Source organism: Microcaecilia unicolor, chromosome 3 (assembly GCF_901765095.1).
Source record: "Microcaecilia unicolor chromosome 3, aMicUni1.1, whole genome shotgun sequence".
Classification (NCBI taxonomy): domain Eukaryota; kingdom Metazoa; phylum Chordata; class Amphibia; order Gymnophiona; family Siphonopidae; genus Microcaecilia; species Microcaecilia unicolor.
Genome location: NC_044033.1, coordinates 1,367,406 through 1,511,584, shown reverse-complemented (window position 1 = coordinate 1,511,584; position 144,179 = coordinate 1,367,406). Strand labels below are relative to the sequence as shown.

Below are 144,179 nucleotides of genomic sequence, written 5' to 3'. Positions count from 1 at the left end.
GTCTGCCCAGCACTATCCCCGCCTCCCAACCACCAGTCCCGCCTCCCACCACCGGCTCTGGCACAGACCATATAAATCTGCCCAGCACTATCCCCACCTCCCAACCACCAGCCCCGCCTCCCACCACCGGCTCTTGCACAGACCATATAAGTCTGCCCAGCACTATCCCCGCCTCCCAACACCGGCTCTGCCACCCAATCTCGGCTAAGCTCCTGAGGATCCATTCCTTCTGAAGAGGATTCCTTTATGTTTATCCCACGCATGTTTGAATTCAGTTACCGTTTTCATTTCCACCACCTCCCACGGGAGGGCACGCCAAGCATCCACTACTCTCTCCGTGAAAAAATACTTCTTGACATTTTTCTTGATTCTGCCCCCCTTCAATCTCATTTCATGTCCTCTCGTTCTACCGCCTTCGCATCTCCGGAAAAGGTTCGTTTGCGGATTAATACCTTTCAAATATTTGAACGTCTGTATCATATCACCCATTTCTCCTTTCCTCCAGAGTATACATGTTTAGGTCCGCAAGTCTCTCCTCATACGTCTTGTAACGCAAATCCCATACCATTCTTTTAGCTTTTCTTTGCACCGCTTCAATGCTTTTTACACCCTTAGCAAGATACGGCCTCCAAAACTGAACACAATACTCCAGGTGGGGCCTCACCAATGACTTATACAGGGGCATCAACATCCCCTTTCTTCTGCTGGTCACATCTCTCTCTATACAGCCTAACAACCTTCTAGCTACGGCCACCGCCTTGTTACACTGTTTCGTCGCCTTCAAATCCTCAGATACTATCACCCCAAGATCCCTCTCCCTCTCCGTACCTATCAGACTCTCACCACCTAACAAGTACGTTTCCGGTGGATTCCGATTCTCTAAGTGCATCACTTTGCATTTCTTCACATTGAATTTTAAATGCCAAACCTTAGACCATTCTTCTAGCTTCATCAGATCCTTTTTCATGTTTTCCACTCCCTCCCGGGTGTCCACTCTGTTACAGATCATTGTATCATCTGCAAATAGGCAAACTTTACCTTCTAACCCTTCGGCAATGTCACTCACAAATATATTGAACAGAATCGGCCCCAACACCAATCCCTGAGGCACTCTACTACTCACCTTTCCCTCCTCCAAGCAAATTCCATTCACCATCACCCTCTGGCGTCTGTCTGTCAACCAGTTCCTAATCCAGTTCACCACTTCGGGTCCTATGTTCAGTCCGTCTAGTTTATTTAAGAGCCTCCTGTGGGGAACCGTGTCAAAAGCTTTGCTGAAATCTAAGTAGATTACGTCTATAGCTCGTCCCTGATTCAATTCTCCTGTCACCCAATCAAAGAATTCAATGAGATTCATCTGGAACGATTTCCCTTTGGTAAAACCATGTTGTGTGGGATCTTGCAACTTATTGGCTTCCAGGAAATTCACTATCCTTTCCTTCAGCATCGCTTCCATTACTTTTCCAATAACCAAAGTGAGGCTTACCGGCCTGTAGTTTCCAGCTTCTTCCCTATCACCACTTTTGTGAATAGGGACCACCTCCACCGTTCTCCAATCCCTCGGAACCTCTCCTGTCTGCAAGGATATATTAAACAAATCTTTAAGAGGACCCGCCAGAACCTCTCTGAGCTCCCTCAAAATCCTGGGGTGGATCCCGTCCGGTCCCATGGCTTTGTCCACCTTTAGCTTTTCAAGTTGTTCATACACACTCTCTTCCGTGAACGGTGCTCTATCCACTTCATTCTCATTTGTACTTTTTCCAGTCCATCGTGGTCCTTCTCCAGGATTTTCTTCTGTGAAAGCAGAACAAAAGTATCTATTTAGCAAATTTGCTTTTTCTTCATCATTTTCCACATAGCGGTTCGCAGTATCTTTTAGTCTCACAATTCCCTTTTTAGTCATTCTCCTTTCACTAATATACCTGAAGAAATTTTTGCCACCCCTTCTTACATTTCTAGCCATTTGTTCTTCCGCTTGCGCCAGACGTATCTCTCTCTTGGCTTCTTTCAGTTTCATCCGGTATTCTTCCTCGTGTTCCTTTTCTTGAGTTTTTTTGTATTTCTGGAACGCCAACTCTTTAGCCTTTATTTTCTCAGCCACTTGCTTGGAGAACCATATCGGATTCCTTTTTCTCTTGCTTTTATTTACTTTCCTTACATAAAGGTTTGTGGCCCTATTTATAGCTTCTTTCAGCCTGGACCACTGTCCTTCCACTTTTTGTACTTCCTCCCAGCCCATCATCTCCTTCCTCAGGTATTCCCCCATTTTACTAAAGTCAGCACGCTTGAAATCCAGGACTTTGAGTTTTAAGTGGCCTCTCTCCACTTTAGCTGTTATAGCAAACCAAACTGTTTGATAGTCACTGCTGCCCAGGTGGGCACCCACTCGGATATTTGACACGCTATTCCCATTTGTGAGCACCAGATCCAGCGTCGCTCCCTCCCTCGTGGGTTCCATAACCATTTGTCTGAGCAAAACACTTTGGAAAGCATCTTCGATCTCTCTACTTCTTTCCGATTCCGCAGACGAAACCTTCCAATCTACATCCGGTAGATTGAAATCTCCCGACAACAGCACCTCTCTCTTGTTTCCCAACTTTTGAATATCTGCGATCAGGTCTTTATCTAATTCCTCCAATTGTGTCGGAGGTCTGTAGACAACACCCACGTGGACAGAGGTTCTATCATCTCTTTTTAAGGTGGTACATATCGCTTCTTCCTTCCCCCAGGTCCCTGTAATTTCGGTCGCCGTGATATCATTTCTCACATATAGAGCTACTCCTCCACCTTTACGACCCTCTCTATATAGCCTGGTATGTTTGCATCCCATTCATGGGAACCATTAAGCCACGTCTCCGTGATTGAAACAACGTCTAAGTCTGCCTCCAACATCAGGGCTTGAAGGTCATGAACTTTATTGCTTAGACTGCGAGCATTTGTGGCCATCGCTTTCCGTGTACATTTCCTGGTATGTGCTTTAACATTTGTGATTTGGGGTTGTCTTTTTTCTTTGGGTACCTTCTTATCCTTTTGCTCCAACTTAATTGCTTTCTCTTCTGCCTCAATTCTATTTTCAGGATCATCACCATGCTGTAATGGAGCAAAAGAATTAATATATCTACATGTTCCACATTTATCATTGTACATTGCCTCAGCTTCTACCGAATAGGGCCTTCTAACAGATCATTTTCCTGGACATCAACAGCATACTGCCTCACTGGCCCCTGGCATCCTCTACTTCACACAGTGTTAAACTCTCCAATGGAGATACCAGGCAGCCACCACCTTCCCGACTATGGCCTACATATAAATATCGTTGGCTATAGTGTTACCACATTTTATAAAGGACTCCTCTATATTGCAGCAGAAACCTAAATTACCTCTGTGTCCCCACTCATCAAACTCCATAACATTTCTCTTAATATGGCATTATTCTAAATGTTCTATACACATCACCATACTGTGCTCATAATCTAAAACAAATCAGGCTCCACTATAAGCCTGAATAAATAACAAGGTTTTTACTTATTTCCTGAATTCCATTAGACTATGGAGTTCTCTCAACTGCTTTGGCATTGCATTGCAAAAGATGGGGCCCTGCTATATATAAAAGAAAAAAAAATCTCATTTCTGAATTCCTCCAACCTAATCACTTGATAAGATGCAACATAAGCACCGCCATACTGGGAAAAGACCAAGAGTCTATCAAGCCCAGCATCCTGTCTCCGACAGCGGCCAATCCAGGCTTCAAGAACCCGGAACCCCCCCCCCCCCCCCCCCAAATAAAAACGATTTTTTCATAATCTTCAATGGACTTTTCCTTCAGGAACATCAAATAAACATTAGCCACCGGATCTCAATCGTCTAGGTTGATATTTGCAACTTTGATGCCAATCCAGAAGATAAACATCAGACTGCAATCTTACATTTAATCTGTTCTACTTAAAGCCAAAGTAACTCTCAAATTTTGTAAAGTGACCTCAAAATAACTCAACTTGGACTTAACAAGAAAATGGCATTAGCATTTGACAGAACAAACACACCTAGATCTGACAAACTCTACCCAAAGGGCTGAGATAGACATGAAAACAGGGGAGAGAGCGGTGAGCCCTGGAGAACCCCACAAAGTGGCCGACAGGGCAGAGATCTTTAATTAGTTTTCCTAACACAATAGGTATTTATTTATTGCATTTGTACCCCACATTATCCCACCTTTTTGCAGGCTCAATGTGGCTTGTGGTACATTTTGTTAAAAAAAAATCTCTAAATTAATTTAACACTGCACTGGTTACTCCCAATTCACTATGTCTATTCAACAATTTTAGATGATTAACAGAATCGAACGCTGCCAAGATATCAAACTGAAGAAGGGAACCTGTTTCCCTTTGCCCAAACAACTTCTAACTTCAGATGTCAAAGCTAGTACCAGTGTCTCGGTACTTTGCTACGATCTAAAGTTTTATAGCTCCACAGTTTGTTTGTTTTTTGAGGTGGGACAACTGGAAGTATACACAATATTCAAGCTGTGGTCACACCAGAGATTCAGAGGCATTTCAATATATTGGCTACAGTGATTCCAAGATCTTTTTCCTAATTCAGAATCCAACATCCTGCACCAACAGTTTTGATTATTTTTCTCTATGTGCATCACTTCACAGTTGTCCACATTACATTTCTTCTGCCATTTACATCTTCAATCCAGAAGCATAGCTAGGTGGGGATTCTGAATGAAATGGTGCCTATGCAGATCACCTATTTTACAAAAGGTCTGCTCACCTTGACATCAAAATCTGGCTACGCTTCGGGGTCAATCCCCCGAGTCTTACAAATTGCTCCTGCAACTCCTCAGTCTGGTTACGTTTTATTTACTTTGAATTATTTGGGTTACATGTAATATAATATTTGATCACTTCATTCAGCCCTTTTTTCTATGGGGAAAAAAAAAGTTAATTCTAAGCCTCAGTACTGATAACAGAGGCACGTTCCTGTTTTCCTATCTGCAGTGAAAACTTATCCTTCAGTCCTACGCTCTGTTTTCTATCTTTAATCAGTTGCCAGTTCACATTAAGACACTTGCTCCTATACCAGGGCTTTTTAATTTTGAGTAGTCTTATGTATTAGGATTTTCAGATGGTATAAGTGGCTAGATCACCCTTATCCATGTGTTTGGTAAGGTACAACCTTTCTTTGCCAAATCTTTGCAGGCTCTTCCCTATTAAGCCACATCTAGCCATATGCAAATATTCTAAACAGGAAAGGAAAGGACTTGATATACTGCCTTTCTGTGGTTACAATCAAAGCGGTTTTCATATTATGTACAGGTACTTATTTGTACCTACTACTACTTAACATTTCTAGAGCGCTACTAGGATTACGCAGCGCTGTACAATTTAACAAAGAGAGACAGTCCCTGCTCAAAGAGCTTACAATCTAATAGACAAGTGAACGGTCAGTCCGATAGGGGCAGTCAAATTGGGGCAGTCTGGATTCACTGAACGGTAAGAGTTAGGTGCCGAACGCAGCATTGAAGAGGTGGGCTTTAAGCAAAGACTTGAAGACGGGCAGGGAGGGGGCTTGGCGTAAGGGTTCAGGAAGTTTGTTCCAAGCATAGGGTGAGGCGAGGCAGAATGAGCGGAGCCTGGAGTTGGCGGTAGTGGAGAAGGGTACTGAGAGGAGGGATTTATACTGTGAACGGAGGTTACGGGCGGGAACGTAAGGGGAGATGAGGGTAGAAAGATAGTGAGGGGCAGCAGACTGAGTGCATTGGAGGGTTAAGTGACTTGCCCAGAGTCACAAGGAGCTGCAGTGGGAATCAAACCCAGTTCCCCAGGGTCAAAGTCCGCTGCACTAACCACCAGGCTACTCCTCCAATAGCAACATTCCATGTAGCATCTCAAAAAGGGAAATGGGACTTGATATATTGCCTTTCTGTGGGGTTTATATAGTATATACAGGTACTTATTTGTACTTGGGGCAATGGAGGGGATAAATAACTTGCTTAGAGTCACAAGGAGCTGCAGTGAGAATCAAACCCAGTTCTCCAGGTTCTCAAGCCACTTCTTCACTCTAAACAAATCGCTTCCACGGTTTTGTGTGTTCCTGAGAAAGGCTCACTGGGTCTGTAGTTCCCTGAATTATCTCTGGATGGAAGGTCAAAAGAGAAAGGTGCAGAAAGAGTGAGCTGAGGACCCTGGTGATGGCGGCAGTAGACAGCACTACACTAGAATTAGTTCATGGAAAGTAGCAAGTAATAACAAAATTAAAATAGTGATCACATCTCCTCCCATATCTTCAAAACAGTCAGCTAGGATTTCCACCAGGTATCCAGTCCCATCCTGGACCAATGTGAACTCTGGTGCTAGATTAAGAGAATATACCCAGGAAGATGGTTCCTTAAGAAACAGGATGAGAGGTAGCCTTTCGGGTTTGGGTAACGTACTTTGACAGAGATATTCCTTGCTAAGACAACCTGGGTATACATTAAACTTCAAATTAAGGCAGAAAGCTCAAACAGTAATGCACAAATCTTTGAAGGGGGGAGGGGAAATGGGTAGAAAGAAAGAATATTATCCTGTCACGTTTGGGCAACAGGGTTCGTTTACGAGTATCCAACTTCAACAAGAACTGTCAAATGTGTACTAGCTTGGAGCAGAGAGATTCTTCCACTGGAGACAGAAATACTTTGTTTAAAAGCTCACTGTCAAAACAGAAATGTGAAAATCACTGGTGCTCTGCAAGCTAATGATGCCCTATGCCAGGTACCTTCTATAATGTAAGTGTTACATAGTAACATAGAAAATGATGGCAGAAAAAGACCTGCATGGTCCATCCAGTCTGCCCAACAAGACAAACTCATATGTGCTACTTTGATTTGTACCTGTCCTCTTCAGGGCACAGACCGTATAAGTCTGCCCAGCACTATCCCCACCTCCCACCACCGGCTCTGGCACAGACCGTACAAGTCTGCCCAGCACTATCCCCGCCTCCCAACCACCAGCCCCGCCTCCCACCACTGGCTCTGGCACAGACCGTATAAGTCTGCCCAGCACTATCCCCGCCTCTCAACCACCTGCCCCTCCTCCCAACCACCGGCTCTGGCACAGACCGTACAAGTCTGCCCAGCACTATCCCCACCTCCCACCACCGGCTCTGGCACAGACCGTATAAGTCTGCCCAGCACTATCCCCGCCTCCCACCACTGGCTCTGGCACAGACCGTATAAGTCTGCCCAGCACTATCCCCGCCTCTCAACCACCTGCCCCTCCTCCCAACCACCGGCTCTGGCACAGACCGTACAAGTCTGCCCAGCACTATCCCCGCCTCCCAACCACCAGCCCCGCCTCCCACCACTGGCTCTGGCACAGACCGTATAAGTCTGCCCAGCACTATCCTCGCCTCCCACCACCGGCTGGGCTCTGCCACCCAATCTCGGCTAAGCTCCTTAGGATCCATTCCTTCTGAATAGGATTCTTTTATGTTTATCCCACGCGTGTTTGAATTCTGTTACCGTTTTCATTTCCACCACCTCCCGCGGGAGGGCATTCCAAGCATCCACTACTCTCTCCGTGTTGTCACTGGATTTATGTTAACACACATTGGTTTTGTTTTTTTACATTTGTACCCCGCGTTTTCCCACTCATAGCAGATTCAATGTGGCTTACATACTATATACAGGTACTTATTTATACCTGGGGCAATGGAGGGTTAAGTGACTTGCCCAGAGTCACAAGGAGCTGCCTGTGCCTGAAGTGGGAATCAAACTCAGTTCCCCAGGACCAGAGTCCACCATCCTAACCACTAGGCCACTCCTCCACTCTTCTGTAGACTAAACCTATACTTACCTGCTGGATTTGTATTTCTCTTTTTCTTAGGCTGTGCTCCTGCCTTCCCCTTACTTTCCCCATCCACATCTCAATGCTCAGGCACCTCCTCCAGCTAAGCTGCAGTAGTGATCAGTGCCTGAAAGTGATGTCAGCAGCAATGAGCTTTATCAGCTCATACCACCAGCGGTGTCATGCTGAAGGAGCAGACACAAGGAGCAGGCTGGACTCCTTGAGACACCCTTCAAGGGGTGACTATGTTCGGTCAGTTATTTTGCATTTGATTTTCAATTTGGAAGCTTATCCCATTCCTGTTCTCATTAGGCATTGACCAGCTCAGCCACGTGTACGGAGGCCTCCACCTCAGGTACTAAGCACCACTGCTGATAACTGCTCACAACAACCATGTCCTCAACTTGCCTCATCCGTTTCATCCTTGACTCACTGGTTTCTGTTGGCTTTCTTAATGTTAGACCCCTTAAATGGAAAGCTTTGTTGGTTTCTGGTAAAACCTGGCAAGTGGATGTGTATATGTGTACGTACTATGAGGTTAAGGACAGCAGTTTACAAGTCTGTGCGAATTTGCCTCTGGAGTAAAGAGCCTATAGTCTTTATTTACTGTACCTGTGAGATAACAGGCTTCAGTAATCCTATATAATAAAACTCACCCTCAACGTTCTGAGGACACTGACGTCACTGTCAGGTCCTCCAGTCACTTCCTTCAGGTTCGAAGCCTTCGTGGTGGTGAAGCCACCGAAAACACTGTGTTGGGGCCCCGCCCTCGCGTCAAACGTGATGACGTTGAGGGCGGAGAAATGGTGTCATTGGCTTCACAACCAACGACAAAGCAGATTGAAGGTGGCGTGCCGAGGTCCGCAACAATGCCGGTCAGTGCCTTCAGAACGCCGAAGGGGTGAGTAGGGAGGGGGGGAGGTTCGGAAGGAAACCGTGCTAGCGCCCGTTTCATTGGCGCAAGAAACGGGCATTTTACTAGTAGTTTAATAAAGGAGTTTTGTTTCACTTCCCCCTTTGTCTCCCTGTACTTTTATGAGGGCCTTCTACTCAATTTGGTTCACGAAATACATATAGTGGCAGTGATGGGATTTTTTTCTGTCTCTGCAGAAGACAATCTACATATCTCCAAGGGCCTAGGGGCCTCAGTACAGTTTTGGGGGGAAAGCTTATACACAAGACTACGGAAAGTAGCTGCACCTTAGAGAAAGACAGGGAAATAAAAGCTATTAAGAGCTGGATAAGCATAAGTACATAAGTACATAAGTAGTGCCATACTGGGAAAGACCAAAGGTCCATCTAGCCCAGCATCCTGTCACCGACAGTGGCCAATCCAGGTCAAGGGCACCTGGCACGCTCCCCAAACGTAAAAACATTCCAGACAAGTTATACCTAAAAATGCGGAATTTTTCCAAGTCCATTTAATAGCGGTCTATGGACTTGTCCTTTAGGAATCTATCTAACCCCTTTTTAAACTCCGTCAAGCTAACCGCCCGTACCACGATTTCCGGCAACGAATTCCACAGTCTAATTACACGTTGGGTGAAGAAAAATTTTCTCCGATTCGTTTTAAATTTACCACACTGTAGCTTCAACTCATGCCCTCTAGTCCTAGTATTTTTGGATAGCGTGAACAGTCGCTTCACATCCACCCGATCCATTCCACTCATTATTTTATACACTTCTATCATATCTCCCCTCAGCCGTCTCTTCTCCAAGCTGAAAAGCCCTAGCCTTCTCAGCCTCTCTTCGTAGGAAAGTCGTCCCATCCCCACTATCATTTTCGTCGCCCTTCGCTGTACCTTTTCTAATTCTACTATATCTTTTTTGAGATACGGAGACCAGTACTGAACACAATACTCCAGGTGCGGTCGCACCATGGAGCGATACAACGGCATTATAACATCCGCACACCTGGACTCCATACCCTTCCTAATAACACCCAACATTCTATTCGCTTTCCTAGCCGCAGCAGCACACTGAGCAGAAGGTTTCAGCGTATCATCGACGACGACACCCAGATCCCTTTCTTGATCCGTAACTCCTAACGCGGAACCTTGCAAGACGTAGCTATAATTCGGGTTCCTCTTACCCACATGCATCACTTTGCACTTGTCAACATTGAACTTCATCTGCCACTTGCACGCCCATTCTCCCAGTCTCGCAAGGTCCTCCTGTAATCGTTCACATTCCTCCTGCGACTTGACGACCCTGAATAATTTTGTGTCATCAGCGAATTTAATTACCTCACTAGTTATTCCCATCTCTAGGTCATTTATAAATACATTAAAAAGCAACGGACCCAGCACAGACCCCTGCGGGACCCCACTAACTACCCTCCTCCACTGAGAATACTGGCCACGCAATCCTACTCTCTGCTTCCTATCTTTCAACCAGTTCTTAATCCATAATAATACCCTACCTCCGATTCCATGACTCTGCAATTTCTTCAGGAGTCTTTCGTGCGGCACTTTGTCAAACGCCTTCTGAAAATCCAGATATACAATATCAACCGGCTCCCCATTGTCCACATGTTTGCTTACCCCCTCAAAAAATGCATTAGATTGGTGAGGCAAGACTTCCCTTCACTAAATCCGTGCTGACTTTGTCTCATCAGTCCATGTTTTTGTATATGCTCTGCAATTTTATTCTTAATAATAGCCTCCACCATCTTGCCCGGCACCGACGTCAGACTCACCGGTCTATAATTTCCCGGATCTCCTCTGGAACCCTTCTTAAAAATCGGAGTAACATTGGCTACCCTCCAGTCTTCCGGTACTACACTCGATTTTAGGGACAGATTGCATATTTCTAACAGTAGCTCCGCAAGTTCATTTTTTAGTTCTATTAATACTCTGGGATGAATACCATCAGGTCCCGGTGATTTACTACTCTTCAGCTTGCTGAACTGACCCATTACATCCTCCAAGGTTTTATTTTCTTGGGGGTAGGGGTTAGAAGAACTTGCAGTGCTGTAGTGCAAGTAAACTCTAGTTTGGAGTGCCCTGGTAGACTGACCACGAGGGGTCAGAGAAGTGCAGCAGTGTATTTGGAGCTGTGGTACAGGTCACACCTAGCTAAGACAGCTAGCAAGGTGGAAAGTAACCTGTTCCTTAGTAGAGCCCCAGTGGAGGAGTGGCCTAGTGGTTAGGGTGGTGGACTTTGGTCCTGGGGAACTGAGGAACTGAGTTCGATTCCCACTTCAGGCACAAGCAGCTCCTTGTGACTCTGGGCAAGTCACTTAACCCTCCATTGCCCCATGTAAGCCGCATTGAGCCTGCCATGAGTGGGAAAGCGCAGGGTACAAATGTAACAAAAAAATAAATAAATACTGAAAATTCAACTGTACCACGATTCTGTGGTTATGTTCCATTAATAAGGTAAATGATAGGTGGCTTCTTGAAAGGATTATATAAACTTTGGATGAATGACTAGGGACACAAATGTTCACTTATTTATTCAATATCACAATTCCTGATGTACAAGAAAACAAGCTCCTTTTATTATCGACCAGATAGAAATAAGAGTTTTCAGTTTTGGTAAGTATAAGTCATCACAAGAAAAGAAAAAAACAATAAGAAAACCAATATACTGCATTAGGGGCTTATAACACATTTAGTTATGTTTAAACAAAAGAGATGTGCATGAAACAAAATATTTATTTTGACTTATAAAACCACTTGTCCCTGAAACATGTTCAAAACAGAATAAACCATTTGTGTATCTAAAAGGTAAATTTCTACAAAACAGATGAAGTTGTGATTCCATGTGTCCCAATTAATATAATTTCAATAAATTCCATAATCTTTATAACACCAGGCTTCCCAAGGAAGGGTACAACAACAGATAAAATGAACCCATCAGGAAACAGGATATCTTCACTGAAATGTGGCCATCTATAATGTATACAGTGTATTTATTCATATTTTGGTGTAGAAAAGTGAGTTCAAAATAGTTTAAAATTGCTGTTATATCTACATATGGAAAGCTTTAAAATAAATGAAAAAGCTGTCCAATAATTAAAAAATATATATATATATATATTTTTTTTTTTTTTGTCCTCCACCTTTTAAGGCACTGCCTTTCCAACTGGAATAGCCTTAGACTTCTTACAGATGGACCAACAATAAAGAACGATGTGGATGCAGAAGCTCATAGGTTTGCTTGCTTTGTTTTGAGTGTACTAGAGATGACGGATGCGAAGGGGAGTGGAAATAGAGATTAGGCTCACTTCCACTCCTGCCTATTAAACCTCCTGGCAGCAGCTCATAGGTTTGCTTGCTTTGTTTTGAGTGAATGGCAATGATGGCTGCGAGGGGGAGTGGAAACAGAGATTGACCAAATTGGCTTCCTTGCTTACAGTGGACTAGATAGGCTCACTTCCACTCCTGCCTATTAAACCTCCTGGCAGCAGCTCATAGGTTTGCTTGCTTTGTTTTGAGTGTACTAGATATGACGGCTACACGGGAGAGTGGAAACAGAGATTAGGCTCACTTCCACTCCTGCCTATTAAACCTCCTGGCAGCAGCTCATAGGTTTGCTTGCTTTGTTTTGAGTGAATGGCAATGATGGCTGCGAGGGGGAGTGGAAACAGAGATTAGCCAAATTGGCTTCCTTGCTTACAGTGGACTAGATAGGCTCACTTCCACTCCTGCCTATTAAACCTCCTGGCAGCAGCTCATAGGTTTGCTTGCTTTGTTTTGAGTGTACTAGATATGACGGCTACACGGGAGAGTGGAAACAGAGATTAGGCTCACTTCCACTCCTGCCTATTAAACCTCCTGGCAGCAGCTCATAGGTTTGCTTGCTTTGTTTTGAGTGTACTAGAGATGACGGATGCGAAGGGGAGTGGAAATAGAGATCAGGCTCACTTCCACTCCTGCCTATTAAACCTCCTGGCAGCAGCTCATAGGTTTGCTTGCTTTGTTTTGAGTGAATGGCAATGATGGCTGCGAGGGGGAGTGGAAACAGAGATTGACCAAATTGGCTTCCTTGCTTACAGTGGACTAGATAGGCTCACTTCCACTCCTGTCTATTAAACTTCCTTGCAGCAGCTCATAGGTTTGCTTGCTTTGTTTTGAGTGTACTGGATCACGGCTGCGCTGGGAAGGGAAACCTTAGACTGTCCCAATTGGCTTCCTTGCATACAGTGGACTGGATGGCTCACTTCCACTCCTGTCTATTAAACCTCCTTGCAGCAGCTCATAGGTTGGCATGCTTTGTTTTGAGTGTACTGGATGACAGCTGCATGGGGGGAGTGGAAACAGAGATTGACCAAATTGGCTTCCTTGCTTACAGTGGACTAGATAGGCTCACTTCCACTCCTGTCTATTAAACTTCCTTGCAGCAGCTCATAGGTTTGCTTGCTGTGAATTGAGTGTATGGCAATGACAGCTTCAGGGGGAATGGAAACAAAGATTAACCAAATTGGCTTCCTTGCTTACAGTGGCCTAGATAGGCTCACTTCCACTCCTGTCTATTAAACCTCCTAGCAGCAGCTCATAGTTTGGCATGCTTTGTTTTGAGTGTACTGGATGACGGCTGCATGGGGGGGGGGGGGGGGAGTGGAAACAGAGATTAACCAAATTGGCTTCCTTGCCTACAGTGGAGTAGATAGGCTCACTTCCACTCCTGTCTATTAAACCTCCTTGCTGCTGACACTAGAGCAGCTGGGGAAAGCTCCAGGAGTGAAGCCGTAACTAGAGCTACTGTTGAAAGCTGCAGAGCAGAAAAGTATAAGGTTACAAGCTGTGCGCAAAGAAAAATATTAAAAGGCTGAACTGCTGCCAGAGAAGCTGCAGCTGGGGCAGTTCAGAAACTTGATTTGGAGTGAACGTTATAGCCAGATCTGGAGCTAGGTGTCCTGAACAAGGTTAGCTTCTGAATGCACAGCAGACCAGAGGAAATTCTACGCTGTGGGCTGAAGATAGAAGTTGCTGCATTGTAATATGTTAATTTAGAACAAACCTCTTACTCTGTTCATAACTATATCTTTTGTAATATAATGTAAGCCACACTGAGCCTGCAAATAGGTGGGAAAATGTGGGGTACAAATGTAGCAAATAAATAAACTGCAAGTGGAGCAGCTTTCCAAGCCACTACTCCAGCATACACTGGTGGGGGACCAGCGAGTGCGCCTTGAGGACTGAAGAAGTAAGACTCCAGAATGGGCATTTGGGACCAGGAATGGCAAGAAACCTGGTTAGCCCTGCAGCACTGCACTGTAAATTCAGAGGATTACAGGCCCTGGGAGTGGGGCATGGCTGAGACACAGGAAAAGGCCAAGAAGAGGGCCATGGAGCTGTCATAAGGGGTGTCTGGCAGAGAGCCTACTGAGGTAGGTGAGAAAGCCCCGGGAGGAAGGAAGATAAGTCTCCAAGAGGGAGCAAGTTAAGTGGCCTGCCAGAAGTCAAAGGGATTCAGGAGATGAAGCGCCCTGACAAAGGCAGGAAGCCAGGAGCAGACAAGTGGAAGCGATGTCTGGGCAAGGGAGTGAGTTGCAACCCAAGTCCAGAAGTCCCAAGAAGGAAAAGGAGACCTGTCATGAGCAACAGGTAGAGGTTAAGTGCCTGTCTCACGTGCTGCCCAAGAGGTGTAAGGAAGTCAACCACAGTAGTCCAGAGGTGACTGAAGACCTGGATTGCTCATCTGTCATGGTGTCTCAACCGGGGGAAGAGACAGAACCTCTTGAAGATTACCGGGTAGAGGTTCAGGACCCAACCTCAACATTTAGTTAGTTGGAGGAGGCCGACCATTATAGTAAAATGCTGGATGGGAAATTGCAGCAAGCCGCTGTGTATGCTGGTCAACTATGGGAGGAAAAGAAGTCCTTCCAACAGCAACTGGTAGACGTTAAAGACCAATTGCAAAGTCAAAGCGAAAAGTGGAATGAAGATCAGAACAGGCTGCTGGACCTGGCAAAACAGAGCAGCTGAGGTGAGCTCTTGCTTAGAAAACTGATGAGTGTGTGGAGAAGCTACAATATATCTGCACTGCTGTAGAAGCAGAACAGAAAGGTTGAACAGCAAGCGGAAGAGACAAGGAGGAAGGAATACAAGCAAGGCTGGAAGAGCTCCAGGCCTTAAGCTATACAGAGGAGCAATTGGAGAAGGAGAGAAAGTGGTCAAAGAGCTGAGAGCCCAGTTGAAGGCTAAGACCCAGGAAGTCCTGTCTTTAAACTGTAACAGAGAGCAGGAGGTCACAGAGTTTAGGAACTGAAAGAAGCAGAAGACAGGAGGTTACCCAGCTTCAAGAGCAGGTAACTTGTTTGAAATCCTCCACTGAGACACTGCACAAGCAGGCAAAAAAACTCACCCGGCTTGCAGAGGAGTAATGGGAGATGGCCTTGGCTGGAGTTAGCCAATCAGGGGAGCGGTGCAGGCTGCTGGAAGTTCAGGTGGAAGGGCTGCACTGCAAGGAAGCCCAGCTCAAAACTGAATGTTGAATGCTGGCGGAGGAGAAAGCCAATTGTGCAAGCGTAAAGGAGGAAGTAACCTGAAGGGTGCAGGAACTGCAAGGAAAGTTGGAAAAATGTGTCCCACCTGACCATTTCAAAAGAAATGCAGAAAAAGCTGGGAGGTAGCAAATAAACTCAAGCTACTGGAAGCCAAGGATGGAGAGCTGATATAGCAGCAACAATCGGTCCAGGAGTTGAAGAACCAAGTTTGTCTGTTGACAGTCTGGACTGAGGGCTATCAGGCCAAAACAGAGGCTGCAGCAAGAGTTGGCAGCTATGGTGACAGTGAAACAGTATTTTCAGCTGCAGGGACAGCTGTCTAATCTCCATCAGAGGAGCAACAGAAAGTCTGAGTGCTGGAAGGCAGGATCGTTGACCTCCATGGTCAAGTACAGGAGATGTGACTCCTGCAAGAGAAGTAATTTAAAAGAGAGGTAGCCGCCCATGATGTATGTATCCGGCTGCAGGAAGAGAATGCACTGTTGTCCCAGGAGTTGACAGGATTACCATGCCACGTCACCACTGAGTGTGTGAGTCTGCAGGAACATAAGAAATGAAAGAATGAAGGCATTGCAAGGGCAGCTGACCCAGAGCCAAACCCAGCTGGCCAAGATAAAAAAAAGTCTCCAGGAGAGAGACCTTGAGGAAGTTGGGGTATATGGATATCCAGATCAAGGAAGTTGCTCAGACAAGGGTTCGGTTGCAGAACCAACTCAAGGGAGTCAAACCTATTAAGCTTTGTAAGCAAAAGTATCGTATGTGCAGTTCTTGCATGAAATTAAATAGGCATATTTCAGTTCATTGTTGTAAGTTCTTGTTAGTACATAAGTATTGCCATACTGGGACAGACCAAAGGTCCATCAAGCCCAGCATCCTGTTTCCAACAGTGGCCAATGCAGGTCACAAATACCTGGCAAGATCCCCAAAAAAGTATAAAACATTCTAAACATTCTCCTACATAAGCACACAACTATGGAACGCACTACCAAAAGCTGTGAAAACAACATATGACCACCTAAACTTCAGGAAAGCATTAAAAACCAACCTGTTCAAAAAGGCATACCCCACCAACCCAGCATAACCACCTACACACTGCAACACAGCAAAACCAAAGATTGTATTGGACACTACACAATCTCCTCTCCTCAATCCCCATAGTAATGGACATAGGAGCCAACTTTTCAAAATTATTGGGGGTGCTAAGCCCAATGGAAATAACCCTCCCCTGGACACATACAAGGAATTTTCTCAATATTGGGTGTGCTCAAGCACCCACAGAGTCGGCTCCAATGATAATGGACACTAATTACCTTCCTCTCCTCTATCCCCATTTACCTGAAACATGTATCCATCTCTAAACAATATTTGATGTGTGGTCACACCATGGACCAATACAAAGGCATTATAACGTCCTCATTTTTGTTTTCCATTCCTTTCCTAATAATACCTAACAGATATTTGCCTTCTTAGCCGCAGCAGCACAGTGAGCAGAGGGTTTGAGCTTATTATCAACAATGACGCCAAGATCCCTTTCTTGGTTGAATGCCAGACTCCTGGCTCGATACTTTACTGCTGCTGTTAAAAAATTAAAACTTGATATACTATTAAACTTTAATGTGCTTATTATAAATCACCACTTTGCATCAAGGGCTCACACAACAGTTTTGCTTTCAAGCGACAATATATTACCAAATTTGACCAGTGCCATTCAAAGCAGTTTAGATTGCCGTCATTAAACCAAATCTAATCTTAAGTTTATATATCACATTCCTGGTCAATCAGAGGACCACCCAATGCAGTTTACTACAGTTTGAAAACAAATACAAAATACAAATCAAATCCAGCTTGCAAATGCATTTGACATAATCAAGTACTTCCTAACATATGATTTAATACATTTTAACATAAGTAAATTAAATATTTCAACACAGAAGTTCAAAACATACACATGCAAACATATCCACTGACACCATCATCCACGAGAGCAGGTAGAACAAATCATTTTTCAGTACTATCATCAACCCTAACCACACCCCATGGCTTCTCAAAACTCCTCCAAGTCATTTAAAATGGTAAAAATAAATGTATTTTCATGTTTTCTGGAAGGCAGAAAGGTTCATCCGAGCTCAGATGTCAGGGACTGCAAATGAAAACAGCTCTGGCTCAGCACTATGTACTCTGCATACCATCACCACCCTACAAACTCCCCAAACATCTGAGGTGCAGGACTACAAAGGTCCACTTGAATATGCTGGCTTTTGGGTTTCTAATGCTCTTAAAGTACCTTTACTGGCAAGCAATGGGATCATACAGACCTCTCTCCTCTACTGGCTGTAGTGAGGAACTGTGTTGCCATATTCTGCATTACAGCTTCCACAAGATTAGTGTAATTTGGTATAAACATCACGACTGAGCAACATTTACAAAAGCTGAAATGCCAGTCAGCTTCGATGTATAATGATTCCTATAATGAAAAGTATTATTGTGCCTTGTGCTGGGAAAGCCATTGCATGGTCAGTGCCCACTCCCGATGGTATCACTGATCCTGAATACTAAGCTGACGTTTTTACGTTTGACTGTATGTCTTGTTTTTCTGTAAACATTTGTTTACACTACATATTTTTCTTAAGTGTTGGTTTTATTCATGTTCATAAAAATTTTTTTTCCTTTATCTATCATTTTCAAAATTTACAAGCATTTACCTCTTGAATAGGAAAAACAGTTTGGTAACATTTCACATAATTTTCATTTATACAAAAGAATATAACTTGCATTAGACCACTTTGTTAGAGGGGGTTAGAGCCGTTCTATACACAGCAGACGAGAATCATAACATATACATATTTACCACCAGCTTAGCAATATAAACCACACACATTACCAATCCCATTTATCCAAAGCTCAAGGCTAATCAAAACTGCTTAGTCTTAACATGCATTATAATAACTTTTCCTGGGTAATAAATTGCTTTAAATGTTCAGGCAGGAAGAAAACATATTTGACCCCTAAATATTTTATATTGCATTTACAAGGATAGTTCAAATTAAATGAAGCACCCAAGGCTAAAGTTTCAGATCGTAATGCCAAAAACTCTTTTCTCCTTGCTTGGGTTTGTTAAGTGACGTCTGGAAAAACCCAGATTTTTTTCCCATTAAAAGGGGTTTGTAAATTCTTTAAGGCCATTTTCCTAACAGATTCCAAGTCCTGTTGAAATATAAATGAAACCAACAAAGTTTGACGCTCAGTTGTTGCTGTTAATGAAGAAGTGGTAAACTGGATTAAGAACTGGTTGACAGGCAGACGCCAGAGGGTGGTGGTGAATGGGGTTCGCTCGGAGGGAAAGGTGAGTAGTGGAGGAGACTTTGGAGGGGACAGTTTATACTGTATATATGTTTGTATTTTGAGGTTTAGAAAAGGGAATGAATGTTGTTACCAGAATTTAGGATGAAACACTACAATGTAACTTGTATAAGGTATGATTAATAAAAATTTATTAAATAAAAAAAAAAAAGAAAGGTGAGTAGTGGAGTGCCTCAGGGATCGGTGCTGGGGCCGATTCTGTTCAATATATTTGTGAGTGACATTGCCAAAGGGTTACAAGGTAAAGTTTGCCTTTTTGCAGATGACACCAAGATTTGCAACAGAGTGGACACCCCGGAGGGAGTGGAAAACATGAAAAAAGATCTGAAGAAGCTAGAAGAATGGTCTAACGTTTGGCAATTAAAATTCAATGCGAAGAAATGCAAAGTGATGCACTTAGGGAGTAGAAATCCAAGGGAGACGTATGTGTTAGGCGGGGAGAGTCTGATAGGCACAGACGGGGAGAGGGATCTTGGGGTGATAGTATCTGAGGACCTGAAGGCGACGAAACAGTGCAACAAGGCGGTGGCCGTAGCTAGAAGATTGCTAGGCTGTATAGAGAGGAGTGACCAGCAGAAGAAAGGAGGTTTTAATGCCCCTGTATAAGACGTTGGTGAGGCCCAACCTGGAGTATTGTGTTCAGTTTTGGAGGCCGTACCTTGCGAAGGATGTTAAAAAAATGGAAGTGGTGCAAAGAAAAGCTATGAGGATGGTATGGGATTTGCGTTCCAAGACGTATGAAGAGAGACTTGCTGACCTGAACATGTATACCCTGGAGGAAAGGAGGAACAGGGGTGATATGATACAGACGTTCAAATATTTGAAAGGTATTAATCCGCAAAAAAATCTTTTCCGGAGATGGGAAGGTGGTAGAACGAGAGGACATGAAATGAGATTGAAGGGGGGCAGACTCAGGAAAGATGTCAGGAAGTATTTTTTCACGGAGAGGGTGGTGAACGCTTGGAATGCCCTCCCGCGGGAGGTGGTGGAGATGAAAACGGTAACGGAGTTCAAACATGCGTGGGATATGCATAAAGGAATCCTGTGCATAAGGAATGGATCCTCAGAAGCTTAGCTGAAATTGGGTGGCGGAGCAGGTGGGGGGAAGAGGGGTTGGTGGTTGGGAGGCTAGGATAGGGGAGGGCAGACTTATACGGTCTGTACCAGAGCCGATGATGGGAGGCGGGAAATACTGCTGGGCAGACTTATACAGTCTGTGCCCTGAAAAGGACAGGTACAAATTCAGGGTAAGGTATACACATACGAGTTTGTCTTCGGCAGACTGGATGGACCATGCAGGTCTTTTTCTGCCGTCATCTACTATGTTAATGAAGATTCAAGTAATTCTGATACATTTAAATCAGGTTGTAAAGAGATTGGTACATCTTCTTTCGTTATTTTAGTAGGCAAGTAATATATTTTGTTCTAGGGAGGTATATTATCTAGGGAAAATTTTAAATTTTCTACCAAATATCTTTTAAAGATTTCCAATGGAGTATACACTGGAGTTCGTGGAGAGTTCAAGAATCGTAGATTTAATCTCCTATTAAAGTTTTCAAAGTACTCCAGTCTATTATGTATCATAGTATTATCTTGTATCAGTTTAACTGAGGTTTCCTTCAGCTTATCATTATCATCAAATGCTTTATCTTTTCTGTGACTTCATTTTTCATCGTGGTAAAAGCTATAGATAAATTCTGAACATTACTCACTAAGGATTCAATCTTGCTTGTTAAAGACATCACAGTCTGAAGAGTCTCCCATATAGCCTCAAGCGTCACCGCAGGCGAGGAGACCCGAGAATTTCCTGGCCTCTGTGCCATTACAGACTCAGAACCTTGGTTGGTAGAAAGGCCTCGGCTGCCGGTTCAACGTTGGGCCCCAGTAGTATCACCCCTCCTCCGTCTTCGCGGGTTTGGGATTTATCTCCATCGTCAACCTCAGCCGGTTGCGGTGTTGGAAAACGCGTCAGAGGGGACAACGAAATGTCCTGTCCCAGGAGCTCAACCTCTCCTTGGGCTGCAATCTCAGCGAGACCTCCTGACGCCATCCCTGTGGTTCTTCCGAGGAAACTCTCGATGGTTTGTTGTGTAGGTGTCGATGTTAGGGCCGGCTGGGTCCCGGTTCTAATAGAACCCTTTCTCTTAGTGTGGGGCATTGTGTTATACAGGTAGGTAAAGAAAGGAAAAATTTCCTTTTTTCAAAGAAAACAAGAGAAATGGGTTTAAACACAACAGCAACCTTCAGAGAGTCACTCGCGGTGCGATGTTGCTGCCGCCATCTTGCTCCGCCCCTTCTCTCTCATAAACATTTTTTATACTGTATATTTTAGCTCTCTGATGGAGGTTTTTGTATCGAAACCTGGCCAAGTTGAGCAGATTTCCTTGATGGTATCTCCTAGCTATTATTAGTTCCTCTCAGCAACATTCGCTCATCCTGGGGCTGCTTTATGTTAACAGCTACCAACACTTATGACAAAGCAGCTCGCTTTCGACGCATACCTCTCTTCTGTTCGTTCTTGCTTCTTTTTTCTTCGTCTCATTAGATTTCTTTGCACTTCTCTACTTTACTCCCTTCTTTCTACTCGTCTCGATTATTGAATTTGGTATTCCAGTCCGTTCTCTCAAACATCTACAAACAGTTCTGAATACAGCTATCAGACTCTTTCCCGCGCCCACCGCAGTGATCATGTTACCCCACTCCTCATGATGCATCACTGGCTCCCAGTGTTTTTCCACAAACACCACAAAGTTCTTACTCTGGCCCATAAGACTATCCATCTTGGCTCCCCTTCCTCTCTGTCTTCCCTCCTTGTCCCCTACACCCCCCCCCCCCCCTCCGTTCTGCTGCTCCTCACTGCTTCATCACGCCTTCACTGCCCTGTTCCTATCTTGTTTCCACCCAGCATTGTGCCTTTTTCTTCCGAGCCCTACTCTCTGGAATTCCCTTCCTCCTGACCTACTACTACTACTACTACTATTTAGCATTTCTATAGCGCTACAAAGCTCCTATGTTAAATTCCGTTCTGCATTCAAAATCTATTTGTTCTCCTTAGCCTTTCCTCAGAGCTCCAGGGAATAGGGTGGTGGGTTGTTGGCACAAAAGAACTCTCTCTCTCTCTGTCCTATATTTGATGTAGTTCCTTTCTGTGTTTGGTTTGTTTTTTTTTTGTAAACTGCTTTGATTGTCTGGCTGTCTGGCTAAAAGGCAGTCTATCAAATTTGAATAATTGATAAATGACAAACAATGTGCAAAAAAAGTCCTATTAAAAAAAGGTAAGGACATTGTATCATCAGGCTAGAAATATATATGGTCTTACAATCTGGATCTCAGATGTAATTATAGAAATGTAGTTTGGTTTTTATTTTGGTGGGGGAGTGAGGCTTTTATTTATGCAGATAATATATAGTTGGTCATGCCTTTGTTTATTTCAATTTCTCTTTATTTAACAAATAAACATCAGTACAAGAGAATGAAAGAACACGGCAAAGAAAAACACTCCTCTGCTACATTTGCAATATAATTATAATGACTTATACCTCTCCCTATACCTCATCCTACCCTCCAATATTCCCTTCCCTTCTGAATGCCTCCCCCTCCATCTCCAGGGACAATGTCAAACATGGAACCAACGGAGCATCTGTGGATAACAGGTCTATACAGCCAAGTCATTTCAAATTTTACTTTTGACTCTTGTAAACAGTAATCGAATGTTTAAATACCAGACAAAAACAATTTCCTCCTTTTAAATGAGATAGCAACATCATATTTTTATAAACACCTTAGCAGACGCCCACAAAATATTTGTGAATCCCTCTCCCATCTGACTCCTTCGTGTGCAGGGTGATTCATCCATCAGACAACCCAGGCAGGTTGAGCAACTGATTTACCACTGCCCTCTTACAATATGGGCTACAACCCTCTTACAATATGGGCTACAAGCTAATACAGAAGTCACTCAGGTGTGCACGTCAATAATTTTGCAGTTTAAGTCCTAGCTCAAGACCATCTCTACTTCAGAAGAGGGTAAAAGCCCAGCTCTTCTCGGAGGTCTTAATGACAGTGGCAACTGACTACCCACTCTCTCTGCATCTGGACTAACTTGCCGCACACCCTGTAACTAAGGCCAGTTCAACATACCTTCAATTTAGCCACCTACTCATTTATCCCAATGCCTTGTCTCTATTATATGTCTCAACTGCACTTGCCCTCTTGGCTACCTATAAAGGTATTTCAATTATATTGTACATGACAGCACATAAAGACCTGTACGGTCCATCCAGTCTGTCCAACAAGATAAACTCATAGCATAAGGTATGTTGTAGTACTACATATGTATACTTGATCTTGATAGGTTCCTGCCACTTTCAGGGCACAGACCGTACAAGTCTGATCAGCACTAGCTTTGCTTCCCAGTTACTGGTGTTGCCATACAATCACTGTTAAGCTTGTTTGGTTCTTGCCTTCCATACAGGGTTCCTTTATGTTTATCCCATGCATTTTTTTAATTCTGTTACCGTTTTCGTTACCACCAGCTCCTGTGGAAGGGTATTCCAGGTATCTACCGCCCTCTCCATGGAAAAAAGTACTTCCTGACATAGTCTGCCTCCCTTCAACCTTAATTCATGTTCTCTAGTTCCACCACCTTCCCGTCTCTGGAAAAAGGTTTTATGTCACTTAAGTGTTCTTCCAGGCTGCCTATTATGGTGTATTTATCATATTTCTGTTATATGAATGTCCTATTTTTTTTATATATATATTTATGATAAATCATGACATTGCAATTACTAAGATTTAATTTTCCAAGTTTACCTCATTGATTGTATCTTATGCTTACATTTGATCATTTTGCTATTACTACACTGTTAACACAATGTAATCTGTACATGATCAAGCTAAACCTGTTTACACACCGCCGTGGGTGAATCTCTTCATAAAGGCAGTTAATAAATCTCAATAATAACGTACCTAAACACACACAATTTCTACACTCTTTCTGGGAAATCTCCCAAAGCAGTTTACAATCAAAACATTCTTACTAACTAAATAAAAACACTACCAGCCTTCATAAAGAAACAAGTCCAAAAGTATAAATATCCAAAGGAAATAACTGCCAGATCTTGCTGATCTCCATGGAAACAATTAAAACCCTGAAAAGTAATTAACAGTATCGCAGCCATCAATGATAACCATTTAAGCATTACAAGACACTACTCTAACAATCCAAGATTACCTCCACAACAGCGTCCTAAAACAGAGTAAATAAAGCGTTACAACTTTTATACACAAAATCCTGAAGAACCAGTAACATTACTTACTAAGAATTTATTTTTAAATGCTTGACGGGATTTACTTTCCAGCTTAGGATGTGTGTCAAGTGGGTACGTCAACTTCAGTCACTTAAAAAAAGAATGCTACAAAACAATTAGAGACACCAATGGGGAAGATCAAATAAAATACATACATTATTCTAGCTCTTTACAAAAAAAAACCAAAAAAAGTGTCCCGTACTTGCACGTTTGCCTAAGCTGTCTTTCTCCTCCTTAAAACTTTGATGCTGTAAACCCTCCTAGGTTGTTGAAAACTAGAGAGATCCTCAGATCCAGCATTCACTGCTCTTTTAAGAAATTCACAAGATCGCTCATCTCTGAGGTATTACACAAGACTGCCAGCATTCACTGCTAAACCCATAGCAAAACGCAGGAAGGAGTTCAACTAAGCTTTATGAAGTGTAGGACTACAACCTGACCAACCTTTGTGAACCTATGGATGTTAGAACGTCATATTTAGTTAAACTAACAACTACTAGCTAGCACAGGCGAGTACGTATCATCTTCCAAACCCAACCCTCAACTCACTCCCTTGTTGAGGTAGGTTTCCCAGTACTCTTAAAAAAAACCCTCAATCCCATTTCCGCCTTGCCTGCCACTCCACAGTCCATCAGGTCCCCCCCAAAAGAAAGAAAGTGTCTCTACATCCTCAGGATCCGCTCATTATAGTCATTTACTGTACAACTCATACAGAGTGAACCACACACTTGAACTAATCAACTATATTTATCTTACAGTCACTGCCTCAGGATGGGGAGATTGGATAATTAAATTCTGAGCGTCTCAGAAATAAACCCAAAATTGGTTGCGCAACTTTGACCACCATATATAGATTCTATTGGGGGGGGGGGGGGGTGACACCAGGAGTTTTGTACTGCACTGAAAGATCAACTTACCAGGCCTGGAGAGCCAGTTAACCAGGCTTTGTTAAAGAATCATCTTTTATTTTAGTTTTTATTAGAAATTTGTACTCAACGATCAAACCAAGAACCATAAGCAAAGCCCTATCTGCCAAGATAGCTTCAGCAGTTTGGTTTTGGGTTTTTTTTAAACACGGATATGCACGCGACATACTCAGCTGACTTAAGTACTCCTCAAAATCTTAAGTTGCAATATCTACTTCTATTTTCCAAATCCTCAATTGTAGCAGTCAAAGTTTAATGTATTTTATTAAACACGTAAGTACATAAGTATTACCATACTGGGACAGACCGAAGGTCCATCAGGCCCAGAATCCTATTTCCAACAGTGGCCAATCCAGGTCACAAGTACCTGGCAAGATCCAAAAACAGTACAATAAGCAGTGGATTTTGCCCAAGTCCATTGTAATAATGGTCTAAGGACTTTTCTTTTAGGAAGCCATCCAAACCTTTCTTAAACCCCGCTAAGCTAATTCGTCGGCAATGAATTCCAGACTTTAGTTACACATTGAGTGAAGAAATATTTTCTCAGATTCATTTTAAATTTACTACTTTGTAGCTTCATTTCCTGCCCCCTAGTGCTACTATTTTTGGAAAGAGTAAACAGACACTTTCACGTCTACCTGTTCCACTCCACTCATTATTTTATAGACCTCTATCATATCTCCCCCTCAGTCGTCTTTTCTCCAAGCTGAAGAGCCCTAGCTGCTTTAAGCTTTTCCTCATAGGGAAGTTGTCCCATCCCCTTTATCATGTTTGTCGCTTCTCTCTGTACCTTCTCTAATTCCATTATATCTTTTTTTAGATGCAATCACCAGAACACAATATTTGAGCTGCGGTCAAACACAGAGCAATAGAAAGGTATTATAAACGTCCTCATTTTTCTTTTACATTCCTTTCCTAATAATGCCTAACATTCTGTTTGCTTGCTTAACGGCTACCCCTGCACACGGAGCAGAGGGTTTCAACGTATCATCCATGACGACGCCTAGATCCCTTTCCTGGTCGGTGACTCCTAATGTGGAACCTTGCATTGCATAGCTATAATTCAGTTTCCTGTTTCCCACATGCATCAGTTTGCACTTGCTCACATTAAACATCATCTGCCATTTAGCCGCCCAGTCTCGTAAGGTCCTTCTGTAATTTTTCACAATCCTGTCGCGAGTTAACGACTTTGAATAACTTTGTGTCATCAGCAAATTTAATTACCTCGCTAGTTACTCCCATCTCTAAATCATTTATAAATATATTAAAAAGCAGCGGTCCTAGCACAGACCCCTGAGGAACCCCACTAACAACCCTTCTCCATTGTGAATACTGCCCATTTAACCCCACTCTCTGTTTTGCAATTTAACAACTTTGGATAACTTTTGTGTTGTCAGCAAATTTAATTACCTCACTAGTTACTCCCATCTCTAGATCATTTATAAATACTACCATCTGTTTATCCAAGCTTGATATAGCTTATGTTTGGTCCTAAGAACAAAAGCGTTACCCTATTAGGTCAGGATAAAGGTCCATTTAGTACATAAGAACGTAAGTGTTGCCATACTGGGACACACCGAAGATTCATCAAGACCATTTCCAACAGTGACCAATCCAGGTTACAAGTACCTGGCTAGATCCCAAAACAGTACAATACATTTTATGCTGCTTATCCTAGAAATAAGCAATGGATTTTCATCAAGTCCATTTTAATAATGGACTATGGACCTTTGTTTTAGGATGTTAGTCAAACCTTTTGTAAACCCCGCTAAGATAACTGCTTTTACTACATTCTCTGGCAACGAATTCCGGAGTTTAATTACACGGTGAGTGAAAAAATATTTTCTCTAATTTATTTTAAAATGTCCTACTTTGTAGCTTCATAGCATGCCCCCTAATCCTAGTATTTTTGGAAAGAGTAAACAAGTGATTCACATCTACCAGTTCCATTCCACTGTTTCTAAAAGTGGCCAATCCAGGTTACAAGTACCCAGCAGAATCCCAATAAGTAGCAGGTCCTCCACACACAACTATTTTCTTGTACTGTGTCCCCAGGTCTCCAATATTGGAGCACAGATTGGAGCCCACTGTGGAACTCTCAACCTTAGCTATCATCCCAGCTATTCCCAGAACTTGGCAACAGCTGTTTGTGGTTATATGAGCCAACTTTTCAAAATGATTGGGGGGTGCTAAACCCAATAGAAATGACCCCTTACCGGACACAATCAAAGAGTTTGTTCAATATTAGGGGTGCTCAATCACCCACAGAGCTGGCTCCTATGTTTGTGGTAGGTGTTCTGTATATTCTCATGCCATATCTGGTTACCTCCTAAATAATCCAACTATTTTTCTGGCTATTATTTTCATGCTCCTCAACTTCTCAAACTGTGGTTATAGTAGTTATGGGAATTGAATAGCAGAGCTTTTATTAAAAGAATTAAGCTGGGGCTCCCAGGCACTCATTCAGCTCAGTAATATCAAATCTTCCCAGGATGGGAACATTTTTTTATTCTAGGACCATGTTGGTGCAATGCTTTGCCTTATAAGATTAAACTCCCTTACTGTTGTACTGACTAGTTTCAAATTAAAAAAAGGGGGGGTGCTCTTTAAGCAAGTATTTTTAATTGTGATATTATGACTTTTGTAAGGGGATAGAAGTGTATAAAATAATGAGTGGCATGGATCGGGTGGATGTGAAGCGACTGTTCACGCTATCCAAAAATACTAGGACTAGAGGGCATGAGTTGAAGCTACAGTGTGGTAAATTTAAAACGAATCGGAGAAAATTTTTCTTCACCCAACGTGTAATTAGACTCTGGAATTCGTTGCCGGAGAACGTGGTACGGGCGGTTAGCTTGACGGAGTTTAAAAAGGGGTTAGATAGATTCCTAAAGGACAAGTCCATAGACCGCTATTAAATGGACTTGGAAAAATTCCGCATTTTTAGGTATAACTTGTCTGGAATGTTTTTACGTTTGGGGAGCGTGCCAGGTGCCCTTGACCTGGATTGGCCACTGTCGGTGACAGGATGCTGGGCTAGATGGACCTTTGGTCTTTCCCAGTATGGCACTACTTATGTACTTATGATTGTATTGTAGTGAAAAATCTAGAAATTCATACAGAAGAGATTTTTATGGGAGGTAGGATTGAGAGGTGGAGAGGTCTGACCCGGCTGTTTTTATATTGTGAATTGTTTTGGGTGTTAAAGAAAATAGTAACATAGTAGATGATGGCAGAAAAAGACCTGCACGGTCCATCCAGTCTGCCCAACAAGACAAACTCATATGTGCTACTTTTTGTGTATACCCTACTTTGATTTGTACCTATGCTCTTCAGGGCACAGACCATATAAGTCTGCCCAGCATTTTCCCCACCTCCCAACCACCAGCCCTGCCTCCAACCACCAGCTAAACTTCTGGGGATCCCTTCCTTCTGAGCAGGATTTCTTTATGCTTATCCCACGCATGTTTGAATTCCGTTACCGTTTTCCTCTCCACCACCTCCCGTGGGAGGGCATTCCAAACATCCACCACCCTCTCCGTGAAAAAATACTTCCTGACATTCTTCTTGAGTCTGCCCCCCTTCAATTTCATTTCATGTCCTCTAGTTCTACCGCCTTCCCATCTCCAGAAAAGGTTTGTTTGCGGATTAATACCTTTCAAATATTTGAACGTCTGTATCACCCCTGTTTCTCCTTTCCTCCAGGGTATACATGTTCATTAGTGAATAAACAAAGATGACAAGAGAATGGAAATACATTATATACTAACCAAATTATGTAGGACTGAGCTTACAAGGACAAGAAGTGTAGTTCAGCAGGTGGAATGACTGGGGGGGGGGGGGGGGGGGGTGAAGGTGGATACAGAGACAGCACAATATGCATTGATAGCAATAACAGAACATAGGTCACCTTGCCTTACTAAGGAAAATAGCGTCATCTTTCACTCACAACACATGTAGAATTGTAAAGTTATGAAGAGTATGAGAAGCTCTGCGCTAAATCCAAAAAAGGAAAGGTGAGGGAGGAGGGTGATGGATAGAGGTCAGGAGGATGATAGAGTAAGGAAACGAATAAGTGGGTGGATGAGGGAATGGATGGATGAGAGAGAGCAATTTTGTTTCAATTGTCATTTTTAAATCAAAGTATCGTTATTTAAATGTCTAAATGAAAACTACAAAAATAGAGATAAAGAAGAGGCCATGGTAATGGAAATGCAATATCATAACATCAATGATATCTCCAAGCCAGTCCACAGGCGGGGGGAGGGGACATGATCAGGGCTAAACCGGAGTCACCACGCCCTGAATCCGGAGCCAAAGGCTGAGCCCAGATGTCTTACCTGACTCTTCGCCTTTGCTGCTGGCTGTGCCGACTCCGATCCCTCCTTTCTTCTCTCTTTCCCCCACCAAACCCGCTCCCTCCTCTCTTTCCCTCGCTGTCTCTCTCTCTTTCTTCCTCTTTTTCTTCTTTTTTAATTCTATTTTTTTACCCCCGGGCCACTTCCTCCCCCTCCCTCTTTCCACCCCTCCTCAGTCCCTTTAAATTAAGCATGGCCGCCGCCAGAGTTGCAGCCGAACGTTTCCCATAATCCTCAGGGAGAATTTCGTGACGTCAATGTTTGACGGGAGGAGCCGAGTCGCGCTCTGATCCCGCCCCGGGGAAGGAGATGGACGTATCTGAGTTAAGAGCAACGAATCGACTTCTGTCAATCTCAATAGAAACAGCGAATCAGGGCGACAGAAGGATGAAAGAGGGGGAGGGGAGATAGTGGACAAAAGGATAAAGGGGGAGTCATGAGATGAGAAGCAGAGGAGATAGTGGACAATTGAAGCAGGGGAGATAGTGGACAAAAGAAGGATGAAGGGGGATTCATGAGATGAGAAGCAGAGATGATAGTGGACAATTGAAGCAGGGGAGATAGTGGACAAAAGAAGGATGAAGGGGGATTCATGAGATGAGAAGCAGAGATGATAGTGGACAATTGAAGCAGGGGAGATAGTGGACAAAAGAAGGATGAAGGGGGAGTCATGAGAAGCAGAGGAGATAGTGGACAATTGAAGCAGGGGAGATAGTGGGCAAAAGAAGGATGAAGGGGGATTCATGAGATGAGAAGCAGAGGAGTTAGTGGACATGAATTGAAGCAGGGGAGATAGTGGACAAAAGAAGGATGAAGGGGAATTCATTAGATGAGAAGCAGAGAAAATAGTGGACATGAATTGAAGCAGAGGAGATAGTGGACAAAAGAAGGATGAAGGGGGATTCATGAGATGAGAAGCAGGGGAGATAGTGGACAATTGAAGCAGAGGAGATAGTGGACAATTGAAGCAGGGGAGATAGTGGACAAAAGGATAAAGGGGGAGTCATGAGATGAGAAGCAGAGGAGATAGTGGACAATTGAAGCAGGGGAGATAGTGGACAAAAGAAGGATGAAGGGGGATTCATGAGATGAGAAGCAGGGGAGATAGTGGACAAAAGAAGGATGAAGGGGGATTCATGAGAAGCAGAGGAGATAGTGGACAATTGAAGCAGGGGAGATAGTGGACAAAAGAAGGATGAAGGGGGATTCATGAGATGAGAAGCAGAGATGATAGTGGACAATTGAAGCAGGGGAGATAGTGGACAAAAGAAGGATGAAGGGGGAGTCATGAGAAGCAGAGGAGATAGTGGACAATTGAAGCAGGGGAGATGGTGGACAAAAGAAGGATGAAGGGGGATTCATGAGATGAGAAGCAGAGGAGATAGTGGACAATTGAAGCAGAGGAGATAGTGGACAATTGAAGCAGGGGAGATAGTGGACAAAAGGATAAAGGGGGAGTCATGAGATGAGAAGCAGAGGAGATAGTGGACAATTGAAGCAGGGGAGATAGTGGACAAAAGAAGGATGAAGGGGGATTCATGAGATGAGAAGCAGGGGAGATAGTGGACAAAAGAAGGATGAAGGGGGATTCATGAGATGAGAAGCAGAGATGATAGTGGACAATTGAAGCAGGGGAGATAGTGGACAAAAGAAGGATGAAGGGGGAGTCATGAGAAGCAGAGGAGATAGTGGACAATTGAAGCAGGGGAGATAGTGGGCAAAAGAAGGATGAAGGGGGATTCATGAGATGAGAAGCAGAGATGATAGTGGACAATTGAAGCAGGGGAGATAGTGGACAAAAGAATGATGAAGGGGGAGTCATGAGATGAGAAGCAGGGGAGATAGTGGACATGAATTGAAGCAGGGGAGATAGTGGACAAAAGAAGGATGAAGGGGGAGTCATGAGATGAGAAGCAGAGGAGATAGTGGACAATTGAAGCAGGGGAGATAGTGGACAAAAGAAGGATGAAGGGGGAGTCATGAGATGAGAAGCAGAGGAGTTAGTGGACATGAATTGAAGCAGGGGAGATAGTGGACAAAAGAAGGATGAAGGGGGAGTCATGAGATGAGAAGCAGGGGAGATAGTGGACAAAAGAAGGATGAAGGGGGAGTCATGAGATGAGAAGCAGAGGAGTTAGTGGACATTAATTGAAGCAGGGGAGATAGTGGACAAAAGAAGGATGAAGGGGAATTCATTAGATGAGAAGCAGAGAAAATAGTGGACATGAATTGAAGCAGAGGAGATAGTGGACAAAAGAAGGATGAAGGGGGATTCATGAGATGAGAAGCAGGGGAGATAGTGGACAAAAGAAGGATGAAGAGGGAGTCATGAGATGAGAAGCAGGGGAGATAGTGGACATTAATTGAAGCAGGGGAGATAGTGGACAAAAGAAGGATGAAGGGGGAGTCATGAGAAGCAGAGGAGATAGTGGACAATTGAAGCAGGGGAGATAGTGGACAAAAGAAGGATGAAGGGGGATTCATGAGATGAGAAGCAGGGGAGATAGTGGACAAAAGAAGGATGAAGGGGGAGTCATGAGATGAGAAGCAGAGGAGTTAGTGGACATGAATTGAAGCAGGGGAGATAGTGGACAAAAGAAGGATGAAGGGGAATTCATTAGATGAGAAGCAGAGAAAATAGTGGACATGAATTGAAGCAGAGGAGATAGTGGACAAAAGAAGGATGAAGGGGGAGTCATGAGATGAGAAGCAGAGGAGATAGTGGACATGAATTGAAGCAGGGGAGATAGTGGACAAAAGAAGGATGAAGGAGGATTCATGAGATGAGAAGCAGGGGAGATAGTGGACATGAATTGAAGCAGGGGAGATGGTGGACAAAAGAAGGATGAAGAGGGATTCATGAGATGAGAAGCAGGGGAGATAGTGGACAAAAGAAGGATGAAGGGGGAGTCATGAGATGAGAAGCAGAGGAGTTAGTGGACATTAATTGAAGCAGGGGAGATAGTGGACAAAAGAAGGATGAAGGGGGATTCATGAGATGAGAAACAGGGGAGATAGTGGACAAAAGAAGGATGAAGGGGGAGTCATGAGATGAGAAGCAGGGGAGATAGTGGACATGAATTGAAGCAGGGGAGATGGTGGACAAAAGAAGGATGAAGAGGGATTCATGAGATGAGAAGCAGGGGAGATAGTTGGCAAAAGAAGGATGAAGGGGGAGTCATGAGATGAGAAGCAGAGGAGATAGTGGACATGAATTGAAGCAGGGGAGATAGTGGACAAAAGAAGGATGAAGGAGGATTCATGAGATGAGAAGCAGGGGAGATAGTGGACATGAATTGAAGCAGGGGAGATGGTGGACAAAAGAAGGATGAAGAGGGATTCATGAGATGGGAAGCAGGGGAGATAGTGGACAAAAGAAGGATGAAGGGGGAGTCATGAGATGAGAAGCAGAGGAGTTAGTGGACATTAATTGAAGCAGGGGAGATAGTGGACAAAAGAAGGATGAAGGGGGATTCATGAGATGAGAAACAGGGGAGATAGTGGACAAAAGAAGGATGAAGGAGGAGTAATGAGATGAGAAGCAGAGGAGTTAGTGGACATGAATTGAAGCAGGGGAGATAGTGGACAAAAGAAGGATGAAGGGGGATTCATGAGATGAGAAGCAGGGGAGATAGTGGACATGAATTGAAGCAGGGGAGATGGTGGACAAAAGAAGGATGAAGAGGGATTCATGAGATGAGAAGCAGGGGAGATAGTGGACAAAAGAAGGATGAAGGGGGAGTCATGAGATGAGAAGCAGAGGAGTTAGTGGACATGAATTGAAGCAGGGGAGATAGTGGACAAAAGAAGGATGAAGGGGGATTCATGAGATGAGAAACAGGGGAGATAGTGGACAAAAGAAGGATGAAGGGGGAGTCATGAGATGAGAAGCAGGGGAGATAGTGGACATGAATTGAAGCAGGGGAGATGGTGGACAAAAGAAGGATGAAGAGGGATTCATGAGATGAGAAGCAGGGGAGATAGTTGGCAAAAGAAGGATGAAGGGGGAGTCATGAGATGAGAAGCAGAGGAGATAGTGGACATGAATTGAAGCAGGGGAGATAGTGGACAAAAGAAGGATGAAGGAGGATTCATGAGATGAGAAGCAGGGGAGATAGTGGACATGAATTGAAGCAGGGGAGATGGTGGACAAAAGAAGGATGAAGAGGGATTCATGAGATGAGAAGCAGGGGAGATAGTGGACAAAAGAAGGATGAAGGGGGAGTCATGAGATGAGAAGCAGAGGAGTTAGTGGACATTAATTGAAGCAGGGGAGATAGTGGACAAAAGAAGGATGAAGGGGGATTCATGAGATGAGAAACAGGGGAGATAGTGGACAAAAGAAGGATGAAGGGGGAGTCATGAGATGAGAAGCAGAGGAGTTAGTGGACATGAATTGAAGCAGGGGAGATAGTGGACAAAAGAAGGATGAAGGGGGATTCATGAGTTGAGAAGCAGGGGAGATAGTGGACAAAAGAAGGATGAAGGGGGAGTCATGAGATGAGAAGCAGAGGAGTTAGTGGACATGAATTGAAGCAGGGGATATAGTGGACAAAAGAAGGATGAAGGGGGATTCATGAGATGAGAAGCAGGGGAGATAGTGGACATGAATTGAAGCAGGGGAGATAGTGGACAAAAGAAGGATGAAGGGGGAGTCATGAGATGAGAAGGAGAGGAGTTAGTGAACATTAATTGAAGAGGGGAGATAGTGGACAAAAGAAGGATGAAGGGGGATTCATGAGATGAGAAGCAGGGGAGATAGTGGACATGAATTGAAGCAGGGGAGATAGTGGACAAAAGAAGGATGAAGGGGAATAGTGGACATGAATTGAAGAAGGGGAGATAGTGGACAAAAGAAGGATGAAGGGGCATTCATGAGATGAGAAGCAGAGAAGATAGTGGACATTAATTGAAGCAGGGGAGATAATGGACAAAAGAAGGATGAAGGGGGAGCTATGAGATGAGAAGCAGAGAAGATAGTGGACATTAATTGAAGCAGGGGAGATAGTGGACAAAAGAAGGATGAAGGGGGAGTCATGAGATGAGAAGCAGAGGAGATAGTGGACATTAATTGAAGCAGGGGAGATAGTGGACAAAAGAAGGATGACGGGGGATTCATGAGATGAGAAGCAGGGGAGATAGTGGACATGAATTGAAGCAGGGGAGATAGTGGACAAAAGAAGGATGAAGGGGGAGTCATGAGATGAGAAGCAGAGGAGATAGTGGACATTAATTGAAGCAGGGGATATAATGGACAAAAGAAGGATGAAGGGGGAGTCATGAGATGAGAAGCAGGGGACATGAATTGAAGCAGGAGAGATAGTGGACAAAAGAAGGATGAAGGGGGATTCATGACATGAGCAGAGAAGATAGTGGACATTAATTGAAGCAGGGGAGATAATGGAGGAGTGGCCTAGTGGTTAGGGTGGTGGACTTTGGTCCTGGGGAACTGAGGAACTGAGTTTGATTCCCACTTCAGGCACAGGCAGCTCCATGTGACTCTGGGCAAGTCACTTAACCCTCCATTGCCCCATGTAAGCCGCATTGAGCCTGCCATGAGTGGGAAAGCGCGGGGTACAAATGTAACAAAAATAACAAAATGGACAAAAGAAGAATGAAGGGGGATTCATGAGATGAGAAGCAGGGGAGATAGTGGATATTAATTGAAGCAGGGGAGATAGTGGACACAAGAAGGATGAAGGGGGAGTCATGAGATGAGAAGCAGAGGAGATAGTGGACACAAGAAGGATGAAGAGGGAGTCATGAGATGAGAAGCAGAGGAGATAGTGGACATTAATTGAAGCAGGGGAGATAGTGGACAAAAGAAGGATGAAGGGGGAGTAATGAGATGAGAAGCAGAGGAGAGACTGAGAGTTGCCCTTCTCTATAGCTTGTGATTTTCTCCTAAGAGCTGTCAGGGCACACTAGGGAGGTAAAATTTCTTGATGAAATCAAGGACAGCTTTATGGAGCAGCTGGTACAGGAGCCGATGAGAGAAGGAAAAATTCTAGACCTAGTCCTTAGTGGAGCACATGATCTGGTGCGGGAGGTAATGGTGCTGGGGCCACTTGATAACAGTTATCATAATATGATCGAATTTGATATTAGCTTTGAAGTAAGTATACACAGGAAATCAAATATGTCAGCGTTTAACTTAAAAAAAGGAGACTATGATAAAATGAGAAGAACGATGAAAAGAAAACTTAGAGGAGCGACTGCGAGGGTCAAAAATATACATCAGGCGTGGATGCTGTTCAAAAACACCATCCTGGAAGCCCAGGACAAATATATTCCGCGTATTAAAAAAGGAGGACGGAAAACCAAACGACAGCCGGCGTGGTTAAAAAGTGAGGTGAAGGAAGCTATTAGAGCTAAAAAAAAAAATCCTTCAGAAAATGGAAGAAGGAACTGACTGAAAATAATAAGAAACAGCATAAGGATTGTCAAGTCAAATGCAAAGCGCTGATAAGGTAAAGAGGGACTTAAAATTTGCGTTGGAGGCAAAAACAGATAGTAAAATATTTTTTAAGTATATTAAAAGCAGGAAGCCGGCAAAAGAATCGGACCGCTAGATGACCGAGGAGTAAAAGGGGCAATTGGAAGACAAAGCCGTAGTGGAGAAATTAAATTAATTCTTTGCTTCTGACTTCACCGAGGAAGATTTGAGTGGGATACCGGTGCCAGAAATGGTATTCGAAGCTGACGAGTCAGAGAAACTGAATGAATTCTCTATAAACCTGGAGGATGTAATGGGGCAGTTCTACAAATTGAAGAGTAGCAATTTGACCTTTTTCACTAATCCCTTATACTCAATCCCTCATCTTCTTCCTTCCATCCTTTACCATTTCCCTCCCATTCTCCTTCCCTTTCACCTATCATATCCTTGTCTACCTTCCCTATTCTAAATCATATATTTCGGGACACTGTTGCCACAGTTCATTATATTCTTTTCGCATGTCCTTTGTAATACTTTTCATAATGTAAGTAGTTATGATCATCACAACTTATAATACTCTTCCTACATTTCCTTGTTTTACTGTATTCTTTACCATGTAAGATGCTTTCTTTTACTATGTAAGCACTGGACCTGCTGTATGTGGGAAAGAGTGGATAGAAATGTAATAAATAAATAAATGGTATTCATCCCAGAGTACCGATAGAACTGAAAAATGAACTTGCAGAGTTATTGTTAGTAATATTTAATTTATCCTTAAAATCGAGCGTGGTACCGGAAGATTGGAGGATGGCCAATGTAACGCCAATATTTAAAGAAGGTTCCAGAGGAGATCCGGGAAATTATAGACCGGTGAGTCTGACATTGGTGCTGGGCAAAATGGTAGAGACTATTATTAAGAACAAAATTACAGAGCATATTCAAAAGCATAGATTAATGACATGGATTTAGTGAAGGGAAATCTTGCCTCACCAATCTACTACATTTCTTTGAAGGGGTGAACAAACATGTGGATAAAGATGAACCGGTTGATATTGTGTATCTGGATTTTCAGAAGGCATTTGACAAGGTACCTCATGAAAGGCTACAGAGGAAATTGGAGGATCATGGGATAGGAGGAAATGTCCTATTGTGGATTAAAAACTGGTTAAAAGATAGCAGAGAGTAGGGTTAAATGGTCAGTATTCTCAATGGAGAAGGGTAGATAGTGGGGTTCCTCAGGGGTCTGTGCTGGGAACGCTGCTTTTTAACATATTTATAAATGACCTAGAGATGGGAGTAACTAGTGAGGTAATTAAATTTGCTGATGAGACAAAGTTATTCAAAGTCGTTAAATCGCAGGAGGATTGTGAAAAATTACAAGAGGACCTTACGAGACTAGGCATCTAAATGGCAGATGACGTTTAGTGTGAGCAAGTGCAAAGTGATGCATATGGGAAAGAGGAACCCGAATTATAGCTACGTCATGCAAGGTTCCACGTTAGGAATCATAGATCAAGAAAGGGATCTAGGCGGCGGCGGCGTTGATGATTCGTTGAAACCTTCTGCTCAGTGTGTTGCTGCGGCTAAGAAAGCAAATAGAATGTTAGGGATTATTAGGAAAGGAATGGAAAACAAAAATGAGGACGTTATAATGCCTTTGTATTGCTCCATGGTGTGACCACACCTCGAATATTGTGTTAAATTTTGAGGCAGACATGGGAAGCAACTGCTTGCCATGGAATTTGTAGTATGGAGTGTTCACAAATAAACAATCTGCAACGAGTGTGTAGTTATAACAAAGAAACTATCAAACACATCACTCCAATATAGTGTCACACTGGGGATTTATATTATCCTTCTGGACATTTTTGCCAGAAGGATAATATAAATTGGACACTTTAATTTTGGAGAAACCCCACAGACTGTGAAAATCTTATGAGACTGTACTTCTGTCAGGACAATTTGGATGTTCTGAGCTAAGTTTACTTTTTGTTAGAATTAGATTCCATTCATTAGTAAGGATGGAAGTTTAAGCAATTCTAGTAATGTTATAAGAGTTTTTGCTCTATTTTGAGTTTTCATTACTTGCAGGAAGGTTTCTCTTTTTGAATGAGGATTTTAGTCTAGTGAGGGATTGCTAATTAGTGTGTATTTCGGTGATTTATATTCATAGTGAGATTTAGTGTTGTGGGTATTTGGATCTGTTTTGTGTTAAATTGTGTTACCCTCCCTTCTGTTTTTTAAACACAGACTTTTCTCCCACTTCTTTACAATTTTTGAAATATTTTGGGAGTTGTTCTCTGTGGTTTTTTTTCTCGAAAGGTGGTGGAAGCCTGTGATGGTAATATTTACAGTGGAGCATAAAAGTCAGGCTCCCTGTTACACTGAGGCTATTTTTTTTTTTATTTAATATATTTTATTTTTCAGATCTGAATCCCCAGTGTGACACTATATTGGAGTGATGTGTTTGATAGTTTCTTTAGTATGGAGTGTTGCCACAATTTAGGTTTCTGCCAGGTGGTTTGGCCACTGTTTGGAAAACAGCATACTGGTTTAGATGGACCATTGGTCTGACCCAGTATGACTACTCTTATGTTCTTGGAAGCTTCGCCCACTGGCTTCAGCTCATACAGTGGACTAGATAGGCCAAGGAGGTTTAATAGACAGGAGACCAAGTGATGTTAAAATGTTGAAAAACCAATTAGGTTAGTCTATGTTTCCCCTTCCCCGCATAGCCGTCATCCCCGTACTCTCAAAACAAAGCAAGTAAATGGTGAGCCGCTGCATCCAAGTTGTCGTTCTTTATTGCTGGTAGCATTTTTATTAATCTCACTGTATTTTCAAACATGCCGGCTTGTACAATATACGGATCTGTTTGAAATTTTGAAAATAGAAATAAGGAAATTAAAATTTAGATGTACTCTGTAGAAGTTGTTGTTTACTTTTGCAATGTGATGGATGGCTGTTCTAGTGTGTGCATGTGAAAATCTTTGAATAACTGTGGATAGCTATGGATTTCTGAACATGTAGTTTAATTAAAGAACAAACTTTTAAATGTCCAGTTGGGTATATATGCTAATCTCAACTTTGTTAAATGTTTCAGACATATCCATCTATTTGTTCCCATGATATAACTGAATTCTATTATTCTGCCTCACTGTATTTTCAAATGTAAGCCACATTGAACCTGACTTTGCTTGGGATAATGTGTGATATAAATGTAAAAACAAAATCCTGTATCCTCCACCTTTTAAGACACTGGCTATCCAGCTGGACGGTGATGGCACAAGGAAAGCAAGTTTTGTCTAGTGAAGACTAACTAAAAATAACCTGTTCCTTAGCTGGGCTCTACTATTACCATATTGAAAATGTGACCATAACATGCGTCTGTGGTTATGCTCCACTAATAAGTTCAACGATGAACTGGATTTCTTGAAGGGATTATAAAAACTTAGGAGGCATGACTAGGGACACAAACATACACTTATTTATTCAATATCACAATTCCTCATGTACAGCTACAAAACAACCTTTTAGGGTATTTGGAGGCATATTTTCAAAGCACTTTGGGAGGCTAAGTTCCATAGGTTTCTATGGAACTTTGGGAGGCTAAGTGCTTTGAAAATGAGCCCCATAGTGTTCACAATGAGCTCCTTTTATTATTGATCAGATCAAGATAATAGTTTTCAGTTTTGGCACAGTATAAGTCATCACAAGAACAAAATATAAGAAAATCAATGGTCTGCATTAGAGGCTGATAGCCCATTTATGTTTAAACAAAATAGATCTGCATGAAACAAAATATGTATTTGTATTTTTACTTACAAAACCACTTGCCCCCTGCAACATGTTCAAAACAGAATAATTTGTGTATCTAAAAGGTAAATTTCTACAAAACAGATGAAGATGTGATTCCATGTGCCCCAATAAAAGGAGAGATTAATTCTACTTTCATTTCATTTCAATATATTCCATCATCCTTATAACACCAGGCTTCCCAAGGCAGATTACAACAACAGTTAAGATGAGCCCATCAGGAAACAGGATATCCTCACTGAAATGTGGCCATCTATAATGTATACAGTATATTTATTTATATTTTGGTGTAGAAAAGTGAGCTAAAAATACAGAGTTTAAAATGACTGTTTCTACCAGCTATTATAATTTTTTAAGCTGTTGTAGTGATATTCATCAAAGGACTCAAATACAAATCCACTTATACATCTAGCTTCTCCTACTTGAGCGCACAACTGTGGAACGCACTACCAAAAATAGTAAAAACTACTCTCCACCACCTAAATTTCCGGAAAGTACTAAAGACAGAACTGTTCAGAAAAGCATACCCCACCGACTCAACATAAAAAACCTGGATACCCGTGACACAACATAACCAAAGATCGTAATGGACATATCCTAACTCTTCCTCTCCCTCTCTAAGTTCTCCCAATTGTATTTACCATACATATAACCCATTCTACCACAGTTTCATCTGTATTGTTGATACCTGTATTTGTTCATACCGGAATCGGCTAACGCCATTTATGGTACTATGTAAGCCACATTGAGCCTGAATAAAGGTGGGAAAATGTGGGATACAAATGCAACAAATGATAATAACAATAATAATAATAATTTTTATATCTCTATATGGAAACTTTAAAATAAATTAAAAAGCTGTCCAATAAGCACAAAAAAAAATCTTTTGTCCTCCACCTTTTAAGGCATTGCCTATCCAACTGGAACAGCTTTAGACTTATGTTGTTACCGATGGACCAACAATAAAGAACGACAATGTGGATGCAGCAGTTCATAGGTTTGCTTGCTTTGTTTGAGTGTATAGAAATGACGGCTGCGTGGGGGAGTGGAAATAGAAATTAACCAAATTGGCTTCCTTGCCTACAGTGGCGTAGCTAGGGTAGTTGACACCCGGGGCCGGTCATTTTTTAACACCCCTCCCCCCCCAAATCCAGTACTAGGCATACCGAGAATACAAAACACTCAGGACCTATAGCACAATTCTACCATACTATAAGCAGTCATTTCTACAAGTCACACAAGCATCTTAAATGCTACCGTGAGCACTAGAACATCAATTCACCTATTGTAAAATGAAAACAGACAGATTAGTACAGATCGTCGATCCTGCACAGTCAATGCCAACCGAAAGCCATGTCTTTTTCACAAACAAAGATACACCCTAATCCACTATAGAATAAGTAATTATAAACGTTCTATTTAGACAAAAATTAAACTGAACCCCCGATGCCAGACTCTGCATACAATGCAACACCACAGAAACAGAAAATGTCCCCTAGTACTGTGCAAAATATAAAGACAGCAGATGTAAATTTGAAAAAACTAACAAATCCGATCACCACTTTACAAATTAACAAATAGAAATAAAACAAATATAGAAAATAAAATACCATTTTATTGAACTAATACATTTAGCTTTCAGAGGCCAAAACCTCCTTCTGAGGCAGTGGACAAAGAAATTGTTAATTCTGTTTTAATTCTTCAGTTCTGTAAAGTAAAGTGATGGAGGAATGCCATATGGTTTAGATTATTTAGAAGTTTAACGTTTGGGTTAAAAAGGTCAGAGAGAGAAACTTTCTTTGACCCTTGTGAGTGATGGAGGGTTAAGGCTAGTTCATAGGTATTAGTTACCACATCTGTATACCATTATAAACAAGGCATGAGCCAGACATACTGTAGTTTAAAAGTAGGCTGAATGCAATGCCGGACATTAAACGCTATAATGTAGCATGTTTACTGCGCCACCTAGGGGACTGGTATCTGCAGAGGGAGGATTATACCCCATTGGGGATAGAAATAGCAAGGTGTAGCCCCTTAAACCTGATGTATGTCTTACATGGGACATTGAAGGACCTACCCACAAGGTTGAGGACTAGTGTATTAGTGTGGCCCTTAAAGGCCATATGGAAGGACTTGGCTAGGCTGTGGTCCTTTGATCCTAGATGTAGTAGATTACTACCCCTTCTAGGGAATGAGGCGTTCCGCCCAGGGGCTGAAAATCCTATAGTGAGATCCTGGGGGGAAGGAGATAAAGTACTTCTACATTATTGGTTGGAGCCTAGTGGTAATCTTAAAACAATGGCCGAATTAAACCTAGACGAAGCGGATTGGGGGGTATGTTTTGCATACGAACAGCTTAGACATTATATAGCTTCACTTCCCCGAGATGCACTTGGTGTTGATCTGACCACTAAGATGGGGGAATTATTTGAGATGATATCAGAGGATCCTATTTCGATATCCATATTACATAAAAGGCTGCTACTGGCAAGACCACAGGGAGACCTCACACGAGTGGCAGCAAAATGGTCAGCAGACACACAAAGAGGGATCACCCCGGGAGATTTGTTAAAGGGTTGGAGGGGAGTTCTGAAATGGACGCAAAACGTAAACCTCCGAGAATGCCAGGTCAGAGTGATATACAGGGCATATACCTCTCAGTCTCGACTGAATCAGATGGGATACATAGAATCTGCCCAATGTAGACGCTGTGGGGCACCGGACAATAATTTCTACCATGCCTTTTGGAAGTGCTCAGCTATAACAGCCTTCTGGACCAGGATAGTTAGATATTTAGAAAGAATAGGAGGGAAAACGGTCAATCAGCAGCCTACGAGTATTCTTTTGGGTTGCCATGCTCCAGTGGAGGGGGGTACGAGATACCAGAATATAATGGCCCATAAGGCTTTTTTGGTGGGTATGAAGTGCATACTTGTTAACTGGACACAAGAACTGAACCCCTCCTTTTGGCAATGGAGGAATCGCCTACATGATTTACTTACGATGGAGCTCCAGGACTCTCTGCTTAACCCTCGGACACAAAGCAATTTTTTCCTTACCTGGGAAGGATATATTAACACTTTGTCCCATAGGGCGAGGAGTCATATTATTAATAAACTTGGTGCATTGTCCAAACTTCCCTCGGCAACTAATGGAAATTAATTGGGATTATAGTCCTCTTTCTACCACCATTTAGGAATTGGAAAGACAGTAGAGCAGACCACGGTGGGGGGGGGGGGGGGGGGGGGGGGGGGGGGAGGGGGGGCTTAGGAGGGGGGGTAATAAAGGGGGGGAACCTATTTGGAGTTATATTAGCCCTTCCTCAGCAGGATATGGACGTCTTCCGGAGAGGGGTAGGAGGGCCATCAGACCACAGGCCCCCTGGCTCTCTTACGGAGAGGAGTAAATTAACACATTATGGTTTGATCTTAATTCAAGGCTTTGTGAATGTACAGCTGATACCTGAAGGTGGTTATATCTTTGGGGGGCAAGCATTTGAACATATGGTGTCAATTGGTTGAATGGAAAGACGGGGGGGAAGGGTTGTTGGGAAATTGTGGTTAATAGATCTTGTTGATTACATGTTAGTTAACAGTACAAGGGGGGGGGGGATAAAGTTAAAAGATTAATGGAGACGAGCAATATCGTACAATTTCAGTACTTGGTGTGTGTTGCTTGATTGTAAAGACATTTATATTCTGTAAACACCATTTTTGAGCTTCATTAATAAAAACTGTTGAAACCTAAAAGTAGGCTGAATGCTGTTTAAATAATTCTAGATATTCTTGATATTTAGAATATGTCTTATAAGGAATACTGATTCTGCTTATTTTAGAATATGTTTTATTCTGTGTAATTAATATGTAGAATATCTTTAAATCCAGTGTTACTTTTCAAGTAAGACTGCAGTTGAAAAGGTCAGCATCTGGTTTGAGTTATCTGCAGTCCTGGCTGGTTCAATGTATGAAGCTAATAGGTGAAAAAGGTCAGGAAAAGCCTTCTCCTTGATTGATTAGCTAAGTGTAGGACTGTAGCATTAAGTAAGAATATCCCTTAGCCCTAAATGAACCCAGTTTAAGCTATAGCTGAGAAATTAATCATAATAAAATGCAAGAGTTCTGGTGCCCAATTGTCTGGTGTGAGAGGCCCCAGGTCATAGGTCAGTTTGAGAAATATCAAACCTATGTAACTGATATTTTTTAAGTAATGTATAGAGATGATTGGTTGAGGCAAGGTAACCAATCTATTCTTTACCATCTGGAAAGTAAGGGGGGCTAGAGAGGGGGATAAAACTGTATATAAGTGGGAGCAGAAGCAGCTTACGTCAGAAGGAACAGACAGAAGAAGGAGAGAGAGGACAGACAATAGATGCAGGATCCAGAGAGAGCTGAAGAAGAGACTTAGTGCTGATGTTCTACTTTGTTTGCTGGCAAATAAAGAAGATTTCTCCTTCATTCTGGTGTGTGCTGTTTGACTCCTGAAGTACCACAGATTCTGCTAACAATAGTGGTAATTCCTGCATCAATTCCTGCAACACTTCCTCAGGTCAATACAGTATAGTGCTGTTATAGTATCCTATCCTGACCTGAGGAAGGGGGTTTTGTTCTCTGAAAGTTAAATCAAAATGTATTAAAAATTAGTCCAATAAAATGATTACCTTATTTATATGTTCTATTTATAAACATTTATTAACACATAAACACAGATACAATACTATACCCTAAAGCAAAAAAATAAAAAATATATATTTTATTTACAGTTTGTTGTCTCTGGTTTCTGCTTTCCTCATCTTCTTTTCACTGTCTTCCTTCCATCCAGCATCTGTCTTCGTTCTTTCTCTGAAATCCAGGGTCTGCCCTCTCTAATGTCCCTTCCATCCAGTGTCTGCCCTCTCTCTCTGCCCCTTCCATCCACCATCTGCCCTCTTTCTCTCTCCCCCTTCCATCCACCATCTGCCCTTTCTCTCTGCCCCTTCGATCCGTCTGCCCTCCCTCTCCCATCCATCCAGGGTCTGCCCTCCGTCACACTCCTCCCCTTCCATCCAGGGTCTGTCCCCTCTCTCTGCCCCCTCTTTTCAGCCCCTTCTTTCCACCTGCACCTAGTTCCAGTTCCAGCCCACATCTCCCACCTGCCACCCTTTTCAGCCCCACTATCCCACCAATCCCCAGCCCTTTTCTCCCATCAGTCATGGGCTTCAGCCCCCAGCCACTTCTCCCTGTCCCCTTTTCAGCCCCTAGTTTAAACCCCAGCCCTTTTCACTCAAAAGTCCCGAGCTTCAGCCCCAGCCAGTTCTCCCTGTCCCCTTTAAAGCCCCCAGTCCCCACAGTTTCAGCCCCTGCCCCTTTCAGCCCCCAGTTCCAGTTTCAGACCCCTTCTCCCATGAGCCCTCCCCAGTCCCCTTATCCCCTCTGAGCACCCCCACCCCTCCCCAATCCCCTTCTCCCCTCTGAGTACTCTTCTGAGCTCCCCCACCCTCCCCAATCCCCTCTGAGCACCCCTCCCCAATCTCCATTCTCCCCTCTGAGCACCCCCACCCTCTCCAATCCCCTTCTCCCCTCTGAGCACCCCTCCTCTGAACTCCCCCACCCCCTCTCCAATCCCCTTCTCCCCTCTGAGCTCCCCCCCCCCGACCCAGTCCCGTCCCCCCTCCATTGAGAGCCACAGAGCCCTCTTCTCCTGCCACCGCCTGCCTTTTTGTTTTCCTTTTTAAAATCTGTGCAGCCACGCAGGCAGCGCTTCGCATCTGCCCTGCGTGTGCTGTGAAAGAAGTAAATCGCCAGCGCTGGCGTCAGGCCTTCCCTCGATGTCCCACCCTCAAGGAAATAGAAAGTTACCTCACAAGAGGGCGGGACTTCGAGGGAAGGCCCGACGCCAGTGCTGGCGATTTACTTCTTTCACAGCACACACAGGGCAGACGCGAAGCGCTGCCTGCGTGGCTGCATGGATTAAAAAAGAAAGAAAGAAAAAGGCAGGCGGTGGCAGGACAAGAGACGCGACGGAGCACCCCTCACCCGCGGACACCCGGGGTGGACCAACCCCACCGCCCTGCCCTTGCTACGCCACTGCTTGCCTACAGTGGACTAGATAGGCACAAGTGGCGTAGCTAGGGTTACCTTATGGCTCCAGAAAAAGGAGGACGGATTGAGCCAGCCGGGTTTTACTTCCATTGCTTTCCATTGAAAGCAATGGAAGTAAAACCTGGCTGCCTCAATTACTTCAATTGAAAACAACGGAAGTAAAACCCGGCTGGCTCAATCCGTCCTCCTTTTTCTGGAGCCATATGGTAACCCTAGGCGTAGCCAAGGGTGGGCCCAGGCCCACCCACTTTGGGCTTAGGCCCACCCAGTAGCAGCACACCTATGATGTGGCTGGCAGGGATCCCTAAGTCCCACCAGCCGAAAACTCCCAACTATCCCTCCTGCAAACCTTGTAAATAGCAGATCTTCGCCTGCAGCGAGCAGCAACTGAAACATACTGGTCACACTGGCCCCACAGTCTTCCTTCTGATGTATTCCCACCTATGCAGTAACAGGAAGTTGCATCAGAGGGAAGGCTGTGGGGCCAACATGAGCAGTGTGTATTAGTTGCTGCTCGCTGCCGGTGAAAGTCTGCTATTTAAAAGGTTAGGGGGATGTCTGAGAGACCATATGGTATAAAGGCGAGAGAGGGAGAGACTAAAGCACTTGTGGGATAGGGCAGAGTTCTGCCCATTGGGTGTCTGGCTACACCCCTGATAGGCACACTTCCACTCCTGTCTATTAAACCTCCTTGCAGCAGTTCATAGGTTTGCTTGCTTTGTTTTGAGTGTACTAGATATGACGGCTACACGGGAGAGTGGAAACAGAGATTAGGCTCACTTCCACTCCTGTCTATTAAACCTCCGCAGTAGCTCATAGGTTTGCTTGCTTTGGGTGTATAGAAATGACGGCTGCGCGGGGGAGTAGAAACGGAGATTAACCAAAGTGGCTTCCTTGCCTACAGTGGACTAGATAGGCTCACTTCTACTCCTGTCTATTAAACCTCTTTGCAGCAGCTCCTAGGTTTGCTTGCTTTGTTTTGAGTGTACTAGATATGACGGCTACACGGGGGAGTGGAAACAGAGATTAGGCTCACTTCCACTCCTGTCTATTAAACCTCCGCAGTAGCTCATAGGTTTGCTTGCTTTGTTTTGGGTGTATAGAAATGACGGCTGCGCGGGGGAGTAGAAACGGAGATTAACCAAAGTGGCTTCCTTGCCTACAGTGGACTAGATAGGCTCATTTCTTCTTCCTGTTTTGTATGGCGAGGTCGCCGGAAGTGCAATGTGGGGCGCCGGCGGGTTGTGTTTGTAGCGGAAACCTGTGTTTTTGTGAAGAGTGAGCGGCCGCTTCTGCCTGTGGTTGTTGTGGGAAGAGCGGGGATGGCGGTGTCTCTGCTCTCCAGGGCCTTTGGGCTCCTCAGTCTGTCCTCACAGGCTTCTGCTCCCTCCCAGGTCAGTTCTGGAGACTTTGGGGTCTGGGAAAGAAAGGGATCTCTTTTCTCCAGCTACCTTCTCCTGCTTTTCCTCCCTATTTGTATAAGTCCATTTCCTTTCCCCTGTTAATTCCGTTCCTTCAACAGCCAACCTATTACACCCCCCCCCCCACACACACACACACCAATACCTATTCCTTCTGCTTTGATTTCATTTTATGGTCCAGCCCTGGGAGGTGTATAAACAAGAAGATATTGCAAACCCAAAGACTTGTAGAATTGGTTGTGTCAATAGTAATATTGAATATAAAATTGCTGCTGCTATGACCTCTCTAACCTCCTGGGCTAATGCTTTTAAAATGAAATTAAATAAAGAAAAAACACAGTGATTAGTCCTTTCATCTCAATACTCCCCACTCATCCCGACCACTTTCAGCACCCATGATGTTAAACTCTCCATATCAGACAGTCTAAAGATCATAGTAACATAACATAGTAACATGGTAGATGACGGCAGAAAAAGACCTACACGGTCCATCTAGTCTGCCCAACAAGATAAACTCATATGTGCTACTTCTTGTGTATACCTTACCTTGATTTGTATCTGCCATTTTCACGGCACAGACCGTAGAAGTCTTGCCCAGAACTAGCCCCATTTTCAGGACACAGACCGTAGAAGTCTTACCCAGAACTAGCCCCATTTTCAGGACACAGACTGTAGAAGTCTTGCCCAGAACTAGCCCCACCACCCAAACACCAGATCCTTGGAGTAATGATAGATAGCCATTTATCTTTCGACAACCATGAAATCCACCACGAAAAAAATGTTCAATATGTTGTGGATATTAAAACGAGTGAAAACATATCTTCCCTTAGTCACTTTCCGAAACCTGGTTCAATCCACAGTTATTACCAATGTCGACTATTGCAACAGCGTTTTTTTAGGATGTAAGACCCAAATCCTGAAGAGACTTCAGACTGCCCAGTACACGGCAGCCACATTTGTCTTTGGCAAGTTCAGATTTGAAAGCGCATCTCCTCTTCGAGAGAAGCTCCATTGGCTCCCCATCAAAGAAAGAATTAACTTCAAGGCCTAAAATCATATACAGAGAATCCCCTGGCTGCATGAATGACTTGGTAGACCTCCCGATCAGAAACAGATCAATGACCACACGTACTTACCTCAACCTACATCTTCCCAATTGCAGAGGAATTAAATACAAAACTTACTACGCATCTAGTTTCTCCTTTCTGGGCAGTCAGCTTTGGAATGCTCTGCCAAGATACATCCGAACAACTAACGATTATCTGCCCTTCAGGAAAATGTTGAAAACATATCTCTTCAAGCAAGCTTACCATAATGACCCAACTTAATATTATCAGCCCACCCATACAACCTTGCTCTGATACTATTAATGACTAATCTGAGCTTAACGACCCTGGCGGAATATTAGTCGTGCAGCAGAATTTTGAACAGATTGAAGAGGAGAGAGATGGCTAAGTGGGAGACCTGTGAGAAGCAAGTTGCAATAGTCTAAGCGAGAGGTGATAAGAGCGTGGATGAGGGTTCTGTTAGTGTGCTCAGAAAGGAAAGGGCGAATTTTGCTGATATTATAGAGAAAGAAACGACAGGTTTTAGCAGTCTGCTGAATATGTGCAGAGAAGGAGAGGGAGGAGTCGAAGATGACCCCAAGGTTACGAGCTGATGAGACAGGAAGGATGAGAGTGTTATCCACAGAAATAGAGAATGGGGGAGGAGGAGAAGTTGGTTTAGGGGGAAAGATGTCGCTTTCGGCACCTAACCATTATACCTCCATTCAGGAAATCTAGACTGCCCCAATTTGATTGACTGCACTTTTTGTCCTTTAGATTGTATGCTCCTTTGAGCAGGGACTGACCTTCTTTGTTAAATTGTACAGCGCTGCGTAACCCGGGTAGCGCTTTAGAAATGTTAAGTAGTAGTATGGGGAGCCAGTGAAGCTTTGCCCGAAGAGGTGATGCACTTTTGAATTTTTGATTTGCCAAAAATAAGTGTGGCAGCCATGTTTTGGGCAGTTTGGAGTCTCTTCAGTATTTGGGTTTTGCATCCTAAAAAGACACTGTTGCAGTAGTCGGTGTGGGTAATAACAGTAGACTGTATCAGGTTCCGGAAAGTGTTGAGTGGGAGATAAGAATTCACTCGTTTCAATATCCACATCTCAGTAACCTGTCGTTTCTTTTTCTTTAATACATCCTTTCCTTTCTGAGCACGCTATATTCTGCTAGTGTCGCTATGCTCATATCAGCCCTCTCCTCGAGTCACTTAATTGGCTCCCTATCCGTTTGAGTATACAGTTCACACTCCTCTTACTGACTTGCAAGCGCATTCACTCTGCAGCTCCTCAGTACCTCTCCACTCTCATCTCTCCTACTACTACTACTACTATTTAGCATTTCTATAGCACTACAAGGCGTACGCAGCGCTGCACAAACTTAGAAGAAAGACAGTCCCTGCTCAAAGAGCTTACAATCTAATAGACAAAAAATAAAGTAATCAAATCAATTAATGTGTACAGGAAGGAGGAGAGGAGAGTAGGTGGAGGCGAGTGGTTACGAGGCGAGAGGTTGGCTTTCAGTCTAGATTTAAAGGTGGCCAAGGATGGGGCAAGACGTAGGGGCTCAGGAAGTTTATTCCAGGCGTAGGGTGCAGCGAGACAGAAGGCGCGAAGTCTGGAGTTGGCAGTAGTGGAGAAGGGAACAGATAAGAAGGATTTGTCCATGGAGCGGAGTGCACGGGAAGGGGTGTAGGGAAGGACGAGTGTGGAGAGATACTGGGGAGCAGCAGAGTGAGTACATTTATAGGTTAGTAGAAGAAGTTTGAACAGGATGCGAAAACGTATAGGGAGCCAGTGAAGCGACTTGAGGAGAGGGGTAGTATGAGTAAAGCGACCCTGGCGGAAGACAAGACGGGCAGCAGAGTTTTGAACCGAGGGGAGAGGTGACTAAGTGGGAGGCCAGCAAGAAGCAGATTGCAGTAGTCTAAACGAGAGGTGACAAGGGTGTGGATGAGGGTTTTGGTAGAGTGCTTGGAAAGAAAGGGGCGGATTTTACGGATGCTGTAAAGAAAGAAACGACAGGTCTTGGCGATCTGCTGGATATGAGCAGAGAAGGAGAGAGAAGAGTCAAAGATGACCCCAAGGTTTCGCGCTGAGGAGACAGGGAGAATGAGAGAGCCATCAACAGAAATAGAAAACGGGGGGAGTGGGGAGGTGGGTTTGGGGGGGAAAATGAGAAGCTCTCCCTACATTCCTCCCCGGGAACTCCGTTCACTGGGTAAATCTCTCTTATCTGCACCCTTCTCCTCCACTGCTAACTCCAGACTCCGTTCCTTTTATCTTGCTGCACCATATGCCTGGAATAGAGTTCCTGAGCCGGTACGTCAAGCTCCATCTCTGGCCGTCTTCAAATCTAAGCTAAAAGCCCACCTTTTTGATGCTGCTTTTAACTCCTTACCCCCTTGTCTGTCTTATCATTCCCACATTAGTAATTAATTTTGTCTCTTATTTGTTTGTCCTGATTAGATTGTAAGCTTTTTTGAGCAGGGATTTTCTTCATGTTCAAGTGTACAACGCTTCATACATCTAGTATTGCTATAGAAATAGTAGTAGTTGCCTAACAGCCCAGTTTAACCTCAGATATGTTTTTTTTTTCTTAATTTGAATTTTATGAACTTTTAAAAGTTTCTTTCACTGCATAAACTATTTATTTTATTTATTGCATTTGTATCCCACATTTTCCCACCTATTTGCGGGCTCAGTGTGGCTTACAATACATTGTGAATGATGGAAATACAATGTGTTACAGTACGATTATGGGTTACATTATGAGGAGTTATGGGAAGACAAAGTCAAGTCAAAACATCATTTGGAGCGTAGAAACAATGGAATGTTACAATGGGGAAAAGATAGGGTGATAGAACAATGCAGTAAAGCTTCATAATATAGTTTATAACAAAAGATTTTGGGTGAATCTCTTCATAAAGGTGGATAATAAATCCCAAGAAGTCCGTAAACCACTACTAAATGGACATGGGGAAAATCCACAATTCCAGGAATAACATGTATAGAATGTTCGTATGTTTGGGAAGCTTGCCAGGTGCCCTTAGGCCTGGATTGGCCGCTGTCGTGGATAGGATGCTGGGCTCGATGGACCCTTGGTCTTTTCCCTGTGTGGCATTACTTATGTACTTACTAGCCGTTGAGCCCGTGAAAATGAGCTATTTTTGGAATGGGGGGGTTTCCGAGCCCCCCCTCCCCCAGAGTCGCCGCCGCCCCTCCACCCGGCACGAGCAGCACTGTAAACTTACATCAGCACGCAGCAGCAGGCACATCAGCAAAGCTGCCGTCGGGGCAGGCTTCCTTCTCTGCCTGTGTCCCGCCCTCTTGTGACGTAACGTTGGCGAGGGTGGGACAAAGGCAGAGAAGGAAGCCCGACGGCAGCTTTGCTGATGTGCCTGCTGCTGCGTGGTGATGTAAGTTCACAGTGCTCGGGCCAGATGGAGGGGTGGCGGCGACACCGGGGGAGGGGGGGAGGGGGAGCAGTTCCAACGTCTGCAGCATGCCAGTAGAGACTGCCTTCTCTGTCCCGCCCCCATCATCACGTATTGAAGCGGGGGCGGGGCAGAGAGGGAAGTCTCTACTGCGCATTTGCAACCCAACCACAATTCCCCAACTCTATGTACAACCTATTAACAACTCACCAGACCAAAAATACAATAACTAACCAAAAGGAAAAATCTCCACATACAAACACCAACAGAAAGAGGAAAAAAAAACCAACGACAAATTCAACCACCGAGGAAACAGACAACTAATTAAAATAAACACATCAAACCTCCCCACAGAACCAAACCGCTCAATCCAAATAGGATACATCGCCAGATCAGCAGTAAGCAACTCAGTAGACATACTAGACTGGATTACCACAGAGAACCTAGACCTTCTATTCATCACGGAAACATGGTTCCACGGCCCTACGGACCCCGCCATCATAGAGGCTTGCCCACCAGAATACAAAATCACTCACTGGGCAAGACATGGAAAGAGAGGTGGCGGAATAGCCATAATCTACAAATCCGAGTTCACCATCACAACCACCAGCGAATCCACCTCACCACAACTCGAAATTGCCTCGACAAGAATCTCCCATCCGAACTTACAAGGACACCTCAACGCAATCCTATTCTACAGGCCACCAGGAAAATGGAAAGACTCCCAGACGCAACTCATGGACTTCATCTCCAACACATGTGTCTCGGCCTCAAACATCCTCATAATAGGAGACATCAACCTACACCTCGAAGACGACACCTCAACAGGCACACAAGAGTGCAAAGAATTCTTAAAACTCTGGGATTTACACGCACCAAACACTCAACCAACACACGAGAAAGGACACACACTAGACATCATTACACACACATTCGACCCAGACTCAACTCTCCTACTTACAGACACAAAATGGACACCCACACCATGGACAGACCACCATAAAGCAAATATCTCCCTCCACTGGCAAAAAATACACAGAAACGCAGTCAACAAACATGAACGAACAACATACGCCACGAGAGGAAAAATAGACCCCACAACATTCTGGCAACAGGTCTACCAAAACGAATGGTCAACAAACACAGACACCATTCAATTCCTCCAAGAATGGGATGACACATGTAAGACAACATTAGACACAATTGCCCCAATCCAAACCAGAACATCAAATAGAAAAAAATCAAATCCATGGTTCACCGAAGAGCTGAAAAAACTCAAAACACAAGTCAGAAAACTAGAACGCGCATGGAACAAAAAGAAAGATGAACACACACTGAATACCTAGAAATCACTTCGGAGGAAATACAAATATACCATAAAACAGACTAAAAGACTACACTACAAAACAATGATTGGACCAAACTACAAAGACACACACAAACTCTTCTACCTTGTAAATAAGCTGCTAGACACCACACCAGTTACAAACAACAGCAAAGATATACCAGGGGTCGACGACCTCGCGAAATACTTCAAGGAGAAAATCATACAACTACGACTTAAAATACCCACCAGCCCTACTGAATACGCCACACTCCTAAACTGTCTAGACCCAGAAGACGGAATATATCCAGCAGACAGGATCTGGACCGAATTCGAATCACTGTCAGAGTACCTCATCTCCAAAATGCTCAAAACATTCGCCAAATCCCAATGCAAACTAGATATTTGCCCAAACAACCTCATGAAATCAGCTCCTCAACAATTCATAATAGACCTAACGAACCACGTGAACTTCATGCTACAAAACAGAGTTTTCCAGAAGGAAAAAGGAAAAATCTTACTCACCCCAATACCTAAAGACACAAAGAAAAACGCAAGCGAAATAACTAACTACAGACCAGTAGCATCTATACCACTAATAACCAAAATAACTGAAGGGATGGTAACCAAACAACTCACAAACTATCTCAACAAGTTCTCAATACTGCATGATGCCCAGTCAGGATTCCGGTCAAATCACAGCACCGAAACAGTATTAATTACCCTAATGACCAAATTTAAACAAATGATTGCAACCGGCACCAATGTACTCCTCTTACAATTTGACATGTCAAGTGCCTTTGACATGGTTGACCACGGAATCCTATTACACATACTTGAATATTTTGGCATCAGAGGCAATGTCCTAAAGTGGTTCAAGGGGTTCTTAACCTTACGCTCATATCAGGTCACATCAAATTCAACTACGTCTGCTGCATGGACACCTGAGTGTGGAGTACCACAGGGATCCCCCCTCTCGCCAACTATTTTCAACCTAATGATGATCCCCTTAGCAAAACTTCTATCAAACCATAACCTTAACCCATACATATTGCCGATGATGTAACGATATATATTTATTTCAAACAAGACATTAATGAAATCTCCAATGAAATCAACCAAAGTCTACACATCATGAACACCTGGGCAGATGCATTCCGATTGAAACTGAACGCAGAAAAAACTCAATGCCTCATACTTACCTCCCAATACAACACGAATAAATTTACCGCTATTAACACACCTAAACTAAATCTGCCAATCTCAGAAACTTTAAAGATCCTTGGAGTCACTATCGACCACCACCTAACACTTGAGACTCACGCGAACAACACAACCAAAAAGATGTTTTACTCCATGTGGAAACTGAAAAGAATAAAACCATTCTTTCCAAGATCTGTCTTCCGCAGCCTAGTGCAATCACTCGTACTCAGTCATCTGGACTACTGCAACTCACTATACGCAGGCTGTAAAGAGCAAATACTGAGGAAACTTCAAACAGCCCAGAATACAGCAGCCAGACTCATCTTCGGAAAACCAAAATACGAAAGTGCAAAACCCTTACGTGAGAAACTACACTGGCTCCCACTCAAGGAACGTATCACCTTTAAAGTATGCACCTTAGTTCACAAAATCATTCACGGTGAAGCCCCTGCATACATGTCTGATTTAATAGACCTGCCACCCAGAAACGCTAAAAGATCATCACGAACTTTCCTCAATCTCCACTTCCATAAGTGCAAAGGCATAAAATACAAAGTACTGCATGCATCAACCTTCTCTTATATGAGCATGCAATTCTGGAATACACTACCACGCAACCTGAAAATGATCTACGAATTAACCGACTTCCGCAAACTATTGAAGACGCATCTCTTTGAGAAAATTTATTACAAGGATCAAAACACATGAAGTCCATACACACTAATAGAATGCATCAATACACTCTCTTCTGAATTCTCTTTCCCCATACTCTAACCACACTTAAAACTCTACCACAGATAAAATTGTTTTACCCTAATGTTCTCATGCTATTTGTTCTATCGCCCTATCATTTCCCCATTGTTAAATTCCATTGTTCTATTCCCCAAATGATATTTTGACTTTGACTTTGTTTTCCCCTAACTCCTCACAATGTAACTAATAATCGTACTGTAACAAATTGTATTTCCATCATTCACAATGTATTGTAAGCCACACTGAGCCCGCAAATAGGTGGGAAAATGTGGGATACAAATGCAATAAATAAATGTTTGATGTAATGACTTCCAGAGATCAGATCACCTTTTCGCCCTTTTTGGGAAATAGAAGCTAGGTCTCATGGTGTCAGAAGCCACCTTGCCAGGTATTTGAACAAGACCATCGCTTCTGCATACATACTAGAAGGGAAGCAGGCCCCTCTGGTGGCTCATTGTACGAGATGGACAGTGACTTCCTGAGTGGAATCCGGATATTTGCAGGGCAGCAACGTGGTCGATGCCACATATGTTTGCGAAGCATTATCGTGTAGATATCGTGGCCCATACGGAGGTGGCATTTGATTCTCCGGTCAGCAGGGCTGGGGGTCCCACCCTTTTTAGGGATTACTTTTGGATATTCCGCATGTCCTGGAATGGAATAGTGGGAAGTAACGTAATGGAAGAAGAAATTAGGGCCTACTTGATAATTTTCTTTCCATCATTTCTTCACACTATTCCAGAAGTCCACCCATGATTTCTGTTATTCGAGCAGGCGCACTACACGAGACCTGCCATGCTTTTGCATCTCTGCGAGGATGCCAGAAAACTTCTCCCGGTGTATGTTGTTTGGTTGGTTTATTCTTTAAAGTTGTTGTAGAGTTTTTTTGGCCTTATCCCTTCTGCTTGTCTACATAAATACTGGAGAACTGGGCTAGCTAGCTGGGTATACATGTATCAGCTCAGTTCTGGTTTTTATCGCCACCTGCTGGTCAATGGACATAAGTATGCCACATGTCCTGGAATAGTGTGAAGAACTACTGGAAATAAAATTGTTAACTAAGCCCTAATTTCTCCTTGTGGGTCAAAACTTGTTAAAAGATGGAAAACAGAGAGTAGGGTTAAATGGTCAGTATTCTCAATGAAGAAGGGTTGATAGTGGGGTTCCCCAGGGGTCTGTGCTGGGACCGCTTCTTTTTAACATATTTATAAATGACCTAGAGATGGGAGTAACTAGTGAGGTAATTAAATTTGCTGATGACACAAAGTTATTCAAGTACCTTGTTTGGCCACTCTTGGAAACAGGATACTGGGCTAGGTGATCCACTGGTCTGACCCAGTATGGTTATTCTTATGTTCTTAAATTGCTGACGACCTTATGAGACTGGACATCCAAATGGCAGATAAGAACATAAGAAACCAAAAGAAGCACCCTTCAAAATTGGGAAACAGTTCCTTTAATGATATGACTTGAGAAACAATCTGCGTCAGGGGTCAAATTCAATGCGTCACCTAATGGATTCAGTGTGCAGCAATGGAACTTATTCCCATGCACATGACTGAGTTGCTTCTCAGTGCATTCAGAGCTAAGACTGATAAGAACATATGAATATGATTAACGTGAGCAAATGCAAAGTGATGCATTTGGGAAAGATGAACCCTAACCATAGCTATGTATGCAAGCATCCTCATTAGGAGTTGCTGCCTAGAAAAAGGATCTAGGTGTCATCATTGATATGTTGAGACCCTCTGTTCAGTGTGCAACGGCAGCTAAAAAAGTAAATAAAGTGTTAGCAATTATTAGAAGAGAATGGAAAACAAAAATAAGAATGTTCTAATGCCTTTTTAGCTCTCCATGGTGCGTCCGCACCTTGAATACTGTGTGCAGATATAGCAGAATTAGAAAAGGCACAGTGAAAGGCAACGAAAATTAATAAGGGGATGCGATGACTTCTCTGTGAGGAAAGGCTAAAGTGTCTAGGGCTCTAAAGCTTGCAGAAGAGATGACTGAGGGGAGATATGATAAGAGGTCTGTACAATAACTGAGTGGAGTAGAAAGGGTAGATGTGAATCGCTTGTTTACTTTTTCCAAAAATACTAAGACTAGGGGGCACATAATAAAGATACAAAGTAGTAAATTAAAAAATAAACCAGATAATTTCTTTACTCAACATGTAACTAAACTTTGGAATTCATTGCCAGAGAATTTGGTAAAGCAGTTAGCTTACCTGGGTTTAGAAAAGGTTTGGATAATTTCCTAAAAAAAAGTCCATAAGCCATTATTAAAATGGGGGAATCCACTGCTTATTTCTAGGATAAGCAGCATAAAATCTGTTTTACTCTTCTGGAATCTTGCCAGGTACTTGTGACCTGGTTTGGCTTTGATGGATCTTCAGTCTGTCCCAGTATTGGCAACTCTTATGTTCTTAGTTTTGATGACAGTACAATAGCTGATTATCAGTGATCCCCAGATACCTTTGACTAGTCAGTCTAAACCTGGACACTCGGTGCTAGTAACCTGGATAAATTAGGACAGTACAATAGCTGATTATCAGTGATCCCCAGATACCTTTGACTAGTCAGTCTAAACCTGGACACTCGGTGCTAGTAACCTGGATAAATTAGGACAGTACAATAGCTGATTATCAGTGATCCCCAGATACCTTTGACTAGTCAGTCTATATCTGGACACTCGGTGCTAGTAACCTGGATAAATTAGGACAGTACAATAGCTGAATATCAGTGATCCCCAGATACCTTTGACTAGTCAGTCTATATCTGGACACTCGGTGCTAGTAACCTGGATAAATTAGGACAGTACAATAGCTGAATATCAGTGATCCCCAGATACCTTTGACTAGTCAGTCTATATCTGGACACTCGGTGCTAGTAACCTGGATAAATTAGGACAGTACAATAGCTGAATATCAGTGATCCCCAGATACCTTTGACTAGTCAGTCTATATCTGGACACTCGGTGCTAGTAACCTGGATAAATTAGGACAGTACAATAGCTGAATATCAGTGAACCCCAGATACCTTTGACTAGTCAGTCTATATCTGGACACTCGGTGCTAGTAACCTGGATAAATTAGGACAGTACAATAGCTGATTATCAGTGATCCCCAGATACCTTTGACTAGTCAGTCTATATCTGGACACTCGGTGCTAGTAACCTGGATAAATTAGGACAGTACAATAGCTGAATATCAGTGATCCCCAGATACCTTTGACTAGTCAGTCTATATCTGGACACTCGGTGCTAGTAACCTGGATAAATTAGGACAGTACAATAGCTGAATATCAGTGATCCCCAGATACCTTTGACTAGTCAGTCTATATCTGGACACTCGGTGCTAGTAACCTGGATAAATTAGGACAGTACAATAGCTGAATATCAGTGATCCCCAGATACCTTTGACTAGTCAGTCTATATCTGGACACTCGGTGCTAGTAACCTGGATAAATTAGGACAGTACAATAGCTGAATATCAGTGATCCCCAGATACCTTTGACTAGTCAGTCTATATCTGGACACTCGGTGCTAGTAACCTGGATAAATTAGGACAGTACAATAGCTGATTATCAGTGATCCCCAGATACCTTTGACTAGTCAGTCTAAACCTGGACACTCGGTGCTAGTAACCTGGATAAATTAGGACAGTACAATAGCTGAATATCAGTGATCCCCAGATACCTTTGACTAGTCAGTCTATATCTGGACACTCGGTGCTAGTAACCTGGATAAATTAGGACAGTACAATAGCTGATTATCAGTGATCCCCAGATACCTTTGACTAGTCAGTCTATATCTGGACACTCGGTGCTAGTAACCTGGATAAATTAGGACAGTACAATAGCTGAATATCAGTGATCCCCAGATACCTTTGACTAGTCAGTCTATATCTGGACACTCGGTGCTAGTAACCTGGATAAATTAGGACAGTACAATAGCTGAATATCAGTGATCCCCAGATACCTTTGACTAGTCAGTCTATATCTGGACACTCGGTGCTAGTAACCTGGATAAATTAGGACAGTACAATAGCTGAATATCAGTGATATCCAGACACCTTCCACAAGGTTAGTCTATACCTGGACACTCAGTGCTAATGCGCAGGTTCTGGGTCAGTGCTGAGTATCCTAGTTTATGGTTTTAAAATGGTCCTGACCACAGGGTTTAAATGTTTTAGTCATTTATTTTTGTTATGTTAGTTTTCCTTTCAAAAGTATTTGCCTTCCTGCTGGACTTAGAAGGTGGCAGAGAAGTAAGCTAATGTCTTAGGCCATTGGACTGTAACCTGTCGGTCATTTACTTCATAAGAACATAAGAGTAGCCATACTGACTCAGACCAATTGTCCATCTAGCCCAGCATCCCATTTCCAAACAGTGGCCAAGCCAGGTCACAATACTTGGCAAAAACCCAATTATTAGCAACATTCCATGCTACCAATCCCGGGGCAAGCAGCTGCCTCCCCATATCTGTCTCGGTAGCAAACTATGAACTTTTCCTCCAGGAAAACCCTGATATGCTGTTCCCACATCCTCTGGCAAAGAGTTCCAGAGCTTAACTATTTGTTGAGTGAAAAAATATTTCCTCCTATTTGTTTTGAAAGTATTTCCATGTAACTTCCTCAAGTGTCCCCTAGTCTTTGTACTTCAACTTGTTCTACACCACTGAGGATTTTGTAGACCTCAGTCATATCTTCCCTCATCTGTCTCGTTTCCAAGCTGAAGAGCCCTAACCTCTTTAGCCTTTCCTCATACGAGAGGAGTTCATCCCCTTTATCATTTTGGTTGCTCTTCTTTGAACCTTTTCTAACTCCGCTGTGGTGACCACAACTGAATGCAATACTGAAGGTGAGGTTGCACCATGGAACGATACAGAAGCATTACAGTATTTTTGGTCTTACTTTGCATCTGTTTCCTAATAATTTCTACCATCCTGTTTGCTCTTTTGGCCACTTCCGCCACACTCTGAGCAGAAGATTTCAGCGTATTATCTACAACGACACCTAGATCTTTTTTTTGAGTGCCTGACCCTCAAGGTGGATCCTAGCATCAGGTAACTGTGTCAAAGTAACATCGCTTATCCTTTCTTTAGAAATAGTATATTAAAGTGGTAAAAATAGTCTGAAATACCAACTTTCATCATAATAGTACTATATTATTCAAAAGCTGGAATCTGTGAAATAATTGCTCATGTACCCTTCTTTAAATTATAGGTCTACGTGTTTTGTGCAAAATATTCTTAAAGTACAGTAGTGTTTAGAAATTAACCATGCAGAAAGGAGATTTTTTTTCAACTTGCATTTCATTTCAGTCTTGGTGTGTTCTTAGGATAATTTTTACAGTGGCTGCTGCACTGGCATGCTGCTCTCTGCTCGCCTCATCTCTTGTCATGTCCTGCACAGGTGACATCGTTCTGCCGTGGATTTCTGACCTCTGTCAGCCTCAACACCACAAACCCATTCTGGAAATTGAGGACCAAATATACTGTAAGACCCATTGGCATGAAGAAAACTGGTGGCAGAGACCACACAGGTGGGTTTGGAGTGAGCAGGGAGCACACAGATAGGCCTGGGGAAGGGGTAACGGGGGAGATGCGAGGTGGGGACCATTCTGGTGGGCCAGGAGAGGAGGAGAAGAGCCATCAGTTGTAGAGTTGTGTTTAGGTACCCTTACATTGCGACTGGGGGAAGACAAGATGGAAGAAGCTTGCAGAGGGCCTAAGGGATGAGGGTATTGGAATTCCTCATGGGGTCCTGGAGGATTTTGGTGGCCTCCCCAGTTAAGTGTGTGTAAGGTTTGGTTTGTGAGGGTATGAGTGCTGCTTGTTTAGGATATGTAAAGGAGGGTGGAGTAGGTACAGGGTATCGGAAAACTCACAAGCAATGGAGGGAGTGGCTTATTCATTAGAGCAGTGGGCTGAGAACCATGAAGGGTTCAAATCCCAATGATGCTCCTTGTTACTTGTCACTTACCCTCTGTTTCCTCGGTTATAAACTTAGATTGTAAGCTGTCCAGTAGGTACCTGTGAAAAGGTGCATGTTGAATTCTAATAAAAAGGTGTCTTCTTGCAGGCAGGATCCGTGTGCATGGTATTGGAGGTGGACACAAGAGACGCTATCGTATGATTGACTTTCAACGGCTGCGCTTTGAACCTGGAAAGGAACAGGTTCCTTTTGAAGAGAAAGTGGTAGAAGTTCGTTACGATCCCTGCAGGTGAGCAGTGTGTGCTTTGTAGAAGAGCAGTAATCCTTCCCTCAGGTGGGTAGAGCAGATAACGGGCTGCTGTCTAATCTCACCCCCAGATGTCAATGAGCATTGAAAGGCCAACACATAGATGATGTGATCAGTGTCCCTTTATTTTTAATCTTGGCTGCTTTATCGGGAGCATAAGGGCTTTGTATGAGCCATGATTCCAAGAACTGCAGTGGGAAAAGCTAAGGAAACTGGGAGTTTTGTGGTTCCATGCCAACAAGAGAGGTTGAGAAATCTGTTATAGAGTTAAAAGAAAAAAAGGCAGTCTGGATACATACAGTGGGGGAAATAAGTATTTGATCCCTTGCTGATTTTGTAAGTTTGCCCACTGACAAAGACATGAGCAGCCCATAATTGAAGGGTAGGTTATTGGTAACAGTGAGAGATAGCACATCACAAATTAAATCCGGAAAATCACATTGTGGAAAGTATATGAATTTATTTGCATTTTGCAGAGGGAAATAAGTATTTGATCCCCCACCAACCAGTAAGAGATCTGGCCCCTACAGACCAGGTAGATGCTCCAAATCAACTCGTTACCTGCATGACAGACAGCTGTCGGCAATGGTCACCTGTATGAAAGACACCTGTCCACAGACTCAGTGAATCAGTCAGACTCTAACCTCTACAAAATGGCCAAGAGCAAGGAGCTGTCTAAGGATGTCAGGGACAAGATCATACACCTGCACAAGGCTGGAATGGGCTACAAAACCATCAGTAAGACGCTGGGCGAGAAGGAGACAACTGTTGGTGCCATAGTAAGAAAATGGAAGAAGTACAAAATGACTGTCAATCGACAAAGATCTGGGGCTCCACGCAAAATCTCACCTCGTGGGGTATCCTTGATCATGAGGAAGGTTAGAAATCAGCCTACAACTACAAGGGGGGAACTTGTCAATGATCTCAAGGCAGCTGGGACCACTGTCACCACGAAAACCATTGGTAACACATTACGACATAACGGATTGCAATCCTGCAGTGCCCGCAAGGTCCCCCTGCTCCGGAAGGCACATGTGACGGCCCGTCTGAAGTTTGCCAGTGAACACCTGGATGATGCCGAGAGTGATTGGGAGAAGGAGCTGTGGTCAGATGAGACAAAAATTGAGCTCTTTGGCATGAACTCAACTCGCCGTGTTTGGAGGAAGAGAAATGCTGCCTATGACCCAAAGAACACCGTCCCCACTGTCAAGCATGGAGGTGGAAATGTTATGTTTTGGGGGTGTTTCTCTGCTAAGGGCACAGGACTACTTCACCGCATCAATGGGAGAATGGATGGGGCCATGTACCGTACAATTCTGAGTGACAACCTCCTTCCCTCCGCCAGGGCCTTAAAAATGGGTCGTGGCTGGGTCTTCAAGCACGACAATGACCCAAAACATACAGCCAAGGCAACAAAGGAGTGGCTCAGGAAGAAGCACATTAGGGTCATGGAGTGGCCTAGCCAGTCACCAGACCTTAATCCCATTGAAAACTTATGGAGGGAGCTGAAGCTGCGAGTTGCCAAGCGACAGCCCAGAACTCTTAATGATTTAGCGATGATCTGCAAAGAGGAGTGGACCAAAATTCCTCCTGACATGTGTGCAAACCTCATCATCAACTACAGAAGACGTCTGACCGCTGTGCTTGCCAACAAGGGTTTTGCCACCAAGTATTAGGTCTTGTTTGCCAGAGGGATTAAATACTTATTTCCCTCTGCAGAATGCAAATAAATTCATATACTTTCCACAATGTGATTTTCCGGATTTAATTTGTGATGTGCTATCTCTCACTGTTACCAATAACCTACCCTTCAATTATGGGCTGCTCATGTCTTTGTCAGTGGGCAAACTTACAAAATCAGCAAGGGATCAAATACTTATTTCCCCCACTGTACATACAGTTCCGAATAGGATTTTAGTGAAGAGTTTTACCTGGGAGGCAAATAGTTACGTTTCATCCCTCCCTCTTTTTTTTGTCACCAGTGAGTTGTTTGATTTCACTGCAGCCATTTTTATGGGTGAGAGATCCCTAAAGAAGACCTCCAGTAACTTCGAGTTCCCTAGTGCAAGAGGACCATACCTATTACAGTAACCCCCTCAAAGTGTCTGTAATTCCTGGGACCTGACCATGACCCCTATCATTGTATTCTCTGTTTACAGATGTCAGAGGTGGTTTTGTGGTAGAAAAAAGCTTTTTGGAAATGAGACCGGTTCATTGACATCAGCATCTGAAACATTGATCTTCATGGGTCCATGAGCTGCATTGGACAATGATGATGCTTCAGTATCAAGGGCATCTGTCACCTTTGACATCAAGTATTGTCCAGGTGCTATCTGAAAAAGAAGGATTTGATCTGATTTTTGTCAGTGCTGAGGAAATGATGCAAAACATGGGCAAAGGCTGAAATGTCTCATAGTCACTCTACTACTACTACTACTACTATTTAGCATTTCTATAGCGCTACAAGGCGTGCGCAGCGCTGCACAAACATAGAAGAAAGACAGTCCCTGCTCAAAGAGCTTACAATCCCCATCAAAGTGTAGCATGGACAGCATTGAGGTTGCTGGTGTCCTCGAAGCACCTTCAGTGTGAGGACTGCTCTTCCTCCTTGCCATTAGAAAGAGTGCAGCAGCTTCCACAGACCTGAGACCCCAGCTCTTGATGTACCCTCCTGTGGTGATGCCTGTTCCTTTGTCAATGGCTGGCAGTTCTTGAGAAGTGGATGGAGCAATTGTTCATTTGATGCAATTCTGCAGCTTCTACATTGTTAATGCCAAGAGTAGAGGTACTATCTATTAGATACTTGAGATCTATGTCCTGCTTAAAGAGGTGCCTTAACACTGAGGACCTGAGGAGGCTCTGAGTCATGGTCGTTTGCACCAGTGTTCATTGCAGTGCATCAGTGGAGGAAGAATCACTGCTGCACTGAGAATCCTAGGATCCTGAAGAGGAACCAGGGAGCTTCTTCAAATCCCTTCCCATCTCAAGAGATGTCAATCTCTAACAGAGAAACTCTAATTCACTAATTTTGTATGAGGTGGCTCAGGCTGTCCCATTTCAATTAGAGACAGAGGAAGAGCCCAGGGCAGAAATATGTTGGATATCCTCCAATACCTGCCTCCCCCAGTAATTAAGCTATGACGGTACCTGATCACAGAATCCTGAAGGATGTAGGTGCCCCTCTCCCTTTGAGTCTCTTATCAATAAGAAGGTAGGCTCTGAGATTCTTGAAGCCACAAGCTTCTTCACCATTCCTTGGTGGTCAGATGTACTCTTAAAAGGGTTAAGTGTTCCATGACTTTCTCGTTTTTGCTCTGCTATTAGTATCTTTTGGGAAAAGACTATTTCAGAATTCTATGCTCTGGTCCCACAGAGTGTTTTATCAGCTCTTCATGGGTATTTAGTGCGCAGTGTGGCAAAGTTCAGGGATTTTCTTTCTAGATACAAGGCCAAGGATCTCTGCTTGCTAATAGCCACAGGGAAGGCATGTGGAAAATACATAGTCTGTGATATATATATTTTTGAGTGTGCAAAAAGTGGGAGTACGACCAAGGAAACCAGACACTGGAAGACGTTCTTAAATAAAAAGATAGTGCGAGCAGCGCTTTTGACGAATTTTCTCAAAACAGTCTTTTTTAAGACTACCAAGCCATTTTTGAAGATTTAACCCTATCACTCCATAGCAACTCTCCGTATAAGAGACTACTGAAAAATTCTCAGTGTATTTCCATCGCCATTGCTCCGTAGCACTGTGCACGGCAGGTCAGTCTTGCCAACAAATACGATATCAGTTTTTGAACTCCTGATGCAGGCCTGACGGCCGAAACACGACGTGTCGAGTCTTCAAATCTTTAATAAAGTCTTTTTATTTAAGAACGTCTTCCAGTGTCTGGTTTCCTTGGTCGTACTCCCACTTTTTGCACACTGTTGTTTTTACCGTGGGGTGCTTGAGTTTTCCACCTTCTAGTGGATCTTCCCTCATATATATTTTTGAAACAGCTTTGCGAGCTTTTGCTGTGGGAATTGGTTCCCATAGACTTGCCTGGCTGTGGGCCTTGGACCTTAGGATGTGCCATGCTGCCCTCGCTAGGTCCCTTTCCAGCCTGACCCTCAGAGAGTAATGCTGGCTTGGGCGTAACCCCTGGTAAGCCTTTTCTTGGCTGGGAGGTGCCCAGCTTTCCCACCAGCTGCCTTCCGATGCTGTGGAGGACTTGCAGCCCATCTTCATATCCTCACAGTCTTCTCGGGGGTGACTCCCAGGTCCACCCCGATTCTCCCAGAGCCTTCGCTCCAGGTGCTGCACATGAAAAGCATTTTCTCTATACACTTTGTATTTGCTCCCAGTTACTTCTTATGGCTCCAGTACACTTTCTTTTTTTGGTACTGTCCCTTCCCAATCTTTCTGCATCTGAAACCACTGTATACTGCAGGAACACATTGCCCACCTTCTGCTTTCATCATCTCACCATCTCTTTTTTTAAAATTTATAGAAGTCTTTATTGAACATTGTTAATCAAACATAAACATTACACATCTCAGCATAGTACAACTAAATTGTATAGTTCTGCTAGCCCCTCCGGTCCAGTGGAGATTGTGTACCAAACAGTTCAAACAACCATATAACAATAGCATGTCCAAAGCTTAGTATACTTCAAACATTTTTGGTTTTACATAGTAACATTCCCCTTCTATAAATCCTAAACCCCCCCCCTTATCAAACTCTTCACCTCCCTCCCACCCTCCCTTCCGTCCTCCCAGTCTGCCATCCAATACATTCATTTTCTCTTTATTCCAAACACTTATTCAAAAAGGGGTCCCAGATTCTCTGCCATTTAGGCAGTGTTTTTCTCTTCAGAGCCGTCAGTCTCTCCATTTCACAAATGTATCTGAGCTTAGTTATCCATCTCACCGTTGGAGGGACCAACGGGGATTTCCAGCTTTGCGCTAGGTTCACCCGGGCAGCGTTCAGAGAGGCGCACACAAGAAGCCACTGATCTGACGTAAGACCCTATGGTCGCCCACCCAAGAGGAAGATCGAGGGATGCCACTGCACAGACCTACCAGTCCATACCTGAAGACGTGCCCGAACACCCCTCCAATAGGCTTGCGCTTTTGGACAAATCCACCAAATGTGACCCGCTGTTCCTACCCCCCCACAATTTCGCCAACAGTTTTGGGATATTTGGGCACTCATATGATGTAGCCTAGCCGGTGTCAAGTACCATCTATAAAATACCTTAACAGCGCTTTCTTGCAAAGCCACCGCCGTTGGAGATTTCCGGATCTGTTTCTCAAGTGTCAACCAACTAGCCTCTGGTAAGGTAAATTGTAGCTCTTGCTCCCACCTCTGTCTATGTAGTAAGGATGGTTTTGCGCATCTCATTTGATAATCATACAGAAAAGATATCAATCCACGCGTGCGCCTAGTATCTACACATATCTCCTCCATCGGATGAGTATCTCGCTTTAAGCAGCTGCCATAGACAGGCCCCTTCAGAAAATGGTGGAGTTGCGAATAAGCATATCTGTCACCAGGCCTAAGTCCATAGTCCTCCACCAAATTCCCAAAGGGCAAAATAGTCTCTCCCACGTGCAATTGCCCCAACAGATCCAAGCCTGAGGCTGCCCATCTGCAGAATCACCATCTCTTTTGTCTTCTCCTTTCTTCTCAGCCCTCAACCTTCAACATTTCCTTCCTTCCATTCAGGAGCAAGGAAGTAGCAAGACCAATAGAACTGAGGGAGACAGAAAAAAATGGGTCCTTTATTGGTCTATTCATCCTATGGTGCTGAGGTGTTCAGGTATAGGGGTGGGCTTGAGGAGGATACAGGCGTAGTGCTGAGCTGTTCAGGTTGGGGTGGAGGAGGACATAGAGATGGTGCAGAAGTATTTAGGCATGGAGTATGCTGGAAGAGGATGCCAGCATAGGGTGAGCTGAAAAGATATGCAGGCATGGTGCTGAGGTGTTTAGGTATGCATGGGCTGAGTAGGATGCAGGCATGGTGCCATGGTGGGTAGGTTTGGGGTTGGATGGTGGAGGATGCTGGCATGATGCCGAGGTGTTAAGATATGGCGTGGGCTGGCGGAGGGAGCAGGATGTGCCAAGGTGTTTAGGTATGGGGTTGGCTGGAGGAGGATGCAGACATGGTACTGAGGTGCTAAGGTATTGGGGGGCTGGAGGAAGATGCAGGGAGGTGCTGAAGAGTTTAGGTATGGGGGATGGGCCTGACCTTGAGGAGCATGTAGGCATGGAGCAGAGGTTTTTAGGTGTGGATGGGCTGGAGTAGGATGCAGGCATGATGCCGAGGTGGTTAGGTATGGGGTTGGCTGGAGGAATATGCTGGCATGGTGCTGAGGTGTTTATGTATGAGATGGTGGAGGATATAGGGGTGGTGCAGAGGTTTTTAGTCATGGGGTGGGCTGCAGGAGGATGCAGGTCTTGTGCTGAGGTATTTAGGTATAAGTGTGGGCTGGAGGAGGAAGCCGGCATGATGTTGGTTTTTAGATATGGGGTGGGCTTGAGGAGGATGCAGGCATAACGAGGTGTTAGGTATTGGGGGGGGGGCTGGAGGAGGTTGCAGGCATGGTGCTTAGGTGTTTAAGCTGAGTATATAGACAGAATACATGTGCTTTGTTGCTCTGCAAATGTGTGTGTGTTTTTTGTTTTTGTTTTTTTAAGTCTTTGCAGTGATGGAATAACAGCAATTAAAACAGTTACTGTTTTTTTTTTTTCAGAATGCTGAGTAGGAAAGTGTTATAAAATGTATTGTTTTCCTGTTATGCTACTGCCCCTTTTTGGTTTCAGGTCAGCTGATATTGCCCTCGTTGCTGGAGGGCAGCGGAAACGGTGGATCATAGCAACGGAGAATATGCAGGAAGGAGACGTCATCAGAACCTCTAATCATATAGGACGAATGGCAGGTATGAGGTCCTGTGTGTTTCTGGAGTACTTCATGGAGTTGCCTTGCTCAGGTGGGGGTGGGGGTGGGCATCTAGCATAGCAGAGAGTTAACCTACTGTTAAAGTAGTCATTCTGCAGGGTGAATGCAGTAAGATTTTCTCATTGGCTACCGTCCTCGCCTAATCTTCTGGTGCTGGAGGAGTGGCCTAGTGGTTAGAGCACCGGTCTTGAAATCCAGAAGTGGCCAGTTCAAATCCCACTGCTGCTCCTTGTGATCTCGGGCAAGTCACTTAACCCTCCATTGCCTCAGGTGCAAACTTAGATTTTTTTTGTTTTTGTTTTTTTTGTTACATTTGTACCCCGCGCTTTCCCACTCATGGCAGGCTCAATGCGGCTTACATGGGGCAATGGAGGGTTAAGTGACTTGCCCAGAGTCACAAGGAGCTGCCTGTGCCTGAAGTGGGAATCGAACTCAGTTCCTCAGTTCCCCAGGACCAAAGTCCACCACCCTAACCACTAGGCCACTCCTCCACTGTTGCTACTATTTGAGATTCTACATGGAATGTTGCTATTCCACTAGTAACATTCCATGTAGAAGTCGGCTCTTGCAGATCACCAATGTGGCTGCACAGGCTTCTGCTTCTGTGAGTCTGACGTCCTGCGCAGCCTTCTACATGGAATGTTGCTAGTGGAATAGCAACATTCCATGTAGAATCTCCAATAGTAGCAACATTCCATGTAGAATCTCCAATAGTATCTATTTTATTTTTGTTACATTTGTACCCTGCGCTTTCCCACTCATGGCAGGCTCAATGCGGCTTACATGGGGCAATGGAGGGTTAAGTGACTTGCCCAGAGTCACAAGGAGCTGCCTGTGCCTGAAGTGGGAATTGAACTCAGTTCCTCAGGACCAAAGTCCACCACCCTAACCACTAGGCCACTCCTCCACTGTTGCTACTATTTGAGATTCTACATGGAATGTTGCTATTCCACTAGCAACATTCCATGTAGAAGTCGGCCCTTGCAGATCACCAATGTGGCCGCGCTGACTTCTGCTTCTGTGAGTCTGACGTCCTGCGCAGCCTTCTACATGGAATGTTGCTAGTGGAATAGCAACATTCCATGTAGAATCTCCAATAGTAGCAACATTCCATGTAGAATCTCCAATAGAAGCAACATTCCATGTAGAATCTCCAATAGTAGCAACGTTCCATGTAGAATCTCCAATAGTAGCAACATTCCATGTAGAGTCTCCAATAGTATCTGTTTTATTTTTGTTACATTTGTACCCCGCACTTTCCCACTCATGGCAGGCTCAATGCGGTTTACATGGGGCAATGGAGGGTTAAGTGACTTGCCCAGAGTCACAAGGAGCTGCCTGTGCCTGAAGTGGGAATCAAACTCAGTTCCCCAGGACCAAAGTCCACCACCCTAACCACTAGGCCACTCCTGGGACAGAGAAATATCCAGAGTATCTGAATGTAACTCACCTTCAGCTACTACTGAAAAAAGTGTGAGCAAAATGTAAATAAATAAATACTTCGCCGTGCTTGGGAAGCTGTTTCACAGGTTACCTATTTGGTTGGTTCAAATTACCGTTAGTGAGTTGGTATAATTTATAAGGCGGATGTGTATATATGATGATTGGCTTGATATAACTGGTATAATTGCCCCTGACGCAGTCCGTTGTTCATCAGCACAAAATGTTTTGCCATAAAAGGCGTTTGGACACCTGCGCAATTGGAAAGCACCTTTTTTTACACCAGTATTTTTTACAAAACTGACTGAAGCAACCGACTTCCTCACTACTTTTCTTCTGTTTGTCTGTTGGTGTGTTCTCTCTCTCTCCCTCTCTCTCTCTCTCTCTCTCTCTATATATATATATATATATATATATATATGTAATTTTTTTTTTTTTTGTAGTTTTAGCAAAGGAGGGTGATGCACATCCTGTTGGAGCACTTCCCATTGGGACCCTGATCAATAACTTGGAGTATGTACCTGGTAAAGGAGCTGAGTATATCCGAGCTGCAGGTATGTGGCTATTCATGAAAAGTCTTAACTCCATGCTAGCAGGGTTGGTTTGAAAGAAGAGCAGAGATTGCTCCTACTCACTGTCTCACTTCTTCTCTCTCTGGGATAATACAGGGAATTTCCATGCAAAACCAGGTCTATGCAAGAGAAATATATTCCTTCTTGATCCCAACTGCAGCGATCAGCCTAAGTTCCATGAATCATCTGTTCTTTCTAATCTGTTGCAGATAAGCGCAAAAACTGCACTTGTGTTTTTTACAGGGCCTTTATAAAGATTCCACTTCATATTTCTGCCCAGTGTCACGTCTTTGGCCGTGACCACCCTCAGACTTACCTTGTTCCTACTACTACTACTATTTAGCATTTCTATAGCGCTACAAGGCGTACGCAGCGCTGCACAAACATAGAAGAAAGGCAGTCCCTGCTCAAGGAGCTTACAATCTAATAGACAAAAAATAAAGTAATCAAATCAATTAATGTGTACAGCCTCACCAATGTTCTCAATGGAGGAGGGTGAATAATGGAGTGCCGCAGGGATCTGTCTGGGACCGGTGCTATTTAATCGGATGACAAGAAACTCTTCAGAGTTGTCAAAACTCATGCGGACTGTGAAGAATTGCAGGAAGATCTTAGGAAACTGGAAGCCTAGTCATCCAAATGGCAGATGAAATTTAATGCAGACAAATGCAAAGTGATGCTCATTGAGAATAATAATCCTAATCATAGTTATCTGATGCTAGGGTCCACTTTAGGAGTTAGGACTCAAGAAAAAGATGTAGGTGTCATTGTAGAAAATACGCTTCAATCTTCTGTGCAGTGTGCGGCAGCAGCCAAAAAAGCTAACAGGATGCTGGGGATTATTAGGAAAGGGGATGCAAAATAAGGCCAAAAATATTGTAATGCCTCTGTATCACTCCATGGAGCGACCTCACCTTGAGTATATTGTGTTCAGTTCTGGTCGCCGTATCTCAAAAAAGATATAGCGGAATTAGAAAAAGTTCAAAGACGAGCAACCAAAATGATAGAGGGGATGGAACTGCTCCCGTATGAGGAAAGGCTAAAGAGGTTAGGACTCTTTAGCTTGGAAAAAGAGATGGCTGGTGGGGGAGGCGGGGGATATGATTTGAGATCTAAAAACTCCTGAGTGGAGTGGAACAGGTGGAGGTGAAATGGTTTTCCTCTCATTCGGGCACTCAATGAAATTGCATGGAAGCACTTTTAAAACAAATAGGAGGAAATATTTTTTCACACAAAGAATAGTTAAGCTCTGGAACTCGTTGCTGGAGGATATGTAAGTACATAAGTGTTGCCATACTGGGACAGACCAAAGGTCCATCAAGCCCAGCATCCTGTTTCCAACAGTGGCCAATCCAGGTCATAAATACCTGACAAGATCCCAAAACAACACAACACATTTTATGCTGCCTATCCTACTACTACTTAACATTTCTAGAGCGCTACTAGGGTTACGCAGCGCTGTGCAATTTAACAAAGAGAGACAGTCCCTGCTCAAAGAGCTTACAATCTAATAGACAAGTGAACGGTCGGTCCGATAGGGGCAGTCAAATTGGGGCAGTCTGGATTAAACTGTGAATTTTCCCGAGTCCATTTTAATAATGGCTTATGGGCTTTTCTTTTAGGAAGCTATCCACTGAGCTAATTGCTTTTATCACATTCTGTGGCAACTAGTCCAGAGTTTAATTACACATTGCGTGAAGAAATATTTTCTCTGTTTTTGTTTTATATTTACTACTTTGTAGTCCTAGTATTTTTTGAAAGAGTAAACCAGTGATTCATATCTACCCATTCTGGGTTTAAAAAGGTTTGGACAAGTTCTTGAAGGAAAACTCCATACCCTGCTGTTGAGATGGAAATGGGGAAGCCACTTCTTGCCTTGGGATTGGTAGCATGGAATGTTGTTACTATTTGGGTTTCTGCCAGGTACTTGTGACCTGGATTGGCCACTGCTGGAAGCAGGATACTGGGCTGGATGGACCAGTGGTCTGATCCAATATGGCTTTTCTTTTGTTCTTTATAAAAAGGTGTAAGTGTATGTGTGTACTCTATGCATATACCCATGTATTTATAAGGTAGATGTCTACAGCACAATTCTGCCTCCATGCCACCCAGATGGCATTTCCAGGAATTCTTACGCACGCTCTATGCACCTACTTTTTACGCACATTTGGCTGAACAATTTTATAAAAGCCCTTCTCTGCATGTAAGAAAGGCTTTACCTGTGGAAAAGGCTTTGTAAAATTACCTCCAGAATGTTTTATCAGTAGAAATGGACATAAAATTGCCCTTTTAATGAGGACGTTTTTGGTTGGACAATAAAAGAAGTTTCAAGGGGAAGTGACATCACTGATGTTGATGGCTGTCTAAGTGCAGAGCTCTTCTTAAGAGTGCTGTACCCTGATATGCCTTCACTCAAAGTTGGGCAGCTCATGTATTTCATCTGTGGGCACAATGAACTTGATCCTGTAAAGAGCAAACTTGGTATATGAACTCAGAGCCATCAACTATGCACTTAGAACCTTCTCTGCATCAGAACTTTCAGCAGTTGCTTTAATGTCCTCCTAATCTAGATAGATAATCAAGTAGCCATGTTTTACGTGAACAAGTGTGTGTGTGGGGGGGGGGGGGGGTGAATTATGGGCTCCCTGAAATTCTGCAGAGAAGCCTGCAAATTTTGGAACTTTGTGCTGTGATTGAATGTCTTCTGCAAGTTGCATAATACCTTCTAGGAGATCAATTTACTTCAATTCTTTGAAGGAGTAAACAAACATGTGGACAAAGGGGAGCCGGTTGATATTGTGTATCTGGATTTTCAAAAGGCGTTTGACAAGGTACCTCATGAAAGGCTACAGAGGAAATTGGAGGGTCATGGGATAGGAGGAAATGTCCTATTTTGGATTAAAAACTGGTTAAAGGATAGGAAACAGAGAGTGAGGTTAAATGGGCAGTATTCACAATGGAGAAGGGTAGTTAGTGGGGTTCCTCAGGGGTCTGCTAGGACCGCTGCTTTTTAATATATTTATAAATGATTTAGAGATGGGAGTAACTAGCGAGGTAATTAAATTTGCTGATGACACAAAGTTATTCAAAGTCGTTAACTCGCGACAGGATTGTGAAAAATTACAAGAGGACCTTACAAGACTGGGAGACTGGGCGGCTAAATGGCAGATGACGTTTAATGTGAGCAAGTGCAAGGTGATGCATGTGGGAAAAAAGAACCCGAATTATAGCTACGTCATGCAAGGTTCCACGTTAGGAGTTACGGACCAAGAAAGGGATCTGGGTGTCGTCGTCGATAACACACTGAAACCTTCTGCTCAGTGTGCTGCTGCGGCTAGGAAAGCGAATAGAATGTTGGGTATTATTAGGAAAGGTATGGAAAACAGGTGTGAGGATGTTATAATGCCTTTGTATCGCTCCATGGTGCGACCGCACCTTGAGTATTGTGTTCAATTCTGGTCGCCGCATCTCAAGAAAGATATAGTAGAATTGGAAAAGGTGCAGCGAAGGGCGACTAAAATGATAGCGGGGATGGGACGACTTCCCTATGAAGAAAGACTAAGGAGGCTAGGGCTATTCAGCTTGGAGAAGAGACAGCTGAGGGGAGACATGATAGAGGTATATAAAATAATGAGTGGAGTGGAACAGGTGGATGTGAAGCGTCTGTTCACGCTTTCCAAAAATACTAGGACTAGGGGGCATGCGATTAAACTACAGTGTAGTAAATTTAAAACAAATCGGAGAAAATTTTTCTTCACCCAACGTGTAATTAAACTCTGGAATTCATTGCCGGAAAATGTGGTGAAGGTGGTTAGCTTAGCAGAGTTTAAAAAGGGGTTGGACGGTTTCCTAAAGGACAAGTCCATAAACCGCTACTAAACGGACTTGGAATAACATGTATAGAATGTTTGTACGTTTGGGAAGCTTGCAAGGTGCCCTTGGCCTGGATTGGCCGCTGTCGTGGACAAGATGCTGGGCTCGATGGACCCTTGGTCTTTTCCCAGTATGGCATTACTTATGTACTTAACAAAACAGCTTGGTGGACACTCAGCCACCATCTGGACCCATATAAGTGGTCCTTGAATCCTCAAGTAGCAGCAAGCCTGTTCCACAGGAGGAGCAAACTGTCCATGGATACTTTTGCCGCAGAAAGCAATAGCAAATGTCCCACATCTTCACCTAATACCCTCTGAAGATCAGATAGGCACCAGATGCCTTCAGCAGCCAGTGGAGGAAGCAACTCCTATATGTGTACTCTCCCCCCTCCTCTCCACCCCTCGAATTACAATAATATGCAAAACTATTCAGAGATTGAGGAACAACCAAGTCACAATGATTATTTGTTTATCTTTATTAGTACTTATTATACTGTCTTTTACCCAGGTGAATCAAAGCAATTTACAAATTACAAAGAAATAGTTGAAAGGAACCCCAAAGCTTTGATAAGACAAAAAAGAACAGCACAATATAAATTCACAAAAATCCACAAAATAAGTGAGTAATATAAGCAGATTCAATAGGATAGAAGGAAGGGAAGAACAGCAGCACATTACCACAACTAAACAAATGATACGTTACCTAGCTGGAAGCAGTTTCCAATGCGATGGGGCTATGAAGAAAAAAGGCACCATGTGTGGAGTCTAGGTGTGCTCGTAAAACATGTGGCACTGCCAGTCTATTGTCCTTGGAGGAAAGAGCATGAGTATACAGGGTGAAGAGTAGCAAATTGCCTGGACCGGATGGTATTCATCACAGAGTACTGATAGAATTGAAAAATGAACTTGCAGAACTATTGTTAGTAATATGTAATTTATCTTTAAAATTATGCATGGTACTGGAAGATTGGAGGGTGGCCAATGTAACGCTGATTAAAAAAAAAAAAAAAAAGGTTCCAGAGGTGATTCGGGAAATTATAGACCGGTGAGCTTGACGTCGGTGCTGGGTAAAATGATAAGAGACTATTATTAAGAACAAAATTACAGAGCATATTCAAAAGCATGGATTAATGAGACAAAGTCAACATGGATTTAGTGAAGGGATATCTTGCCTCACCAATATACTACATTTCTTTGAAGGGGTGAACAAACATGTGGATAAAGGTGAGGTGGTTGATATTGTGTATCTGGTTTTTCAGAAGGTGTTTGACAAAGTATCTCATGAAAGACTCCAGAGGAAATTGGAGAGTCAGGAGGGAAGCGGGACGGGCAGGGCCGCTAAGCGCCATGAGTCCCAAGAGCGGGCCTCTCCATCTGATTCGGACTCTGCACTGTCCCTGGCGGAGACATGGTAGCCACCCTCGAAAAGAGGTATCTCAGGCGAGCTCTGAAAATTTTTGGCTAGCATTCAAGAGGATATTAAAACCTCCAAGGAGGAGATTTTGGAGCGAGTGGAGCTGCTGAGTACAGATCTCCGAGAGCTGGGGGGGGGCAGGGTGGAGGAGGCAGAACTGAAGCTCGATGAACACGCAGAAACTTTGAATGTGCATGCTAAAACACTACAAAGGCTGGAAAAAAAATTGCTGACTTGGAATATAAATTGGACGACCTAGAAAATAGGGGCCGTAGGAATAATCTCAGGTTTCGGGGGGTCCCTGAAGGGGGAGAGACTGAAGACGTGCCGAAGATTTGCAGTCCCTGAGCGCCACCTTGATGGGGGGAGAGGCATCGTTTGAACTAGACAGAGTGCATCGAGCCCTGGGCCCGTGAAAGGAGCAACAGGTGCAGGACATAATAGCGTGGTTTCACAAATATGAAGTCAAAGAACGGATACTGGTGCCCGGAAGGTACAGGATTTGGAGTATGGAGGGGCTAAGGTTTCGGTATATCAAGACCTCTCTCAGTGCACTTTACAGCAGAGGCGTCAGCTGAAGCCAGCCCTGGATATCTTGATCAAGGAGCATACGCAATACAGATGGGGCTTTCCGTTTTCATTGAACTTTGTTTTGAAAGGCAGTAAGTATAGAGTGCAATCAATATCGGAGGCTTAGGAAGCTCTGCATGCGGCGGGGCTGGTGGCCTCGAATGTTCCACCGGGGCCGTGGCGCCAATAACTAGAGCTAAGTTCCAAAGAGGATTCCACGTCTTCCTTATCGGTACCGAGGAGTCTCGATAACTGGCGTCGAGCGAAGGCAAAGAAGCAATGTCATCATTCTGCTTCGACACACGATGCCGGGAGCTCCGGGGCGTCGAGGGATTCAGCACTCGAGAAGCATCGGTGCCGAGAGGGTAGCTCTCCCTCTATTCAGGAGGTGCCGATGCGTCAGTCTAGCAACCCGGTACCTGCTCCCGAGCCTCAACAGATTCTGCCATCGGCTCCTTTACCTACACCGCAGCCTTGTCCGACGGCGGCTCTCAATGAGCGCATCAGGGCCCTGCTTCCAGAGCTTCTGGAAGGGTTGCTGCACCAGTCTGCTTCGGTGTCGGTGGTGCTTGCGCCTTCTTTACCGTCTGCTGCAGCGGTATCTGGCCCTTCGCCTGTGGTGAGGTCCCCAACCTCGGTGCCGCTTGCCACCCAGGTCGACTCCCCTTCGACATTGGTGGATATTAATAACAGATCCAGTAGGACTCGATCAGAAATGTGGTACAGACCCAAGTTACCTTAAATCACTGGTCATCCTGTAGATATTCCTTTTCATTTTCTTTTTAGTGGAAATTATATAACATGAAATCATTTAACCAGAAGAACAAGGCAGATCATACATCGTAGTGGTCTGTTTTAAATGGAGTTCCTTAATAGCTGAGATTAAGAATTCAGGGCTACTTAATTTTTCCTAAGACTAGACTATTGTCCTTGAAAGAATTTTGTAAAATGTATGGATGGCTGAAGTGTCTGCAGTATTGAGACGAGAGAATATTTGCTTTCAAGAATTGACTCTGTACAATTGGACATGAAAGGAGGATACTGCAGAAGGGAGAATAGATACCTTGTTATAGAAAGTTTAGGTTTGTCTACATTTCTTAGAATCTTTGCAGGAGATGTTGTAACAGCTTGGGCTACCATGCTGCTCTCGTCTGCTTTGGAAATGGACTGAAGCTGGATTTCACGTTTTCAACTCTTTGTCTAAGCTACGGCTTTTTGTGCTTAAGATCATGATTTTTGTGGACAAGGCTTGAGTCACTCAGCTTCCCAGGAATGTTTTCCTACAAATGAAGCTTCAAGCTCTGTTCAGCAGGGGCAACATTTTCCTAAAATTTCCATGCTGGTGCATAATTAGTTATTAGGGGAACAGGCCTTTTTGGACACCATTCTGAAAATTCTTTCATTGATAAAAAGTGTTAAGTTGGAAACTTCTCTAGGGGTTTCTGGGAACTGGAGGTGGGATTGGATTCTGGGGAGGTTTATTAGTGGCATTTAATTGATGTTGTATATTTTAGATAATGTATTTCTTGTATCTTGGGTCCCTCCTTGAAATGTAGACTTGACACAAATATAAGTATCATTTTTCTGGCTCTTTCTTCTCCTATAACCCTTTCATGTCCCTTTAAAGAAAAGCATTTATGGGCATTGACATAATGAGCATGAAAGGGTTAATTATTTGGTTTTAGCAAGTAAGGATAAAGCCTGGGATCATCTCATAGGTTTGACTGTTTGCAGACCTTATTTGCACCATTGTTTTTATTTCCATTAATACACATGGAACCTGTAATCTCTTGTGTCTTAGGAACCTGTGGGGTGCTACTGAGGAAGGTGAACGGTACAGCCATTATACAGCTGCCCTCCAAGAGACAGATTCAGGTAAGGACTGGCAAGATACCCCATAGGATAGAAAGGCACACACAGCTGCAATGAGACGGACAATAGGTCAGGGAAGTAAAACATCAAATTGGGGGAAAAGAGTAACAGAGCTGTGTACACAGATGCCCATAGTATAAGAAATGAAGTGCCAGATTCAGTAGTGATAATGGAGACATGGTACCCAGAGAACCATGACTTGGATATAGTTATAACAAAAGCAACAAACAGGAAGTTCCTCTACGACCATCCACGGAAAACACAAGAGAAGTAGAGAATGACAGACAGCCTTCAGGCAGGGAAGATGGATCACAAACCTTTATTGTGACACCAACAGTGGAGACCCGACACGGGTCCGTGTTTCACCAGATGTACCGCCTGCTTCAGGGGGTCACGTACACACTGTGTATAAAACAACAAAACAAAAATATAAAATGAAAATACAATCTAAAAATGACTATATATGAAAAGGTGTAACATATTAAACTGGACTGCCAACATAAGAATATAAATAAATAAAAAGTATACAAATGATCAATCACTAACATAACAAACAATGCTGTGAATAGAATCCAAGATAAAAGGATCAACTAAAAACACAATTCTCGAGAGAGGACAAAAACTTTAAAAACCAGCCATTTAAGAGTCTATGCAGTAAAATCTAATACATACAAATAAGATAATGAAATACACTAAAACGTCATATGAAAAACAAGAAAAAAAAAACAACCACTATTATATACGTGTGTTATGTATTGTACTTGGTGCAACATGCTGAATAACCAACTGGAGGATGTCTCACAAATGGAAAAATATAAATAGGCTTCCACTTGTATTAGGATTGAGAGCCCTTTGATCTGATATATATTCTGAGTGAGCTTGTGTAGTGGTTTCATATTTTTCTGAAAGCTTGTGTAGCAGTCTCATTAATATTTCCTATTGGTGACAGACACATTCTTCTACTGGTTATACAGCGTGTTGCAGCAAGTACAGTACACAATACACTTATATGTAGTGGTTGGTTTTTCTTGTTTTTCATTTTCATATGACATGTTTTACTATATTTCATTATCGTATTTGTATGTATTAGATTTTACCGCATAGACACTTAATGGCTGTTTTTTTTGTCCTGTCTCACATTGTGTTTTCAGTTGATCCTTTTATCTTGGATTCTATTCTCCACGGCATTGTTATGCTTTTTTTATTTCTATTTTATTTATTTGTTATATTTGTACCCCACATTTTCCCACCTATTTTCAGGCTCAGTGTGGCTTACCGTATTGGCATTCGCTGATTCGGTTGATAACAAATACAGGTTGTATTGTGGTCTGATGAGGTAGGTGTGTTTCAGGCAACAAGAGGGTCGAAGGGAATGTAGATTATATATTGTCCAGTAAGATCCTTGGTTATGCTGTGTTGCTGGGTTTGGAGATTTACGGTGGGTCGGTGGGGTAAGAGCCTTTTTGAAGAGGTTGGTTTTTAGTGATTTCCTGAAGTTTAAATGGTGATGGATTGTTTTCACAGCTTTTGGGAGTGCATTCCATAGTTGTGCACTTATGTAGGAGAAGTAGAATGCGTAAGTTGTTTTGTATTTAAGTCCTTTGCAGTTAGGGTAGTGTAGGTTTAGGTATGATCGTGATGATCGGATTCTGTTTCTGGTTGGTAGATCTGTGAGGTCTATCATGTATCCAGGGACTACTCCATAAAGAATTTTGTGGACCAGGGTGCAGATTTTGAAGATGATCCTTTCTTTGATTGGGAGCCAGTGCAGCTTTTCTCTGAGGGGTTTGACACTTTCGAATCGTGTTTTACCAAATATCAGCCTGGCTGCTGTGTTTTGGGCGGTCTGAAGTTTTTTTGTGAGTTGATCTTTGCATCCCGCATAGATTCCGTTGCAGTAATCTGCATGACTTAGGACCATTGATTGTATTAGGTTTCGAAAACTTTCTCTCGGGGAGAAAGGCTTTAATCGTTAAAGTTTCTACATTGAGTAGAACATTTTCTTTATTACGGAGTTTACTTGGCTTTCAAGGGTAAGGTTGCGGTCGATTGTGACTCCGAGTATTTTTAGGCTGCTGAGGTAGGAAGGGTGTGTCCTGGGGTGTTTATGGTTGTGGGTTTGTACTTGTTATGTTGAGATGAGAGGATGAGGCAGTGTGTTTTTTCAGTGTTAAGTTTCAGTTGGAATGAGTTTGCCCAAGAGTCCATGATGTTTAGGCCGTCATTGATTTCATTGGTTATTTCTGTTAAGTCATGTTTGAAGGGAATATAGATTGTAACGTCATCTGTGTAGATGAACGGGTTGAGGCCTCAATTGGATAGGGATTTTGCTAGTGGGATCATCATTATATTGAAGAGTATTGGTGATAATGGTGATCCTTGGGGTACTCCGCAGGCTGCTTTCCAAAGTGGTGATATGTTTGAGTTTGATTTTACTTGGTATATTCTAGTAGTTAGAAAACCCTTGATCCAATTGAGTACGTTTCCATCAATCCTAAAGTGGCCAAAGAGTCTTAGTAGTATATTGTGGTTTACCATATCGAATTAGCTCGACATGTCGAATTGGAGTGGGAGCATGCTTTTACCTGTTGCTATTTCCTGCTTGAATTTTGCCAGGAGAGTGACTAGGACAGTTTCAGTACTGTGGTGGGGGCGGAATCCTGATTGTGAGTTGTGTAGTATTGAAAACTTGTCCATGTATTCCGTAAGCTGTTTGGTTACCAGGATTTCCATCAGTTTGACTACTAGTGGGATAGACGCAACTGGGCGATAGTTGGTGAGGTTGTTTGTGGTTTTCTTTGTGTCTTTGGTATTGGGGTGAGTAGGATGTTACCATGTTCCTTGGGGAAGAGACCTTGTTGTAGCATGAAGTTTTTTTTTTTTAATCATTTATTTATAATTTTTCATTTTACAAGGGTCACTTGCAAACAGTAATGCAAAGATGACTGTACATTAATACAATATTAGAGGAAAACAATCTCAATTAGATAAATGGATTATATACAATCTTTCTCTTTCTTAGACCACAAAATAAATAGGGAGAGTGAAACAAGACAAGGAGATCAATTAAACAACAGTAAACAAAGAAAACATGGTATTAACCTGATTATCCCCAGTTATTATTCATCTGAAACATTATTCCACATTGATCGTCTGGTTGGCTTCTTCAAACCCAAGATGGTGTATAGTCAATTAATTTTGTTGGAAATATACTTATTGTCCAATATTAGTGGAAATAATACACCTGAATTCATTTTCTTCTCTTTTAAAACCAGAAATTATTTACACAATACAAACACTTGAATCTCTAATCCAATTCTCACTGATTAAGGTAATCCCAGTTTCACAGGCTTCACTCCTTTTGAATTAATATACTAAGAGGAATCATTTCAGAGGAAAAAACTTTAGGAGTCATACCTGGAACTCTGGGAAAACAACAATCTCGATATTAATCATCTGTAATAATATTCATTTTGTTCAAATTTTTCTGGTCTATTATCATTTTCAAAATCTTAACCGTTTCCTACTCCTGTAGAACTTCATTTGCTGTATCAATTTTTCATTCTCAAAGGATTCGATTCAATTATCCATGTGGCTCACTAATAAGATTATATCTGAAGCAAAATTATTTACTACCACCGTCTGGAGCGCCTTCCAGATGATATTCAATGTAACCTCCACGGGAGCCAAAAACTCCAAGCTGATAGCTCTTATGGGTTTAGGAGTTGCACCGCCGACACGGGTTCAGCTGTAAACAACTTCCGTTTCAGCATACACTCCTAACTCACTCCTCCACTCCTTTGAACATGGTGGTTAAATGACTCGGGAGCGATGAAGTTGTTTCCAGGTCCAAGAGCATCGACGCTCCTTCGTCGACACTAATCAAAGGACTCATCAACCCAGTCATCTGTGGGCAGCTCGTCGCACAGCGGTCCCACACTTGCTGCACAGGGGACAAAACGCTGGTCATCGGCGGCTGACCCCCCATTGTCCCCTTCCTCTCAGTTAAGGTAACTGTCAGGTCACCATCTTTACACTCTCCCTAGTTTGGGACACTCTGTCTGGTTTCTCCTCAGAGGCCTGTCTGATATGGGTAACCCTTCAGCATAGCCCTCTGAGTCATTGAAACACAGAAGCCCCTCCACCACTACAAGGTAGTGTCCCTTCGGAGGGGGTTGTAGCATGAAGTTAAGGTGGGATGTGAGGTCTGCTATGAAGCGGCCGGGGCGGATTTAAGTAGATGACTGGGACATATATCCAGTTTGCAGTGGGAGTTGGCAAACCTATGAGTCGCTTGTGTAACTGATTCAGTGGTGAGGAGGGTAAATGTTGTCCAGATGCGGTCAACTGGGTATCAGCCAGGGATTAGGTCCAAGTCGTTGATGAAGTTTTCAATGTCGGAGTTGTTCTGAGGAAGTGTGCTGCATAATTTTATTATTTTTTTCGTTAAAGTACATAGCAAGTTTGTCTGCGGGTGGGATGTCTGTATTAGTTGTGGTGATAGGGTTGGTGTCTAGTAACTTATTTACGAGTTGGAATAGTTTCTTCAGATCTTTGTAACCTGGTCCTATTTTAGTTTTGTAGTATAACCTTTTGGTTTGTCTTATTGCATATTTGTATTTTCTATGTATTTGTTTCCATGCTTTGAGTGTATGTTCATCTTTTATTTTTTTTTCCATGCTCGTTCAAGTTTCCTGGTTTGTGTTTTGAGTTTTTTTAGTTTGTCATTGAACCATGGTATCGAGTTTTGTCTTCTTGATGATCTTGTCTTTAAGGGTGCTATTTCGTTTAGTACGCTTCTGCATCTATTCTCCCAGTGATTGAGATAATGTATGGAGTCCGTTCGTGTTGACCATTCGTTGTCGTATATCATTTGCCAGAATGCTTGTGGGTCTATTTGCCCTCTTGTAGTGTAGGGTGTATGGTTTAATCCCTTTTTCCGCCAGTCTAGAGAGAGGTTCATTTTGTAGTGGTCGGTCCAAGGTGTTTCTGACCATTTGATATCAGTTATTAGTAGGTTATGATCTGTGGACAGTTTGTATGATATGAGATCCAGAGTGTGTCCCTTGGTGTGGGTAGCTTGCATGTGAGGCCATTTTAGCTCCCAGGATTGTAGGAAGTCTTTGCATTCACGTGCGTTGTTGGAGTCGGGGTCTTCTAGGTAAAGGTTTATGTCACCTATTATTGGTGTATTGGAGTTGTTTACACAAGTATTTGAGATGAAGTCTATGAAGATAGGCTGGCTTTCGTTCCAGTTACCGGGCGGTCTGTAAAATAGGACACAGTTCAGGTGAATTGGGTTCGGTAAATTAGTGCTAAGCCTCCACCTCTCTTTTCCAATCTGGTCCAGTGAGTGATTTTGTAGCCTGGAGGACATAGTTTGAGGATTATGGGGTCCTTTTGATCGTATATCCATGTTTCATTGATGAAGATAAGATCGAGGTTTTCTAAGCTGATCCAGTCTGATGTTGTTGTTTTGTTGACTACGGACTTAGCATTAATGTAACCCACTTGGATATTTTGGTATGGGGCTGGTAGGTTTAATGATATGTGGATTTTTAGTTGTCGTTCCTTGGATGGTTTGTGTTTGTTGTGCTCTTTCCTTCCGTTTTGTTGGTGGTGTCCGTATTTAGATGGTCTTCCTTTAATTTGGTGGGTGTCAGTTTGGTGAAATGTGGAGTATTTGATCAATTTTTGGTGATTTTGTAGGATAGGTATGATATTATTTTCTGTAAGTGGGATGGATAGTGTTAGATGGATCAATGAAAGGGAGTAGATGACTAAGAGTATTTTGATTGTATTCATTTTGCTGTCAGTTTGGGATAAGTAGGGTACTCACAATCAGATGCTCTGGAATCTAGTCCTGGGCATAGGGCTTTGTGGTTCATCAGCAACAAGCTGCGCAGGGCTCTGTCGTTCGTCATCAGCAAACCCATGAAGCGCTGCATCCACGTTGTCGTTATTTTACTGCTGGTCCATCCGTGACAAGTACTGCATTCAAGTACCGTGGCAAGTACTGCAGTCAAGGAAGACACCTAATCAATCTCTGTTTCACTCCTTCTCGTAGCCGTTATTAGCGTTCACTCAATACAAGTACTGCAGGCAAGTACTGCAGTCAAGTATTATGGCAAGTACTGCAGTCCACTGCAGGCAAGGAAGACACCTAGTCAATCTCTGTTTCACTCCCTCACATAGCCGTCATTAGCGTTCACTCAATACAAGTACTGCAGTCAAGTATTATGGCAAGTACTGCAGTCCACTGCAGGCAAGGAAGACACCTAGTCATTCTCTGTTTCACTCCTTCACGTAGCCGTCATTAGCGTTCACTCAGTACACAGCAATCAAACCCGTGAGCCGCTGCATCCACGTTGTCGGGTTTTTTTTTTTTTTTTACTGTCAGTCCGTCCGTGACAGGTACTGTTCAACGCTGTTTTTGTTGGATAAGCAGTGTCTTTTGTCCGCATGCTGCCACTCTTTCTTATCCTCCTAACGTCCCCCTGATCAATTTGTGTGACGCTTCACTCCCTTGGTAGTCCAGTTTTAATGTTACACCTTTTTTCATACACAGTAATTTTTTATATATACAGTCTTAACATTGTATTTTTATTTTATATTTTGTTGTTTTATACACTATGTGACCCCTGAAGCTGGCAATACGTCTGGTGAAACACAGACCCGTATTGGGTTTCCATTGTTGGTGCCACAATAAAGGTTTTTGATCCATCCTCTCTGCCTAAAGGTCATGTGTTGTCCTCTACTTCTCTGGGATATAGTTATACCAGGTTAGAATCTAGTCAGGAAAGATGAGGGGAGAGAATGGCGGCCTATGTAAACAGTGGCAGAGGTATGCACAGCGTGGGCCCTCTGCATGTACATGTGTGTGTGTGGCGGTACCTCTGGGAGTGGGGAGTGGTGGGGCAGTTTTGGGGGTGAGTTGCTGTGGCAGTTGCAGGAGGTAGTTATGGATGTGGGAGCAGTACTGTATATAAGGTGTTAATGCAGTTTTGAGGGGTGGGGTGGTTAGCATGGTGTTAGGGCAGTTGCAGGAGCAGTATGCAGAATGCTAGGGGAGCTTTTTGGGGTGGGGTTACCATGGTGCTGGGGCAGTTGAAGAGTACTTCATGGGGGTGGGGGCAGTTTGTGGAATGCTAAAGCAGTTTTTGAGGTAGTAAAGATATTGAGGGAGTACTTTTTGAGGGTGGTTTTGGAGGGTTGGAGAACGTTGGAGGAAGGGTATTCTTGGTGGGGGGCTGGGAAAGTAGAGCAGGAGAGGTGGTTTGAAAGGAGGAATTTCTAACTTCAGTTTCAAATTATGTATATTATTATTCTTTCCAACCCAATGGATGTTGGAAGGAATTATACAGCATGGGTTCAATATCTGGGGACAAAATAACTGAAAATTTAACAAATTAAATGAAATTTGACATGTAGGAAAATCTTTTTAGACACATCAAATTAGAAAATCTGCCAGATGTTGTTTGGAATATCCCAGCTGTAGTGTCATCTGAATGTAAGAGACCCTGTTTGGTGGTGTGTGTTGGGGGGGGGGGGTTCCTGATGTTATAGTGGGTGATCATCTGGCATCCATGATCACTGGAAGGTGTGGCCCAGTGTTAGTGTCCAATTCAAGAGAAGAGTCCTAGACTTTGGAGAACCTCCGTTTTTTTGATCAGTATCTGCAGAAACAATAGTTGGGCTATTATTTAATTATTGAAATATATACTAGTTTTTATAACCTTGTAACTTCATTATTTTGTATTTTAATTGGCATTTATTGTATTATTTAAAACTAGATAGTGCGGGGCAGACTTATACGGTCTGTGCCAGAGCCAGTGGTGGGAGGCGGGACTGGAGGTTGGGAGGCAGGGATAGCGCTGGGCAGACTTATACGGTCTGTGCCAGAGCCGGTGGTGGGAGGCGGGGATAGTGCTGGGCAGACTTATACGGTCTGTGCCAGAGCCGGTGGTGGGAGGCGGGGATAGTGCTGGGCAGACTTATACGGTCTGTGCCAGAGCCGGTGGTGGGAGGTGGGGATAGTGCTGGGCAGACTTATACGGTCTGTGCCAGAGCCGGTGGTTGGGAGGCGGGGCTGGTGGTTGGGAGGCAGGACTAGTGCTGGGCAGACTTATACGGTCTGTGCCCTGAAGAGCACAGGTACAAATCAAAGTAGGGTATACACAAAAGTAGCACACATGAGTTGTCTTGTTGGGCAGACTGGATGGACCGTGCAGGTCTTTTTCTGCCGTCATCTACTATGTTACTATGTAGTAAAAAAGGCCCGTTCCATATCATCAAGCTGATCAATCCATAGACTGGTGGGTTGTGTCCATCTACCAGCAGGTGGAGATAGAGAGCAAACTTTTGCCTCCCTATATGTGGTCATGTGCTGCCGGAAACTCCTCAGTATGTTCTCTATCTCAGCAGGTGGTGGTCACACACAGCAGCAGCTCTGGCTAGGCCTCCAAGCCTAATTTTTAGGTTTTGTTGAGTACCTGGGGTTGAGGGCTCTTTTGAGCAAGTGCAAACCTGGTGGTGCCAGGTCCCTCCTTTTCTCCCCCCTCCCGCTGGCTCCGTTAAAAAAAAAAAATTTTGAACGTCCTTAAAGGCGTTTATTTCGACGTTATTTAAACGTTTATTGCAGCTACTCACTGGGACACCAGGTCGTTACAGCTCGGAGCGGCAAGCAGGTAATTTTTACCTTTTTATAGCGGGCAGGGGGTTCCCCGATTCTTCTCCTCGTGGCATATGGCGTCGGAGGGCGAGGGCGCAAAGAGTCGCTCCCCGGATCGCTTGAGCGCTTCTAGAGGGGATGCGGGGGTCTTAAAGCCTGATTCGCCCTTGTTGGGTGACAGTTTTGTGACCGATGAATGTCCCGGTCCTTCCTCCGGCGTGGCGGTTTTTCCCGCCATAAACGCCCATCCCCCGCTCCTCCTTCTTCTTGGGCCGCCCTTGAGGTTGGAGACATTAATGCTATGAACGCCCTTAATTTGGGCGACGGCACAAAAGCGGCTAAAGTTAAGTGCCGTTCTTCCCGCGCGGCTCCTTCGCGGAGTGTCGCGCCGGACGCCATTTTGGATGCGCAGCATGTCTCTCCCCCGCTCATGCGAGCCGGTTGAGGGTGCGTCTAGGGCTGTAGCCCAGGCTGCGGAAGTGCACAGTCTGGGGGGCTTCTCCCCCGAGTTTGTTTTGCTGCTGCATCAGGCCTTCCTTATGCAAAACGCTGCCCCTGCTCCCTCGTCTGGTAAAGAGGTTGAGGTTCCCAGAGGTAAACGCCCTCGGGTTGATTCCCAGGCCTTGGAGGACTTTGTCTCCTCCGATGTAGATGAGGGCAGCGTATCTGAGGTCTCCCAACGGTCCTTTGCGGATTCCTTGGAGGAGACGGATCCCCGCTCGGATGGAGCGGATGACCCCTCTGCAGCGCGGCTTTTTAGCTCAGAGGATTTGCCCAACCTGTTGATACAGGCCATGGACACTTTGAAGATTTCCTCTCCGGAGGACGTCTCTCCCTCAGCCCCTGTTGGCTCTGCCATTATGCTGGGGACGAAGCGCCCGCCTAGAACCTTCCACGTGCATGATGCCATGCACACCTTGATTTCGGCTCAATGGGATGTCCCTGAAGCGAGCCTTAAAGTGGCTAGGGCTATGTCCCGCCTCTATCCTTTGACTGAAAGTGAGCGTGAGGCCTATCTGTGGCCTACCGTGGATTCTTTAATCACTGCGGTGACTAAGAAAACGGCGTTGCCGGTGGAAGGTGGCACGGCCCTAAAGGACGCCCAAGACAGAAGATTGGAGGCGGCCTTAAGGTCGTCCTTCAAGGCGGCTGCTTTAAGTTTGCAGGCCTCAGTTTGCGGCTCCTATGTGGCCAGGGCGTGCCTGACTATGGTGCAGCGGGCTTCCCCCTCGGATCATTCCTTGCGGGCTGATTGGCCGGCCCTGGAATCGGGCTTAGCCTATTTGGCAGACTTGCTGTATGATGTCTTGAGGGCCTCAGCTAAAGGCATGGCTCAGACAATCTCTGCGCGGCGGTGGCTTTGGCTGAAACATTGGTCTGCTGACCACGCCTCTAAATCCCGCCTGGCTAGATTGCCTTTCAAAGGCAAGCTGCTCTTTGGGGTCGAGCTGGACAAAATCGTGACCGATCTCGGCACGTCTAAGGGCAAGAAGTTACCAGAGGTCAGGGCTCGGGCTAGTACTCGTCCCGGTACCTCCAGAAGACGGTTTCAGGAAGCCCGTCGGTACCGCCCGGGCAAGTCGGGTTCCTCTGCCCCCTCTTCCTTTAAGAGGAATTTCTCCCCCAAGCAGCATTCCTTTCGCAGAGACCGCCGTCCCGGAGGTGCTCCCTCCGGTCCTCCCCCAGGGTCTCGTACCCAATGACGGGGCCTTGGTCCACGCCCCAGTGCAGATTGGAGGACGGCTGTCCTCGTTTCTGGGCGAGTGGACCACAATAACTTCAGACGCTTGGGTGCTGGAAGTCATCAAAGACGGCTACAAGCTAGAGTTCTGCCGACCCTTAAGAGACGGGTTTGTTCTCTCTCCCTGCAAGTCTCCGGTCAAAGCTGTGGCAGTGCAGCAGACCTTGGACAATCTGATCCGCCTGGGTGCGGTCGTTCCGGTGCCAGAAAGTCAGCTTGGCAAGGGGCGTTACTCCATTTACTTTGTGGTACCAAAGAAAGGAGGTTCTGTCCGGCCTATCCTCGACCTCAAAGGGGTCAATCGGGCCTTGAAAGTGCGGCACTTTCGCATGGAGACTCTCCGCTGTGTTATAGCGGCAGTGAAGGCAGGGGAGTACCTGGCATCCTTGGACATCAAGGAAGCGTACTTGCATATTCCCATCTGGCCTCCTCATCAACGCTTTCTGCGTTTTGCAGTCCTGGGCCGACACTTCCAGTTCAGAGCCCTCCTGTTCGGGTTGGCTACTGCTCCGCGGACCTTTTCCAAAGTAATGGTGGTCATCGCAGCCTTCCTGCGAAAGGAAGGAGTACAAGTCCATCCTTATCTGGACGACTGGTTGATCCGAGCCCCCTCTTATGCAGAGTGCGGCAAAGCTGTGGACCGGGTAGTTGCTCTTTTGAGCTCCCTGGGATGGATCATCAACTGGGAGAAAAGCCAGCTGCGCCCGACTCAGTCCCTGGAGTATCTGGGAGTTCGATTCGACACCCAAGTGGGCAGAGTGTTCCTGCCAGACAATCGGATTGTCAAGCTTCAGGCTCAGGTGGACCAGTTCCTGGTAGCCTCTCCTCTTCGGGCTTGGGACTATGTGCAGCTGTTGGGCTCTATGACGGCCACGATGGAAGTAGTGCCCTGGGCCAGGGCTCATATGAGACCACTACAACAATCTCTGCTGCAGCGCTGGACTCCGATGTCGGAGGATTATGCTGTGCGCCTTCCCTTGGACCCAGCAGTGCGCAAGGCGCTGAGCTGGTGGATGCAGACAGACAAGTTGTCTGCGGGAATGCCTCTGGTGACCCCGGAGTGGATTGTCGTCACGACGGACGCCTCTTTGTCGGGCTGGGGAGCCCACTGCTTGGGAAGGACAGCGCAGGGGCTTTGGTCTCCTGCAGAGGCAAAGTGGTCTATCAACCTCCTGGAACTCAGAGCCATTCGGTTGGCGCTTTTGGAGTTCATCCCGGTACTGGTGTTGAAGCCGGTACGGGTCCTGTCGGACAATGCCACGGCTGTGGCCTATGTCAACCGCCAGGGAGGTACCAAGAGCGCCCCTCTAGCCAAGGAGGCTATGAATCTATGCCAGTGGGCAGAAGCGAACCTGGAGCAGCTGTCAGCGGCCCACATTGCCGGAGTCATGAATGTCAAGGCGGACTTTCTCAGTCGCCATACCTTGGAGCCCGGAGAGTGGCAGCTATCTGCTCAGGCGTTCTTGGACATCACGAAGCGCTGGGGCCAGCCGAGCCTAGATCTGATGGCGTCATCGGCCAATTGCCAAGTGCCGCGCTTTTTCAGCAGAGGACGGGACCCTCGATCCCTGGGAGTAGATGCTCTTCTCCAACAGTGGCCGACACAAGAGCTCCTCTATGTGTTCCCGCCCTGGCCCATGTTGGGCAGGGTGCTAGACCGGGTGGCAAAGCATCCCGGCAGGGTAATCCTGGTGGGTCCGGATTGGCCCAGACGTCCCTGGTATGCGGACTTGATCAGGCTATCAGTCGACGATCCTCTGCGGCTGCCAGTGGAGCAGGGCCTGTTACATCAGGGTCCCGTGGTGATGGAGGATCCCTCCCCCTTTGGTCTTACGGCCTGGCTATTGAGCGGCAGCGTCTGAGAAAGAAGGGCTTCTCAGACAAGGTCATCGCCACTATGCTGAGAGCGAGGAAGCGCTCTACTTCTACTGCTTACGCCAGGGTTTGGCGTATATTTGCAGCGTGGTGTGAAGCAGGCTCACTTTCTCCCTTCACTGCTCCAATTTCTTCAGTGTTGGCGTTCCTGCAAGAAGGTCTGGAGAAAGGCCTGTCGCTCAGTTCCCTTAAAGTCCAGGTAGCGGCTCTGGCTTGCTTCAGGGGCCGCCTGAAGGGTGCTTCCCTGGCTTCGCAGCCAGATGTGGTGCGCTTTCTCAAGGGAGTTAATCACCTGCGCCCTCCTCTGCACTCAGTGGTGCCTGCGTGGAATCTCAACCTGGTGCTAAGAGCATTGCAGAAGCTGCCTTTTGAACCCTTGTCGAGGGCATCTCTGAAAGACCTGACATTGAAAGCAGTCTTTTTGGTGGCTATCACTTCAGCCAGAAGAGTTTCCGAGCTCCAGGCGCTCTCATGTCGAGAGCCCTTTCTGCAGTTCACTGAGGCAGGAGTGACTATTCGCACAGTGCCTTCCTTCCTGCCCAAGATTGTTTCTCGCTTCCATGTGAATCAGCAGCTCTGTCTCCCTTCCTTTCGTAGGGAGGACTACCCAGAGGAGTACTCTGCTCTTAAATATCTAGATGTGAGACGAGTCATCATCAGATACTTGGAAGTGACCAATGAGTTCCGGAAATCGGATCATCTGTTTGTCCTGTTTGCAGGTCCTCGTAAGGGTCTGCAGGCTGCTAAGCCTACAGTGGCAAGATGGGTCAAGGAAGCCATTGCAGCGGCTTATGTGGCCGCGGGGAAGGGGCCGCCTGTCCAGCTGAAGGCTCACTCCACTAGAGCTCAGGCGGCCTCGATGGCAGAGGCCGGGTCCGTCTCCTTGGAAGAGATATGCAAGGCGGCAACTTGGGCTTCGGCTCATACATTCTCCAAGCATTACCGCTTGACTGTGGCTGCACGGGCGGAGGCCCGGTTTGGAGCTTCAGTGTTGAGGTCAGGGATTTCAATGTCCCGCCCTGGGTGAGTACTGCTTCGGTACATCCCACCAGTCTATGGATTGATCAGCTTGATGATATGGAAGGTAAAATTATGTATCATACCTGATAATTTTCTTTCCATTAATCATAGCTGATCAATCCATAGCCCCTCCCAGATATCTGTACTGTTTTTATTCTGGTTGCATTTCAGGTTCAAGTTTAGTCTTCAGTTACTTCAGAAAGACTTCGTGTTCAAGTTTTTTCACTTGGATTCTTCAAGAGTTGAGACGAGTTTGTGTTACAGTGAGCTGCTGCATTCCTCTCCCCTCTGTTTTACGGGGCTGGATTGAGATTTAAATTCTGCCGGCACTCCCTCCCGCTTCATGCGGCTGTAGGGCAGCTTTGTACCCCTCCCGCTTCGGCGGTGTTAGGGTCAGTCAGCTCCTCCCGCGGTTGCGGTTGCAGGATAAGCCAGATCCCTCCGCATCGGCGGGTGTGGTGTCCCTCCCCCGCTCCGCGGGGATGAGCTGGACGGATTCCCCTCCCCCACTTGTGTGGGGATGAGCTGGGTTAATTCCCCTCCCCCGTTTCGGCGGTGGTGAGCTGGGCAGAGTGTCCCTTCGTGGGTGTAATTCTCTAAGTGCTGAGTCCTGCGGATGGAGCTTTGATATCGACATACTGAGGAGTTTCCGGCAGCACATGATCACATATAGGGAGGCAAAAGTTTGCTCTCTATCTCCACCTGCTGGTAGATGGACACAACCCACCAGTCTATGGATTGATCAGCTATGATTAATGGAAAGAAAATTATCAGGTATGATACATAATTTTACCTTTCTGACAGAAATGAAACGGGTGCTAGCAAGGTTTTCCTCGGAGTGTGTATGTTTGAGAGAGAGAGTGTGTGTGAGAGATGGAGTGTGTGTATCAGAGAGAGAGAGACAGAGTGTGTGTGTGTGTGAGAGAGTGTGTGAGAGACAGAGTGTCTGTGTGTTTGAGACTCTGTGTGTGTGACAGAGAGAAAGAGTGTGATAGAAAGTGTGTCAGAGAGAGTGTATGTGAAAGACAGTGAATGTGTGCCCCTCTCCCCACCTCCCTCTCCCCACCTCAATCTCCCCTGCCCCCCCCAAGCCATCCATGTCCAGCGACCCTCCCCTCCCCCTTCCCCCCTCCAGCCACCCATGTCCAGCCCCCCCCCCCCCCCCCCGCGCATCAAACCCCCTCGCCACCCGCAGCTGCCACTGGTAACGCTGTGTGGCTACTGCTGATTCTCCTGTTGAGCAGCAGCGGCTGCTACAAAAATAAAAAAAAGCAATAAATGTGTTAAAACCTGAAACGCGGCACCGTAGACAGCCATCAGGCATTGGCTGTCGGCTCTGCAGCCGCTCCTCCTCTCACCTCCACGTCACTGCCCCTGGAGAAAGACCCTGGAGGAGTGCAGCAAAGTGAGAGGCGAGAGGAGGAGCGGCTGCAGAGCCGACAGCCAATGCCTGATGGCTGTCTACGGTGCCGCGTTTCAGGTTTTAACACATTTATTGCTTTTTTTCTTTTTGTAGCGGCCACTGCTGCTCAACAGGAGAAGCAGCAGCGGCCAGACAGCGTTACCAGTGGCAGGTACGGGTGGCGAGGGGGTTGATGTGTTTCGGGGGGGGGGGGGGGGTTGGGTGATGCAGCGCACTCACAGGTGATTCCCAGGCAGGGGGAGGAGTAGGGAAACACGCAGAGCAAGTTGCTGCGCGTGTTTCCCTACTCCTCCCCCTGCCTGGGAATCAGCTTTGAGTGACGTCAGCCTTGCTACGGAGCCTAGCTCAGCAACTCCAGGAGCCACGGACACAGGCAGCTACTTTAGAACGCTGGTGGTGAGAATTATTATATAAGATAATATAACATTGTAAGCTTCTAAACTGCCTTGTACCTGCTAACTGGCTAAATAGAAATCCCTTATTACCTTGGTTCTTAGCTGGATGGGATCATCTATGACAAGTGAAAAATCACTGGGCAATACTGTTCCCCTTACAATATCTCCCTTCAGACTTATTTGTTAGGAAAGTAAATAAAAGTGAGATGAAGAGGTGCTACAATTTTTGAAAGAAGTAGTCAAAAAGGCGAGGGGGGAGGTACTTATTCTAAAACTAGAAGAGATCGCAGGAAGAGGAAGACAAGCGACAATATCTGGATAGAGTAAGAGAAACTGGGAAAGTAGGAAAGCAGAAATGCAAATGGAAAATAGCCAAGACATTAAACTTACAAGTAAGACTGTTTCCTTTAAGGTATGTTAGTGACAGAAAAGTGGCATTCTGGAAATCAAAGGTGAAGGAGGAATATATAGCATCCAAAAAAAAGAAAAAGAAAGTTTAATTGCTTAATGAATTTTTTTAGAATAGACCTGTAAGAGACAGATAAAACAGCTGCTTTTCAGAAGACTGTTCGTGACAGTGGAGCTGGATGGGATGCATCTGAGAAGGAAGCCCTGGTGGTTCCACTGTCTGATAGGGCTGGGAGTGTTTCTGACTGCAGAAGGGCAGGTGTGGTTCCTCTTTTTACAAAAGCTTAAACGAGGACCAGGCTGCAGCTAGAGAATGACACGGGGACAAAGTTTGTCCCAGTCCCCATGGGCTCTGACTCCGTTCTCACCCCATCCTCACAGGCCCTGTTTCCATCCCCATCTCTGTGGGCTCTGTCCTTATCTGCAGAAGCCTCAAACACTTATGATTTTATATTTAAATCTTTTTATTAAAGTATAAAAAGGAACAATATACTGTTCAACTGTTGTGTATAAATTACAAATAGAAAACAATAATAACAATGAGCAGCTTTAATAACCCTCTTCACCACCACCCTCCATGCTTCCAATCCCAACAGCAGCTGATTTCTGCTACCCCAAGGAATTCTAATGTGCAGGGGTTCAAAATGCAACCCTAGAGGGGAGAAATATGCCCTATGAAGCACTGTTATGATTTTTTAATCTGTGGATGAATAAGAAGTCATCAACAATCTCAGGATTCAGTCTAGCTCTCCTGTCTTCCACAGTCGTTCCTGCAATAGAAGATGTCTTCTTAAAAGATGTGCTGGTAGCAGGATGTACAGGATCCCTCATGCAAATTTTGCTAGTTGTGACCATCATGTTTGCTTGTTTTTCCAAACAATCAAAATATCGCCTGCATCACTTAAACATAAACAGTCCAGTTCTTCAAAGTAGAAAATGACACAGGGACAAAATTTGTCCCCGTCCCCATGACATTCTCTAGCTGGAACTATAGGCCAGTTAGTTTGACCTCTGGGTTTAGTAAATTTAAGAGAATTATTGTTGAGAGACTAGTACAGTTTCTGGAGTCCAGTGGATTACAGAAACCAAAGCAACAATGTTTTACCAGATGTAGGTTGGATGATGGAAGACTGATCGATAGGTAGATGTGGCAAACTTCAGTTTTAACAAGGCTTTGGACATGGTTCCATATAGGTGACTTATAAACTGAAAGCGGTTAATATGGATCCTACAGTTACTCTGACTGGGGGTTAGTAACTGGTTGACTGGGAGGTGGCAAAGGTAGTGGAGGGAGTAGTGTGGGAGGGGGGTATTTTGTTTTGTCATCTAATGGATGTAATACCTAAGATGGAGTAGATGGAAGTTATGGTTTTCAGAGACTTTAATGTTCATGTTGACGATATGGCTGACTCTAGAGCAGCTCTGCTTTCATCTTTATTAGCTGGGAATTCTGTCAACCCATAAAGAAAAGCACCCATCAAGTAGAAGTGTAAGGTACGATAGTAGCTTACACTTCTACCGTTCTGGAGATTACACCTTTAAAAAGATATAAACAGGATGGAGTCAGTCCAGTGCGGCTACTAAAATTGGTCAGTGGTCATCACTTTAATGCATACGAGAACAGACTTAAAAAGGAAAGTCAGGATAAGGAAAATATGGTATCTCCAAGGTATAGCTGCATAGGAAGCAGGACTCTCTCAATGGAAAGGAAGCTGAGGAATGAGGTGTCATAGAATGAGGGCAGTAGAGGTGGTGGAGACATGAACTGTATCCAAATTCAAGAAAGCATGGGATAAGCACTGAATTTCTGAAGGAGATTAATAATTAGTGTCATAGGAGGCTGCATTGCTTAAATACTCCCTCTCATTCTATAATTTATCACACAAAATTGTGTCGATAGATGCAGTTATGTCCCATATGGTGGTTAAATTAGGCTTATCATCTAGGTGATATAATGTATAAGTGCAAGAGGGTGTGCATGAGGCGGAGCATGAATGGACCCACACTTTAACTTGGTTATGCTCTTAAGTGTGGCCTAAAAAGCAAACAGGATGCTAGGAATTATTAAGAAAGGGATGGTAAATAAGACCAAGAATACTATAAAGCCTCTGTATTGCTCCATGGTGTGATCTCACCTTGAGTATTGCGTTCAGTTCTGGTTGCCTTATCTCAAAAAAGATATAGCGGAATTAGACAAGGTTCAAAGAAGAGTGACCAAAATGATAAAGGGGATGGAGCTCCTCTTGTATAAGGAAAGGCTAAAGAAGTTTGGGCTCTTCAGCTTGGAAAAGAGACTAATGAGGAGGGATATGATTGAGGTCTCCAAATCCTGAGTGGAATAGAACGAGTAAAAGTGAATCGATTTTTTTTTTTTTTTTTTTTACTCTTTGAAAAAGTACAAATACTTTTAAAACAAACAGGAGGACATATTTTTTCACTCAAAGAATAGTTAAGCTGTGGAACTCATTGCCGGAGGATGTGGTACAGCAGTAAGTGTATCTAGGTTTAAAAAAGGTTTGTACAAGTTCATGGAGGAAAAGTCTGAGATAGACATGGGGAAGCCACTGTTTACCCTGGGACCGGCAGCATAGAATCTTGCTACTCTTTGGGATTTTTCCAGGTACTTGTGACCTGGATTGGCCATTGTTGGAAGCAGGATATTGGGCTAGATGGACTGATTCGTCCAGTATGACCCAATATGGCTATTCTTTTGTCTGTCTATGGGAGGTGTAAAGAGAACATGAGTGGTGTGTAAATGCTGACTTATGTACTTATGAGTTTGCAGACTCAATCCTTCCACACGTGTTCTCAATGTGCATATAATTCCTCAGTCTATTTCCTGTGTCTCACTCATGCTTTGTTGGGCTTTGTCAAACACTACTAACCTTACCTGGGTGCCCAGAGGCTGTAACAGAATAGAGCCTAAGTAATGCCACACTGGGAAAAGACCAAGGGTCCATCGAGCCCAGCATCCTGTCCACGACACTTGCATGTTTTGTATAGGAGGACTGTGTTTCTAAAAGCTTTCTCTCTCATTAGGTGCTGGAGACCTGTACAGCTACTGTGGGCCGAGTTTCAAATATTGATCACAACAAGCGTATCATTGGCAAAGCTGGCAGGAATCGCTGGCTGGGGATACGCCCATCCAGTGGGAAGTGGCACAGAAAAGGAGGCTGGGCAGGGCGAAAGATCAAGCCACTGCCTCCTATGAAGAGCTATGTAAATCTGCCCCCTGTGACAGCGACTGTCTGAACTAGAGGGACGAGACAAAGACAGTGCTCCCTTCTTGAGAGACACCTGGTCTCTTCACCATGCTGCTGTTTATCAGATCTGGGACTTGACAAATCTGTGCTGTTAAAGTGTTAATCACTCTTGGGATTTGTCCAAGGGCATCATCAAACCATTGGTTTGGATTTTATTAAATATTACAAACTCTACTAAATAGATGTGGCTGTCTTTAAATCTTCTGGAAAGAAGAGTAAGATGGGATGTGTCTGTAAGGCTCTTAGATTTCAGAAGAATCCCTCATTCTCTACATATTCTGGAGACATGGGGACAGTCAGTTTGGGAACTTGCTCTGCTGTTGAAGGCTGAGAATGAATATTAATAAATATGTGGAAATGTTCTGTTTCCACTAATAATTTGTGAATCTTTATAGAAAAGTTTGTAAAGAAACTACAGTATTTTTGTCTAACTCAAGACAGACACACACACACACACACACACACCCTGTTTAAATGAGTTTTGGAGGTGATGTGGGTGGGGGGGTCTGTTGCATGTCCTGTTTCATTATATCAAAAATAAAACGTCTACTTTTCATGTTAGACAGATTTGCCACGTTTTTGGTATTGTGCTTTATAGATCCAGGACTGTTTGGGGTTTTTTTTACCTGACTCCCTTGTGGTTCGAACCTTATTTCATACTGCTCCAAAACTTCCTGCAAATAGTGAGAAAGATTTACATTAGTTAACTGTAAATCTGGTCTCTCCTCTGTGATTTTGAGTTGATACATGTGATGTGTGAGATATATAGCTGGTCTATTAACAAGAAATGGCAGAATAATACAGCATGCTCTTCAGGTACTTGAATTAGATTTTGGCTTTAATTACTTGCCAAAGCTTGTGCTCAAGGTGAGTTATCATCGGGAACAGTAGGTGTCTCTTGACAACATAAGCATCACCATACTGGGATAGACCAAGTATCCTGTTTCTAACAGTGGCAAATGCTGGTCACAAGTACTTAGCAAGATACCAAAAGAATGAAACAGATTTTATGCTTCTTATCCCAGAAATAAACAGTGGATTTTCTCAAGTCTATCTTAATAATGGCTTATGGACTTTTCTTTTAGGAAATTCTCCAAACCCTTTTAAACCCTGCTAAGCTAACTGCTTTTACTGCATTCTTTGGCAACAAATTCCAGAGTTTAATTACACGTTGAGTGAAGAAATATTTTCCCTGGTTTATTTTATATTTACTACTTAGTAGTTTAATTGTATTCCCGCTAGTCTTAGTATTTTTGGAAAGAGTAAAGAAGCAATTCACATCTACCCGATCTACTCCACTCATTATTTTATAAACCTCTATCATATCTCCCCTCAGCCGTCTTTTCTCCAAGTTGAAGAGCCCTAGCCGGTTTAGCCTTTCCTCATAGGGAAGTCTTCCCGTGCCCTTTATCATTTTCATCGCCCTTCTCTGTACCTTTTTTTTTTTAATTAGTTTAATTTCTTTTATTGATTTTCGATACAAATACAATCAAGAGCTGACAACATAACAAGGAACATTTTACAAAGTATGGCAATACCGGAGCTCACATGTAAGAAGTAGCTATCCATATCTAGGCTTAAAATTAAGTGAAGAAAAGAGAGAGGCAGAAAAGAGAAGAAAAGGAGGGGGGGGGGCTGGAGTGTACAGATCAAAGTATAAAACATGCATAGGCCATAAAATACATCTAATTGAGTGCTTATGATACAAGTGGTAGCCATTTCTCCTGATATGCAGCAAAGCGAGAAGATGTCTTTGCAAGGTGTGATTCGTATTTGTTGATTTGGAACACTAAGTTCCACCATTCCTGGTAGGTGACTTGGTGCAAGGATTTCCAATCAAGAAAATTACCTTCAATGCTAAAGATACCATGGTGCTAACAAGAGACCCTTCACTATGAGCAAACCTCTATAACACTGATCCCGAAGAATCACAAATTTATAAGTGATTGAGCCAGGAAAGTGGAAGATGTCTACCAGTTGTGACCATATTTCTAGCCAGTATTTACGAAGGCACAGTCAGTCAAATATAAGATGCTTTATATTACCCACTTGAGAGTGGCAAGACCAGCATGCACTAGGATGAGAGGGAGAAATAACATGCAACTTATGTGGCGTCCAAAGAGAAGACTGTAGTAGTAGAAGAGTTAGAGCATCTGAAGAGGGACTTCCAAAGTCGTTCCCATAGTTTATCGGATATAGGATGTTGTATGTCTTCCTCCCAACATCTACATAACCCTGTACATTTAGTGCAGGATTTGCTGAGATGGTATTTGTAAATGTGGGAAGCAGCGTTACCAGTATGCTGAAGCTTCAAATTAAACTTTATAAGCTCGGGGGGTTGGGTCAGGAACTGTGTTTGTAACCTACCTTTAAATTTCTTTTTTAACATGGAGCTAACCTGGAACCATTGGTAAAATTGGGTGTCTGATAGTGCAAATTCTGTTTTCAGCTCTGAGAAAGTTTTCCATGTCTGTCCACTCATGTGGCTCATATCTTTTAAGGACCAAATTCCTATACGCTGCCATTGAGCCCACGAAACTTGCTTATTGCCAATTTTAAAGTTAGGGTTATTCCATATAGAGGTGAGAGGCATGTCAGACCAAGGGATATCCATCGATTTATCTAAGGAAACCATTAATTTATATGTAGTGTTAATTGTCTGATTAGAAACAATGCTTTTGGTAAGGCGCATGCCAATTATATGGGAATGCTCCAACGGGTTGATAAGGGCTTGTTCAAAGGTGAACCATCTGGGCGGGGAGGTAACATTTACAGGAGCGATCCATTCCATACCCTGCCGCATAATGAAAGCTTTGTGATAAAGCAGGAGATCAGGAAATTTCACACCCCCATGCCTTTTTGGAAGCTTATAAGTACATAAGTAATGCCATACTGGGAAAAGACCAAGGGTCCATCAAGCCCAGCATCCTGTCCACGACAGCAGCCAATCCAAGCCAAGGGCACCTGGCAAGCTTCCCAACGTACAAACATTCTATACATGTTATTTCCGGAATTGTGGATTTTTCCCAAGTCCATTTAGTAGCGGTTTATGGACTTGTCCTTTAGGAAACCATCCAACCCCTTTTTAAACTCTGCTAAGCTAACCGCCTTCACAACTTTTTCCAGCAACAAATTCCAGAGTTTAATTATACGTTGGGTGAAGAAACATTTTCTCCGATTTGTTTTAAATTTACTACACTGTAGTTTCATCGCATGCCCCCTAGTCCTAGTATTTTTGGAAAGCGTGAACAGACGCTTCACATCCACCTGTTCCACTCCACTCATTATTTTATATACCTCTATCATGTCTCCCCTCAGCTGTCTCTTCTCCAAGCTGAATAACCCTAACCTCCTTAATCTTTCTTCATAGGGAAGTCGTCCCATCCCCGCTATCATTTTAGTCGCCCTTCGCTGCACCTTTTCCAATTCTACTATATCTTTCTTGAGATGCGGCGACCAGAACTGAACACAATACTCAAGGTGCGGTCGCACCATGGAGCGATACAACGGCATTATAACATCCTCACACCTGTTTTCCATACCTTTCCTAATAATACCCAACATTCTATTCGCTTTCCTAGCCGCAGCAGCACACTGAGCAGAAGGTTTCAGCGTATTATCGATGACGACACCCAGATCCCTTTCTTGGTCCGTAACTCCTAACGTGGAACCTTGCATGACGTAGCTATAATTCAGGTTCTTTTTTCCCACATGCATCACCTTGCACTTGCTCACATTAAACGTCATCTGCCATTTAGCCGCCCAGTCTCCCAGTCTCGTAAGGTGCTCTTGTAATTTTTCACAATCCTGTCGCGATTTAACAACTTTGAATAACTTTGTGTCATCAGCAAATTTAATTTCCTCTGTAAACTTACTCAGAGAGATTCTGGGCAACCTAAAATTCCATAAGAAGTTGGCGAGCATCTTTTCCAGATGCCTATAAAAGGCACAAGGGAAGAGAAGAGGGATAATACTCAATGCGTATGTGATTTTAGGGACTATCATCATTTTAATAGTATCTAATCTTCCCCACCAAGTGAAGTGTAATGGGGACCAAGTCGCCAGTGAGGCCTCAAACTGTGAGATTACTTTGTCAGAGTTAATTTTAATGGTGGTGTTGAGGTCTCTATCAAAGAAGACACCAAGATACTTTATGGAAGAGGATATCCATTTACAGGGCAGCTCTGGGACAGTGAAGGGAGTACATATGTCGTTCAAAGGCATCATTTCTATTTTATCCCACTTAATTTTATAGCCTGAGATTTTTGAGAATGTAGATATTAGGTTAAAGAGGGCTTTCAAGGATGACTGAGGGTTGGTGCGATATGACATGATATCATCCGCATACGCTGAGAGCTTGAACTCCTCCAAGCCCAGATGTATACTAGCAATGTCAACTGATTTTCAAATTGCCACTAGGAGAGGTTCAAGAGCCATATTGAATAACAATGGGGAGATAGGACAGCCTTGCCTAGTGCCTCTATGTAGAACGAATGAGTTAGAGATGTCACCATTGGTTAATATTAGCTCTGCCTAATATCTTTTTTTTTTTTTTTTAGATATGGTGACCAGAATCCTGAGTGGTGTAGAATGGGTAAAAGTCAATCAATTTTTCACACTGAAAAAGTACAAAGACAAGGGGACACTCACTTAATTACATGGAATATTTTTTCACTCAAAGAATAGTTAAGCCTGGAACTTGCTGCTGGAGGATGTGGTAACAGCAGTTGTTAGCATATCTGTTTTTTAAAAAAGGTTTGGACAATTTCCTGGAGGAAAAGTCCATAGATATGGGGAAGCCACTGCTTGCCTTGGGATTGGTAGCATGGAATGTTGTTACTATTTGGGTTTCTGTCAGGTACTTGTGACCTGGATTGGCCACTGTTGGAAGCAGGATACTGGACTGGATGGACCATTGGTCTGACCCAGTATGGCTATTCTTATGTCCTTAACTGGAACATGATACTCTATTGATAATCCTGATCAGTGGCGTAGGAAGGGGGGGGACGGGGGGCGGTCCGCCCCGGGTGCACGCCGCTGGGGGGTGTCGGCTCCGTGCTGGTGCACTGCCCTCTCTGCCCCGGAACAGGTTACTTACTGTTCCGGGACAGAGAGAGCAGTGAATCAGCGCGGAGCCGACACACCCCAGCAACGTGCAGTCGGGGCGGATCGGCCCTCCCGCCCGTCCCTTGCCGCAGGTATGCGCTCCGGGGGGGTATGCGCTCCAGCGGGAGGAGGGTGCGCCGTGCTGCACCCGGGGGGGGTGCACAGCAGCGACCCACCCCGGGTGTCAGCTCCCCTCGCTACGGCTCTGATCCTGGTGCACACATTGTGCTGAAGCATTTGATGACACCAATAATGGTGCTGTTCTGATTTTGTGATGCACAGGCATTAAAAAAAAACAATCATATCTTATTTTATTGTGGGTCAGTAGTTAGATTTTGGAGGAAATAATGCTCTGGCCACTGGGTCAGTCACATGACTTGCTACAGTCTCAGCTATTGGCATAGCTGGGTTTGGAAATAACATCCGCCTGCATTTAGGTGATTTTGGGAAGAAATCTTAATTTAACTTGTCTGTAGGTGAAAGACAAACATACTTTGATCTCAACCATTGACTATGTTGGTAAACAACAATCCTTTGTCTATAAAAACTATAGTTTTTTTTTCTTTCTGACAATAGGTTTTGGAAAAAAAGCCCTTCGATTGTAGGCTGAGTTTGGGGCCTGACAGAGCCGGGCCTTAAAATGATTAAGCTTCATGTTTATTGAAAACTTTCTATTCCACATGCTGGAGGTTCCAGCAAAGCAGCTTATATTTTAATCAAGGATAGTAACATTTTGGACTTGACATTAGACAAGTAGCTAGGGAAGGGGGTATAGCTAAAATCAGAATAGGAAAGAGAGGATGGTTACACAGAAAAGGATTAGGTTAACAGTGGCATTTAGACCTGCTATTCAGTGCTAAAATCTGGTCCTCTGCCTTGCCATATAACTTGGGTTGGATGTGATCTCCTTTAGAATAAAGTGAGTGAGAAGACAGTGATACTGCTTCCATATCAAGTGTCTACTGAGTGTAGTCTTTCCCTCACCTCCCAGGACATGTAAATATTTTGCTGCATTTCTAAAAAAAACAAACCACAAAACCCCACAAACTAACTAGAAATATCCTGCTATTTCCTTACTGAAACACAGGGGAACACAGACCCAGCTCTGCCAAGACATTCCACTTGTATCACTACTGAGATTCCCTCACATGTAATGCACCTTATTCCAACAGCACCCCTTGACATTTTAGTAGTGACACCCTTCTCCCCCGCCTCAACACAGGATTTCCAAGGTTCCTATCTCTTGCTCTGAAGCAGTATGTGCTAGTCCAATATTGAGCCACACACACTCTCCTCACTGGCTTCCGCTTCTTAAAAGGACCCCCCCCCCCCCACACACACACACAAAGAGCCTAGGGCTCCCATTTGCCTGGTGATGGTCCTGCCTGCAGTATCTCCTGCTTTTTCTGTACTGAGACAAACACATCTCACTGCAGCCGTTCTCATACACTTCATCCCGTGAGTCATTGCTCTGATTCCACTCTTTCAGCACCAAAGTATCTGTGATTTACCTAATGTGGCTTTTTTTAGTACCGAGGATTTGCATGTCTCATTTCCTTTCACTTCCTTGTATCACTGTGGGGGAGATTTTTTGTAATCTGGATTGAGGAAGCCTGTCTTATTAATATTCAGTCAGTCATCAGTGCTTTCTCTTCCCCACCCTCACAGGAGCGGTCATTCAGCTGTGCTGCTGTCTGACTAACTCACTTTAATTCATTGCATCTCTTCCCTAAATCAATAGAAAGGCTGTGCCGATTCATGGTTCACTGGCACCCTAGCTGCAGGACCAGCTTGGCCTGCCTCCCAGGACAGCAGCTTCATTCTGCCTTCAGAGTCTTTGTCACTCCATCAAGCAAAGCATTCAGTGGTGTGACACTCAAGCTAGGATTTCTCTCAGCTTTCTGCACCGTTTCAGTTGGAATTATTTTCTGAGAGCTACAAAATTGATTCAGTCGTACAGTGTGTGATGAGACCAGTGCTGCAGGAAAAGAGGGAAATCGACCCTCCAATGATTACTACATTCACGTCAAGATGCCAAGCTGTTAATTTTTTTTTGCAGAGTCAGTGTACCAAGGGAAGGAGAGTAGAAGGTTTGGCTAATGTGTGGTGATGCAGTTCTCCGGGCTGAAGATGTCGATAGAGATACTCTGAGATTTGGGCCTTTCAACTATGATCTAACACCAACGTGCCAAAACATAACAACAACCAGGTCTATGCTTCCTTGACAAGACCTTGCAAGGTGGCTGGAGCCAGTTCTAGGCCTTGTAGGTAGGGGAACGTGACTGGATAATCCCAAGCTTTACAGTTCATGGACAGCATGAACTGACAGTATTCAGTTTGGCATTTCATCAAAGGAAAACATGCTAAATTGTCATCTTTCTACTTGGAAATATGGCCAACACCCAGGTCTACACAAAAATGTGTATGAGTAGAGATGAACTTGGAATCTTGTCAACAGAAAGCTCCCAAGGTGACGTGTACGTAAGAAAACACAATTTACAACCTGAGGCGTAGTAAGAAAGTGCTGTGTATTGTAGGAGGCTTCAACGTGGGCCTTGCTAGCTGTTCCCTCTTCAGTTCGTTATCCCATCCTGCTGGTGCTTCTGAGTTTATCAATCAGCATGGCCAGCATTTCAGAGACAGGGATTAAGTAAAGAGGCCTGCGGAATGTGCATTACCCGGATCCTCGGAGAACACCAGGGATGGTGAGTATAAAGAAACTTCTGCTTAAAGTTAGCTACACTAATAAGAAATAGAAATTTTGCACAGACCAGGTCCAGGAAAAGTCCATAGACCATTATTAAAATGGACTTGGGGAAACTCCTCTGCTTATTTCTGGGATAAGCTGAACATGTCCAAAACCGAGCTCCTCGTCTTTCCACCTAAACCCACCTCTCCTCTTCCTCCACTCTCCATCTCAGTTGACAACACCCTCATCCTCCCCATCCCATCTGCCCGCAACCTCGGAGTCATCTTCGACTCCTCCCTCTCCTTCTCTGCGCATATCCAACAGACTGCCAAGACCTGTCGCTTCGTCCTCTTCAACATCAGCAAAATTTACCCTTTCCTATCTGAGCAAACCACACGAACTCTCGTCCATGCTCTCATTACCTCTCGCCTTGACTACTGCAACCTACTCCTCACCGGCCTCCCGCGTAGCCATCTATCCCCCCTTCAATCCGTTCAGAACGCTGCCGCACGTCTTATATTCCGCCAGAACCGATATACTCACATCACTCCTCTCCTCAAGTCACTTCACTGGCTTCCGATCAGATACCGCATACAATTCAAGCTTCTCCTCCTTACCTACAAATGCACCCGGTCTGCAGCTCCTCACTACCTCTCTACCCTCATCTCCCCCTATGTCCCCGCCCGTAACCTCCGCTCACAGGACAAATCCCTCCTGTCAGTTCCCTTCTCCACCACTGCCAACTCCAGGCTCCGCTCATTCTGCCTTGCCTCACCCTTTGGCTGGAACAATCTTCCTCAACCCCTACGCCAAGCTCCCTCCCTACCCATTTTCAAATCTCTGCTTAAAACTCACCTCTTCAATGCCGCGTTCGGCACCTAACCTCTCATGAAATATAGTATTACCTACCAGACGGACTCTACACTTGTCTTTAGATTGTACACCTGTCTTCTTAGATTGTAAGCTCCTTGAGCAGGGACTGTCCTTCCATGTTAAATTGTACAGCGCTGCGTAACCCTAGTAGCGCTTTAGAAATGTTAAGTAGTAGTAGTAGTAGTAGTATAAGCAGCATAAAATGTTTTGTACTTTTTGGGATCTTGTCAGGTATTTGTGACCTGGATTGGCCACTGTTGGAAACAGGATGCTGGGCTTGATGGACCTTTGGTCTGTCCCAGTATACTACTACTACTACTTGACATTTCTGAAGCGCTACTAGGGTTACGCAGCGCTGTACAATTTAACATAGAAGGACAGTCCCTGCTCAAGGAGCTTACAACCTAAAGGACAAATGTACAGTCATCAAATAGGGGCAGTCTAGATTTCCTGAAAGGTATAAAGGTTAGGTGCCGAAAGCAACATTGAAGAGGTGGGCTTTGAGCAAAGATTTGAAGATGGGTAGGGAGGGGGCTTGGCGTAAGGGCTCAGGAAGTTTATTCCACGCATAGGGTGAGGCGAAGCAGAATGAGCGGAGACTGGAGTTGGCGGTGGTGGAGAAGGGTACTGAGAGGAGGGATTTGTCCTGTGAGCAGAGGTTACAGGCGGGAACGTAAGGGGAAATGAGGGTAGAGAGGTAATGAGGGGCTGCAGACTGAGTGCATTTGTAGGTAAGAAGGAGAAGCTTGAACTGTATGCGGTATCTGATTGGAAGCCAGTGAAGTGACCTGAGGAGAGGGGTGATATGAGTATATTGGTTCAGGCGGAATATAAGACGTGCAGCAGAGTTCTGAACGGATTGAAGGGGGGATAGATGGCTAAGTGGGAGGCCAGTGAGGAGTAGGTTGCAGTAGTCAAGGCGAGAGGTAATGAGAGCGTGGACGAGAGTACGGGTGGTGTGCTCAGAGAAGAAAGGGCGAATTTTGCTGATGTTAAAGAGAAAGAAGCATGGCAATACTTATGTAGGAATCACAGCCTCAGCCAGGCCAGGTTCAGTATGAACCAATATTAGAACATAAGAGTAGCCATACTGGGTCAGACCAATGGTCCATCTAGCCCAGTATCCTGTTTTCCAAACAGTGGCCAAGACAGGTCACAAGTCCCTGGCAGAAACCCAAATCGTGGCAACACTCCATACTACAAATCCCAGGGCAAGCAGTTGCTTTCCATGTCTGTCTCAATAGCAATTTTGTGATCCTGTTACAGGTTGCCTGGTCTGTCATCCCCAGTGAGAAGTCTTCTTAAATCAAACAGCCAGACTCCAACACACCTCACCAGGGTCCTTGTCCCCAAAAGGAACACAGCCAGGGTCAGCTACTGTTTGCTGATTTACGGGGTTTACTTCCCCTTCTGACCACTGAGTTATCCTCCCACAAAACCTAGGGTTCGCCTCACCCAAATCATAGCATTTCCCTACCACTAAATCCTACTAGAACCTGATAGAGAAAAGGTTTATCTGCCTAACCTTGAGTTTTAAAAGTCACCCCTTCCCAACTGCCCACACATAATTTATCTGGTGAGAGTGGAAGCTTTTCCAGGCATAGTTTAATGTTATCTGTGATTGTTGATTTTCAGTGTTGGTCAGCAAATTACTTGGATAACTAATTGCAAAAACAGCTGTTGGAGATATTCAGTGGCACAATGATCTGAATATCTTGGTAAATTAGTCTGTGCAGTGGGTGCTCAGCAAATGTCTCTCTCATTCAAACAGATCTTCTCCCTATGAGCCAAACATCTATTTTAACTGAACTAAAACTTTCTCTTTCTGCAAACTAGCCATAGGGGCCCATATTAACCGCTCTCAGTTATAGAGCCCTGTCCAAGCTTTACTAAAACTGAAGTATACCACATCTATCTGTCGCTCAATCACTCTTCCATTATCCAACCTACATCTGGTGAAACATAGAAACTTGATGACAGATAAAGGCCATATGACCCATCCAGTCTGCCCATCTTCTGTAACCCCTAATTCTTCCTGTTCCTAAGCGATCCCACATGCTTATCTCATGCCTTTTAAAATTCTGGAACAGTCCTTAACTCCACCACCTCCACCGGGAGGCCATTCCACGCCTCCACCACCCTTTCTGTGAAATAATACTTCCTTAGGTTACTCCTAAGCCTATTCCCTCTTATCTTTGTCATATGACCCCTCATTCCAGAGCTCTCCTTCATTTGAAAAAGGCTCTCGTCCTGTACATAAATGCCCTTGAGATATTTAAACGTCTCTATCATGTCTCCTCTCTCCCTCCTCTCTTCCAGCATATACATGTTGAGGTTCATAAGCCTGTCCCTGTAATTTTTGCATTCAAAACTACTACTACTACTTAACATTTCTAAAGCGCTACTAGGGTTACGCAGCGCTGTACAATTTAACATGGAAAGACAGTCCCTGCTCGAAGAGTTTACAATCTAAAAGACAAATGTACAGTTAATCTGAAAGGTCAGACAGATTGGGGCAACCTATATGTTCGAAAGGTTAGGTTCCGAAAGCAGCATTGGTGAGCTTTAAGCAAGGATTTGAAGATGGGTAGGGAGGGGGCTTGGCGTAGGGATTCAGCCACCCTCTGGACTGACTCCATCCTGTTTATATCTTTCTGTAGGTGCGGTCTCCAGAACTGCATGCAGTACTCCAAATGAGGCCTCACCAGAGACTTATACAACGGCACTATCACCTCCTTTTTCCTGCTGGTCATGCCTCTCTTTATGCACTCAAGCATCCTTCTGGCTTTGACTGTTGCTTTTTTTACCTGTTTGGAAGCTTTAAGGTCATCAGACACAATCACCCCCAAGTCCCACTCTTCCTTCGTACACTGAAGCACTTCACCCCCTATATTGTACTGTTCCCTCAGATTTTTGCGACCCAAGTTCATAACCCTGCATTTTTTTTGGGATTAAACCTTAGTTGCCAAATATTGGTCCATTCCTCCAGCTTCGCTAGGTCCTTCATTGTCATTCACACCCTCCAGGGTGTCGACCCAGTTGCAGAGTTTAGTATCATCCGCAAATGGACAAGCCCTTCCGCAATATCGCTCACAAAGACGTTAAAAAGAGCCGGATCTAGGACCGATCCCTGCGGAACTCCACTGACGACATCCTTTTCTTCAGATCAAGCTCCATTTACTACTACCCTCTGTCTCCTACCATTCAACCAAATTTTAACCCAATCAGTTACTCTAGATCCCATACCAAGGGCATTCAATTTAATTATCAGTCGCCTGTGTGGAACTGTGTCAAAGGCTTTGCTGAAATCCAAGTATACCACATCAAGCACCCCTCCCACATCCAACTGTTTGGTCACCCAGTCGAAGAAGACAGTCAGATTCGTCTGACACGACCTGCCACTAGTGAAGCCATGCTGCCTCAGGTCCCGCAATCCATGTAGTTCAAGAAATGTCACAATCCTCCTCTTTAGAAGCGTTTCCATTAGCTTACTCACCACCGAGGTCAGACTGACCGGTCTGTAATTCCCAACCTCCTCCTTCCACTCTTGTACAAAGGAACCGCATCCGCCCTTCTCCAGTCCACCGGGACCACTCCAGTTTCTAAGGAAGCATTGAAGAGGTCTATCAGCGGAGCCGACAGAACTTCTTCGAGTTCCTTAAGCACACTCAGGTGTATCCCATCAGGCCCCATCGCTCTGTCTACTTTTAGTTTGGCAAGCTCCTCACGAACACAGTCCTCCGTAAACGGGTCTTGGTCTACCATACATCCATCCCCTTTAGCCTTTGTTTTCTGCAGCCCTACCCCCGGTATTTCATTCGTGAACACAGAGCTAAAATAATTGTTAAGCAGTTCAGCTATATCCTTATCATCTTCCACATATTTCTCTCCCTCAGCTTTGAGCCTCACAATGCTATTATGGCACTTCCTCTTGTCACTTACATATCTGAAAAAGGTCTTATCCCCCAATTTTACCGTATTAGCTATCTTTTCCTCCATTTGACGCTTCGCTTTCCTGATAGCTTTTCCAGCTTCTCTTCGCTTATTTAGGTATTCTCTCCTGTCTTCATCTTTCTGAGTCGTCTTATAACATGCAAAGGCTAGCCTCCTTTCCCTTACCTTTTCAGCTACTACTTTCGAGTACCAGAGAGGCCTTCTTTTCCTCTTACTTTTATGTAATTTTCTAACATAAAGGTTAGTTGCCTTTAATATAGCTCCTTTCAGGCTTGTCCATTGCTGTTCTACATCCTTCAGCTGTTCCCATCCTGCTACCTGTTCCTTGATAAATTTATTTATTTATTTTTATTTGTTACATTTGTATCCCACATTTCCCCACCTTTTTGCAGGCTCAATGTGGCTTACATAATGCCGTAATGGCGATCGCCATTCCAGAATGAGAAAAACAAAGTGGTATTACATTATATTTTCTGATAACTGTGTATGAGTCTGGTTAATTCATTCCAGCTGTTTAATTACATGGTTGGTACTGGGCGGATTCTCAGATCTCCCGAATAGAGGTAGAAGAAAGGTCGGAGATTCCCCCATCTCAGCAAAGTTAGTTCCTTTGAAATCCAGGACCTTCAAGTGTACAGCGCTGCATACGTCTAGTAGCGCTATAGAAATGATAAGTTGTAGTAGTCTTCTGTTTTAATATTGAACCATACCATACGATGATCACTAGATGCCAAATGGTCTGCCACCCTGACGTCAGAAACGTACTATCCATTCATAAGCACCAGGTCCAGAACAGCTCCATCCCGCGTCGGTTCCCTTACCCACTGCTAGAACAATTCTTCCTGTAGGGGATCTAAGATCTCTTTGCTTCTAGACGACCCCACAGCCGGGACACCCCAATTAACATCCGGCATATTGAAGTCTATCTTGAGGATGTCTTCAATTAAGTCCCTGTCCATTTCCTCCGACTGTGAGGGTGGTCTGTATATCACTCCGATCATAGGCGCCGACTCCGTGGGTGCTGTGGGTGCTCAAGCACCCCCAATAATTTGGCAGTGGCACGTGACGTGGGCATAAAGTCCCACCCGGTGCCGCTCCTGCGGCGCTCCATGCACCGTCCTGACTCCCGACTCCTTGCCCTGCTGCACCACTGTGCTGTCCGTCCGTCCGCCCGCTCCGCCTCCTACCTCCTTCAAATGTTCCGGACTGACTCTGTCTCCGTGTCAGTGCAGACACTGCCTTCTTCGCCGTTGGAAGCTTTCCCTCTGGCTCTGCTCTGTTTCCGGTCCCGCATAGGCGGGATGATCATGCTGCAACAGAGGCAGAGCACAGAGGAGCTTCCAGAGCTGCAGTTGCCGAAGCTGAACTTAGACAGTGGTGGGCCGGTGAGTGCATGTCCTCGGTCGGTCCTCCTGTCCGGTCCCTCTCGGGCCGGCTCCCGCGCAGCCGCTCCAGTCCCTGCATGCTCCCTGCCATGGCCTGCCCTGCACAGCTTCATTGTTTCAACTTCCGGGCCCACCAGCAGCAGTGTGCAGCAGTTTCCTGTCCCACCTAGGCGGGAATCGGGGAGAGCTCGGGAGCGCTGAAGCGAAGGCAGCTGTGTGTGGTGTGCTTACCGGCGGCCCGGATCATGGAACATTGATTGAATTGAAGAAGGGCAGAGACTGAGAGTGAGCCAGAGAGGTAGGTGCCAGCCCAGTCCCAGATGATGTAGGTTTATTTAGGTGTTGTAGACAAAAATAAGCCCATTTTAGACTGGAGAAGGGAATAGAGATGTCCATGTCAGGATGTGTTTAAATTCCTCCTGTATTATAAGGCTCTGGTGAATTGAAAACGTTTGAAAAACACATATAAGGTCAAGCAGGGGCCACAGCATATTTTTGCCTGTATATTCAGCAGAAGGGAGGGAGGGGGCCCTGGAACTGGGAGGGAGGGAGGGAGGGAGGGAGGAACCCTGGAACTCGGAGGGAGGGGGGGCAGGAGAGGGGGAGAGGGAGGGGGGATGGGGGGACAGGGGAGGGGGGGCAGGAGAGGGAGGGGGGATGGGGGGACAGGGGAGGGGGAAGGGGAGGGGGAAGGGGGAGAGGGGGGGAGGGGAGGGGCAATGCACCACCTGTTAAAAAAAAAAAAATCAGCACCCCCAATCATTTTGAAAAGTTGGCTCCTATGACTCAGATATAGATACATTTTCCTTTCCCTCTTTCCAGTTTAACCCACAGCGCTTCTTCCATACCCCACATGTCCTGCAGTTCTGTCACTTGGATATCATTCTTAGCACATAATGCCACACCTCCACCCTTTTTTCCTACTCTGTCCTTCCTGAAACAGGGCAGCTGCCCTAGGCCCCACAGTCCAGGCATTTCTTTTCCTTCTCCCCACCACAGTCCATCTCCTCCTCCCTTCCCGATCTTTAAAAATGTATTTCCCTTCTCAAGAAGGGTCACTTCGCAGCAGCCATTCTCACAAACTGCATGAGGTTGAAGCTTTCCCTTATGATCTGCCCCCCCCCCCCCCCGATGCAATTTCCTGTTCCTGCCTGGCCGGATGGCAGCGGAGAGGGAAACCTGGAGGCAGCTTATGAGGATGACTACCGCACTGGGGCCTCTCTGCGAAGGGAAATACAAATTTTAGACTGAAAGATGAGGGGAAGGGAGGGAGACAGACTGTGGTGGGGAGAAGGGAAAGAGATGCCTAGATTGCGTAGTAGCAATGCAGGTGGGGAAATTGAGGGAGGGGGTCAGGGGCCCCCTTTTTAATTTCTGCCCTGGGCCCTAACATATCTAAAACCAGCCCTGACCTGCCTACTCTGCCTGAATGTGCAACTCACCTTGAGCTCAAGTATAACCTGGAATGTGTATGTCTAGTGTGTACCTAGAATCAGAGTAGCTCCTGTATATAAGCAAAAGTTATAGGATGGGACCCGCTACCTGTTCCTCTGATCTTGTTCTCAGCACTCTCTCTCCTGTCATCCCTTTTATCTGTCATATCCTCAATCTTTCACTTTCCACTGCAACTGTTCCTGATGCCTTCAAACGTGCCATAGTTACACCACTCCTATAAACAAAAAAAAACTTAATTAGACCATACCTGCCCTTCGAACTGTTGCCCCATCTGCCTTTTTTATCCAAGACACTTGAATATGCTGTTCACCACCGTTGTCTTGACTTTATTTATCTGGCTACTCTTGATCCATTGTAATCTGGCTCAACTGAAACAGCCCTTGCTAAAGTCTCCAATGACCTGTTCCTGGCCAGAGCCAAGAGCGTATATTCTACTCTCATCTTGTTGATCTGTTTGCTGCATTTGACACTGATAATCACCACCTATTCCTTGATACGCTATCCTCACTTGGATTTCAGGGCTCTGTTCTTTCTTGGTTTTCTTCTGCTCTCTCCCATTTTAGGCTATACTCTAGTGGATCCTCCTCCACTGCTTTCCCACTCTGTCAGTATACCTCAGGGCGTTGGTTTGGGACCTCTTTTCTCCATCTTTACTTATTCCTTGGTGTTCCGATCTCCTCCCATGTTTTTTTTAGTATCATCTTTATGCTGCTGACTCCCGGATCTTTCTCTCCACACCAGAAACTTCAGCAGGAATGCAGGCCCAAGTCTCAGCCTGCCTGTCTGACAAGTGTTGCCATACTGCGACAGACTGAAGGTCTATCAAGCCCAAGTCATCTTAATAATGGCTTATGGACTTCTTTTTTAGGAAGCTATCTAAACCTTTTTTAAACCCCGCTAAGCTAACTGCTTTTACTACATTATCTGACAACGAATTCTAGAGTTTATTTCAATGTTGAGTGAAGAAATATTTTCTCCAATTCCAAAAATACTAGGACTAGGGGGGGCACGAAATAAAGCTACAAAGTAGTAAATTTAAAACGAATCGTAGAAAAGTTTTCATCAGCATTGAATACCATTTGTAGCACTTGTATCTCTCTCACAATTTTCCTTGGTGAAAACCAAAGCAAAGACTTAATTTAATCTCTCTCTCTATGGCCTTGTCTTCTCTGAGTGCTCCTTTTATTCCTTGGTCATCTAGCACTCCAACCTTTACTGGTTTCTTGATTCTAAGATACCTACAAATGTCTCTCTTTGCCTTTCTTATCAGCGCTTTGCATTTGACTTGCCATTCCTTATGCTGTTTCTTATCATTTTCAGTTGGATCATCCCTCCATTTTCTGAAGGATTTTCTTTTAGTTCTAATAACTTTCTTCACCTCACTTTTTAACCATGCCAGCTGTCGTTTGGCCTTCCTTCCTCATTTTTTAATACATAGAATATATCTGGCCTGGGCTTCCAGGATGATACTTTTGAATAGCATCCACGCCTGATGTACATTTTTTACCTTTGCAGCTGCACCTTTAAGTTGTTTTTTTTACCATTCTCCTCAGGGGCAGCAAAATGTCCTTTTGTTTGGGGGATGCCAAACTCTGCCCCCAACCCCACCCATGCTGTGACCCCAGCTCCAGCATCTTCCCTTACCTACCATCCCATCAGTTACCCCCTCCAATGGTGTCTAGTATTTTCCCTGCCGTTGAACTCCCCCCCTCCCCCATAGTCTCCAACACTTCTCTCTACCTCCCTGTTCCCGGAGACATGTTTCGTGGCTTACCTCTCTTCCCCGGGGTGGCAATACTCCAACCGCACAGCCCAAAAAGCATAGAGATCGGTAAGTGCAGGACCTTGAGCATCTGTTGCATGCTGAAGGCCTGCCTGCTCCCTCCCTCTCCAAACTTCCTATTTCAGAGGGGGCAGAAGCTGTTTTTGGTGTTGTGTGGGTTGGAGTATCTCGTCCTGCAGGAGGGAGGTTCTAAACTCATTACGGAGGGTTTGAAAGGTGGAGAGATGAAGAAGTTGAAGCAATGTTCCCTCCAAGGACTGAAGTTGACATGAGCAAAAAGTTTCCGTTACATTACACTGTGAACACTTCTTACAGATAACACACACACATAAGTAAACACTCGCAGGGAGGCTGGGAAGAATTCCATTAGACATGCTCTGCATGCTTTTGTTCCTTGTTCACCTGTAGTTTAACTATGTTTATAGCTACTATGAATTTTATTCAGCGGATGTATAGCACAGCTTAGAGGTTAACACTGCTCCCCCTGGACAAGCACCACTTAGGGGAGGAATTACAATGGCTAATAGGAAAGTAAAAGAGGGGGCAGGGTTACAACGTTAGGAGGGGGGGGGAAGAAACAAACACTTCATGCAACTTTTCCTAAGGCCCAAATGCTTTCAGAAATAAATGAGTCTTCCAAGTCTGTTTTGAACTGAGTGATTGATGGTGGCATCTTCAGATGCTCAGGCGGGGAGGGGGGGGGGGGGCTGTACCTTGAAAAGTAAACAGCGAGCTGAGCTTGAAGGAATGTCACAGAGACAGGACTACACCTACTTAGGAAAAGACAGCACCACAAATACTGCAATAGGTACTGGAACATCAATAAACCCTACTGAAAAACCAGAGAAGCCAGATTAGTACTGATCCATCCCGCATAGTTAACAGAAAATCATATCTTTCTCATATACACAGAACACAGACAGACCCTCATGCACTATAAAATAACTAACCACAAATTAAAAATATAAATATATAGACAATTAAAATGAACCCCCAAGAAGCCACAGTGCAACACCAGAGAAAGAGAACAAGTGATGCATATTCCTCTGTACTGTGCAAAATATAAAGATAGATCACTTTTGAAAACCTTCCTCTTCTCTACTGCTTTTTCTTATGCTTAATTGGCTTTCTCCCTTCCCCCACCCACAGTTTCAGGAAGAATTCTTTTTATTGTTGTGAACTGCTTAGTCGCCTTTATAGGCTCAATTTGTGGTATATCAAGTGTCTGGAAATAAATAAATAAATAAATAAATAGCAGACATACATTCCAATCACTACACTATAAGTTAACAAGTACAAACAAAACAAAAAATGCCGCATCTCAAGAAAGATATAGTAGAATTGGAAGAGGTGCAGCGAAAGGCGACTAAAATGATAGCGGGGATGGGACGACTTCCTTATGAAGAAAGACTAAGGAGGCTAGGGCTTTTCAGCTTGGAGAAGAGACGGCTGAGGGGAGACATGATAGAGGTATATAAAATAATGAGTGGAGTGGAACAGGTGGATGTGAAGCGTCTGTTCACGCTTTCCAAAAATACTAGGACTAGGGGGTATGCGATTAAACTACAGTGTAGTAAATTTAAAACAAATTGGAGAAAATTTTTCTTCACCCAACGTGTAATTAAACTCTGGAATTCATTGCCAGAAAATGTGGTGAAGGCGGTTAGCTTAGCAGAGTTTAAAAAGGGGTTGGACGGTTTCCTAAAGGACAAGTCCATAAACCGCTACTAAATGGACTTGGGAAAAATCCACAATTCCAGGAATAACATGTATAGAATGTTTGTATGTTTGGGAAGCTTGCCAGGTGCCCTTGGCCTGGATTGGCCGCTGTCGTGGACAAGATGCTGGGCTCGATGGACCCTTGGTCTTTTCCCAGTATGGCATTACTTATGTACATTTTTCAGTTAGCTTTCAGAGGCCAAAACCTCTTTCGTGCTGTTATAGTATCCTGTTTTGACATGAGAAAGGAGGGTTTGGTCTCCAAAAAGTAAAAAAATGTATTAAAATTACTCCAATAAAGATATCATCTTATTTCCATTTTCTATACTTATTAATGTTTATTAACACTGCTTCCACACTACTTTATCCTAAACTAAAAATAATATATATATTTTTTTACCTTTTTTGTCTGGCCATTTACTTTTTCTAATTGTGTTGGTCCCAGTCTCTTGTTTCTGATTTCCTGATTGTCTTCTTAACTGTCCATTTGTAATATTTCTCTCCTTTTCCTTTCTGCTTGTTCATATTTAATTCTTTCCTAGTATACAGTCTTCACTTTCCCCTTTGTTTTTGTTATTTATTTATTATTACTGTGCTTGCTCTTTCTTTCCCTCACTCTGGCTCTCATATTTCACTTCCTCTTGTTTCCCAGACTCTCACTAACTCTATCCTCTTTCTACCCCCTCCAGCATTTGTCCACTCTCCCACTTCCATGTAGTGTGTGCCCTCTTTCTCTCCCCCTTCTTTCCAAAGTGTGCCCTCTTTCTCTCCTTTTCCTTACAGCATGTGTCCTCTTTTTCTTCCTCCTTCCTTAGTGTGTACCCTCTTTTCCCCCTTCCTTCTAGCCTTTGCCCTCTCTTTTCCCCTCTTCCATCCAGCATCTTCCATTTTTCTCTGTTTCCCTCTCCATACAGGATACACCCTCTTTCTCAGCCTCCTCTCTCCCTATTTCCATCCAGCATCTGCCCTTTTTCTGCTCCCCCCTCCATCCAGTATCTGCCCTTTCTTTCCTCTTCCATCCAGCACCTTCTCTCTCCCAACTTCCAATTATTTTTATTTGTGTTTTGTTTTTAGACCCTTGATGAAGGCTGTTGCTGAAACTTGGCCAAGTAGGGTCACTCTTCAACAAAAGTCCATTTATGAACTTTGTTATTTCCTTCTTTCCTGGACCACTTCTGCTGTATTCTTTGAACTTGCTCTTTGTGCAAAGGTTTTCTCCCTTTTCTTTGCCTTTAGGTGGCAAAATCCTGTAAGCTAAGTGCATGTAGTGACTTTTAGGTGTGAACATTTACACCAGCCATTACAAGTGCTTGTGCCTGACACTTAGGTGTAGATATACCCAGCTATGTATTTTGTAAATGAACATGGGCTCCTACCAGGTGCCCCCTATATATGTATGTTTCAAAGATCCAAACCACACACAGATCATGCTCCCGTGTAAATCAGCTTTTTACATGGGTAAATTTGACAGCTAACTTTTCTAAAATTACTTACACAATGTGATGGCAAATAGGGACCACAGCTCATCTCTGCTTTTCCCTTCAGTTCTATGCTACTAGGGGACTTCTGCTCTTAACCTTTGTTGAATTTTGTTACATTCTTTTGTCTCCACACATCCTTATGTACCATTATTGTCTATGTTTCTTATTAGCAGTGTTAGTGCAGCCTAAGGGTGTGTGTGGGGGGGGGGGGGGGGGGGGCACAATGTGACGTTTACAGCAGTTGCTTAATGTGACATGGAAGACTGCCTGAATCACAAACAAGCTTGCTTAGCTCACTGATCTTTTGTTTCTCTTTATTTCAGGATGGTTCCTCCCTTGCCCATTAGCAAACCTCATGCCTGCCTTTCTATCCTCATCATCATGAGCAGTATGTTGTTGATGGATGCCTATCTTGTAGAGCAGAACCAGGGCTCCTATAAAGTTGGAATCTGCATCATGGTCTCTGTGGGTGACATTTGTTTCCTAATAGTCCTCAGGTATATGGCCATCTGGTTAGGGGCTGAGTTGAGAACGGCCAAGCGAGGCTATGCCATGATTCTGTGGTTCCTCTATATCTTTGTGCTGGAGATCAAGGTCTATTTTATCTACCAGAACTATAAGGCAGACAGCAAAAGCCTGGACATCACTTCTCGCAAGGCTCTTACCCTTCTACTCTCCATCTGCATTCCAACTTTGTATCTCATCTTAGTTGCTGTTGAGCACATGGACTATGTGACAACCTTCAAAAAGAAGGAAGATCTAAGAAATCGTCTGTTTTGGGTCATCATTGATATGTTAGATGTTTTAGATGTTCAAGCCAATCTTTGGGAGCCTCAGAAGAAAGGGCTGCCCCTCTGGACTGAGGGCCTGCTGTTTTTTTACTGCTACATTTTGCTGTTGATCTTGCCATGTGTGTCACTGAGTGAGATAAGCATGCAAGGAGTTAACATCATGCCACATAAGATGATGATGTACCCAATCCTGAGTATGCTCACCATCAACATGACTACCATCTTGATTAGAGGCTGCAACTTAATCTTCTTCCAAGATGCTCATTTCTCGGGTATCTTCATGGGCAAGAACATCCTGGCAATTTCACTAAAAATCTGCACTTTTGTGCAGTACAAGAAGCAGCTGCAGGATATTCCAATTGGATTAAACCTAGATTTACAGCACAATTCCATCTCTCAACTCCATCCCCAGTCTGTTGTGCTGCACCAGCTGAAACCCCAAACACTCTCCTCTGAGCAGCTGGCAGGAGAGAACACGTGATTTGCTCTGAAGGGTTTATAAGTTTATATGAAAGAAACATTTCAAAGCACTAACAGGTTTTGACCCACTATACAGATACGAAAATGGGCAGATACACAGCAGTCCCCTCTTTTGTGGAGCGTGTGGTCACTTTTGCAAAGTATGGCATTCACTGACAACAGTTTATAAACATAGGATAATATAGGAAGATTTCAGGTGAAGGAAACAATAAGACAACAACAGTTCTAGATTACTGACAACTTCTGTCTGTACTGGGAAGGGCAAAAGGTAGGAGGGTCTCCTGTGACCAGGGAACTAGAAGTTATTCAGTACCAAGGGACATCATAATTTCATATTGCCTGGAACAGACGGAACCATTCAACACTTATCTTCAAATATTTGTGGTGGTGGAGTTACTAAAGACTGATGTCTCAAGATAATATGTCCCATAGGTTTTTTAATAGACTGAAATTATGACTAGAACAGCATTGAGCTCTTTAACTGTGGCTCTGAAAATTTGTAGCTAATTATTTGGATGGATTACCAAATATTTATAGAGCCATTTCCAGTGCAGCTGAATCACACAAAGCAGAGAAGACGCTAAGAGGAGTATACCTCATCAGTTACCTGAAGAACAACATCTGGATGATAATCTGTGGGAACATGTCTTTCCTAACTCCAGGAGAAAAGTGTTGTTTGAATGGAGCATAACTCGCTGGTCAGTTGGAGGAATGTGCCTTTATGTCTGGTGGAGGAGTGTGCTTTGCTGGTCAGTTAAGCAATGTTTCTCAAGCAATGCCTTGCTAGTTGGTTGAAGGAGTGTTCCTCTTTGATTGAATAATGGGAGCATGCCTCATTGTTGGTTGAGAAAGCATGTTGTACTAGTTGGTTAAAAATGTCTTCTTAGTCTGAATGGAGGGAGCATGCTTTATTGTTGGTTAAGAGATCATGCCTTGCTAGTTGGTTCAAGAGTGAACCTCTTTGGTCTGAGGAAAGGAGCATGCCTTATTGCTTGGTTGCAGGAGCATGCTTTGCTAGTCAGTGCCTCTTTGATTAGATGGAGAAAACATTCCTCATTGTTAAGAGAGCATGCCTTACAAGTTGACTGGAGTGTGCCTGTTTGTTTGGATGAAAGCATGCTTCATTGTTGATTGAGAGATCATATCTTGCCAATTAGTTGGATGAGTGTCCTTTTAGTCAGATGAAAGGAGCATCTCTCACAGGTTGGTTGGGGGAGCATGCTTTCAAGTTGGTTAAAGGAGGGAGGAAGCTTACTTTTCTGGATGGTTGGGGAAGAATGCATCTTTGGTTGGATGAAAGAATTGGGTTTCAGTGCTGGTTGAGAGTACAAACCTTGTAGGAGGTGGTGTGACTTTTTGGTGAGATGAAAGGAGCATGTTTCACTGGTTGGTTAGGAGTAAAGAAACATATTTCATCATAGTTATGTGAAGAAGTGTCCTTCTCCATTTGAGATGAGGGTTTTTGTTTGTATGGGTATCAGCAAAGTAAACTGAAAGTCTTTTTTTTTTACTTTTCACACTGAATGGGTACAGATATTTTCTATAGGATATGCTATAGCCATAAAATGAATTTATCAGCTCAACTTAGAAACAGAGAAAAATGTAGGCAGATAAAGACCAAATGGCCTATCCAGTCTGCCTATTCATGCCATCTACTCTCCCTATCACTCCCTTGGAGATGTTATGTACTTGTGCCAAGCTCTCTTGAATTCAGACACAGTTTTTGTCTCCGCTACTTCCACCGGGTGGCCATTCCACAAATTCACCATCCTTTCTGTGAAGAAGTATTTCCTCAGGTTACTTCCAAGTTTATCCCCTTTTCAATGTCATCGTATGCGCCCTTATTCCAGAGCGTCCTTTCAAATTAAAGAGATTCACCTCCTGTGCCACATAGATATTTAAATTGTCTGTATCATATCTCCTCTCTCCCGCTTTTCTTCCAAAGTATTTTGAAATGTTTAAGTCTGTCCCCATACGCTTTATGATGAAGACCACTGACCATTTTAGTAGCCGCCCTCTGGACTGAAGTCAGGCTTACTGGTCTGTAATTTTCTTGATCATTCCTGAAACCCTTTTTAAAAATCGGCATTACATTGGCCACCCTCCAATTTTCAGGTATTAAGGATGATTTTAATTACATGTCACAGATCACTAATAGCAGATCAGCAATTTCATATTTGAGTTATTTCAGTACCCTGGGGTGTATACCATCTGGTCCCATGATTTACTACTCTTTAACTTGTCGATTTGGCTCAGTACATCTTCCAGGTTCACTGAGCTTGCTTTCAGTTCCTCTGTATTGTCACATTTCTGGTACAGGTAGATCTCTTACGTCTTCAGGAAATATCAAAGTAAAGAATTAATGCTCTCTGCTATGGCCTTGTCATCCCTGAGTGCCTCTTGATGATATAATGGTTCCACAGATTCCATCACAGACTTTCTGCTTCTGATGTACCTGAGAAAGTTATTACTATGAGTTTTTGCTTCTGTGACAAGTTTCTTTTCATATTCTCTTTTAGCCTTCCTTTATCAGTGCTTTGAATCTAACTTGCCAGTACTTATGTTGCTTTTTATTTTCCTCATTCAAGTCCTTTTTCCATTCTTTGAAGGATGATCTTTTGGCTCTAATAGCCTCTTTCACTTCACATTTTAACCGTGCTGGCTGTCGTTTCTGCCTTTGTCAATACATGGAATGCATCTGGTCTGGGCTTCCAAGATGGTATTTTTAAACAACATCCGTGACTGATTTAACGTCATAACCTTTACAGCTGATCCTTTTAGCTTATTTTAAACCATTTTCTCACTTTATTATAATCAACCTTTTGAAAATTAAATGCTGCTACAGTAGATTCCCTTAGTGACTTCACTCTAGATATTAGCTCAGTGGCTTTTGCCATTGATGTGTCCACCGCTCTTCTTTCATGCACAGAATAATGCCACCTGCTATACAAGATCACTTCCTTTGGGTATTCTTGAAGCCCAAATGTAGGACCCTGTATGTTTAGCATTAAATCTCAGCAGCTACATTCTAGATCATTCCTCAAGCTTCACTAGGTCACTCCTCATGGTTTTCACACCTTCTAGCCTCCTTTTCCTCCTCTACTTCTATCCCACTGTCAATTGGTGTACCTCAGGGATCTGTCGTGGGACCTCTTCTTTTCTCCATCTATACTTCTTCCCTTGGTACTCTGATCTCATCCCATGGTTTTCAGTATCATCTTTACGCTGATGACTCCCAGATCTACCTCTCCACACCAGAAATCTTAGCAGGAATCCAGGCCAAAATATCAGCCTGCCTGTCTGACATTGCTGCCTGGATGTCTCAGCGCCATCTGAAACTAAACATGACCAAGACTGAGCTTCTCATCTTTCCCCCTAAACCAACCTCTCCTCCTCCCCCATTCTCTATTTCTGTGGATAACACTCTCATCCTTCCTGTCTCATCAGCTCGTAACCTTGGGGTCATGTTCGACTCCTCCCTCTCCTTCTCTGCACATATTCAGCAGACTGCTAAAACCTGTCGTTTCTTTCTCTATAATATCAGCAAAATTCGCCCTTTCCTTTCTGAGCACACTACCAGAACCCTCATCCACACTCTTTTCACCTCTCGCTTAGACTATTGCAACTTGCTTCTTACAGGTCTCCAACTTAGCCATCTCTCTCCTTTTCAATCTGTTCAAAATTCTGCTGCATGACTAATATTCCACCAGGGTCGTTATGCTCATATTAGCCCTCTCCTCAAGTCACTTCACTGGCTTCCTATCCGTTTCCGCATACAGTTCAAACTCCTCTTATTGACCTATAAATGCATTCACTCTGCAGCTCCTCAGTACCTCTCCACTCTCCTCTCTCCCTACATTCCTCCCCGGCAACTCCGCTCACTGGGTAAATCTCTTTTATCTGCACCCTTCTCCTCCACTGCTAACTCCAGACTCCATTCCTTTTATCTTGCTGCACCATACGACTGGAATAGACTTCTTGAGCCGGTACGTCAAGCTCCATCCCTGGCTGTCTTCAAATCTAAGCTAAAAGCCCACCTTTTTGATGCTGCTTTTAACTCCTAACCCTTATTCACTTTGTTCAGAACCCTTATTTTATCATCCTCACTTTAATATTCCCTTATCGCTTGTTCGTTCTGTCTGTCCTAATTAGATTGTAAGGCTGTTGAGCAGGGACTGTCTCTTCATGTTCAAGTGTACAGCACTGCGTATGTCTAGTAGCGCTTTAGAAATGATAAGTAGTAGTAGTTTTTCACACCTGTCTAGCCTTTTGTAGATTTTAATATATTTGACTACATTAATCAACTTCCTGTAAAACCCAAATTGATTTACAATACAAAATAGCCACCAGCTCTCTCATCCAACCCATTACAAAATCACAAAGAGAGGCACATTCTAACATACATAGCTAGCTCATGGGTAATGATTCCAACCCATTAGCATACAGCTCCCTCCCTTCACTTAATGCACAACAATCTTGACAGTGACCCCACTCATAGCATGAATTGTTGCCCAAACAACCAAGACTTTAAGTGTCAGAAAGGTAGATAGAACATTCTCAGGGAAAGCATTCTACCAAGAGGATCTCAAAACATTAACATCTCATCCTCATGTATTGCCTCAGTCAAACCTGGGATCACTGTCAGCTGACCGTAGGTGACAACCTGGAACATAATTTTCAAGTTTATCACCTAAATAAGCCAGGCTAACCATGCAATATTGTAGAAATAGTTGTCAACCATTTAAAACAAACACAAAAATCCAATAGGCAACCAACGAAATTGCTGAAGCTTAGGAGAAACATGGACACACAAGTGCAATGCTCCAATAATCCTAGCCACAGTATTTTGTAGAGTCTGCAACCTTTCAAAGACCTTTGTGAAAGACCTGCATAAGCGGAGTTACAATAGTCTAATCTTTAAGACAATCACCTACGGTACAGTTACCACATTTGAAAAATATACATAAGGTCACAATTGTCATAATTTTGCAAAGTTGCACAAAACAGGGTTGACTTATAGCAAAGACTTGGCAAACATAAAGTTAAGAAGAGTCAAGGCACAGTCCAAGATCTTTTTCCTGTGATTTATGCTTATATTTCACACTGATCTTTTGTATATACAAAGTGTTCCAATAGAGATTATAGGGGTTTTTTTTTGTCATTATTCCTGGGTATGTGCTTAGACCATATTTAAATGACTTTATTGTTGGACTTTGTTATATTATTTCAAATATTGATAACTGTATGTGTCCTATTTTCAGTGCTATATGTGAATTGTCAACCTCTGATGCATCCTTAGGGTAAAACATGGTCACCTTGGGTTTTATCTTTGTGATCACATTGTTTACACTGATAAAAATATATATATTCTTATATGCTGACTACAAGCCACATATAGTGTTGTAATTTATTTTGTGGTGCTGTTCCTTTTGGTTGTTTTTTTTTTAATGCTACCTGCCTCTCTTTGTTCTTGTTCATTTGGAGGCAGCTGGCTTTTCACCATGGGACAATGTTTTAAGTTTTAATGACGGTTATGTTCAAGAAAGACTACAAAACAGAACTGCTAAGTTCTATATTATTTCATGATGATTCTATCCATGATGATCAACTAACTCATTACATTAATCAAGCTAATCTTGGCAGACAGTTTCTCTGCTCGACATACTGTTTTGTGTTAAAGGGGTTTCTCAGGGTCTACATATTAACAATGAACCAAAGCTGTTTATAGAAAACAAGGATTTAGTTTACAAATGGAATGCAATTTTCAACTAATGTTCTTTAGATTCAATGACATTTCTTATTGACCATTCTTAAAAAAAAAAAAAAAAAAAAGAGTAGTTTCAGTCGAGATAGAACATACCCGCTACAGCACTCTTGTTCATGAACATAATAAAAAACGTTGACAATTTTAGAAAAGAAGTTACAAAATGAAATACTGACTATTTAAAAAAGAATGAGGTGGATCATCAGAAAGGATCAATGTACCCTTGGTTAGATGCAGAGAATCAGCATAGAGGTAAAGTTTACTAAGAACAATTGAGAGAGACTACATGAAAGTCTCTTTTAGAACTAATTATGACACAAGGTAAAAATTTAGAGATACTAGAGTGAGTGAAAAGGGAAGTGTTGATCTCCATAAAGAAAGGGAAAGGAAAGGATTAAAAGCAGTTCAGGGGAAGCTTTTCCTTCCCCTCCCTCCCTCTTTTCTCCATTTCCTGCACCAAAAAGGAACATCTGTGGCGATTTAGATTTTTTACAGGATATGAAACAGACAGGGAAGAGGTCCTTATGCAGGGAGAACCAACTAGGCCTGCATCTTGGGATCTTGACAGGTATTTGTGACCTGGATTGGCCACTGTTGGAAACAGGATGCTGGGCTTGATGGACCTTTGGTCTTTCCCAGTCTGGCAATACTTCTGTACTTATCACAACCAGCGTGGGTAAAAGGTGGGGTGAACGAAGCTATTAGAACCAAAAGAACATCCTTCAAAAAACAGAAAAGTATCCAAAAGAAGAAAATAAGAAGCAACATACGCATTGTCAAGCCAGATGCAAAGAATTGATAAAGAAGGCTAAAAGAAAATACGAAGAAAACTCATAGTAACACTTTTTTTTTCAGGTATATCAGAAGGAGGAAGCCTGTGAGGGAATCTGTGGGACAGTTAAGATCAGGAAGAAGCAAAAGGAGAAAGGAAAAGGCCATAGCAGAGAGATTGAATGAATTCCTTGGTCTTTACAGAAGAAAATGTGAGAGATCTACCTATATTGGAAATAGTTTTCAGGGCTGATGATGCGGAGGAACTGAAATACATCTTGGTGAACTTGGAAGATGTACTGAGCCAAATTGATAAGTTAAAGAGTGATAAATCACCTGGACTGGATGATATACATCCTAGGGTATTGAAAGAACTCAAACATGAAATAGCTGATCTGCTGCTAGTAACTGTAACCTGTCATTAAAATTGTCTGTAGTACCTGGAGGGTGGCCAATGTGACTCTGATAGGTAAGCCTGACTTCAGTGCTGGGCAAAATAGTGGAAACTATTATAAGCAATAAAATTACAGAATATGTAGTAGACAAACATGGTTTAATGGGACAGAGTCAGCATGGATTCAGCCAAGGGAGGTCTTGCCTCACCAATTTGCTTAATTTCTTTGAAGGCGTGAATAAACATGTTCATAAAGATGAGCTGTTTGATGTAGTGTATATAGATTTTCAGAATGTTTTTGACAAAGTAACTCATGAGAGACTCCTAAGAAAATGAAGGAGTTATGGGATAGGAGCAGTGGTGTGATGGAGCCGGCTCGCAAAAGCCGGTTGTTACATTTTTAAAGATCTTGTGAGCCGGTTCTGCACGGAGAGCCGGCTCCAGTAAACGAGGTAAGCATGGCAGGAGGGTGCCACAAGCCATGCTTGCCTCACCTCCCACAGCCCATGTTTCCCTGCGCCTGCCCTGTACCGTCCTGGGCGGGGGGTGGGTGTAAATCTTTTTTATTACCTCCGTTGAAGCGGGCGCGTCATTGAAAGCCCTGCCCATCTCTAGCCTTCCCTTCGTGAGTTTGTTCCCTCAGAGTCCCTTCTGACGTCATTTCCTCTTTCCATGAGGGCAGGACTCTGAGGGAATGAACTCATGAAAGGAAGGCTAGAGACGGGCAGGGCTTTCAATGATGCAGCCGCTTCAACGGAGGTAATAAAAGAGATTTAAACCCTGCAGGGTGGCATAGTGGCAGGAAGAAAAAGGGGGATGTTGGGGGGAGAAGAGGGCCGGCAGGTGGATATGAATGGGCGGGGAGGATGGGGCGGAGAATTGCTGGACATGAATGGGAGCGGGAGGGGAGGGCAGGGGAGAGAGGAAAATCGCTGGACATGGATGGGAGTGGGAGGGGAGGGCAGAGGAGAATCGCTGGACATGGATGGACAGAAGGGGCAGGGGAGAGAAGAGAATTGCTGGGTATGGATGGATAGAGGGGGGCAGGGGAGAAAAGAGAATTGCTGGGTATGGATGGATAGAGGGGGAGCAGGGGAGAAAAGAGAATTGCTGGGTATGGATGGATAGAGGGGGGCAGGGGAGAGAAGAGAATCCCTGGGTATGGATGGAGGGGGGCAGGGGAGAAAAGAGAATTGCTGGATATGGATGGAGGGGGGGGAAGGGGAGAAAAGAGAATTGCTGGGTATGGATGGATAGAGGGGGGAGCAGGGGAGAAAAGAGAATTGCTGGGTATGGATGGATAGAGGGGGAGCAGGGGAGAAAAGAGAATTGCTGGGTATGGATGGATAGAGGGGGGGAGGGGAGAAAAGAGAATTGCTGGGTATGGATGGAGGGGGGCAGGGGAGAGAAGAGAATTGCTGGGTATGGATGGATAGAGGGGGGGGAAGGGGAGAAAAGAGAATTGCTGGGTATGGATGGATAGAGGGGGGCAGGGGAGAAAAGAGAATTGCTGGGTATGGATGGATAGAGGGGGAGCAGGGGAGAAAAGAGAATTGCTGGGTATGGATGGATAGAGGGGGGCAGGGGAGAGAAGAGAATCCCTGGGTATGGATGGAGGGGGGCAGGGGAGAAAAGAGAATTGCTGGATATGGATGGAGGGGGGGAAGGGGAGAAAAGAGAATTGCTGGGTATGGATGGATAGAGGGGGAGCAGGGGAGAAAAGAGAATTGCTGGGTATGGATGGATAGAGGGGGAGCAGGGGAGAAAAGAGAATTGCTGGGTATGGATGGATAGAGGGGGGGAGGGGAGAAAAGAGAATTGCTGGGTATGGATGGAGGGGGGCAGGGGAGAGAAGAGAATTGCTGGGTATGGATGGATAGAGGGGGGGAAGGGGAGAAAAGAGAATTGCTGGGTATGGATGGATAGAGGGGGGCAGGGGAGAGAAGAGAATCCCTGGGTATGGATGGATAGAGGGGGGCAGGGGAGAGAAGAGAATCCCTGGGTATGGATGGAGGGGGGCAGGGGAGAAAAGAGAATTGCTGGATATGGATGGAGGGGGGGGAGGGGAGAAAACAGAATTGCTGGGTATGGATGGATAGAGGGGGGGAAGGGGAGAAGAGAGAATTGCTGGGTATGGATGGATAGAGGGGGACAGGGGAGAGAAGAGAATTGCTGGGTATGGATGGAGGGAGGGCAGGGGAGAGAAGAGAATTACTGGGTATGGATGGATAGAGGGGGGCAGGGGAGAAAAGAGAATCCCTGGGTATGGATGGATAGAGGGGGGCAGGGGAGAGAAGAGAATCCCTGGGTATGGATGGATAGAGGGGGGCAGGGGAGAGAAGAGAATTGCTGGGTATGGATGGAGGGAGGGCAGGGGAGAGAAGAGAATTACTGGGTATGGATGGATAGAGGGGGACAGGGGAGAGAAGAGAATTGCTGGGTATGGATGGATAGAGGGGGACAGGGGAGAAAAGAGAATTGCTGGGTATGGATGGATAGAGGGGGGCAGGGGAGAGAAGAGAATCCCTGGGTATGGATGGAGGGAGGGCAGGGGAGAGAAGACAATTGCTGGGTATGGATGGAGGGCAGGGGAGAGTTGCTGGACATGGGTGGATGGAGGGGAGGGGAGAGGAGAGTTGCTGGACATGGGTGGATGGAGGGGATAGGAGAGTTGCTGGACATGGATGGATGGGGAGGGAAGACAGGAAGGAGATGCACATGGATGGAGGGAATAGAGAAGAAATTCTGGACATGGATGGAGGGGAGGGAAGACAGAGGAAGATGCACATGGATGGAGGGGAAGGGAGAGAGGAGAAATGCTGGACATGAATGGAGGGGGGAGAGGAAAAATGCTGGACATGGATGGAGGAGAGGGAAGGGAGAGAGAAGAAATGCTGGACATGGATGGAGGGGAGGGAAGAGAGGAAAGAGATGAGATGAGATGAGGGAAAAGGAAGAGAGGAGAATAACTGCACATGGATGAAGAAAATAGGCAGAAGCTAGATCCACTGGACAGTCAAGTCTGCGGAGGACCCTACGGATGTAGGGCAAGAAATGAAGAAGAAAGGCGGAAAGTAAAGAAATAAATGGAAAGGAAGCCCTGGAAACAGAGTTAAGAGGACAGATAGCAGCAGAATCAGATACTGGGCCAGCATGATCAGAAAAACAAAGTCACCAGACAACAAAGGTAGAAAAAAAATCATTTTATTTTCATTATAGTGTTTGTAATATGTCCCTTTGAGAATCAGGTGCTCAACGTTAAAAAGTTTATATTTATTTATTTATGGCATTTTATCCCACATTAAACATGAATTAGACTGGAACCTGGGATCATTTAATTGTTTTTTTCCTGGACAGCGTAATGCATTGCCCCCCCCCCCCGGCTCTCTCGCTGGCTATAGCCAGCTCTGCAATTTTGAGGGGGGGCGCAGAGGTGGACTGGGGAGAGAGCCTGTTAAACATTTACCACCACACCACTGGATAGGAGGTAATATCCTTCTGTGGATTAAGAATTGGTTATTAGACAGAAAACAGAGGATAGGGTTATTAAATGGCTATTTTTCTGAATGGAGGATGGTGAATAATGGAGTGCTGCAGAGATCTGTACTGGGACCAGTGCTATTTAACATATTTATAAATGATCTGGAAAATGAAATGATGAGTGAGGTGATTAAATTTGCAGATGACACAAAACTATTCAAAGCTGTCAAAATTTATTTATTTGTTGCATTTGTATTCCACATTTCCCCACCTATTTGCAGGCTCAATGTGGCTTACATCATGCCGTAATGGCAATCACCATTTCCGGAACTAAGAAATACAAAGTGGTATTGCATTAAAGTTCATAGAAGACAGAGTAAAGTGAGTTAGACAGTCAAATATAGAAAGTTCATTTCCGGCATGGGAATGCATGCGGATTGTGAAAAAGTGCAGGAAGACCTTAAGAAACTGGAAAACTGGGCATCCAAATGGCAGATGAAATTTAATGTAGACAAATGCAAAGTGATACACATTGGGAAGAATAATCTGAATTCACAGTTATCTGATGCTAGGGTCCATTTTAGGAGTCAGCACTCAAGAAAAGACCTAGATGTCCTTGTAGACAATATGCTAAAATCTTCTGCCCAGTGTGTGGCAGCAGCCAAAAAAGCAAACAGAATGCTAGGAATTATTAGGAGAGGGATGCAAAATAAGACCAAATCTATTATAAAGCCTCTGTATCGCTCAATGGTGCAACCTCACCTTGAGTATTATGTTCAATTCTGGTCACTGTATCTCAAAAAAAGATATAGTGGAATTAGAAAAGGTTAAAAGAAGAGCGACCAAAATGTTAAGAAGGGACGGAACTGCTCCCATGTGAGGAAAGGCTAAAACGCTGAGGGCTCTTCCGTTTGGAAAAGAGACAGCTGAGGAGGAATATGATTGAGGGATAACAAAATCCTGAGTGGTGTGGAGCAAGTGGAAATGAATCGATTTTTAACTAATTCAAAAAGTACAAAGACCAGGGGGACACTCAATGAAATTGCATGGAAATACTCAAAGAAAATAGGAGGAAATAATTTTTCACTCAAAGAATAGTTAAGCTCTGGAACTCGCTGCCACAGAATGTGGTAACAGAAGTTAGCATGCCTGGGTTAAAAAAAAAAAGGTTTGGACAGCTTCCTGGAGGAAAAGTCCATAGTCTGATATTGAGACAGACATGGGGAACCCACTGCTTGCCCTGGGATTAGTAGCATGGAATGTTGCTACTAATTGGGTTTCTGCCAGGTACTTGTGACCTGGATTGTCCACTGCTGGATATTGGGCTAGATGGACCATTGGTCTGACCCATACATGTGTCAAGTTTTCTTCTGATGGCAACCCTAGTGTGGACGGTTGTAGAAGGGGAAGGGTGCAACAGTAGGTGTGGCAAGTGACTTGGAGTGGGGCAAGGGAGGGGCATGGAGCAGGGCAGTGTCAGTTTTTTTTGTCAAAAGGTTGACAACCCTACCTGCTGAGGTTTCCCTAGATACTCTTTGGTTTGCTATAGCTGACTGAAGGAAAATTTTGCTACCTTTAAATGTGTTGTGATTTTGTCTGAAGTGAAATATATCTTTCTGGGAACTTGTACACAAGACATCCTTTTGGCTACTAGGGGATCTCTGTATCGGTGGGTTACAGTAATGGGGGAATTTTAAAGTACTTTGCCCACATAGCTGGATCTTTTCTTAGTGAATTAATATTTTCCTTTACTCTCTCTGTTAGGAGAATTAGAACTCTTAATTGTAGTGAACTTGAATAATTTCTGGTTATTTTCATTGCTTAATATTGGGTTTCCTATGATAGCATTGTGCTTATTTGAGTTAGTTTTTCTGTACAAGTTTTCCTTGATTTGTCTTTATTTGAAATGTTATAAATAAAAATTTTTAAAACACATCTTGTTAACAAGGGGCAGGCTAGGCAGGGAGCTCCACCGAATTGGTCTGCTCAGAGCCCTGCAAATGTAAGACCGGCCCTGTCTGTCGGGCTGTTAGCTTCTTTGTATACGTTAAATGTTCTTATTGGTCTGTCGTCAATAAAAATTGTTGAACCATAACTTATGCCTTTCAGAAAACTCAAGGTATCAATAAACTAACAACAAAAAATAGGGTGTAATTCAACCTTATGATGGAAAAGATGCCTTAATAAATTTTAAGAGCAAGGACTATTATAAAACCAGCTGACAAAGGTGATTTCTTAATAAAGAGCAACTTTCAGATAAAGTATTTTATGTATCTTTAGAATGTTGACCTACCTCCACCTTTCAACAACTGACTGACTGACTTTTACATTTTGGCAAAAAATGCAGGTTTCCTCATCCAATAATATACTTTTTTTTTTGTAAAGTCTCTGGAAGAATATAGATTGTAGGAATAATCAAAGGTCCACAAATCACCGGTTGTGGACTGGTTCCAAAGGTCCAGAAGTAGGCCATTTGTATCAGCCACTTCTTGAATCACTGTCCATCTTTACCGATACTCATTTATGTCCACTTGTTTCCCGCATCCCATCTTACATCCGAGATTCATCATATTTGACACAGATACTTGATAACATTCAGCGGACACATCACAATATTCTTTTTATAATATTAGATATGGATTCACTCTATACCAATATTCCACAGAAAGAAGCTATTTTGTTTGTATGTAAAGGTGAAACAAAAAGAACTCTAACTGTTTGGATACCCACAGACTTCCTTACAGAATTAGCTGAAATTACTCACGGAAAATATTTTACAAGCAAATTATGTGGCCGAGTTTGAAAAAAAAAAAAAAAAAACCCATCTTACAGAACATAATTTTTCTAATAACATTCAGCTTTGGAAATAAGTACATTGATGGTGTGTTTATGACAAGGTGAAGAAGTTCAGATGAATTAATAGATGTCTTTCGGTGGTAAATGAGTTATGATGTTGAAAAGGGTCCTTTCTCAGATATTTTGATTAAAAATACTAACTCTGAATTTGCCAGAAATATAGAGATTGGAATGGAAACCAACACATCATAATAAGTATTTTCATTGTGAAAGTTGCTTAAGAAGAATCTTCCGATAAGTCAGTTTCTTAGGTTAAGAATATCAATAGAAATCAAACAAAATAAAACATGGAAAAGAAAATAAGATGATACCTTTTTCCATATTTTCTTTTGTTTGATTTCTATTGATAACCTTAAGAGTGGACTAACACGGCTACCACACTCCTCCTACTTAGGTTACGAATACATTCCACACATTTTAGATTTTGAAACACAAGCCATTGATATGATAGAGACTTTTCCTAGGCAATATCCATATAAATGTATACAACTATTTAAAGAATCTGTGACAAAAACTCAAGAAATTATGATTTGTCCATTACACTTTTCAACATTTGCATTCGAAATAGAAAATATTCTTGGAAGGCATTTGATGATTATTTAAGGGGCACAATTTGAAAGTAGACTGTACTGAACAGCATATTTTACTATTCGACCAAATACGAATAATGAAAAATATTATTCAGCCAAGTATGAATAATGAGTATTGAGTTTTCACATAAGAAATAATAAAAGAAGCAACATGAATTCAGAGATCAAGTGTATTGCAGTAGGATTTAGCACAGTAGAGCCCCGGATTATTCATATTTGAATTTAAGTCACTATTTGGCAAGGACGACAGAAAATTTTAGAAAAAAAACAGGAGAGAAGGGTTGGTTTGGAGAAATGAAGAGGAAAGGGAGATATATAACAAAGAAAGAAAACATGAAAAGAAAAAAATATTGAAAATTGTTATAAAGGAAAAACAGAGAAAAAATGACAAGAAAAAGTTAGTGTAAACTAATTATGTCTTTTATTTACTGAAAACCTTCACAAAAGAGTTGACAGGTTTGTTTTTTATTGGTTAAAAACACATTATAAATTCTTGACTTACTCTTGTTCCAGTGAATGATATAAAAATAACCCCATTTTTGGCACATTTAGGGCCAGATGCACTAAACTTAACGAGCCAGCAACATGGTTTTTAAACTAGTTCTAGCCGGTTCAGCGCGCAAGTAGTAAACCAGAACACGCACAAAAGGGTTCTCCGAGCCATTTTCCTGTCACGGTACCAACTAACAAAAATGGAATGCAAAGCTATAATAATGAGCTAATTACTATTATTATGTGCATGCGATGCACTACCGATGCAATGCACAAAAGCAGTCCTTACCTTTACTGTGGAAATTTTAACGGGAGGTCTGGACCTGCCGGTTCTTCATTATCGCAAGTAGGAGAAGGGGAGAAACAAGGCAGGGAAGATGGAGCGCACACACACACACACACACACACACACACAAAAAGTACACCGGCTTACACGCAGCTTATTTGCATGTATGAAGCCATGTCATGTTTCTTTTCAAATGAAATTTTACTGGCAAGAAATTGGGGTGGGGGGGGGGGGGGGGGGGGGGGAAAGAGGGGCAGTAATGAAATGTAAAGCATAAATGTAATGGTGACTTACCAAAAATGCAAGGAAGACAAGGGTCCATCAAACAGCATCTGTGGGAAACACTCAGGGCTTGGTTCCACCCCCAGCTGTTGCTTCCTTCTATTGGCCGGCTGACATCCTAGAACGCCCATCTCCCTGAAGATGGACTCTCATTGGCTGGCTGCTGTCCCAACTCCTCCTCCCTTCAGGGCTTCCCTGATGACATCACTTGAGAGCTGTGAACTGATTGGATCCGAACTTCCTGGTGTCCCCCTCCAGTAGTGAGTAGGTGGGACATCCCAGGCTGATGCTGTCCAATTGGTTTAGCCCCTCTCTGTGGAGGGAGACACCAGGAAGTTTGGATTCAATCAGTTCACAGCTCTAAAATGATGTCATCAGGGAAGCCCTGCAGGGAGGAGGAGTTGGGCCAACCAATGGAAGTCCATCTTCAGGGAGATGGGTGTTCTAGGATGTCAGCCGGCCAATAGAAGGAAGCAGAAGAACAGCTGGGGGTGGAACCAAGCCCTGTTGTTGATTCCTCACAGAATAGCAGAGAGGTTTTACCCACTTTTTCCCAGCAGCGGGAGGCACGGAGCCCCAACACATGTATGCCCATCCAAAAAAACAAAAAAAGCACTTGTGCAGGAAGCCGGCAAAAGAATCGGTTGAGCTGCTGGATGACCGAGGGGTAAAAGGGGCGATCAAGGAAGACAATGACGTAGTGGAGAGATTGAATGAATTCTTTGCTTCGGTCTTCACCGAGGAAGATTTGGGTGGGATACTGGTGTCGGAAATGGTATTTCAAGCGGACGAGTCGGAGAAACTTACTGACTTCACGGTAAACCTGGAGGACGTAATGGGGCAGTTCAGCAAACTGAAGAGTAGCAAATCTTTCTGGACTGGATGGTATTCATCCTAGAGTACTGATAGAACTGAAAAATGAGCGTGTGGAGCTACTGCTAGTGATATGCAATTTATCCTTAAAATCAAGCGTGGTACTGGAAGATTTGAGGGTGGCCAATGTAACGCCCATTTTTAAAAAGGTTCCAGGGGAGATCCGGGAAATTATAGACCAGTGGAGTCTGACGTCGGTGCCGGGGGAAAATGGTAGAGGCTATTATTAAAAACTAAAATTACAGAGCACATCCAAGGACATTTACTGAGACCAAGTCAGCACGGCTTTTTGTGTGGGGAAATCTTGCCTACCAATTTCTTCAATTCTTTGAAGGAGTAAACAAACATGTGGACAAAGGGGAGCAGGTTGATATTGTGTATCTGGATTTCCAAAAGTGTTTGACAAGGTACCTCATGAAAGGCTACAGAGGAAATTGGAGGGTCATGGGATAGGAGGAAATGTCCTATGTGGATTAAAACGGTTGAAGGATAGGAAACAGAGAGGGGGTTTAAATGGCAGTATTCACAATGGAGAAGGGTAGTTAGTGGGGTTCCTCAGGGGTCTGTGCTAGGGCCGCTGCTTTTTAATATATTTATAAATTGATTTAAAGATGGGAGTAACTAGCGAGGTAATTAAATTTGCTGATGACACAAAGTTATTCAAGTCGTTAACTCGCAACAGGATTGTGAAAAATTACAGAAGGACCTTACGAGACTGGGAGGACTGGGCGGCTAATGGCAGATGACGTTTAATGTGAGCAACTGCAAGGTGATGCATGTGGGAAAAAAGAACCCGAATTATAGCTATGTCATGCAAGGTTCCACGTTAGGAGTTACGGACCAAGAAAGGGATCTGGTGTCATTGACGATAATACACTGAAACCTTCTGGCTCAGTGTGCTGCTGCGGCTAGGAAGCGAATAGAATTTGGGTATTATTAGGACAAGGTATGGAAAACAGGTGTGAGGATGACATAATGCCGTTATGTCGCTCCATGGTGCGACCACAACTTGAGTACGTGTTCAATTCTGGTCGTCGCATCTCAAGAAAGATACAGCAGAATTGGAAAAGGTGCAGCCAAGGGCGACTACATGATAGCTGGGATGGGACGACTTCCCTATGAAGAAAGACTAAGGGGGCTAGGGCTTTTCAGCTTGGAGAACAGACGGCTGAGGGGAGACATGATAGAGGTATATAAAATAATGAGTGGAGTGGAACAGGTGGATGTGAAGCGTCTGTTCACGCTTTCCAAAAATACTAGGACTAGGGGGCATGCGATGAAACTACAGTGTAGTAAATTTAAAACAAATCGGAGAAGAAAGTTTTTCTTCACCCAACGCATAATAAACTCTGGAATTTGTTGCCGGAAGGAACGTGGTGAAGGCGGTTAGCTTGGGCAGAGTTTAAAAAGGGGTTAGTACGGTTTCCTAAAGGACAAGTCCATAAACCACTACTAAATGGGACTTGGGAAAAATCCAAAATCCCAGGAATACATGTATAGAATGTTTGTATGTTGGGAAGCTTGCCAGTGCCCTTGGCTTGGATTGGCCGCTGTCGTGGACAGATGCTGGGCTCGATGGACCCTTGGTCTTTTCCCAGGTGGGCATTACTTATGACTTATATATGTACTTATGCGCTTGCAAAAACAAAAAAAAAATGAGGTAAATCTATTGCTTTCAAATACACAGCTTGTCTGCGTGTGAGAGCTGTCTGTAGCATGCACAGAGCAGCCACGCATAGCGACTGACTGTTCTGCGCATGCTCAGCTCACAAATGGCTTACCCCCATATCGAATTGCAATGAGCTGGGTTGCAAAAGCAACGAGCAGCTCCATTTGCATGCGATTCTTTTGTGAATCCCTCTGTGTTTCTAAATCAGTAAATTTTTACCAATTTGGAAATGAAGACGGATTCTTAACGGGACCTTTGTGCATCTGGCTCTTAGACCCCCTCCAGTGCTGCTTTTTATTCCCAGCTCCTCCTTTGAACCTGTGATCCAGATATATCCAGGCCAGAATGTGACTTTTCTTGTCCAGGTTCCACAGAATGTGCTTATTTCTGAATGAATGAAAGCTCACGGCAGTGAGGGTCAAGACAGACCATAAAGTCCAAACGCACAGGAAAAAAGGTTAGCAGTCTTTCATTTAATAACTATGTCATGTTCAGTCACTGGTTGTGGTAGGAGGGTAAATAAACCCAGAATGCAAATAGTAATAATCAAACAAAATTCATCTTTACTACCTCCGTGTTCTTCTCACCTATGCAGGGGATGGGGCCGTGTGCCAGACTGCTACCCCTCTAGTAAATGGGTACCCTGTATCAAACGTTCGTGAGTGAAAGAGTTAAAGAATTTTAATAGGCTTCCGGTTTTCTTAAGGTTCCTGCTTGAACAAGAGTGTCTGCATGCAACAGAAGACATGTAAAGGTCCTCAGCCAGTATGAGCATTTGACCTCTCTGAAAGCTCACTTTCTGTCCCATGCTTCTTCAGAGTTGCAGCACGTGACGGGTATCTGATCTGAGGAGTCACCTCGCTCTTTCTGACATGGAATTCACAAGCCTTGCGGACAGGCATCTTGCGCTTGTCCTTGCTGGCATTTCGCTTCCGTTTCTTGCTCAAGAAACTCTCCAGCTTCCCCACTCTTCTTCAACACCTCGTACTTTTCAGCCAGCTCCAATTTGCACTTCTCAGCTGCAGAACAAGGAAAGATTGCTCATTCTAGCATGGTATAAACCTTCTAACCCAGCGCTCCCTTCTTAACAGTGTCTTCTCCCTACATCTCCCCTGCTCCCACGCTTTCTGTATCATCCTGTCCTCAGGATGCCTTTCTATATTCTATTAGTGCTCCCATAAGCTGCTCTGTACCTCAACTAACTACACCCCTGGCTTTCTTCACTATAAGAACAGTACTGGGCAGACTTCTATGGTCTGTGCCCTGGAAAGGCAAGGACAAATCAAACTCGGATATACATACAAAGTATATAAAGTATGTATCATGGATCTTCCTCCACCCCCATCCCGCTCTCTGTTGGAGTTCCTCAGGGATCTGTCCTTGGACCCCTTCTTTTTTCAATCTACACCTCCTCCCTGGGCTCGCTGATCTCATCTCATGGTTTCCAATATCATCTTTATGCTGACGACACTCAGCTTATCTCTCCACACCAGACATCGGCCTGCTTATCTGACATTGCTGCCTGGATGTCCAACCGCCACCTGAAACTGAACATGGCCAAGACCGAGCTTCTTGTCTTTCCACCCAAACCCACTTCTCCTCTCCCTCCACTCTCTATCTCAGTTGATAACACCCTCATCCTCCCCGTCTCATCTGCCCGCAACCTCGGAGTCATCTTCGACTCCTCCCTCTCCTTCTCTGCGCATATCCAGCAGATAGCCAAGACCTGTCGCTTCTTTCTCTATAACATCAGCAAAATTCGCCCTTTCATTTCGGCACACACCACCCACACTCGTCCACTCTCTCATTACCTCTCGCCTTCACTACTGCAACCTATCCCCTCACTGGCCTCCCACTTAGCCATCTATCCCCCCTTCAATCCGTTCAGTACTCTGCTGCACGTCTTATCTTCCGTCAGGACCGATATGCCCATATCACCCCTCTCCTCAAGTCACTTCACTGGCTTCTGATCAAGTACCGCATACAGTTCAAGCTTCTCCTACTTACCTACAAATGCACTCGATCTGCAGCCCCTCATTACCTCTCTACCCTCATCTCCCCTTACGTTCCTACCTGTAACCTCCACTCACAGGTCAAATCCCTCCTCTCAGTACCCTTCTCCACCACCGCCTACTCCAGGCTCTGCCCTTTCTGCCTCGCCTATGCTTGGAAAACTCCCTGAGCACATACGTCAAGCCCCCTCCCTGCCCTCTTCAATGTCACCTTCGGCACATAACCATTATACCTCCATTGACGAAATCTAGACTACCCAATTTGATATTTCATCCTTTAGATTGTAAGCTCCTATGAGCAGGGACAGTCCTTCTTTGTTAATCTGTACAGCGCTGCGTAACCCTAGTAGCGCTTTAGAAATGTTAAGTAGTAGTAGTATCACATACCATGTAAAATGAGTTTATCTTGTTGGGCAGACTGGATGGACCGTACAGGTCTTTATCTGCTACTATTACTACTATTAGCATTTATATAGCGCTACAAAGCATACGCAGCGCTGCACAAACATAGAAGACAGACAGTCCCTGCTCAAAGAGTTTACAATCTAATAGACAAAAAATAAAGCAAGCAAATCAATTAATGAGTAGAGGAAAGAGGAGAGGAGGGTAGGTGGAAATAAGAGGTTACAAGTGGTTACGAGTCAAGCAATGTTAAAGAGGTGGGCTTTCAGTCTAGATTTAAAGATGGTCAAGGATGGGGCAAGACGTAGGGGCTCAGGAAGTTTATTCCAGGCGTAGGGTGCAGCGAGACAGAAGGAGCGAAGTCTGGAGTTGGCAGTAGTGGAGAAGGGAACAGATAAGAAGGATTTATTAATGGATCGGAGTGCACAGGAAGGGGAGTAGGGAAGGACGAGTGTGGAGAGATACTGGGGAGCAGCAGAGTGAATACATTTATAGGTTAGTAGAAGAAGTTTAAACAGGATGCGAAAACGTATAGGGAGCCAGTGAAGCGACCTGAGGGAGGGGTAGTATGAGTAAAGCGACCCTGGCGGAAGAGGAGACGGGCAGCAGAGTTTTGAACCGACTGGAGAGATGACTAAGTGGGAGGCCAGCAAGAAGCAGACTGCAGTAGTCTAAACGGGAGGTGACAAAGGTGTGGACGAGGGTTCTGGTAGAGTGTTCAGAAAGAAAGGGGCGGATTTTACGGATGTTATAAAGAAAGAAACGACAAGTCTTGGCAATCTGCTGGATATGAGTAGAGAAGGAGAGAGAGGAATCAAAGATGACCCCAATGTTAGAAGCTGAAGAGACAGGGAGAATGAGAGAGCCATAAACAGAAATAGAAAACGGTTGGAGCGAGGAGGTGGGTTTGGGGGGGAAAAATGAGAAGCTCGGTTTTGGTCATGTTTAATTTCAGGTGGCGTTGAGACATCCAGACAGCAATGTCAGATAAGCACGCTGATACTTTGGGTTTGAATGCAAGGTGAGATATCAGGGGTAGGTAGGTAGATTTGGGAGTCATCAGCATAGAGATGGTAGGAAAAGCCATGGGATGAGATTAATGAACCAAGGGAAGAAGTGTAGATAGAAAAGAGGAGGGGACCAAGAACAGAACCCTGAGGTACACCGACAGGCAGAGGGATAGAAGTAGAAGAGGATCCACCAGAGTGAACACTGAAGGTGCGGAGGGAGAGGTAGGAAGAGAACCAGGAAAGGACAGAGCCCTGGAATCCAAGTGAGGACAGGGTATCGAGGGTACGCTGTGATCGACAGTGTCAAAAGCGGCGGAAAGATCAAGAAGAATGAGGATGGAATACAGACCTCTGGATTTAGCCAGTAATAGGTCACTGGAGACTTTAGTGAGCACAGTTTTGGTTGAGTGGAGAGGGCAAAAACTAGATTGTAGTGGGTCGAGAATAGCATGTGAGGAGAGAAAAATCAAGGCAGTGGTGGTGAACAGCACGCTCAAGTAATTTGGAGAGAAATGGGAGGAGGGAGATGGGTCGGTAATTAGAGGGACAAGTAGGGTCGAGTGAAGGCTTCTTAAGGAGAGGTGTGACCACAGCATGTTTAAAGGCAGCAGGGACAGTCACAGTGGAAAGTGAGAGGTTGAGAATGTGACAGATAAGAGGAATAAGAGCAGGTGAGATGGCATTAAGAAGGTGGGTGGGAATGGGATCAGAGGAACAGGTGGTACATTTTGAGGAGGAAAGGAGAAGTGTAGTTTCCTCAATAGTAACGTCAGGAAAGGAGGAAAGGGAATGAGGGGAAGGAGAGAGAGGGGAACGGACTAGTGGAGGGAGAGCTGGTGAGGTAGAGAATTCAAGGTTTATTTTTTGAACCTTGTCATAAAAGAATTCAGCAAGGGTCTGAGGAGATAATGAAGGGGGAGTAGGGGGAGGGGGCACCTTGAGTTCAATGTGGTGAAGAGAAGTCGAGGGTTAGAGCCAAGAGAGTTAGTCAGTTGGATATAATAATCCTGTTTGGCGCGTAAAAGAGCAGATTGGAAGGAGGTCAGCATGAACTTAAAGTGTAAGAAATCAGCAAGGGCCTGAGATTTCCGCCAGAGGCGTTCGGCGGAGCGGGTACAGGAACGTAGGTAGCGGATATTTGAAGTCAGCCAAGGTTGGGGTTTTGTACGCCTTACAGGGCGGGTCATCAAAGGTGCAAGAGTGTCTAAGGCAGAGGATAGAGTATTGTTGTAAGAAGAAACAGCCTCGTTGACAGACGTGGATGGTGCCACAGTAGAGGAGGTTTGAAACATGGGAGGATAGAGATGAAGGGTCAATATCATGAAGATTCCTAGAAATTAGATAAGATAGGACGGGATTGGGAGGGAGGAGATTTAAGTGTAAAAGTTATAAGATGGTGATCAGAGAGGGGAAGATCAGAGGCAAGGAAACTAGAGGGTGAACAGTTGGAGGAGAAGATAAGATCAAGACAGTGACCATTTTGATGAGTGGGGGAGGTGGAGCATAGTTGGAGATTAAAGGCGGATGTTAAAGCGAGTAACTTGGAAATATAAGAGTTAGAAGGATCATTAGCAGGAATATTAAAGTCACCAAGGATGAGAGAGGGGGAGGAAGGATCATGGAAGAAGGCAAGTCAAGCATCAAAGTCACTGAGAAAGGATGAAAGGGACTTATCAGGGGGACGATAAATGACCGCTATTCTAAGAGGCAGAGGAGAGAAAAGGCGGATAGGGTGGACCTCAAAGGAGGAAAAACAGTGAGATTGAGGTGGAAGAAGGGGTTGAAATATGGAGGAGGGAGAGAGAAGTAATCCAACACCGCCCCTGCGACCAGCAGGGCGAGGAGTATGTGAAAAAAGATAACCGCCATGGCAGAGGGCTGTGACTGAAGCAGAGTCATAAGGGCAGAGCCAGGTTTCTGTTATGGCGAGCAGATGCCGTCATTTACTATGTTATCATCCTCTGCTACTCTATTTCTGACCCTCAGATCAGATTCAAAATGTCTCACCACCCCTAAAATATTTCCTACACCTCTCCAATGTCAATCAGCACCATTCCTGCTTGAGTGTTTATGGGCTGTATGAGAACCTGCAAACTGCTGACACATACTGCCTGCTTTCACAGGCCAGGCCTGGAGAAAGAACATAATCCTCCCATCAGTTTATTACAGACTTTTTTAGGACTCAGTCTACCATGCACAGAAAATCTACTTACATTTCTTCAGATAGAACGGCTTTTTGCCCTCTTTCGCCAATTTCCTTTGCTGGCGTTTGAAGATCTGCAGTCGCTCCCGCTGCCTCTGCCCATTTCTTCCAGCTGTTTCCTGCTGTACCTAGAAAACAAGAGTGAATTAGATGCACCCTGCTGAAGCCTCTGCCTCAGAGTGTTCATACCAGAGCAAATAAACAATGTATGTTTGGCTAGCCTGCACAATTTCCTTCCTGCTACTACAAGGATCCAAGATTCTTAACCCTGATCCTCACAACCTATCGTTCAATCTAGCTTTCAGTATCACCACAACTAATATAAGTAACAGATATTTACACTGGTGTATCTAGCTGGCTTACCACCCAGGGTGGGTCACTGCTGCATGCACCCCCCCCCCCCAAAAAAAAATGCATCACCCCACCACCCTTCCTTCTAGCAAGGGGGTCCACGGAGCTTCAAGCAGAGTTGTACCAGCCAGAAATTGGCACAAAAGCTACAGTATCTGGGTAATATCCAGTCTCCTCATCTATCTTTTGGTTGTAAGGTGATTCAGTAGAATCCATTTTATTAACACCAACAATCTGCTGCTTTCCACCCAGGGAGGGCATGCTCATGAGTCTGTCCATTCTTGGAAATAAACAGCTTCAAATTCACCAACACCAGCAACAATCAGCCTGAGATGTGCCAGTGATCATATTCTTGATGAAATCTCTGTGGCTAGGAGCATCAATGATGGTGACATAGTATTTGCTGGTCTCAGACTTCCAAAGGGAGATGCCAATGGTGGTACCACGCTCACTTTCTGCCTTCAGTTTGTCTAACACCCAGGCATACTTGAAGGACCCTTTTCCCATCTCAGCGGCTTTCTTTTCAAACTTCTCAATCGTTCTCTTATCAGTACTGACACATTTGTAGATAAGATGTCCAGAAGTAGTGGACTTGCTGGAGTCTATATGTCCAGTGATGATGATGTTAATGTGAGTCTTCTCTTCCCATTTTTGATAGTCAAGTGATGTTTGTCGATAGACACCTTTGAACTGCAGACTAGAGAATGACGTGGGGACAAAGTTTGTCCCCCAACCCCGCAAACTCTGTCCCTATCCACAGAAGCCTCGCTGTTTAACCACACTTAAGATTTACCTTTGGGTTTAAAATGCAAAATCATGTGCATGTAAGGACTGCATACACGAATTAAAGAAATGCCCTTAAAATGTAATAATACTGGACTGGTATGGCAAGCACTAATAAAACAGTGATGGAATATTCATTCACATAACAAGCAATAATGAGCACTAATTTTTCTAATCATTCTACAACTCCAAGCACATTTAATTCTTTTCTCACTATACAAAACAGGGAACCACAGAAAAACTGAAATAGAGAACTCCCTCAAGAAATCCAAAAGAGAAACAGAAATGTATTTTCCCCTGCACTCTGCAAAATACAAAAATAGAACAGACATACATTTCACAAAGCAGGCACATCTCCTCTTGGCTTCTTCCTTTCCTTCTCTACATCTGTTTGGCAGTGACCTTTCATTTCATGCCCGCCCCCATTTCTCTCACCTTAGTCTCTGTTTCACTTGTCATCTACCTACTAGCTTTTACTTTTGCTCCCTCTGTCTCTCACTTAATATCCAGTCTTCTAAACCCCTATCTTTCCCCATCTTTCACCCACTTCCATAGCCCTCATTCCCTTCCTATTAGCCCTCATCTACCCTCCACTGAATCTCATCACCCTATCAGTCCCCAGCTCTATCCTTGCCTCTTTCATTCCCTTGCCCCCATACCCCATGCCCTTTCTTCCTCCTCCCCCACCTTGCAAGGTTGTGTCACTCTCCCTCCCTTCTTCCTTCCCTCCAAGGTCCGATGTCGCTTTCCCTCCCTCCCCTCCCAAGTTCGGTGTCACTCTCCTAATCTTCCTGCCTCCCCTCCCCCCCACAGGGTCAGTGTCACTCTCCCTCCCTCCGTTCCCACAAGGTCTGGTTGTTGCTCGCTCTCCCACCCCCCACCCCTGCTGCCAGGTTCTCTGTCGCACTCTCCCTCCCCCTCTGCAAGCTCCAGTGTCACTCCTCTACCTCTCCGCTATGCTCCTGCTGCAGCCTTTCCATCTTTCGGGCTACCAGCAGCATTAGTAATAAAGACATTCAGGTACAGTGGGATTTTTATATGCTACTTTGGAGACATATGGGTTTTGTGGGTAGTTTCTTTCCATGCTTAGAGCTCTATATCTCTCCTCAGACTTCTGTATCTGTTAACAATTGTATGTCTGACCTATTCCCAATTCTGAGGGGTACTAGGCAGGGTTGCCCACTCTCTCCACTGCTTTTTGTTTTGATGTTGGACCCTTTGTTGCGGGACCTACATGATCGACCAGATATTTGTGGATTTTGTGTCTGTTTTACCTGTTTCAAGGTGGCAGCCTTTGCAGATGACATCTTCGTACATATTATGAACCGTAGGGAATTCATTTCTGCACTTGGAGCTTTTTAATGAATACGGAGATTACATGGAGTTTAGAATAAATCTCCATAAGCCAGAGGCTTTGCCATCGTTGGAGCAGGTTACGACCTTCCTGATGTCTGGTGATGCTGCCATCGTTGATATGATCCCAGGCAAACCCATGTGCACAGAAAGCTTCTCTGACTACCCTCCTTTGGGTCGTTTTGAGATGCGGTGACCAGAACTGCACACAATAGAATGTTAGGTATTATTAGGAAAGGAATGGAAAACAAAAATGAGGACGTTATAATGCCTTTGTATCACTCCATGCTGCGACCTCACCTTGAATATTGTGTTCAATTCTGGTCACCACATCTGAAAAAAGATATAGTGGAATTAGAAAAGGTACAGAGAAGGCGACTAAAAGAATAAAGGGGATGGGAAGACTTCCCTATGAG

The 144,179-nt window shown here is 44.1% G+C and overlaps 2 protein-coding genes and 1 long non-coding RNA gene across 3 annotated transcripts; all 3 read left to right on the top strand.

Moving 5' to 3' along the window:
* The first annotated feature begins 46,796 nt into the window (after positions 1-46,796).
* MRPL2 (mitochondrial ribosomal protein L2) lies at positions 46,797-96,586 on the top strand. The gene is made up of 7 exons (XM_030195690.1): positions 46,797-46,964; positions 60,168-60,297; positions 60,837-60,978; positions 67,802-67,917; positions 69,821-69,931; positions 77,610-77,683; positions 96,253-96,586. Exons 1-7 carry the CDS (start codon positions 46,893-46,895, stop codon positions 96,463-96,465), a joined length of 858 nt encoding a protein of 285 aa, XP_030051550.1. The 5' UTR covers positions 46,797-46,892; the 3' UTR covers positions 96,466-96,586.
* A 6,741-nt stretch (positions 96,587-103,327) lies between these two features.
* LOC115465296 (transmembrane protein 121-like) lies at positions 103,328-118,263 on the top strand. Its single transcript, XM_030195689.1, has 2 exons — positions 103,328-104,287; positions 117,245-118,263. The coding sequence occupies exons 1-2, from the start codon at positions 104,250-104,252 to the stop codon at positions 118,191-118,193; spliced, it is 987 nt and encodes a 328-aa protein (XP_030051549.1). The 5' UTR covers positions 103,328-104,249; the 3' UTR covers positions 118,194-118,263.
* Positions 118,264-131,489: 13,226 nt separating this feature from the next.
* LOC115464201 lies at positions 131,490-132,060 on the top strand. The gene is made up of 2 exons (XR_003941243.1): positions 131,490-131,708; positions 131,852-132,060. It is a non-coding gene; the product is annotated as an uncharacterized LOC115464201 (long non-coding RNA).
* The last annotated feature ends 12,119 nt before the right edge of the window (positions 132,061-144,179 follow it).

Bases quoted from the DNA above. Each gene is read 5' to 3' on its own strand.
- LOC115465296 (XM_030195689.1), top strand. From the start codon at position 104,250: ATGTGCATTACCCGGATCCTCGGAGAACACCAGGGATG. The intron at 104,288-117,244 runs GTGAGTATAAAG...TCTTTATTTCAG, and splicing joins CTCGGAGAACACCAGGGATG to GATGGTTCCTCCCTTGCCCA.
- MRPL2 (XM_030195690.1), top strand. From the start codon at position 46,893: ATGGCGGTGTCTCTGCTCTCCAGGGCCTTTGGGCTCCTCAGTCTGTCC. The intron at 60,979-67,801 runs GTGAGCAGTGTG...TTTTGGTTTCAG, and splicing joins GTTCGTTACGATCCCTGCAG to GTCAGCTGATATTGCCCTCG. The intron at 77,684-96,252 runs GTAAGGACTGGC...CTCTCTCATTAG, and splicing joins CCTCCAAGAGACAGATTCAG to GTGCTGGAGACCTGTACAGC.